Consider the following 144179-nt stretch of genomic DNA (forward strand, 5'->3'; position numbering starts at 1 on the left):
GCCTGCTTCTCCCTCTCCCACTCCCCATTTGTGTTCCCTCTTTTGCTGTCTCTCGCTGTCAAATAAATAAATAAAATATTTTAACAAACCCTAACCCTTTGTGGTAGGTATTTATTATGCTCACTTTATAGAGCAAAAGAGAGGTCAATTATGTGCCCAGAGTGGCAAAGTCAGTAGGAGGTAGAGCTGGGAGCAAATTCTTGCTGTCTGTTTCAGAGACCAGCTAAACACCTGCTGTACCAGCTCTCCGTGTATGGTAACTCCCCCAAAAAACTATACTGGGGTCAACTCATCTCAGTTATGATTTTTGAGCTCAGGCCTCCATTAACCTACAACTTTACCAAATCAAGGTCCATTGCTCCAAATTCTGCAGAACTCAGGCCTAACTCTAATTGTTCTCTCTTTTCTTGTTAGTAAATACGATGTCACCTTGAGAAGATGCTTTGTCCCAAAGCCATTTAAGAGCTGCTCAGAATGTTAGGGATCTAATCTCTCCTTGCCTTTATCGTCTCTGTGGGGAGTCCTAGCTGCTGCCATCTTGTCCCTTGGCAACTCTCCACCCCCTTAAAATATTAAGTGGGCTGAGTGAGCATTCCTTCTAAAATGCCAGTTTTTGTGCAAAGGATTATAAGCTGGGGCTTCTTGGTCCAATGTTTTACAAGAGGTGCAGGCAGGCTCCATGCACAGCTCTCCCATGTGAGACAGCCATGGTCATACCTTGGGATGAGTCAGGTCAAGAATATTAAAAGTGGCGTATGTGGCATTTGATTCTGGACAGGAATCAGTTATGTTAGACTGAGCTGCCGACCATGATTAAAGAAAGATGCCACTTGAATTATTCATCTGACCACTTTAAAGCTATGGGTCCTGTGCTGTATTTTATTTTGCTTGGTCTACCTGATTTAGACCACAAGCTTCTTGGGTGACAAATCTAGTCAGAATTCAGTTAAGGAGAATTCCAGGAAAGGGCACCTTCCATATTGTCTGCCATGTACATTACTATAAATGGTCCGTTCTTGTTGGTTTATATTGGCTGTTTAAAAACCCTAAATCTAAAAACATAAATAAATAGTATTTGATTATAAGTTATATATAAATCACATGGTTATAATTCAATTAAAATAAAAAATACTAAAGATAGTAAACCTATTTTGGGCACTGTTGTCAACATAATGGGATGTGTTGGTCTGATGATTTATTTTATGAAAGGTCAAAATAACTTTTGGGCTCAGAAAGTCATTCTAAATCTGTAACTTTTGTTTGAGAATTATAATTTTAATGCCTGTATATGACTTAGCACAGGCTTTGGCCAATAACCACAAGTCTTTCCCTTCCCAAGTCTGGATATTTTAGCCCAGATTTAAAGGAAATATCAATATTTGGCTGGGGAGTAAGGTTTGGTCTATTTGTTATTTGCACAGTGAGCATATTTTTAAAAATTTTTATGTTTTAAATCAGGAGCATGAGAACTCTTGGGCTTATTTCTTACTGCCCTCTTTGGGTTATTCAGTCCTGTGCTTAGAGGAAAGAACTTGGAGAACTAGCTGCCAAGATGTGTGGGGTTCTTCGGTCTGCCAGGGCTAGGCACACGGCAGGTGCTCCCAGAACATCCGCAGGCTGGTGGCCGAGCTGGGGGTGGGGAGTGGGCGTGGTTTGCAAGACAGGGGCTCACCCTGTCTAGACATTGCACTAGCATCATTCCCAGGTCCAGTTGGCTCCAGCCACCACAGCCAGTCCAGATGTTTCCAGGTTTCGGCAACAGATGCGGCCTGATGGTGACATGTGGGGTCCATAGTTGCCCCTAAAACTTGGAGAGGCAGGAAAGTAGGTCACAGGTGGTGCGGTGCAGGCTGCAGAGCCCTGAGGAGGAGCAAGGGGCATGTGCTCTGGGGTATCTCCAGGAATAGAGGTATGGTGAGACTCCCAGGCCTCTTCCCGTCCTTGTCTGGAGTCTGTGGATATAGGGACAAGGGCTCTGCATGCACATTGAAGACCTTGGATTCTGTCCCTAGCTCGCCATTGGACAAATAGTTTCCTATTCTGCAAACGAGAGTTAAGCTAATGAATGATCTGTAAGGTCCTTTGAGGACGCACATTCTTCGTTCTATTACTTCCCCACTTCTTGGTGTTTTTTCTTTGTTTTCTGTCCCTGCTCTGGGGGCCAAACGTTGGTGCCCTATGTGATTGGACACAGGGGTGGGGGTGGATGAAGGGTGGGGAGCAGCTCCTCCCTCTCTTGGCGGAGAGGGAGCTGTTTTCCCATCCTCTCCCTCTCTCCAGGATTGAAAGTGCTGCAGAAACCTCCCAACTTGCAATATCCCCTCAGCAATTTCGGAAGCTCGCTGTGTGAATTCGTGAACGAGGCAAGGCTCTTCTCCCCTGACAGCTTTTAGTCAGATACTTGGTGGCGTGTCTGGGGAAGAGCAAGGTGCTTCATGTGAATTTGGCTGGGATTACAGTGACTCGGGGAGCTTGCCCCTGTGTGTGCGTGTGTGTCTGTCTCTCTGTCTGTCCCCGCATCTGAGCCAATGACAGACTACCAGGACCTGAGCCTGAGGCCAGCCACTGTTGGGGCTGAGGTAAACACCTTGAGACACTTTGTCAACAGAGCCTAAGCCCTGTCCGCATGTGGACGGGGAGACAGGATCAGGCCTCACAAGAGCCCAGTGAGGGCTGGCTTCTGTCCACCTAGAGTACTTAGTTTTGTCTCCAAAAGCCGAGCCTAATCCTTTGAGCCCTGGCCTCTCCATGCCTCCAGGGTAGGAAGCTAATGCTATCCTTGCCTCCCTAGGCTTAAGGTTATGCAACTGGTTCCAGGCCCACAAGAGGGCGGGGCCTGCCTGTGTTGTCTCTGGGCAGGGAGAGAAGGAGGGGAGCGCTTGCTAGATCTTCCTGGGGAGCTTCCTGGCTGGCTGGACGCCTTCCCCCAGGCCCCTTACATGCCAGAGACCCTCTCCATCCGGCCCTGCCCTTCTCCTTCCTTATTCTCACTCGTTCGTTTGGAGGAGCTCAACCCCTCCCGGCTCCCAGGATACCTCGCTTCCAGCCCAGGCCTCTCTGTTGGGCTCTAGACACACCACTTCCTCTTCGGGTGTTTCAAGGTCAGTGTGGGCCAGAGGGGTTAAGGACAAGGAGACAGGCTCTGAAAACCACGTCAGGGCTCTGATGATAATTTTCAATACCTTTGCCTTGTTTCCCAGCTGGAAATGGGGAGGTAAATTGCACCCTTCTCAAAGGGTCAGTGTGAGTTTAAATGAAATAATTCATGGAAACCTCCGAGATCAGTGCCCAGCACCTAGCATTTTCTCTTCCTTACCACCCCACGCCAGCCTGACCCTGCCCAGTCTTCCCAGTGCTGATAAATGGCTCCGTGATGACCCAGTCTTCCTGGATCGTGCCTGTGCCTTTCCCTGCGTCCGGTCGTCTCCAGGCCGCAGTGGCTCCCCTCCTCTCCATTCTTGGTGCCACTGTGTTAGCCTAGAACCCTTTATTTCTCGCTTTCCTCTGGCTCAGGCTTCCAGCTGGGCTCCATACCCCCCCCCCCCATCTCACTTCTTCCAGTCCAGCATCAACCACCAATCTGATCCTCCGCAAGAGGCCTCCAGTCGCTGTCTGGCAGCTATAGGACTGACCACCCACCCCTCCCCCCACGCCCAAGTGCGCACAGCTGCCAGCGTCTGGCCTTGGCCTACCTTTCTGGCTTCGTGTCAGCCCATGTTTCTGTGCAGCGAGCACGCCAAACCGCGGCCCATGCTTCCACCTCCCCGCCCCGTTTATGCGGTTCCTTCTTCCTGGAACAACACCTTCCCTCCGCCCTTCCTCATCGGCCGCTTTTCCTTCAAGACAACAATAGTGATAAATACATTTACAGAACCTGAAAGCCGACATTGTTCCAAACATGCTTTAGGCATATTAATTCACTGAATCTTTTCAACAACCTTGTGAGGTGGGTAGCATCCACAGAGCGGGGAAACGGAGGCACGGAGAGGTTACTGAGTTGACTGAGCCCCTAGAAGCAGGAACTGGCAGAGCCTGGGTGCAGACCGACACAGCCAACTCTAGAATGTACACCTGACCAGCTCCGCGTGCTTCAGGACCCCCTCGGGCACCACCTTCCTTGGAAGCCCCCGGCCTTTCCAGGCCGCCTGTGATGCTCCCTCTGTCTTCTGGGCTGATGACTGCTGCACTCTGTCACAGTCTTGGTCCCATGGCTTTCTCTTGCAGAGAGAAGACCCTATTCCATTCATTTCTGCATCCCCACTCCCACAGTGTTTGGCATTGGGGACGTGCTGCCATACCGCTTTATTGCATAAACACGAAAGCGCTGATGAGGGAAGGGTCATCTGTCGGGAGGCCATCTTGTTTCTACCAACCTTTGGCCTCCGTTCCCAAGTCTCATCTGGGACTCACCTTCTCCCAGAAGCCTCACCCTCCCTCTCTTCTTTGGTTTGAAGGATTCCTCTCCCTTGCCTAGGACCATGTGTCTGGTTGGCTCTTGATTGGGTCTGTTGACAATAGAGGGCCCAGAAGAAGCCAGCAGATTCAAGAAAAGCTCTGATTTCTCTTTGGTTTGAGAAGAGGGAGCTGGGTGGCTTTGGGTCACATCATGCCCAGTTAATAGGACAGCAGGGTGACGAAGGGTGTGAGGCTGAGGGCAGGCGACAGGCCAATGGTAGGTTCTGTTAGTATGTCCCTCTGCCACCACAGCCACCCCAACTCAGATGGCTGGGTAACAGGGAATCCAAATGTAGAACCAGGGGCTATTCCGCCCCTGGACGACTAGACTCAAGGAATCTTACAGGATAAAGTAAATGTCTTTTTCGTACTATTCATTCTGAAAGCAAAACTGAGAGTCGGGTTAGGTAGAGCATTCTGAGGCTGATTTAAAGTTCCCACAGACCCCAGAAACTTCCCTCAGTCTAGCAGCCTGTGTTTCAGGGGTGCTGATGGGTCGCAGTGAGGCAGAAGAGCCACCACTGAACAGGATCTTTCTATGTGCCAGGCCCTGGGCTGGCTACCCCCACAGTCCTCACTGAGACTCAAGGAGCTGGGGGTCTGGCCCTTTGTGGAGAGGACACTGAGTCAGGAACCAGCTTGCCAACCCCCAAGTTGTCTGTCTCTAAGATCATGCACTGGAGATTTGGACGTGTATCTTCCCTTCAGTCTTTCGCATCAAGGGGGACGCACCACCCAACTTGTCCCGCAGCTCCCGGAAGGAACTGAGGTCTGTGGGCTTCGGCGATGTGGGCTCCTTCCTCCAGGAAGCCTCCCCTCTTAAAATGTGTGTTGTTTCCAGGTGCTTCCTGCAGCCTCTACCCCATGCTTCCTGAGGAAGCCGAAGCCCAGAGAGGGCTTGGAACATTGTCTCCACCACCCAGAGAGCCATTTTGGTGTGGATGTTTCAAAATGGCCCCATCCAAATGTTAAATCACTGGTTATTTTTTAAGTCCCCAAGTGATATGTCCCACACCCCTCCCAGCCATCGCCCCACCTCAGTCCCTGTACCCCATCCCTGACTTCCTCACTTCCCTCAGACCCTACCTGACTCTCAGATCTCAGATGAGCTGGGGGTGGGGGAGGCAGGGAGAGAAGAAAGCACTCGCATGTACCTTGTAATTTTTCCAAAAGTAACGTGTTTAGCGTGTATGGCCATGCTGGTTTTAGGTGGCATTAAAATGTCCCCAGTGTGGGCCCTCTTCCAAAATGTTGAAGCTTGGGGATTTCCTGGGGGTTGACCCTGCAGAGGGTGGGGTTCCCTAGGCACAGCAGCATCAGATTGGCTGGGCCACAGTTTGGCTGGGAAGTCCGAGTTCCCTACCCCTGGGCCCTGCTGGCTTCCTTCTTGGGGAGGGGAGGGGTACTGAGAATCCTGCAGGACACTGAGCTGGGCTGGTGCACACAGGGCAGGCAGGCCACCCGTGGGGCCCAGGTGGGGACCACAGTGAGCTCAGCCAATCCTGGCCGTGGCCACAGGACCTGGAGGGAAGGCATTTAGCTGGGGGAGTGTGGGGTTTGGAGCCAGGCTGACTGAGCTCCAGCTGTGGCACTCGCCCCCCACGTGACCCTGGGGATCAGCTTCACAACTGCTCTGGGGCTCCTGTCTTTTCCATGAAGGGCTACAAATGTGCTGTAGCTGTAAGTTCACTTTGAGGGTGGGATACAGTGTGTCCTTAGAGCTGCCTGCCCTTCAGTGTCCTGATTCCTGCTGCCCGAGCCCCCCACGCTCAGCCTCACCCCTGTCCCCACTGCGTTGGCCTCAGAACACGGCAGAGGAATAGCAGACTTGATTTCCAAAAAAACTTTTTTTTTTTTTTTTTAAAGATTTTATTTATTTATTTGACAGACAGAGATCACAAGTAGGCAGAGAGGCAGGAAGCAGGCTTCCTGCTGAGCAGAGAGCCTGATTCGGGGCCTGAAACCATGACCTGAGCCTAAAGCAGAGGCTTTAACCCACTGAGCCAACCAGGTGCCCCTCCCAAAAGACTTTCTGTAGAAAAGTGGCTGCCTGGGGCTGGGGCTGGAAAGACGGAGGGGACATAAGGGGCACCAGGAGACTCGGGCAGGTGGGCGGGGACCTTCACAGTTTTGTGATGATGCTTCGGGAGGTGTATATCAGGACCAGTCAGTCTGCATACTTTCAGTATACTTCATCATACCACAATCCATTTGGGGAGAAAATTAAGAAGCTGTATCTCAAAGGGTGCACAAAAGACAAAAATATGCTTTTTTTTTTTTTTTTAAGATTTTATTTATTTATTTGACAGACAGAGATCACAAGTAGGCAGAGAGGCAGGCAGAGAGAGGAGGGGAAGCAGGCTACCCACTGAGCAGAGAGCCCGACACGGGGCTCGATCCCAGGACCCTGGGATCATGACCTGAGCTGAAGGCAGAGGCCTTAACCCACTGAGCCACCCAGGTGTCCCCAAAATATGCTTTAATGCTACATTTACATTTCCTTAAACCATAACAGAACATGAGAGAAAGGAGGCTTTGTCCGCCGGCTCTCACTAGATGGTCTCCCCAGAACGTGCCATCATTGCCAGGCTCTGCTGGGCCCTGGTCACCAGCACGATGCTGTTCCTCAGACCGAGCCCAGAGCCGAGCGCCCGGTGGGCTTGCAAAAAGGTGGAGGAGATTGAACAATGCGGAAATGAAGCTCCAGTTTAGAGGAAGCCCTGGCTTGCAGCCGGCTCCACTCTGTCAAGCCTCCTCTGGACCCGCAGAACATTGCCCATAGTTCCCACCCACTCCCACCACCTCTGGTCTGCCCAGGACACCGTGCGGGACCCTTGGCATTGGCCTCCCCACCACCCGTCACCTGCACACCCCTCCCCCCACACCTGCTTCTCCCGCACACCTTTCCTGGGGCTTCCTCTGCTCATCTACACGCCGTGGAAGGGCGATGGCACGTGGGTGTGTCTGACTCCCGGAGAGCGTATTTTCCATTCCAGAGGAATGTGCACTGTGGGTGCTGCAGTCACGTCACGGGCATAATGAGGGGTCGGACCTTCTGACACCCTGTCCTCCGCTGGCGTCCTATGGTGCTGTCACTCCTGGACGCCATTGTTTCTGTTCAGACTGATGTATTTGCATGCTGCGATGGTGCACAATTCCAAAGTTACAATATGTGGCTCTGCCTCCTCGTGCCCAGCCGTAGAGGTGACACCACTGCTGGCTCTCCTGTGTCCTTCCAGGGACATTCTAGCATATGCAAACCTAGAATGAAGCTTGAGGACCTGGGCCAGATTGGGTCAACCCTTACTGGGTTGGTGTCGACACTGGTGTGCTATTATTCCGATGCCCTGTCATTTACTCAACCCTTCCCCCACCCTGCGAGATTTAGCTTAAAAATAATGCTGTAATGCATATCCCTGTATGTTTGAGCACATGTACAAATAGAACTGTCAGAATCCTAGAAGTAGAATTTCTGCTTCCAAAGATGTACGGCATTTCAACCTGTATAGATATGACCAAACTGCCTCTCAGTGATATTTACAATTTATATGTCCACCCACAATACAGGAGTGTCCATCTCCCCCACAAACCTGTACCAATAATATTTATCGAATCGTAAGTATGTAGTAGATGAGTTTTCCCAAGTGGTACATACCTATGTAACCACCTTCTAGGTCAGAAGTAGCATATGACCAGCATCCCAGAGCCTCTCTCCATGCTTTTCGTCACTGCTCACTCTTTTGCCCAAAGGTAATCTCTGCCTGACTCTTCGTACTCTAGGTTAGTTTTGTGTGTCCTCGCCTGATACGTGGAATTATGTAGTTCGTAATCTATTGCTTCTGGCTTCTCAGGCTCAGCATTTATGAGAATTCATCTGTGTTCTTGTGTGTGGCAGCCGCTCACCCATTTCCCTTGTGGCTGCTTATTCCATTTTTAAAAATGTCGGACGACTTATTTGTTCACTCTGCTGGTAACAGACTTTTGGGTGATTTTTTTGTCTGGGGCCACTGAGAAGAATGCTGGTGTGTATATTCTCATACCTGTTGTGTAGTACAGCTGGACTGATGTCTCAGGTATTTCTGTGAGTAGAACAGCTGGGTACAAGGGCGTGTGCTTAAATTTAGCATTATAAATCAAATTGAGAGCTCCAGCTGCTTTGTCTCCTCTCTAGAACTTGGTGTTGATGGAGGTTTTTGACTTGAGCCATTCTGTGGGGGTGGAAGTGGTTTCTCACTGTGGTTTTCATCTTCATTCTCCTGATGACTACCGCATTTGAGCTCTGTTTTACATTTTTTGGTCATAAAAACTTTTGTGAAGTATCTCTTCGAGGTTTTTGTTATTTTTCTATTGTTTTTTAAATTGATTTGAGGCGTTCTTTATCTATCCTGGACATGTGTTTTTTTGTGAGATGTAAATACTGCAAAGACTGTCTCCCGTTCTGTGAATTACCTTTTCACGCTCCAGAAGTCTTGCCAACTTTGAGGTCCTGAAGATGGTCTCCTCTGTTATTTTCTAGAGGCTTTATATATCTTTTTTTTTTTTTTTTTCAAGACCTGAGCTGAGATCCAAAGTCGGAGGCTTAACCAACTGAGCCATTCGGTTGCCCCGAAGAGCCTTTATATGTCTTTTATATTTATATCTCTATTCTATCTGGAAATCTTAAGATTGATGTGAAGTAGGAGTTGAGAATAATTTCACCCCCCACCCTGTGGATATCCTATTAATTGGGTATATTTATTGAAAAGACCATCCTTTCCTCATTGCTCGTAGAATGAGTGTTCATGTATGAGTGGGTTGATTTCTGGACAGTCTTTCTGTTTTATTGGTCTCTTTGTCTAATTTTACACAATATCACACTGTCACAATTTTTGTGATTTTTAAAAAATTTTTTTAAAATATGTTATTTATTTGAGAGAGAGAGAAAGAGAGCACAAGCAGGGAAAGAGGCAGGGGAAGAGAGAGAAGCAGACTCCCTGCTTAGCAGGGAGCCTGATGGAGGGCTTGATCCCAGGACCCCAGTATCAGGACCAGAGCCAAAGGCAGACATTTAACTGACTGAGCCACCCAGGTGCCCCAATTTTTGTGATTTTAGAATACGTTTTAGTATCCAATTGTATAAGTCTTCCAACTTTGCTCTTTTTTAATATTTTTTTGGATACTTTTGGCTCATCATTTTTACATAAAGTTCAGAACACATGTTTCAGACTACAAACACAAAAGCTCTAGTATTCTGATTGGGATTGCATTTGATATATAACTAAATTTGAGGAGAACTGACATCTTAGACATACTGACTTTTCCAGCCCATGAACATGGAATAGCCCTTTATTTATTTTGGTATTTAATTTTTCTCAATATTTAAGGTTTTATATTTAGCACTCTTCTACATCTTTTATATCTATTCATGGATATTATATTTTTATTGGTTGAATATATATTTTAAAATGTTATTTTCACTTGTTAGTATATGAAAATACAGATGATTCTTACATATTTAAATTTAGTAATCTGAAGATCCTTTTGCATTTTCTATATAAACAATCATGTAAACTACGAATAATGGCAGTTGTTTTTCTTTCTAATCCTCATACTTGTTATTTATTTTTCTTGTTTTATTGCACTGGCTAGGTTCTTCTGCATTATGTTGAGTAGAAGTAATGATATTGGCTTCTTTGCCTTGTTTCTCTCAGGGGGAAAGCTTTTAGTGTTAGTATTAATTTCACCAGTAGATACGATGTTTGTTTAGGTTTTTTTAAAAATTTCTTTATTTGACAGAGAGAGAGAGCGTGCTAGTGTGCGCACAGGCAGGGGGAGTGGCAGACAGAGGGGGAGGGAGAAGCAGGCTCACCGCAGAGCCTACTCTGGGCTCGAGAGTATGATGTGGGGCTCAATCCCAGGACCCTAGAATCATGACCTGAGCTGAAGGCAGACACTTGACTGACTGAGCCACCCTGTCCTGGCACCCCTGTTTAGGTTTTTAATAAATATCCTTTATTAGATTGTGGGAGTTATTCTCTATTCCAAGCCCACTTATTTTTTTCCCTATTAATGCATTTCAGATTTTATCAAATATCTTTTCTACATTGAGTTTTTTCTTTATTCTGTTAATATGGTAAGTTACATTGATCAATTGTTCAGTGCTAAATTGGCTTTGTTTTCCTTTAAGAAACCCAGTTTGTTCACAGTGCATTTTCCTTTCCATATGTTACTGGGTTTGATTCGGTAATATTTTGTTGAAAATCTTAAAATTGATGTTTGTGAGAGATTGGCCTTCTGTAAGTTTTCTTATTAAGTGCTTGTCAGGCTTTGGCATCAAGGAAATGTTGGCCTCATAAAGGAGTTCAAAGTGTGCCCTCTTTTCCTACTTGCTAAATATGTTTGAGAAAGAGTGTCCCCAAACATTTAGGAGAATTTATTTATTTATTTATTTATTTATTTATTTATTTGTTTATTTGAAATATTTTCTTTATGTGAGTGAGTGAGTGAGAGGGACTGCACAGGAGTAGGAGGAGAGGTTGAGGGAGAAGGAGAAGCAGATTCCCCTGCTGTGCAGGGAGCCCAAGTGGGAGAATTTAATAATGAAGCTATTCTTCATTAAGAATTTATTCTTCGTAATTTGTTCATTTTTTCTTCATAAACTGAAGTTTTCTTAGTGGGAAAGTTTTAAGGATTCATTTTCTTTAATTAATAATGGAATTATTCATATTTCCTATTCTTGTGTCAGTCTTAATTTCATTTTTCAAGAAGTTAGTGTATTTCATCTAGTTTAATGGCATAAAATTGTTTCTAATATTTTATAGTCTTTTATTTTTGGATATTAGTAACTTGTATACTGTCTCCTGATATATTTTGCTAGGTGTTTATCATTTATTCTTTTCAAAGAATAATTTCAGCACTGTTGCTATTTCTCTATTATACATTTTTTTCTAGTTCTTTGTTTCCTTCTCATATTATTTTCTTATTTCTGTTTTTTGTTAGGCTTACTTGGCTATTTGTTTTTTAAGTTCTTGATATAAATACTTGTATCCCTGGTTTTTAGCCTTTTTTTTTTTTTTTTTGTAGTATATCCATTTGAGGCTCTAAGTTTCCCTTTAAGCATGGCTTTAAATAAATCCCAGAAGTTTTGATACACTGTTTTCATTAATACTTAATGTATGTTCTAATTTCCAATGTGATCTTTCTGAACCATGAGCAAGTGAGAAGTACTTTATATTCCTACATTCAAGACTTCGTGATTCTTAAACTTCCACTTGATTACTGACTTCTAGTTTAATTTCACTGTGGTCAGGGAATATGCTCTGTATCATTTTAAACCTTTGAAATGTATTAATATGTGCTTGGTACTAATACTGTGGCTTAGTCTATGGCCAATTTTAGTAAATTCCCCATCTGCACTTAAAAGAATGTGTCTTCTGTGCTTACAGGGCACAAGGTTCTACATATGCCATTAGGTCTGTTTCTTAATTGTGTACTTCAGTCTTTTATATTGTTGTCTATTTTTTATTGAGCTGTAATTCACATGCCATAATATTCACCCTCTGAGGTGTACAATTCAGTAGTTTTTAGTATGTGCAACCATCTCCACTAATTTCAGGACATTTCATTACCCCAAAAAGAAACTGTCCCCGTTTCTCCCTTCCTTCATCTCATGGCAACCACTGTTTCATATTTAGTATCTATGGATTTAATTATTCAGGACATTTCATATAAGTGGAATCATACAATATGTGGCCTTTGTGTCTGGCATCTTTTGTTCCATATAAGGTTTCCAAGGTTCGTCTCTGTTGTAGTATTAGTACTTGGTTACATTATACGGCCGAATACTGTTCCACTATATCCTCCCACATCTTGTTTATGCTTTTATCACCTGCTGGACATCTAAGTTGTTTCCCCTTTTTGGCCATTATGGATAATGCTGCTATAAACATTTGTGTATTAATTTTTGTGTGAACATAGGTTTTCAGTTCCTTTGGGGGTGTGTGTGTGTGTGTGCATGCCTGTGCTTGTATAGGAGTGGAATTTCAGGGCCATATGGTAATTCTATGTTTAATATTTTGAGAAAATGCCGAACAGCTATCCAAAAAGCTACACCATTCTACATTCCCACCAGAAATGGATGAAGGTTACAGTTTCTCTACATCCACACCAACACTCCTATTGTCTATCTTTTAGCTGTTAGCCATCCTACTGGTATGTGAAGTGGTATCTGATAGTAGTTTTCATTTGTATTTCCCTAATGATTAAAGACCCTGAACATCTTTTTATATGATTGTTGACCATTTGTCTGTCTTCGTTGGAGAAATGCCTACAATGTTTTGCCCATTTTAAATTGCGTCATTTACCTTTTAGTTGTTGAGTTGTGTCCTTTATATATTTTGGATATTAGCCCTTATCAAATACAACTTTGTAAATATTTTCTCCCATTTACAAAGTCATTTTTCACTTCCATGATTCTTGTTTACTATTTTCGGCTTGTTGTATCAGTCATTGAGAGATGTGTGTTAAAATCCTCTACTATGAGGATAGATTTTTTGTTTTTCCTTGGAGTAATATTTAAGACTCATTAGGTGCATACAAACATAAACTTATAATATCTTTCTGTTGCATTGACACATTTTATTATTGTGAGATGTCCCTGTGTTTTAGTAATGCTTCTTTGTTAAAGTCTACAAATCTGAAATTAGTATGCTACACCAGCTTTTTTTGTGAGTTTATAAATCTTTTTTTTGTCCTCTTAAAGTTCTTCTGCCTGTATTCTTACTTAGACACCATATATCCTGTAAGCAGCTTATATTTATTTTTTAAACCCAGTCTGACATTTTTCATTTGATTAAAATATATAACCTGTTTGTATTTTATGTAATTACTGGTATATTTAGATTTAAATCTAACATCTTATTTTCAGTTTGTCCCACTTATTTTATGTTCATTTTTCTTTACTGTTTGGTCTTCTTTGGAGTTATCATGTATTTTGTTAAAGATTCAGTTTCCCTGCTTTATTATCTTGTTAGTTACACACGATCTTATGATTCTTCTGGCAACTGCCCTTGTGATCACAACATGCACCCTTGACTCATTAAAGTCTCATATAAGTTAGTGCACTTGCCACTTCCTAGACTATGCAAAGACTGAAAGTCACTTTCTCTGTTTACCTCTTCCCACCTGTTGTGCTGTGGTTTGCATGTACATTAATGTCCGTTATTTAAAGCCCCATAATATATTTTCATTATTACTGCTTTAATAGTCACTATTCACTTAGATTTACTCATTTACCTATCCTTTCCTTTGCTCTCCATTTCCACCCACAATTCTTTGTTTTTATCTGGCATCCTTTTTTTATTCAGTATTTTTTTTCTCTAAAGAATAATTTTGGACTTGTGGAAAAATTGCAAAGACAATACAGAGAATCACTACTTCCCCTGCAGGCACTCGCCCTGATTATTACCTTACATCACTATAATCTGTTTCTTACAATTAATGAACTAGTACAATTAGTATTAGCTAAAGTATAGCCTCTATTCAAATTTCCTTCTTTTTTTTTTTTTAACCTAATGTTCATTTTTCCCTTCCAAGAAACTACATTATATTTAACTGTCATGTCTCCCTAGGTTCCCCTTGGCCGTAACAATTCCTCAACTTTACTGATTTCTTAGAGAGCGTGCAGTCTAAATCCATATGAAGAAAACCATTTTAAAATTCCCAGGTCAACAAAATTTGCACTTTCTTCTGCCCAGACAGGAGATGAACACTTAAGGGGCAGTGAGAGTTCCCCTCTGCTTGTCCTGGGCTCTACGGGGCCATAGATGTCCAGGCTTAGATCTGAGCAAAGCTTTGAAATCGGGTATTTTAGTTTTGTTTTTTAAAGATTTTTTTATAATCTTTTTTTTTTTTTTTAGAGATTTTATTTATTTGACAGAGATCACAAGTAGGCAGAGAGAGGGAAGCAGGCTCCCTGCTGAGCAGAGAGCCCGATGTGGGGCTCGATCCCAGGACCCTGAGATCATGACCTGAGCTGAAGGCAGAGGCTTAACCCACTGAACCACCCAGGCGCCCCTTGTTTTGTTTTTTGAATCTTGATGCGATATCCTTGAATGGCATCACTCTCTAACTTTCTTTGGTGCTCAGAGTAAAGACTTAATTTCCCTATTATACTGAGAAGGCAAACACTGACATGCTAGGGAAGGAGGACGGTTTACTCTTGAGTATGTTTGCATTGAGCTGAACTCTCTCTGCACCTGCAGGCCTGGTTCTACCATGTGGGCCATCCGGGAAAACTACACACTGTGCTTTCCCCAGCTATCTGAAGGGGGGATTTTGAGATTCCCCAAATCTTATTTCCTCTGGGACAAACTGTCTCAACTTCTCCAATTAACTCTGGTGATGTGCTTGTGAGGCCTGTCTGCATCTTAGTCGCCTTCTGTGAACAAACTCCTGTTTCTCTCTCTGTTAAGGTGTGGTGCTAGAGAGGGACATGATCTATTGGGGTTGCTGCCTAGCCTGTAATCTCATGGAAGTCTAAGCTCCCAGGGCCTGACCCCAGCCCCGAGAGTGTTGGTGTGTGGGGTGCTGTCCATCTGACATCAGCCACCCCCCAGATCCTCCCGTCTTCTCTGACCGTGCCTTCACCTTCCTCTTGAATGGAGCCTGGCTCTCCGCTGAGACCCCTGTCCGCTGCAGCCATCAGGGAGGGGCCCGTTTCTCTTGTCTAGGCACGCCATCAGGCAGGGCCTAGAGGTGGAGGGGTCCATCCTACTTTTGCTTCTAAACCCCCTCTCCCTGCATGTCCTAGGACTCTTCTTTCTCCTCCTGGTTGTCAGCCTTGGCCTCTAGTTATTCCTCCTTCAGTGATTTTGGTCCACAGCTCCCACCTTGCCTGCGCCTCTCTACTCGGCGTCATTGTGCCTCCCGCCATGTCAACCACTCTCCCTCACTTCCTCCCACCTTCTCCTCCATGTGACTTCAGCCACCGCCGAGATCTCAAGTTTTTAAAATTTTTTACAAGTTTTCAATTTACATCAAGTAAAATTCTTTCTGATGTACAGTTCTACGATGTTGCGCCTGCACAGGTTTTCGTAACTACCACCACTGACAGGATGTAGAATAATCCTAATACTCGGAAGAACTCTCCCATGCAGCCCCTTTGTTCAGACTTCTCCCACCCCTGACCGCGGGCAACCAGTGGTCCACTGTCCCTGTTATTTTCTGCTTTTCCAAAATGTCCTATACATAGAATTGCATGGAATGTCCTGTTTGATGCTGGCTTCCTTCGCTCAGAATAATACCTTTGCCCTTCCTCTGTGGTGTTGTGTGAATCAAGTTAGCTCAGATTGCTGATTGGTGTTCCATTGTAGGGATGGGTTCCAGTTTGGTCTTTTTTTAATCCATACCCCTGTTGAAGGACATTTGGGTTGTTTCTAGTTCTTGATAATTATAGCAGCACTATTCATAAAGGTTTGTGGGCAGATGTTACATAAATCTTAAGTGAAAACTTTAAGATAAATACCTGTTGTATTTACTTATGGTGTTGCTGGGTCATATGTCCGTATAAGTGAAATTTCAATTTTCAGGTTCCTTTCCTCTGACAGTGACTATCTGCAAGTTTCCCTTTGTCCACACCTCTCTCTGACCCCTCCCTGACCTCATTAGGACCTCTTGTTCACTGAACCTACTGATTTTTCACTGGTCATCCTCCTCTTTTTTTTCCTCATTCCTTCTCACACAACTTAGATTTCATGGTCTGTCATAATAGTCATTCCCTTGGAAACCTTCCTATCTCCTTCTGACATGCTGTTCCCACTGCCCCCCCCCAAGGCAATCATTCCTTCTGCCTCCATTAGGGTGGAACAGTGTGGTCAGAGAACAATATACAGCTGTGCCAGTGGGTCAATTTGTGACCAAAATCTCACTTGAGCATCTGATACTAACCATCAGTCTGGCCGCCTAAAATGATGATTCCACACTTCTCTCTGCTAAGAACTCTGACAGCCCCTCCCCTTCTCTCCGCTAATGGTCTTGCCTCCTCCATCGCTGTGGAGATGGAAACAATAAATTGGAGTTTGCTTAGCATCTTGTCCTCACCAATTCTACCTGACAGGCTGCAGCCTTATCTACTCTTTGCCTTCCCTCCTTTAAAATGATGAACTGGGGTTGCCTGGGTGGCTCAGTCAGTTAAGCATCTGCCTTCAGCTCAGGTCATGATCCCAGGGTCCTGGGATCAAGTCCCACCTCCAGCTCCTTCCTCAGCGGGGAGCCTGCTTCTCCCTCTGCCTGCTAATCTCCGCCACCACCCTCACTTGTGCTCTGTCTGGGGTGCCTGGGTGGCTCAGCGGGTTAAGCTTCTGCCTTTGGCTCAGGTCATGGTCTTGGGGGCCTGGGATCGAGCCCCACATCCCTGCTGAGCAGAGAGCCTGCTTCCCCCTCTCTCTCTCTGCCTGCCTCTCTACCTACTTGTGATCTCTCTCTGTCTGTCAAATAAATAAATAAAATTTTTTTAAAAAATGATGAACTGGGGGTGCCTGGGTGGCTCAGTGGGTTAAATCCTCTGCCTTCAGCTCAGGTCATGATCCCAGGGTCCTGGGATCGAGCCCCGCGTCGGGCTCTCTGCTCGGTGGGGAGCCCGCTTCCCCCTCTCTCTCTCTGCCTGCCTCTCTGCCTACTTGTGACCTCTGTCAAATAAATAAATAAAATCTTTAAAAAAAATGATGAACTGACAAATGTTTCTGTCCATGCTGCATTAGCTCCCATCTGTGCCCATTATTATTCTCAATGGCATTATTCCTGCAATGATCCCTTCTCTTGCGAGCCCTAATCAGTTCCTCCCTCTGCCATCACCATATCAACACCCCCACGGGCTCTAGCTCATCTTGAACTAGAATGTCCCTGAGAAAAATCTGAAAGCTTTACAGAGAAACCCAACAAATACCACATCAACCAACTGAAGGTTAACATCAACAGTGAGAAGTCACACTGACAGCATGTACCCTCGATGTGATGGGCTGAGACTGGGTCTTTGTTGTCCTCCCCCCTCCAAACCCAGAATCTCTAACCATGACAATAACATGTGACAAATCCAAACTGAAGGATGCTGTTCTGTCAAAATATCTGAATAACACCCCTCAATACTGTCAAGGTCATCAACAACACAGGAAGTTTGAATGACTATGATGGACCCTGAAACTATCACAGTCTAGAGGAGCCTGAAGACACATGACCGTTATATGCAGTATGGTAGCTTGGATAGGATCCCGGAACAGAAAAGAAATTCATTAGACAAAAACTAAGGAAATGGAAATCAAGTACAAATCTTAGATAAGAATGTTCTCAGCACTGGTTCCTTAGTTGTGACATACGTACCACAGTAGCGTAAGCAAGAGAGGGAACTGGTGCCCAAACTCTAATATTCAATTTGTTGGCAAATCTTAAATTATTCTAGAAGTTCATTAAATATTAGAAAGCAGAACCGGGTCTTCTAGCTTTACTCTATTTCCCTGCTTCCCTTCACAAGGAAACTTCCTGAAAGAGCTGTGTGTTACTGTGGCTTCTGACCCCACTCTGCTCCAGGCAGCTCACCCCTCAGTCCGCTCCCATCAAGCTGATGCGCTTTGCTGTCTACCCAGACTGCATTGTGCAAGGTCAGTGACCATCTCCATGTTGCCAAACCCCAGAGCCAAGTTTGTCTCCTCCTCTTACCTGACCTCTCAGTCTAGAGTGAGGCCCAGTTAACGGTTCCATATAGGAACCATTATATATGAGGAACCTCCATATATGAGGAGGTTAACACCACCTCCTATAGAGGAATTACTCAGAATTGCTTTTGCTTCTGTTCTGAGCTGGTAAGCTCTTGGAACGCCCCCTTCTCTTGGCTTTTGGGATGCCACGCTCCCGGGATTTTTCCTAGTTGCTGCTTCTGCTCAGCCTCTTTGCTGGCTCCTCCTCTGACTTTAACCTGGGCTCTACCTTAGAACTGTACTCTCTGTCTCCACTCTTATCTGCTGGGTAATTTAACCCAGTCTCATGGAGTTAAGTACAACTTACCTGTTGTTGAGTCCCAAATTTCTATCTCCAGCCTTTACCTATGAAGTAGGGACTGTTACTGTGCCCTGTTCCCAGGGAGGCAGACACAGGCTCTTAGGCATTAAGGTCCTTCCCCAAGATGCAGCTGGAAACAGCAGACTGAGAACCCGAACCCAGGTCTGACTCCTGGCCTGTGCTGTGAGTGGCCAGACTGCCGTCTCCTCAGTCCGGCGTCTCCTATAGATGCCATCGTTCTGGCCTTATGCCTTTGTCCTCCTCATCCACTCTTGAAATAACTTCCCCGCCACCCCTGTCTTACCAGTCTTCTTCCCTCCCAGCTCCGCTGTGGGTTTCTCTCCTCTTGAGGCCCAGGCGGATCTTTCCTGGCCGCCTCTGAACTCACACAGGACCTTCACCACAGGACCTTCACCACAGGATTTCACCCAAAAGCAACTGAGGGTTCATTTGTGTCTATTAGTTTTGTGCTTTCTGAACCCAAGATGGGGGTCCTTGGCCCAAGTACAAGTGCACTTGGGGACACCAAAGCCCAGTGTCTGAAACAGGGACTACCTAAAAAAAATGTGGTCCCTGGGCCTCTATCATTGAACACTACCTCATCTAGGGGAATTACTCAGAATTGCTTTTGTTTCTGCTCTGAGCTGGTAAGCTCTTGGCGAGATCATGACTTCACCAAATGAGTATCATTTCAAAAAACGTGTGTGTATGTATGTGTCTGTGACATTAGAACTTTGAAGTCTCTTCTCCTGATCCTACCTGGGTGGTCATGGAAGTGAGGGGATTGATTTCAGTTTCACAAAGGCCACAGAGAGGCCAAGCAATTCCCGTAGGGACCACGGAGTTCAAAGGAATATGCTGGAATGACTGGTTCTAGTCCTGACGGTTGTGAGCAGAGGCTGCTGCTGGCTCTCCCCCCAGCCTCCGCATGACCCTACAGAGACAGCTGCCTGTTCACAAGCAGGACAGGATTTAGGAGGGTAAAGTTTGAATTTGGGAACCCATCGAGCCATGTCTAATTCAGGGTTTTGCCATACCCTGTCTCCACCAGAGGCGGTCTTGGCCCTTGCCCTCCTACCTTTACCTTCTCCTTGGGAAGGCCCCACTGGAGCCCTGCTGCCTCCAAATGGAGGTCCTCCCTGACCACTCAATCCACACTGCCCCTTTGAACCTGCGTCTCAAAGTGCAGAGTGTGACGTGGAGACCAGCCCAGCTCTCACGCTGCTTCATGTAGTCTTCTGAAAGCAGGATGGTGACTTCTGTCCTTGGGGGACACCCCCCACCCCGGCCCCCAGGATTTGAGAAAGGGCCTAGCAGCAGACAGAACTATAGGTGGAAATATGGCTGATGCAACATGGCAGCCAGTCCTGAGCCGCGCCCGTGTTTGTGCTGCCCTCTCCCTTCTGTCGGCTGGCCTCCATTACCCCACAGAGACCAGGGTCCGCACGCATTGTCTGTAAGCTGTGTAATAGAGGCTTCGCTTTCCATTGGTGTAGCCCGTGACAAATCTACACGAACAAGAGCCACCAGCGATGGTAGGTTCAGAACACTTTAATAAGATATCAGTGTCAAAATACATTTCTTTATAAGGTTAAGCTCCCCTCTAGTATTGTTGTCAGTAGGAGTTTGACACTACGGTAATGTTCATGAACTCGTTACGCTGATAGGTTAAGGTTAATATGAAGCTTGGAATATTTTTTCAGAGTTTTTTAGTAAAACTGCAAGGGTAAAAAATGCCCTTAATGCTGAGGCAACACACACAGGAAATCAAACACCAGCGTTTACACGTCAGTAACCCTTCAAGTTCTGCCACCGTGTGTGGGGCCGAGAGGTGGTGCTACAGTGTGATTGGGTCAAGGCAGTGGCCAGGTCGTTTTTCTCCTAGATTTCTTTTGAACTTCGGTCTTCTGCTATGTTTTTCGCAGTAAGTCCATCCGGCTTTACCAAATTCTTGGCCCGCTGTGCTTTGTGTGTGTTTCTAGAAACTTCCTCATTGTACCCAGGACAGAAGAGCTCCATGTGATTGCTATTTAAAAACCAAAAGGTATTGTCCCTCTTAACCAGTGAGTTATAAAGTGCTCTGAGACACTTGATTTTCAGTGCTTCCTACCTGAACGTCACTTCAGGTGACAGACCTTGGGGAAGGCCTGAGGCTAGGGGCCAACCAGGAAGTCTGCCTGCTGCTCCTGGCAGGGCCACCTGACAGCAGGCTGAGGAAGGGGTGAGGGCCTGGTCAGGACCAGCTACGCCCCCTCTCCGCACCCTCTCTCAGGCCAGCTCCATGTGCTCCAGGCTGGTAAGCTGGGAGGACCGTGGGCTGGAACACTGCACCATTTCTGAATCCTCACTTTCTTTCCTGAATTCCCACTGAAACCATTTCATGGTAATTCTGGAAATACCCAAATGTGCCATGTGAAAGACCTTTAGAGTCCCATAGCTCAGTGCACTTGAAGGGCTAGCAACAAGATCTGAAGAAAGATTAAAGCACTTCCCCTCCCTCAGATTCGCCCCACCCTCACCCCATAACATGCCGTCAGACCCTCTTGGCAGCAATAATAATATACATACATACATACATACATAATACATATAGAACATGAGAAGACAGCTCGCAGTGCTCCCACACTTCATGATTCCATGTCTTGGATTGCTTGTCACGCCTATGGCATATCCCCAAAGCAAAAAGCCAACAGCGAGAGACCTTGAGCAGAGCTAGGACAGGCCCAGGGGCGTGCCAAACGACGGTGGTGTCGGCAACACCAGGAGAGAGAGAACCGACATCTTACAAAACAGATCTTAAAGTGATTCCATGAGCAGGATTCCATTTCTGTTTCTAAATTTTTAGATATTACAAAGTACCCATATATATGATAAACACATTAAACCAGATATAAGTTTTCTCTTAAAAAAAAAAACCTCAGTTATGTTTTTGAATAATTAATAAACAGATCCACCGAATGTGGGAGAAGAACCCCAAACAGTGAGGGGGAAAGCCACATCGCGCAACCTTCACAAGCACTTACGCCAGAGTTCACCCTTCACACTTCTCTTCTTTCCCAAATATTGTGTCAAGATTAGAGCTAAGAATCGGCTTAAGAAGAGCAAAAAGATGGAAATTTACCGTAGGGTGATGAGTTTTAAGAAAGAAGGGAGAAGGGCTTTGAGAGGAACAGGCTGTGAAAATCTAGCTTGGATAGCAGAATTACTTTGTTTCTCTTTGGCAACAACACCACCACCTTTTTTTAGTAAAACGAAGCCAAAGCTTTCCCGACAAGAGAACAGACGTAACACAAAACTCATTAGTATGGATACTGTGTGTGAGAGAGCGAGACAGAGGGACCCATGAATAATATAAATTAGAAGTAATCAAAGTTGGGGAAAGAAAAATCTTACAAAATTTAAGAACACGTTCATTGACAGAATAAAACGCAGCAGGTAAAACCGTGTATCTTGAAAATACAGCTACTAAAGTGAGCATCTTTAGAAAAAGGCCACTACGTGGTGACGTGGGCAGGTTTGCCAGTAGGTACATCTTGTAAAAAGTGTGTTGGTGTTAGAAATACCTAGTTGCAAAAGTAGACGTAGAGAGTGAAGCTGGCAGGGCAGCGTGCGCGGGGGGTGCCCGCCCAGGGGGGCCCTGGCTCAGGTGGCCTGGTCCAGGGCTCTGAGGAGGTCCCCTCCTTGCAGGAGCGTGGAGCTTCCTGGCACAGGAACATTCACCTCACAGTCATATCTGGTCAATTCGGGCAGCAGGTAGGGCTCAAAGGAGGGCCCAAGCAGCCGACTTGCCATGCCTGAAAGAATGGTTGGTACCGTGTTTTTAAAGCTCTTGTCAAACATTCCAAAAAGGGTCTCTTCCCTAAGAGGGCTTCTGCTGTGTTTTCCCCAAACCACCGATTACATTCATGTCAAATAGCAACCCTTGGGGGCTGGTAATTAGGATCTGTGAGATGGGAACAGACTCAGGCAGCCCAGGGGAGAAGGGTGGCTAACCCTCCCCAAATTCTCCAGGGCCACCCCGTGGCAGTACGTTCTCTGTGCATGTCCTCAGCTCTGTTCCTGCCCAAAGGCCGTGAATGAGGCAGTAGGTGAGATGGTGCTATGAAACACTGAGCAGAAGGCGTGGGCCTGGGGACTCTTACGCCCCAAGAGCCCCGGCTGTGCCTTCTAAAACCCTGGGGCCAGGCAGCATCCGCCCCTGCCGTACTATTTCTGGGACAGGTAGCTGCCCTCCAGGGCATCAGTCTTGTCCCCATACAGAGCTGAGCCCTGCTGCTGGCTGGTTCCAGGTCCCGGACGCACTCACCTGATAGCTTGGCAGTGGACGGCAGGCTGTAGTCCTGGTACGGAGGGGCGTAGCACTGTGGGGGGAACCCACTCTTGGCGTTCTCCCCCGGGCTCATGGCAGACGGTGGCGGTGGCAGGTGTCTCAGAGGCTGTCCGAGGCCCCTCATGGGATTTTGGGTGAACTCATCTGAAAGACCAATGCCGGCAAGTGAGGACAGTGCCAGGCCCAGGCAGGGGAGAGACTGCAAGGCCCCCAGAAGCCTCCTTCCTTCACAAAAGGTGCCCAGAACTAGCCCCAGCTCCTAGGGTCCCAGCACCTAGAACGTCCTGAGTCTCTCACCCAGGCCTAGTGGAAGGGGCTCGGGCGGGGGGACGGGTACACGGGACACCACCTTATCCTTCGGAGGCTCAGAGAGGCAGGGGTGAGACTGCGAAGGCACCCAGAGGCACCCCTGCCAGTGCTGTCCCCGCAGCCCCTGGGAGGCTTGGACCCGCTGCTTACCACTGGGGAGGTTTGCACTCAGCAGTTTGTCGGGCATCAGAGGGCAGTTCCTGTTGGCCCTGAGGCTCTTCACCCTTTTCCACACCTGATGGGAAGTGCTGCTGCCTGATGGATCCCCCTGGAGGCAGAAGGGAGAAGGCCAGAGACGCAGGTCCTCAGATGGGGTCGGGGGTGTTCTCTGACAGGTCACACCCCTTCCTGCTGCCCCTGGCAGGCTCTCTGGGACCCCACAGCCCCTGGGAGAGGACCTCCATCCTCACTGTCTCCACACCCCTGGGCTGTGGAGGGAGTCCAGACACCACCACGCAGGGGACTCACCCCGCTCATGTCTTGGAAGGCTTGTTCCTCATACTCTCGCTGTCGCTTCAGCTTCAGCTTGTTGGCCAGGGCCACCATGGTTGGGCTCATCACATCTGGGCCTTGGGGGCCAAAGCCCTTTGCAGACCTGCCAATGCCAAGAGAAAGAGCCATGAAGGAGTTGGAAGCCCCACATCCCCATGTTCTCTGCACCGTCAGAGGGCCCTTCCAGAACTTAGACTCGCCCGTGTTGGCTCTGAGATGCAAAGGGCAGAGTCCCAGATGAGGGGCTGCGTGCTCCAGATGCTGATGGTTCCGGTCCCCTGTACCTCCCTCCACAGCTGCCTGCCGGCCCGTGCTTCTACACAGCCCTCCGTTGTGGCTGCACAGTGGGTGACATTGGTCTTGAAGAGACCAATTGTCTCTGCCCTGCCTCTGCTCTTGTCTTCTGCCCTGTCTCTCCCCTGTACTGCCTGGACTACTCCCCGGGGAGGATAGGCAAGCGCTCCCTGAAGCAGAACCTGGATGTCCCTGAGCACGAGAAGTCCCAGATCAACCACGGTGACTTGGCCCGGTGAGTGCCCCCCTGGTTGACACGGGCCTTGCTGGGGAGATGGGAAGAGATGGGAGGAACCAGGGACAGCTGCGAGGCAGGGGAGAAGCAAGGGCATCTTTTATGCTTTTCTCAACCAGGGCTCCAACAGAGCAGCAAGAGTCCTTCAGACACCCGTGTGCATCTGTGACTCGGCTGTGGAACCCTGGTCTGAAGGGAGACACGGTGCTGTTCAAGGCCCTTAGCAGGCCCCTTCTCTCTGCCACGGCCCGGACACAAATGTGTTCTGCTCGTGGCCTCACATACCTTGGGGTGAGTCCCCCACAGCCTCTACTCTCAGAGCACAGGGGAGGAGCAGAAAGACTTTCTGGGGCCCCAGAGCTCCAACCCATCCCCTGCCGTGGGAGCTTCCGCTGGTGCAGCAAGGGTCTGGGCCACTCACCTTTTCTTGAACACGGAGAGATGGGGTGAGGTGATGGGGGCACCCAACGGTGATGGCCCCAAGGACTCCGTGTGCTGATCTGTGGCAGGCCACTTCGTGGGCCCAAAATGTAATGGCGGGTCAGGGGGCCACTGGGTATTGGATCTGCCGCCCATGGAGGAGAGAGGGGTGCTGGTTTGGCCACAGCACGGTGGCAGTGACCCCTTACTCCCACCATCAAAGAAGATGGAGGACATGGGCTGGTGCTCAGGCTCGATCTTCTTGCTTCCCAGCTGCTGCTGATACTTGTCCAGGAGGAAGGGACTGTGGGAGGCCATGGGCGCCAGCGGCTGGAAGATGTTCGTCATGGTGCTGAAGCAGTGCTGGGGGGTGGCCTGCGGTTTCTCTGGCAGCAGCCCCTCCTCGGGGCAGATGGGACTGAGCTGGAAGTCTTCACCGTCCATGGGGATGTAAGGGGCCAGGGTCTCCAAATCCAGCTCACTGAAGTCCGTCTGAGGACAAGGCAGAGGTAAAGGTGTGGGGAGGCAGGCATAGCCTTGAGAACGCTATTCCCCTGTCCCGCCCTCGTGGCCCTGACTGTGCCCTCCCTCTCCTGCACCGCTTCCCTTCAGCAGTGTCCCTCCCTTGCTCTAGCGCCGCCTTTGATCCCTGTGGCCCACCAACTGAAAACTCAGATTTGTCTGCTTGCTGTGCAGGGCTCCTGGCCTGGGACACTAGCCTTTCCAGGGGTTCACACCCCGAAATCGCCATGCTCTGCTCGGCGGTGCCTGCACATTCCCCACAGGTGACCCTGCCTCCTCCCACCTGAAACGACTTCCTCTCTACCCCACTTCTCTCCTATAGCCCCAGTGAGACTGCCTATGAAGCCCGTGGTGTATTCAGTGGCCCCTGGGGAGGCAGGGACAACTCGGTCCTCCTTTTCCTCATATGCTCTGTGAAACACCCTCCCCATCCTTGTTTTTGTAATTTTTCAGGAACACCAGTCCCTTTCAAGAACACTGCCTCCGCACATTCCTGAAAAGTGGTGTGTAAGTGAAAAATCTGTCAGTCCTCTATCCTTTAAAATGCATTTAAAATAAAAGTTATTATTTCAGAATCCTAAGATGAATGTGTTTGTGAGGAGAGTCAATTTTCCTTATTTATAAACCTCTCACAATTCCTATCTACTCTTTAAACATAAGGCTTCTTTAAGAAAGGAGCAGGGGTAATTTGCTTTCTGGGGCAGAGGAAAACCGGCCTCAGTAGAGACTGCACGAGCTGGATTGAGCCTGGGGAGAAGGGGACTACCCCAGGCTCCACTTCCCATTTAAGACCAGGGCCTTGGCCAAGCACCACCCCTCCAGCCCCTCAGGCTCTGCAGTGAACGTCGTGGCTATAAGAACAGGTGTGAGCTGGCACAGCCCATCTACCTGGGAGCTGCCCTGGTCCTTTGCCTCTGTATCCATGGTGAAGAGCTTTTCGATGACTTCAATCTTCAGATTGTCACTCAGGGATGTGTAATAGTCTCCTGGGCTGCTGGGCTAGGGGCCAGAAGGAGAGTGACCAAGTCAAGAGGAGGGCACTGGTCTCCCCAGAAGTCCAAGGTGAAAGGGGCAATGCGTTTCTACACTCACAGAGTCTGCTCCAGCTCATGGAACAAGTATGTGGCGGGGGACCCCTCCTCACAAGAAGGCCGTGGCCAGTGGGGCTCTGGAAACTATGCCGCTCTCTGCCCCGAGCAGGATGGTGACTGCCCTGCCCAGCGACTGAGCGAGAGGCTCAGAGCTGTGTGCCACTCAGCCCCATCTTCAGGAAACTTAGCATTTAGATGGGGGTGCACACAGTAAGAGCCAAAGCTAGAGCAGTGGGCAGGCAAGGGGCCCCCACCCCAGGGGACCCCAGGATAACTCGAGGGCCATGCAGGCAGTATTCCTATCCGGGCCATCTGCTTGGCCATCGTGCAGCAGCCAAAAAGGAGCAGCCCACCCTTTCCGTGTCCTCACCCCAAGGCGGGGTGCTCACCGTGGAGCAGCTGCTGCTGCTGGTGGCACTCGGGGTGGCGCTCCCGGAGGCTGCCACTTGTGGCACGGTGAAGGCGGGCAGGCTCCCGGCCTCGCTTTGGGTGCTGTGGCTCCTTGGCTCTCTGGGCCACGGCTGGCCGGGGGGCAGGAGGGTGTTGCTGTAGGATGAGGAGCCCTGGAAGCTCTGGCTCTCTGCGGAGACAAGGTCCTGGCTGGTTACCACCTACAACCCCTGGGCTTACCCCAGGGTAGTGAAAGCCCAGAGGGTGTAGGGAAGGTCCTAGGAGGGTCTGAAAGCGTGCCTGGGGCTAGGCGCTCGGCCTCCGAGGCCCTGCTGCAACTACGGGCTGTGAGGCAAGTCTCCCTGGGAAGGGAACACCCTCCTGGAGCATTTCCTCATCAGGGTCTACAGGTCCTAGGACTCACTTCCTTGACAAGGGGCCGGGAATGTCCATGAGGAGGAGGTTGTAAGAGGGAAACAGGCCAGTTTGCCTCAGTACTGCCACAATCCAGGGCCGCTGCGAGACTTCTTGTCCCGGGGCTATTGCCCTTTATAGTTTCTGAGGTTGCAATCCCCATGTGGCCTCTCCAGAGCTTCTAGAGGGGCCAAGCCACTATACGGTGAGCAGGGGGAGGGGCTTCTAGCCCTGGGATGGGCACAGGAGGGTGGGGGACAGAGGTAGGGGTCACAGCCTGGGAGCAAGGGGCTTCCCAGGTACACATGTTAAGTGTTTCCAGCATGGGAGGGGGACAGGGCTGAAAACTGCCTGGACATGCCAACATTTACATTTTTTTTTTTTTTTTTTTTTTTAGAGAGAGTGCATGCACAGGATGGGGGTAGGAGCAGACGTTAAGGGAGGGAGACTCTCCCCCAGACTCCACACCTGCCCAGCACCGAGCCTGATGCGGGGCTTGATCTCACCACCCTGAGATCATGACCTGAGCCAAAATCAAGAGTGGAATGCTTCACCAACTGAGCCACCCAGGCGCCCTGTGGAGAGGCCCACATTTTTTTTTAAAAATAGTGGATATGAGGGCATCTTTTCTCCCTCCACATTTCTGGAATGATTTCTCCTCCTATTTCAGCCTGGCCCTCTACCTAAACGGCATCCTGTCCTTTGAGGCCCAGGGGGAGATCTGCCCTCTCCATGCAAACACAGCAGCGGCCTCTGACCGTCTCTCTCGCTGCCCCCTCCCTCATGTCAGACTCCCCCTGCCTCTGCTGGACAGCCCACAGCTCAGTCCCCACAAGCCCTGCCCAGGCAGCGTTTATGCAGAGTCCGAAGCAGGACCCTCTCACTCCATGCCAGACCTGCACATTGCCCTTCGCCACTCAGCACAGTCTGGCTCCAACAGAGGAATCACAGGGCCGGGGAGGGGGCAGGGGTTGAGGAAACGCTGAAGCCGGGGAGGCCGGTTACAGTAAGGAGAGAGGGTTCAGCAGGCCCCTGTTTGGCTAGGAAGCACCCACCGAAATCCAGAGAAACGATGACATCTCCTGCAGTGGGTGCCAGCTGGGCCAGCTCCTCGGGCTCCTCCTTCAGCTTGGTGAACAGGCAGTTACTCTTGTCAGACACTGCCACCTCCCCACTGCTGTCAAAGATGCTGTTCATGGCCATCAGGTGCGGCTTGAACAGGGATTCCGTCTGGTCCATGGAGAACACCACGTCATTCTTCTCGATCTCACTGATGGGACAAGAAGTGTCTCAGACCTTCCATGTTTTCTAGCAAAAGCCTTTTATATCCCCAGACACACAGAAAACCAGACAGCTAACCCTCTTGGCTGAAAACACAGGTATGGATGCCGTGCTAGGGCTTTGTAAGACCCTGCGCGGTGAAGTTTGGAGTCATGGAGGCAGCAACCCCAAGCCTGCCCTTGGGACAGGGATGGCTCTGGGATGCTCTTTGATTACTGGGCATGCGCTGCATTGCGTACATGGGGGGTGAGGGCTTCAGGTTTTACTCTAGCAGGGACCATCTCCAGCTTTCTCCCCAGGCACTAGGGAATGAAGCTGTTGCATCTTCTTCCAGAAATCCTGAGCAGTATCTCTTTCCTTGTTCCCCATTCAAAAAATACTAAGTGACAACTATGCTATCTGCCTCCCCATGTGGGTCAGAGGCATGACACAGATGACAGATGGGGGGAGACCCAAAAAAAGTCACCAGGAAGGGCCACCCCAGGTGTCCTATAGTCCCCGAGACAGCCATGAAAATCCTCTGGGTCCCAAGGATTGGCACAAAGAGCTCGCAGAGGCAGTGCCCAGGGTCGGGTAGGTGTGTGTCCTCTCAGCCTGCTGCCCTTGGTCTGGGGAGCTCAGGTGCCCCGCACAGCCTGCCCCACGGCCCTCACGTGCTCACCTCAGGACGTAGTTCACACACATGATGCACTGGGGCTGCAGGTTCCGAGGGTTGTAGATGACTGTCCCCTGGGTCTCCAGCCACACGTAGCCCCCGTGCTTCGCAAGCATCCGGTACTGGCCGCTCACCACCTGCCCTTTGGTGCACACTAGGGAAGGAGAAACGGAGCCCGAGGTCAGGGAGGCTGGGGAGCTAGACCTCACAGGGAGGGTAGTCTACGGGGAAACAGACAAGACTGCGCACTGAGACACAAGGACCTCCACATGACTTCTTTCCTCTTCTAGATTATTCTAAACGCTCATTTAACTTTTACTGTAGGAAAGCACTGGGACGGTGTCCCACATGGCCCAGTCCAGAAGGCTTCATCTACTCCCATTAAACAGGAATTAATAAATCTCTTTAAAGTCTACCAATGTTAGAATTTCTGGTAGTTTTCTGAACAGTCCATCTACTTTCATTCCTTGGGAATTCATTCTTCAGAATCCTAGCTCCGAGCTCCTCCGATCACAGAGAATGGGAAGAGGCATGATGAAGGTGTTAGAAAATCTTGCTAGCATGGGGGCTCCAGGGAAGGAACAATCCCTCTTAGTTTTGGTTTCCTCATCTGCAAAGTGAGATGCTGATAAAAAGAACAGTGATGACGAGAACGACGTTCCTAGTGAGCCAGCGTAGAGCAGCTGTTCACTCCGAGGACCAGGTCTGCCGGGCTGGCTGATCCTGTGCAGACCTGTTGACGGAATGTCCTGGACAACGGCCATAGAGGAAAAGCCCCCTCTTCCCTGGGGCCATAGAGAATGTTGTGAGGGGTCCCACGTGAGAGTATCCAGACTCTTGGTGAACACAGATTTGCACTCCGTTCTCCTGGTGGGTGCAGGGGCCACCTCCCTGTTCACTAGGCTTGGGAGGCTAAGGATGGCCGCTTGGTTCCTACTGATGCCGCTTGTGGCCCTTTATGTTTTTCAGGGCACGTTTTACCCACTTCAAAAATTGCACAAGCACCGAGGTGCCTGAGTAGTAACTTACTTGTGTGCAGTGCTTTGCAGTGTTCGACACTGTCTCAAGATGAGCTCACTGCTGCACAGCAGTTACAACTGCCTGGCACCTAAGTCATCCGCAAGGATCAGCGTCCCCAACAGCTCGTGTAATTCACAATGACACTGTGAGAGGTCTCTCGTGATTCCTGTTTTACCTCTGAAGAAACTGAGGCCGGGAACTCCACGGTAGTTTGCTGAAAGGGCCCCTCAGTGGAAACAGTAGATGAGATCACAGTCTACATGTCAGACTCCCAACCTAAGCTTTCGTGGTTTGGTTTTCCTTTTAAAAATCAACTTCAGGGGCGCCTGGGTGGCTCAGTGGGTTAAGCCTCTGCCTTCGGCTCTGGTCATGATCCCAGGGTCCTGGGATCGAGCCCCGCATCGGGCTCTCCACTCAGCAGGGAGCCTGCTTCCCCCTCTCTCTCTCTCCCTGCCTCTCTGCCTACTTGTGATCTCTCTGTCAAATAAATAAATAAAATCTTAAAAAAAAAATCAACTTCAGTGAGGTTTAGTTTACCTTCAATTTAAAAATGCAACCACTTGAGGTGCACAGTCCAATGCATTCTGACAAAGTGCGTGGGACTGTCACCACAATCCAAGGTAACCACTCAGCCCTCAGCCCGCCACCTCCGAATTCCTTAGGCCTCCTGCTGCTCCATCCTCATGGCCACCCCTGGTCCCAGGCTCCCCCTGATCTGTTGTCTGCCACTATATGGCGCTCTTCTCTCCATCTGCATGTAAGTGGCCTCATACAAGAGTATGTACTCTTTTGTGTCTGGCTTCTTTTCCCTCAGCATGTGTTCCAGATTCCTCGGGTGCTGCCAGGACTCGGGCTTTGCTCCTTTTTATTGCTGAGCTGTGTTCCACTGTATGGAGGTACCATAATTGGTTTATCCATTCACCTGTAGATGGATGTTTAAGTTGTTTTCAGTTTTTTTGGTTATTGTGAATACTGCTGCTATAAACACTGGTGTACACATCTTTGTATGGACACATACAGTGGGTGCAGCTAGGGGGACAATGGCCAGGTCAGTGGCTAAGTACATGCTTCCTTTGTAAGAAGCTACCACATCCTTTTCCAAAGTGGCACATCACCCTAGTCTAGTCTTTTGGACCATAATTCTGGGCCGCAGAGAGGATAGATATCGCCTTCTTTGGACAGGAAGGAATAAGGTCAGGGGGACTGTGACCTGCTTAACACGATGTAGGAAAACGGAGCAGGAGAACAGCACTCCCGGCCCCTCACTCTCTGGCTATGACCCCCACGCTGCCATTCACTGGGAAGCCTCCACTCGCTGTGGCTGTGGTCCTGCATCGTCGTGGGCCACTGCTGTCCTCCCCGGGGCCCCTCAGGTGCCCCACTGAGGCTCCCTTCCTGCAGAGAAACGATTCTTGCACAATTTCAAGTGCCTGGAGTTAACTTATTTAGACGGATCTTAATGCAGACAGAGTTCAGGGCTCCTATTCTTTTTGATTAAGCAGTGCAGCGAGCAAAGGTCTTAACTGCATTTCTAGTGATTGCAGGCGAGGACCTGTTCTGCCAGCACAGTATAATTACGCCTGCTTTCTACCCATCTGTTCATTAACGCCAGCCTTGGTGAGGGGCCTGCTCCTTGGGAGATAGGCCGTTTATAGCCTTTAATCTTGTTTTCCTAAGAGCACATAATGTCCTCACACAACAAAGAGAAAGCGCGCCCCCAGCCCCTACCACCGACAGTAACGACGTATAAATTACTAATCCATTTGGAAATGATGGCTTTCAATTATCTAAATCTGGTTTGAGGACAGAGCTTCCCCAGTCATTTCGACAGTAAACGTTCACAGGCTAAAACACACATTCACGCGGAAACTCAGGATGCTGGTGTATAAACCTGACCCAGCCTCCAACTATCCTGCCACAGTAGTGTGACTCTGTGGTACGACTTTATTTGCACAAACTCAACCACACACACACACACACACACACACACACACACACACACACACACACACGGGCAGAGAGACAGAAATAGATGCTTTCTGTTTTAGCTGTCAGTAATCCAATTTCCAAGCCACACAGACTTCCCCTTGCTGGATTTGGGTTTCCTGGCTGGGCGTGGGGCCGCGGAGCTCTGGGCAGCTTTACATGGCTCCATCAGGGGAAAAAGGGAGCCTGATTTCTCTTTGGATTGTGAATTACCTTTAAGTGTGCCTAATACTTCAGTGTATGGATTCAATAAAAAGCGCCATATTTCTGCCAGAGTCAGCACAAAACTGATAAGACCAATTTTTATCCCAGCTCTGTTTTAAGGGTCAAAGATTTTTTTTAAATTATTTTTTATAAACATATAATGTATTTTTATCCCCAGGGGTACAGGTCTGTGAATCGCCAGGTTTACACTCTTCACAGCACTCACCCCAGCACATACCCTCCCCGATGTCCATAACTCCACCCCCCTCTTCCAACCCCCCTCCCAAGGGTCAAAGATTTTTTTATGAAGAAAGAGAGAATACTTTTTCTTTGCCCAGGGAGAAGTCATCATTTTTGTTCCTTCTGATAGCAGTGCCTCAGCTCTTCTATCCCCAAAGACAAAGTATAATATTGTCCTCCAGGAATTCCCAGAAACTTTTCCTATTGTCCCCTGCTTTGACTTCACCCTGGACTGAGGAAAAAAGCTGGACTTTCCCTGTTTCACATGTAAAGGAGGAAAGACCCAGAAAGCCAGGCCCTGGGGAATCTGTGGGTCAGCTGGGGCAGAGCCCAGGTCCCAGAGTCGCAGGGTTGGGATGACTTTGGGAGTAAGAATCACCGTGTAACAGAAAAGCATGGGGAATCCCAGCATGAAGGCTGGAACCACATCCTACAATTTCAAAGCTGGGGGAGGCTCAGGCTGGGTCATGTCCACGGGCACACGAAGCTGCCTTCACCTCCCTCCTCCATTCTCTGGGTCCCTGCATGGGGCTGAATCTAGGCTGGTGGCTTGGTTGGTTTTTGGCCAGACAGCATAGTGAAAAACTTCTCTGAGATATCATAAGGGGCCGTCTTGTACTTTCAGCTCAAACCCCAAAGCCACGAGGAAAAAGCAGAGAGACCAATTAGAAAGAGAAGATCTCACTCCATCAGAGGACAGGAACTGTGCTCACATACAGTTTATGGGATTGCTGATCTGTGGGCTGCTCTGAACTCAGCTGTCCTAACCTTAGCACAGATGATGGACTGAGAAACAATGGACAAACAGAAGCATCTCCATCTTCTCCCTTGCCACCCCAAGCCACAGCTAATCCTGGGGGCCCAGGACCCGCAGGACCACCGGCATGCTTGTTAGACTTACCTTACCCATTTTTAATCCACTTAGAATCTTCTCGGCACCTCTATCTGCACTGATTTTGAAGCATTCTTTCCCAAATATGAGTGCGCCTTGGGTTTATCACTGACTTAGTGCCCGCATTTTATCAAACACTATGCTAAATATTGAGGCTAAAAAGATGAGCCACCTGTTCCCACAGAGCCAACAACCTTCCTTTTTCTTTCGTTGGGGAGCAATCCTATAAGTGTCTATGTCCCTCAGTGGGCTGAGTATAGCGGAATCAACCCAGAGTCCTTTGCATGTTGACAGGCTGCATGGATTCAAGGAGACGATCCTGGATCGCCTGTGAACAGGAAGGCTGCACTGGGAATATGGCCAAGTGAAGGCACTAGAGTTGCCCTGTCCCATGGGGTAGCCACGGTCAAGTGACTGAAATTTAAGTAAAATTAAAATTTTCAACATTCAGTTCCTTGGGTGCACTAGACACTTCACACGGACTGTGCCGATGCAGAACATCTCCCTTGCAGAGAGTCCTGCTGGACAGTGCTGTTCCAGGATCCTTTCATAACTCGGGTTTCTTTCAAGTTGCAAAGCATAGTGTCCCTGTGCCACCACTGGTTTGCCTGGACAGCCTCCGACTGAGTTCTCTGACCCAGCAAGCCAGCTGTTGGAGAACCGAGGCCTACTTCAATGCATCTGTGAAGTTGCTGCCCTGGTACCTTCACCTGTTGGGCCTCGTCCTCCCCCATCCTTCTAGGTCCAACTCAAGAGCTCTGTCCTCTCCTTTCTTGAACCTTCCCAGGCCTCCTCTTCTGCTTCTATAGCCCACGACCCAGCTGACCATGTGTCCTCTTGTGCTCTTCTCTACAGGGCTGTCCCACAGGGCTGTGCCAACTGCTGGCCATACGGGGCGCTGGGTGGAAATGGAATGTGGGGACTGAAATTCAGCCCACCTTCTACTCTCTAAGCTGTGGGCCATGGTATGGGTGTGTCCCCCCCCCCCCCAGAAGAACGGGGCCTTTTTCTAATTTGCATCAAGTTGTCATCTGGGCTGGTGGCAGCCTTGGATTTCTAACCATCCTGAGGGCACAGGTCTTGTCTGCCACCCAAGATGGTGGCTCTGTGGAGGATGGAAGCAGGTCTTCTCTGGTCTCACTGGTGCCACACCTCATTCAAGGCCATATTTCACAGACACAAGGCAGCCACGCAGGGTGCTCCAGGAACTTACGGTTCTGGTGACTTTTGGTCATGTTCTCTGAGTCCAGAGCATGGTAGAACTCATAGGCTGAGCGGCCAAGCAGCTCCTCGGGGTGGTAACCAACCAGTTCTGTGATCCTGAATTTTTAAAAAAGCAAAACAAAACAAAACAAAATCATGTGGGAAGAGAGACTGTATGAATGTGGGCAGGGGCTCAAGGAGCTAGATCCAGAAGGTAAGTCAGAGGCACACATTCAGACGAAAACGCTCCAGGCATCCTGGTCGTCCCATTCATCCAAGATAAAGAAAACATGGTGTTCAACCTGCTGCGGTGGCTCCACCCAACCTCCCTCCACTCTTCCCCCACTTTCTGAAATCGTGTCTGGAGAGTCGGGATTCCCTACGTCCGCCGCCGATACACATAAGCCTAGTCTCCCAGCAAGTCCTGGAAGGGGCTCTCATACCCTCCGCCCCCCAGCTTTGGCCAAAGAGGGAGATCCAGGGGGAACAGACAGTCCAGTTGATGTCCACGCGAGAGTCCAGGGACAAAACAGTAATGAAAACCAGGGCTCCAGGTTACCAGATCAAGCTGATGCCAGTACTGGGTGATGTAAGCGAAAAGCGAAAATGGTGCGGCCTCTGCGGGGAGGAGTGTGGAGTCGGCCTTTGTCTGTGTGGTAAGCAGCAAGGGAGGAGGAACCCGGGCAGGAGAGCCTGCCCTGCCTGTGTCTGATCTTTAGTCGTCTGAGTACTCTCCCTCAGGTCCTGCCTGGTGACCTCAGGTACTTCTCGGACATCGGACATCAGGTTTGCCTACCTTGGAACTTTACCTGCCCCTCCCCATTTCAAGGAACGGGGATGGGCAGGAAGTGCTGAGAGGAAGAAATACAAAATCAAGGTATTAGAAATGTGCCTCCTCATTACACTCTGATAGATGGGCAGCTCTGAAATGACAGGGCTCTGCCATCCCAAGTGTCCCTTTCTTCATCCTGTAACATGTCTGGTTTCATGGGAAGCGAGCAGAAAACAGACAAATGTAGAGAACCATGAAGGATCACTTAACACTCTGAGGACTCTTTTCTCTATACCAGAATTATTAAACTAAAGATGCCCCACCCAAGAACCATCAGATTAGCCACTTTCTCACATCACATCTAAATATCATTTCTTGCAAGGTTTGCTGTCTCCTCTAGTTTTTCTAATGGGCTCATTGTCTTGTTTACTTGGCCCACCACAAGTCAGAAGTGATGCTGTACTCTTATGATTATGAGCTCTATTTCAGAATGTATGACTTCTGAGTCCTATCATGTATCCACACTGGAAATTAACAACACAGAGGGGAAAACAAAATCAGCAGAAGCTGGGGCTCCTTGGTTTCCTTTGCTTATTCTCTCCCCACTCCAAAGGGTCTCTACATATGTCTGCCAGAATAAATCATTCTAAAATAGGATGGAAACCCTATTTCCCTCCTGTTCCTTCCCTATTACCAACCGCTATTGACCACTATTGTTACTGTGATCCAGAGTAAATACAGTCCATCTAACTTACAGGACCCCCCAGAATCTGGTCTCCCAACTTCCATGCAGTGTGATTTTGGCTAACCAGCAGTGTGTGTCTTACATCCTGTGTCCTGGCAGACTGCTCCCCTTGGAGTTCCCCACACCCAGCAAACCCATTCTTGCTGTAGAGCCTTGACGTCTTCTCTTCAGCCCTCTTCTCCAAGCCCCCGATGACCACAAGGCTAGCTCATGGCCCGGCCATCTCCACAGAGACTTCTGATTCTCCCAGCCCTCAGTGACGTCTCCTTCTCACTAAGTCCTAACAGGCAAACCCACGTCACAGACAATTACTCACATCCTAGGCTGCCAATCCCTGAACATAGGGACCACTTTCTTCTTTGGCCTTCCCTATAGTAGGTACTCAGTAAATTCTTAAGTGGCTGACTGGCAGCTCTATTCTTAGGACCTGAGGTACAACCAGAGCCCTGCCTTCCCCAGCACCACTAAGGCAATAAAGCTTTACTCTCTCTCCTAGAACGTGATTAACTGTGTCAATGCATGTCAGTGCGTGTGCGCGGTGCACGCACACAGCTCTCAGCCGGACCCCTCACGATGTTTAATCCATCCTTTCTTCATCCTAGAAGCTGTGCCTGGTGTTGGTGTGGTCAGAGAAGAGAAAAATTCTCTCCCTCAATAACACTTAGGGCTGAAAGCCTTTGTCAAACAAGGGGCAGCCCAAAGGGGCTGAGCAGCTTAGGCCTCAGCTGATTTAGCCCAGCGGAGATTTCCAGTGAGATTTCAGCAGTTCACATGCAATGGCAAGTTCACTTGCGCCTGCTGGTCTCAGACCGGGAGCATCTGTCCCCTTACTTGGCCCAGAGTAGAGAGATCTCTGAACTTACAGCAACAGACATGTTCGTTGGTAGCCTGATCCTGGGGTTGGGGCCCAAGGGCCCCTTATCGAGGTAGAAACTGGGGCAGAGCACGGAGATGGTAGAACAGTGCTGGCCCTCTCTTCTCCACAACCGAATGGCTTTCCTGTTGGGTCTAGTCCTTTCAAGCTTAAGCCTGGGAATAGGAATTGTACCAGCAGGCCCTGGTGACAGTGAGCTGGCCATTAACAGGCTTGCCAATTTGCCAGATGCATTGCTTCTATTCCTGGACAGGGCTAGAATTTTCTAGAGACCCTCCAAAGTGAGGCTGCTCTGGAAAAGATATGGTACCACTCCCTGAAGCAATGAACTTTTCTTTCAAGATTAGAATCTTTAAAATGTTCAAAGTAAATGTTTATTACCACCAGCCTCATAATAAACCATTTAAAAAATCTAATTACTGTACCATGCATTCAAAGGCACACAATGGGCATGTCTGGGAAGTGTACAAACAAACCAGGATTTCAGAATCGCCAGCTCGCTTCCCAGGAGTGGCCTTCATTTATCTTGTCAACTAAAATAAATATTTAATGTCTCCTTCTTCGTTCCTTTAAACAGACTACTATAAAAACTGGGAAATACACACACCCCAAACACAATTGAAGAACGTTCGAGTTGTCAAACTTCACAAAGCCAGGAAACCCCAACTTGAAGCTAATGGTCATTGGCCTCCCTGTGCAGGCGCGCAGACGCCAGTGGGGAGGCTAATGAACCCAGCTTGTTTATAGGGTCAGCTCCTCTGGCACACAAGGGCCTTCCCTGCTCGTTTCCCCGGGGCCCAGTCCCTGCGGAGCTGGGCTGTGATAACACAGTTTCATCTGCTCTCTCCATCAGAGGCAGGGAATTTTTTTTTTCTTTCTTTCTAATTAAGAGCCCTGACTCACTGGGGGAAAAAAAAATCAGCCTGGGGTCACCCATAAAGTTAAAGTCAACTCAGTAGGGCTGTTCTGTTTTTGAGAAGTGGGAAATGTAAAAGGGCTTCATCTACCAGATTTCAGAAGCGAGAACAGCGGAAGAAAGAGTGGAAGAAGGATGAGGTGAGGAGAGAGATGTAGACAATGACGGGTAGCCATAGGAGGCAGAGGGAGAAGGAAGAGAACAGAAAATATAGAGGAAAAAGGTCATTATATTCTGAATTGTTACGCCGAGTAGATATGTGGGTCAGACGGCTGGGCTTCGGACTTCAGCATCAGAGATGTCTTCATAACGTAAAATGACAGTTACTCATTGTCCTGAAACTGTTTTTTACCCTTAAGTGCTCAGAGGCTCATTTCAGCATGGATTCCCTGCGCCTGAGTGCCGGGAAGGAAACAGTTCCCTCAGCTACAGTGTCCATGCCCTTGCGTCAAGGGGCAGAGGGAGTCCAGTGAAGGCCTAGCTATGACGGCTAGCCCCCGTTCCCGGGAGACCACCCAAGCATGTGCATGCGGGACCTGGCTGTGGTTTCCACCCCTGCTCCCTACACCTGTAAAGGATTTGCTAAGTCAATTCATCACATAAACAAGTTGGGTAGAAGAGTACTGTAAATGACTTAAGAGGATGAAAGTTTTAAGGACTTTTAACCACCCATTTGTATTCCAGAGAATGCATTTGCTATTTAACCATGCTTATCTGAAAGTCTGCTTTCTTTCCCTCCCCGCTTCTGGCGATGGCTTCTCCCAAACAGCCTGAATCTCCGCATTCTGGCTTCTGTAGGTGCTTATAAGCCTCGGCACGGCCCCTCCTTAATCATATCCAGATTTCAGTGCTTTCTGCTTTAATACACTTTTACCCAGATTTTGCTTGCTTTAAACAACAGTCCTTAAGCCCTGTGTTTTCCTCACATGGTATGTGGGCATGGGAAACCTACACAGCCAGCTCTGTAGTTCAGGGGCAGTCCATTTCTGTCTTGTTGGGGTGATGTGTTACAGGTGTGTTATAGGTACTTTATGCCCAGGAAGACTGCCCTGGCTCATCAGCCCTGGACTGCCCCTGCTGTGAGTGCCACCAGATGCCACAGCTGCCTTGTAGCACCTTAAGACCCACACACAAGGAAGAAGAAGCTTGCCTTGAATTGCAGCAAGAGAGGAGCAGATCATGTAGAAGGAATCATTTTTGAGTCAGGAGGCCAATCACACCTGGAAATACACTGCAAAGTGAATTTGTAGAGGTGTCACTTCTAGGAGTATTTGGAGCAGGTTAGTCAGGATAATACATAAACACTCTCATATACGTGCCCCAACCGTGGGTTGATTTCAGAACACCGTCATTCGGAGGAGACACAGATACACAGGGAGAGCGCTTCAAGTTCCTTGTGACTCAGGGATTTAGAGAAATTCACTACACCTTCTCATATAAGATGTGTGCGGAGAGGCTAATAATGTGTAGGTCTGCAAGAAGATCTGGAATATACTATATAGGACACTAGAAAAGTACCTGTAATGTATTAATCTGAAAGGTCTCTCTGGTTTTTAAAATGTCATCCATCCTCTAAAAAAAGTACAAAAAAAATTATTAAATGTATCTCATTATGCAATGAAAGTATATAATTGTTTACTACTAATTTGCCTGAAGTTAGCCTATCTTCTTCCCAGATTTCAAAACTCTTGCCTTCCGGGTGTTTTGATGTGTATGTATCTTACAACTCATGGCTCTAATTTTCTCCACTGACCTTCTCTGTGATGCCCAGCTCTTCTCTCACTAGTATCTGTACTCTTCCTGACTTCTCTGGATAAAAACAATTCATCATAAATTTAAGCCACAGAATTTGAAACACAGGCATCCTAACTTACCCAATTTATTAAACTCCTGGTTTTAGGATGCCCTATGTTGCCTCGATTCAACGGTCAAACAGGGCTGCCTTCAGCTGCTTTAACTATAACAATTACATGATCCTTTCTTTGTTAACCTGAAATTTTCACTGTTAACGGTGGCACCGTTTTCTCCTTATTGATACTGATCCTATCGACACAATCTGCTTGGATAATTTATTTCTCAGATACAGGAAGGCGTCTACAACTGACAAAATCACAGTGGGATAATGGGAATCACACAGCGGGCCCCATCCTCCTTGATGCCTGGCTCCCTTCACAGTGACCCCCTTTCGCCACTAGGTGGCACCTCCCCACGAAGTTAGGAAACACCCCCATTTTAGAGTTAAACTATTTGGGAATAACCTCTCTCCCGCGTTTCAGGGAACAGAATACTCTATTTTGCACCAACCACTGTGGCTTAATGGCGGCTGGTGTCTTGATATCTAAACTCTCAGAGATCAGGAGAAAGCTATTTTACTACTTGGATAGACTAGTCTCCCACACAAGGTTAACTAGTCACCTGGCACGTGCTCAGTAAATAACAGGTTATTCACCGGTTGCTCGGTACTTTAGGAAAGGGAGATGAAGGGCTCTGTGGGAGTCATAAATGGGACAGTTCACCATCAGTCACAGTGATAACCGGGACATCCTCCTTTTGCCTCGCCACCACACTGCTCCCCTTGTCGAGAGCAGTCAACCACATACATGGACACATGACAGATGTGCAGTGTCACAAAATTTGCTTTTTAAAATGTTTCCTTTGTTTCAGGCAATTATTACGAGACCTCATATGGTCCTCTGACCCGTTATTAAAAAGGAGCGGGACACATGCATTCTGAGCCGTCGGTGTGCCTTGACTCAACCCCAGACTCTCCCAAACCGTTCGTTTCGGCTCCCAGTCACTCTGGGAACCTGGGAGTTTGATGCCAGTTTTTCTGTCTTCTGTTTTCTCTTCCTCCCCTCTCCATTCTCCCTTCCCTTTTCTCCATGAGCATTATTCATTCTTTCATTCATTTGTTTGTTTATTATGTCTGTGGCCTTCATACATTGAAGAAAAAGTGCTAACCCGGCTTTAAAAGTGATTTTGTGGATTCCGGTTGCCTTATATTTTCATCAGATTCTTTCCATTTGCCTTACAGGAAAGTAATCCCCTTGTGGAAAATCGTCGCCCCACAATGTGTGTTAGATGTCATCAAATCTAGTGAATTCCTAGATTTAATGGAAAGTGGAAAGGGCTCCCCGTTAGCTATCATATGTAAATATTGGTTTTTGAAGCACTGATCTCAGAAGGGGTATTAAAGAGACAGAAAGAGAGGGGTGGAGGGAGGGAGAGAGAGGGAGGGAGGGAGAGAGGGCACATGTGTGCAGTCTGTGTGCACATCTTGCCCCATTCTAATGAAAGAGCGAAAACAAAACAAGCTACCCAAACCAGAAAGATCCCAGTCTTCATCAAGGCAATAGAGAAATAGCACTTAGGGATCAAGGACTTAAAATAGTCACTTTATAAACTGTCTAAGCCGTGTCTGTGTCCTTGTTAACTAATCTGCTAATCGGTTAAACACAACTTTCGTGGGGCCCAGCACTCTGGGTATGCAAGCACCCCTGCGTTCAGCCCTCTAGCACCACTGAACTCCAAGTCTGGGCCATGTAATTAGGTCTTGAAAGGCAGGATTCTGCTGAAAATGCAATGTGTCCAGCAGCTCTGAAACGCAGTATCGCCCTCCACACTCTGAGTCACAAAGCCTTAAATCACAGGTTCCTCCGCGCCAGTATCGACTCCGCTGACAAGCCCTGAGCCAGACGAGGCAGGCAGGCCTCGCGTGGGTCTCCCCGTTCTGTGGCCGCTTCCTCTCACCCCACGGTTGGAACAGTTCCTCCTGTTTTTGTCCCCTCTTCTCTCCCAAGCAGCACTGCTTTTGGGAAATGACCTGAAACTCATTCAAAGCAAGGTAATGAATGGAGGACAACCTCCGATTACTCTTTCCAGAGATTTTTTTTCTTCCCTTTAATAAGGATCAAAGTCTTAAGCTTAAAAAAAAAAAAAAAAAATCCCTGTCTTCTATTAGCTAGAGATGATACATTATTTCTCAGGCTGCAGGGTCTTCCCAGGGCTTGTGGGGTCACACCAGGGGGAAGCTTAAGTGGGGTCCAGCACCACAACCGCTGCTCTGGGCTGGATGGCGAAGGCATCCACGGCAGCGCCCCATCCTTGAGCCAGCCCTGTGGGCCAGGTGCTGGGATTTCCCGTGCCATTTCGACAGCCTAGAGAGGGGTGCACATTACAGAAGTGTGTCTTCTGCCCACAGGGTTCATTTGAACACAGAGCCTCCATCTGAGAAACGACCTTACACACAGGATGGATTTCTCTAGAGCCTACCTTTGGGACAATCTTTATCTCCAGTCTGCATCCTGATCCCAATAACAACACTATTAAGCACTGTAATCAATGCTGACTGGGTCAGAGTTCTAGGACAAAAGTCTTCATATGTGACATTGTCTCCCTCTGAGGTTACAGCACCTCCTTCTACTTAGAGAATGACCTGCTTCCTCCAAGAGCCTGGGGCCCAGCACCACGGTAGCCAAAAGAGGGGGACAGGAATGACAGGACAGGAATCCTTTCACAAAGTCCTTTGACTTTGCCTTGAGGGGAGGCCAGTTCTGAGAAGGGGCATATGCAATCTTAGCTGCTTTTTCTACAGCTTTATAATAAAGAACAACTTGTAGTGAGAATAACCACTCAAACCAAACACTTCCTGTTGAGCCTGAGCCTAGGTCATCTCGCCAGAGCTGATACTCCGAGGCATGTCACTCTCCCGTGGGAGAATTTCCAGTGGGGCCTGGTATGGGGGCTTAGAGTCTAGCTTGGCTTCCTTCATCAAAAAGCCTTCAAGGGGCACCTGGGTGGCTCAGTGGGTTAAAGCCTCTGCCTTCGGCTCAGGTCATGATCCCAGGTCCTGGGATCGAGCCCCACGTCGGGCTCTCTGCTCGCCGGGGAACTTGCTTCCCCCTCTCTCTCTCTGCCTACCTCTCTGCCTACTTGTGATTTCTGTCTGTCAAATAAACAAATAAAAAATATTAAAAAAAAAAAAGCCTTCAAAATTAGGCTAAGCAGCAGCTGGGATGGAGAAGACACAGAAGGAGCAAAGGCTGAGGGACAACAAAAGACAACAGTAGAAGCCATGCCACCGTGGCCAGTTTCCAGGCCAGATCCCTAAGCTCCCAGCTGGCCTCTGAGTTGCCAGTGCTGAGGGACATTGCTAGACGCCGGTCTCATTCCCAGGAGCATTCCTGGAAATTTCCTCAGGAGCCTGACACATATGTGAGAGACTGTGCACACACCACAACAATGAGCAATGAGCCACACAGCAGAACTGCTCTGGCGTCCGCCCCTGATGTTGCCTCCATGTGGAGCCACCAAATATGGCACCAGGAGCCCCGCAGCTGCACCGATGGGATGACACAGTGACACACGTCCAGAGACTTGTACCCAGCGATGCAATATCCGTGCCCCAGACCCATACCGTCCCCCCCAGGCACAACCACACACACATACACACACACACGCACACACACACAGGTAGGAAAGACAGCCCGGCCATGGCACACACACTCCCAGGCCCCCACCTGTCGTCACAGTAGGTGAACTTCATGTCCATGCTGTGGCGGCTGAGGAAGGTCTTGCTGTCCAAGGGGATGTCCATGTGTGACGGGTGCTGGATGGGCTCGCACATGAGGATGAGGCAGGACAGGAGGGGCTCCTTGTAGCTGCAGAGACCGCCATGAGGGGGGCAGCTGCTGTATACCTTCACCTGGCCAGTGCAGTGCAAGACCTGGAGACCAGCCACGGAGGGTCAGACACGGGGCCAAAGAGAGTGGTCTCGGGGCGGGGGCGGGGGGAGGGGACTCCAACCCGGGCCTGATGTCGTCCTACCTTCCAGGTGGCTGACTTGAGGTTGACGGTCCGGCCTCTGCTGGTGACGGTACACTTCATCCTCATGAAGAAGTCCCGCTCTGTGGATGTGTCTTTGCTCTTCTTCCCGAAACCAGAACCTGCATGGGGAAGGGTGGAGGGTGCCAGGTGACCGTGGTTTTAGGTTTGCATTCGGCAGAGGTGCCCTGGGGCCATCTTTGCGGGGAATGCATGGTTTGTTATTTCCCATGGATCTGCTCCCTTAGCACCCGTGGCCTGCCATGAATTCTGACCATGATCTTGGCCTAGGGGCTAATGTTTTCTCATCTCCGGCTTGTTCCCCCAACTGGAGTCTAAACTCCTGAGGGCTGTTACACTGTTTTGTTTCCTCCTGCATCTAGTACATCGCCAGTGCTCACTTGACAGCAGCAAGGCAATGAGGGCCTAGAGGCCATAATCTGGGCACAGCGCTCGTGTGGCAGGCCCATGTTCCTTCACAGAAGTCCAAGGGACAGTCTGGGTGAGACCACCGTCCCCTCATGGGGATGACCCTCTCAGATTAGAAAGGTCTCTCAACACCCCTGTTTCATCTTCAGACCTGTCCGTCATGAACATAATCCTTCAGTACCCATCTTCGACCCACCACAGCTGCACTGGGGACACTGCATGTCAGCTTTTCCCTAAAGTGATACGTGTCAAGGCTCAAGAGAGACCACTGATCCAAGCCTCCTGGGTCTGGTGAGCAAGTTCACTCTGAGGATGAACTCAACATGGATCAGAGCCTTCTCGGCCAGAATTAAATAAATCACTGAGACAAATGACACAGCCTCTTTCCTGATGGGTCTCCCAATGCCTGCTCACTCAGAGCTTTTCCCACTTTCCATAAAACAGTGACCAATGCAGTAGAGTCACCATTGTCCACGCCTAGACTCTGCCTCCACCACTACCATCTCTAGCCTGGACCTACCCAGGTATACTCCTGCCCCCCGGCCAGCATCACAGAACAAGCCAGAGCCTTTTCTCCACCCCCAAATAGTCACACCCCTCCATAAACCTCTAGAGGGCCATGATTTATTTGACAGATGTATCCCCAAAAAGCTGTGTCAAATGAACTTTGGCATCTCTGAATCTGTCCCAAACATCTCTAGAGGAGAGCCTACCAAATAAGACAATGAAAGTGAGAAAAATGAATCTTTTTTTTTTTTTTTTTTTTAAAGAAAGAACATTCTACCATCAGGACTATAAAACCGTCTCTCCAAAACTTAACGATGTTCCTTCCAGTTTTAATTCACAGGTGGGGTCTACCTATCATGAGATATCCTTGTATCCTAGGGTCTAGACCTACCCTGATGACCAGTTTAGGTGCTGGGAGTAACTGGGCTAGTGATACTCATTTGTGGCTATGGCATGGGTTACTATTGTGGCCTAACTTGCTAACCTCTGGATTCTCCCCATTCCGCCAGTTGATGAATCTTTCTAAATATCACTTCAGTCGGATTACCCCAACCCTGCTCAAAAACTTTTCAAAAGCTCCTGTCTGTCTACAGGATAAAGTTCGAGGCCTTCCATCCAGCCTTCAAAGCCTTCCACAATCTGGCTCATGGTCTTATCTTCCTCTCGGTGTTCACACTAACCCTTTGCTTCCAGATCATGAGTCCACTTAGGCCGGTGCCTTTAATGAGGATTGGCTGATTCATGGAGTTTGATCCCGAGTCCTTGACACATGGACCAAGAGACCTAACATTCTACTCAGACAAATATAGTAGAATCGGCTATGAATCATAGAACTTGAGAGTTGGAAGTTCCTAGACTTTGCCTGGTCCAATACCATTCATCTAAAAGGAGAGGTTCTGAGGAACAGGGCAACACAGTGACCTGGTTCAGGTCTCATGTTCGGACTGAGACTGGGACAGTGACTGAACTCAGACTGAGAACCAAAGGGCTGAAGAATTTCTGGAGTACAGAAGAGGAGACTTCCTGACTTTTGTAGGTTTCCAGCACATGCTTTAGGAAGAGATGCAGAAAGTCTGATGACCCCTGACTCACATAAGAGATGAGATTTCTTGGAAGCGCAGAGAAGCCATGAACAGCCCTGTGGACTGTACTCTAGGAGCCAGGTGGCCTGAGGCCTCGAGGCAGGAGAGCAGAGGGGCTGTGTAAGAGCTCCAGGTGGGGTGAGGGCTGTCATGCTGCTCTTTGTGAGTTCAGTCTGTCCCAAGGCTGGAAGCACCTGTGTTCGGCAGCGCGTGTGCGAACGAAAGCTGGGCCTTGCAGGCTTGGTGCCGTGGCCTCCGCCATTCAGGCCGGACAAGCACGCGCCCCCCAGCAGCGACAGGTGAGAGATGGTAAAGGAGATGGACAGACATGGGCGTGATGTGCTCAGGACCATGCTGGACTCTCTGGTTCAGAAGGGACCATGAAGGTCACCGAGTCCCCCTCCCTCTCAAAGCCTCAGTCCACTTGACAATATCCTCATCCGTGCACTTGCCTGAAGGTCCCCAGAGATAAGAGATGGCTGCAACAGCTCCAACAGTCATTGCAAAGTGCTTTCTGTTTATGTGGCCCTCCCATCCACGATCATCTGCTGGATACCCCCCACCAACCCCCGGCCCCCCGCAACAGGTAGGGTATAGTGTATGAGATCTCGTCAATCTCTTCTCCATCAAAAACTGTTGTGGGTCTTATCACCAGTTGTGGGTCTTAATTTGCTGTGGGTGTTATCACCAGGGAACCAGATTCATTCCTTGGCTCCCAGGGTATCTAGGTTCCAAAGGTGTCCCCAGTGAGTCACATGTGCCTCCTGGTAATCATCACCTTGGGTACTTCCCTCCTACTCTGAGCAGGCATTGGCTTATAACTCCCTCTTAACGACAGAAAGAGGCAAAGGGATGCTGGGCCAGTCTCAGGACTCAGCCTTCGGGGAGTCTAGCAGCCTCTACTTTTGCACTTTGGGAGCCCTGAGTGGACGTGTCAGAGGTCTAGAGAGGGAGGGGCTCTGGGACTCCATGGAGTGAGAGGGAGATCCAGCCCCACCAGCAGCAGAGTCCCAGCCTCCAACTATGGGCTGTAAGGTCCCAGAGGTGCTGGGGAGCCATCGTGGTCATTCCACTTCGTACGGTCCCCAGACAATGGCAACCTTGCTGATATCACTTGGAACAAAAGAACCGCCCACAGAACCCATAGAATCATGATGGGTAATAAAATGATCGTTTAGGCCACCATGTTTTGGGTGTTTTTTTTACACAATGATAGACAAGAGCAATCAGTTTCATGAACATTTGGGCACAGATGAGTGTACTGGTTTGGGTGATGCCGTTTGGCAGAGACGCTGGCCTCTCAGGTGTTGAGACCTAACCCAGAGGACTGCCTTCCGAGCATGGCATCCGGCACCATGAAGGGCCAGCTGGAGACAGTTCTGAGTACAAGTCCTTCCGGGGCCTTCCATCTCACGCCACAAGTTCTGCCGGATCTTTTATGGACACCAATTATTTTCTTGATCATGAGGACTCTGATCATCAACCCTATGTTTATAGACAAAGGGAATGCAGAGCCCCTTCCCAAGTGGTGTAAGAGGGAAGGAAACACACAGCAAGAATACTTTACCACTTTTGAGACTCAGGTTCTCACGAATCTCCTCATGGTCACAGGGGTGAGTGAAGTCAAAGATACTGTGTCCTGTGAGCTCCACCTGTTCCAAAAACAAGGTTGGGCTTCATTATTCCCATTGCTGCAGAAGTCTCCAGGAGGCAGCTGAGCCACCTTCCAGGCTGGGAGACGGGGAGCAGACCGAAGTAGGTCTTTTGCATCCCAAACCAGAGCTGTCCACAGACATGCGGACCGAACAAAGGACCACTGCTGCTGACAGAGGCTTGATTCCCAAGGGCTGCTTTGTTAATCTAGCGGGCAGAGCTGTCCACCAGCAAGGGCTGCCCCAACACCAGAGGCTGGGACTGCATTCCTGAGGCTTGTAGCCTGAGGTCAGAGAGAAACAGGGTGGGCCCAGGCAGGGAGAGGTCAGGAGGAATGTGACCAGAACCTTCCACTCATGTTTACTCCCAAATGGAAACATTTTCCCTTTCTGAAAGAGCCAGAGGAGGATGTCACCTGTGTGAGTCCCATGAACTTGCTGATGTTTTCCGACAGAAAGATCATGTCGCCATCTTGGGTCACAACAGCAATGAAACCCTCCAGGGCTTTCAGGTACAAGTTGTCCATCTGTTGATTAGCTTCAGGCTCAGACTCACTTTCAGAACAAACTGGAAAGAGAGGGGGGTCGGATGGCTTACAGGAATGTGGGACTAAGACAGATGTGACTGGCAGAAGACCCTCTGCCAGAGACATGTCAAAGGCATTACGTGGACTTTTCCGGAAATGCACACTTGCAGTCTAAGTGTCTGGCGCATGCCCAAGCAGGGGATACCTGATAGGCACCACGACACAGAGGACACCCTGAAGGGGCTTTGCAGGCAGTGAGGCTGTCGTGGCGGCATACTGCTGGGACTAGAGGTCGTGGCTGTGACGGCAGTCACAGTAGTATGAGGAACCATAGGCTTCACCTCTCACACACACTGAGCAACGACTGCACATCAGGTACCGCCCTGAAGCCAGTATATGATCTCTATGGTGCCTGGGAGGTAGGTGCTATTCTTTGTCTCGTCTCATAGACGAGGCTTAGAGACACGCAGTCGGTCCTTTGCCTCAGGCTGTAAAGACTCTGGTTCGCAGGCTCCGGCAGCTGAATCCAGCAGATACACTCCTAACCATTTATGGGCTTTGGAGTTAAATAGACAACGTTCTATTCCTCTTAATTGGCTACACCTTTGGCCATTGACCTCTTTGAACACTGGTTTCCTCATCAGCCCAATGGAAATAATAATTTCCAACTTTTTGAGTTATAAGGATTAAATAAGTATTTAAAATGCCCCAAACACTACCAGTCATGGTGGTTTTTCTTCCTTTCTGCTCCCTCTAGGACACCGTTGCTGCCCTAAAGGTGCTGAGAGCCTAGACAGGGGATGTGCAGCACACACAGCCCCAAATCTAAGTTTGAGACTCGGGAGCAGAGCTGCTGGTGACCGAAGAGGAGGGGAGACAGTAAGTGCTCACGGGCTCAGAGGAAGAGGGGGTCCCTTTGATGTGGCCAGAGACACCTGTTCCACAAAAGGGCATTTGAAGAGGCTCATAAATCACAGGCACTCACTCTGCAAAGCCAAAGAACTTTCTGGGCCAGGCTGGGCTGGGCAGACACCGGGCAGACATGGAGGTGCTAGAGCCTGGAGCAAAATCCCTCCCCGGGGACTCAGGAGTCCCCCATCTGGCCAAAGGGGAGCTCCATTCCCCAGACTCGGTAATGGGGCTGCTGAGGTGGGTATGGCGTTCCAGAGCAGCGGCATCTCAGAGCACTGCTTTCCGGAGAATCGCCGGGCAAAGGCATGCGGATGGTTTGCAGAGAGACAGTGAAGACCAGAGGGGCAAGAACCACATGAGGGGGCCACTGCGCTCATGGCAGGCTAGAGAAGCATTTGCTGAGGGCCACCTGGGGAAGCACCCACCCCCCAACCGGCCACTGTGAGTAGCCCTAGTCTCTCAAGTACACTTCTGCCAGCTGCCCCAGAGCAGATCAAATGTAGACTCAGATCTTGTCCCAAACAAGGTGCTCAGGCCCCAGGCCCTTGGCTGTTGTCACCACCATATTATTTAACTCCAAACACACCTTTACTTAAAAAATTTGCATTCCTCCAATACAAACATCATGCCAAGTAGACCTCATTTAACTCATAGAACAAGGGAAACAGAGAGTAATTTTTCTGTTATAAAAGTTAATATTTACTTAACTAAAAGGCATCTTCCAACCTGAGACTGTTCTATGGAATGTAAAATACAATTTGATTTCTGGGCCACTTGGGAAAAAAAAAATGCATGGATACGGTGAAATGAGGTCCAAGGGTCTCCCTGCGAGGCCACCGGGTTTATTTGGTTCTCTTTTCCCTTGAGCCCCTAAATTTAAGTTTCTGGGCTATATGCTGTTATTCCTCAAGAAGAACAAATCCAAATTAGGAGAGGTCTCTACCAAAGGCCTTCAGTGGCACCACTGGGGACCAGCCACCTTCAGGACATGGGATCAGCAAATGTGCCAGGGTCACAGAGGAACAGAGCGGGCCCATCCAGGGATGGGCTTGCCTTTAGAGCCAAGAGTTGGGCTACAGAGAGTAGTATCCTGGTGACTTATTTTCCATTTTGCTAAAATGGTGGAACAAAGGAGGGAAATTCTTTCCTCTTCACACCCTAACTAGCTTCTGGGAAGGGAGACCATCTGGGGACGGCCTTATGCCACACACATCCCCACACTTGATCCCTGCTCAGGGTTTCTGCCAACTAACTAGTCAGCTGAACTGATGACCAGCCCAAGTTCTAGGTGGCGGTGTGGCCGCTGCCAATGTTGGTGCTTCAGCTAACGGCCATATTTAAATAGGGGCTTTAGGATGTAGGTGATGTAACTCAGTGCTTTCACGGTTGAGCGTGTACCAGCATCCCCTGCAGGGCTCGCTAAAGCAAGGATTTTGGGGTCTGGGGCTACTACATAACTCATGGGCCCAGCGGGGAAATGTGGGGCCTCTTGTTGAAAAATTTAACCATGTCCAGGGCTCTTCTGAGTGTGGGGCCCTGTGGGACTGCACAGGTCACACACTCAAGAAGCTGGCTTGGGATGAGCCCTTCCCCAGAGTCCCTGATTCAGTAGGTCTCAGATGCGGGCTGAGAATCTGCTTTTCTAACAAGTTTTCAGGTGATGAGGATGCTGCTAGGACCACAGATTGAGAATCACTGCCATAACTCAAGGTCCTACGAGTGACCCTTAATTATGAGAAAATCCAACTGTTTTGGTAGATGGTGACCTACTTTGGGGATGGGTGAGGAGAGGTTTCCAGCACCATCAAATCACACCAGATAGGTGACCACCTTCTCTAGACAGCAAGGGCCAGCCCCGTGAGTTCTGCCCTATCGAGAAGATTTTTTTTTCTCTTCAATTTCTTTGATGTCAGTGGCAACACTGACCTCAAAATTTGGTATAATCCCAAGACAACCCTATTTGGGTTAACTAGGCCCAGAGAAAATAGTTCTGCTTAAAATTTCCTGTTTTTAACTGTTCCAACCCAGCCAAACTGGTTTCCATCCGTGCCCAGTACACTTGCTTCCAGGAGGTGGCAAATTGGCAAGAGCAGCTGGCCAGCTGGCCTCTGGGAGGAAGGGAGAGGAGTGCTCAGGGACCACGAATGGAAACAGAACATCTTGGAACTGAAGTCACAATGGCTAGAGGACCAGGAAGCCAGCGGGCCGGGCCCGAGGGACCCCTGGGACAACCTGGCCTCTTTCCTCTATGGAACTATTTGCTCCCGCAGCACCTGCTTTTCGTCCTGGGGGACACTGAAAGTTCCTGGCCAGATCGCAGTCAGCTTGGAGCTGAGGGTGAAAAATGGCAGGGCCGGAGGCAGATCCTCACTCTAGCGGCCGGGGGTGCGTGCCTATCCCCCTCTGCTCCTCTCCTGCTCTTTCTGGGGAGCATTAGTTCTTCCCTACGGCATCATTAGTCTCCAGCTCAGTGTCAGGCACCTAGAAAGCTCACCTATTCACTTCGCCGTTACCATACCCCAACTACGTGTCTGCCCTGCGCCGGGCACATAGCAGGACATCAGTCGGGCCATCTGTCAACAAGTGTCCCTATGTGCTCAGCCCCATCCTAGGGAGAATCAGGGATACGGAAGGGTATAAGAGCCATCTTTTTGCTCAAGGAATCTACAGACCAGTGCGGAAGACAAGGCTAGACCACCATAAGCTTACACAACAATCCAGAAGAAACCTGTGGTGCTAAATAAAGAGGAGCCCACAGTAGATGCTCGAGAAGCCTCCAGCGGGGTCTCCAAATCGCTATGGGCTCTAGGTCTCAGTTACTTGCTTCCCAGGACCCGTCAGGGTCCAGCCCCGCAGAAGAGGGGCAGGCCGTCGGAATCAGAGGCGCTGTGCTAAGACCAAGCATGCTCGGCCTGGGGAGCACAACAAGATTCTTTAATGCTAACAATAGCCCCAGTAAACAGGCTTTGATGACGACTCCCCACAGCCAGGATATGCGCGGGCTGGGGTTTCGGAGCACTTTTTCCGGAGCAGTGCTCATTTCCTTCAGGCGGCACCACCCATGCGGGGCGGGACCCCACGGGCAGCAGGAGCCAGGCGTCTGGGGTGAGCGGGCAGGGCAGCGGGGTGGCAGGGGAGACGCTCCGGACCAGGTCTCGGAGACCAGACTGTGCAAAGACCCTGCTTGTCCGGATCGGTCTTTATTCCAGCAGACCGGCCTTCCTCCCTCTTTGTCTCCCCCCTAACAAGTTCTCTGATGATTCTTAAAACCGTGTTGATGTGATCCTCCTGGTTCAGTTGCCACTTAGTTATCATCACAGAGGCTTTCTTTTTGAAACAGACTCCTTACTCCAGCTTTCCCTGCAGACCCCCCACTACCATTACCCAGTAGTAGGCTGGGGCGACCCTCCCATCTTTGGCAGAAGGCACTGTGTTCTACCTGCTCTTGCTGGCCTCCCCAAGGGCCTGGAAAATCCCACCATTAGAGATTCATTCCTTTGTTCTTTATGTAACTTATTATCCTATCTTAACCTCTCTGTGTACCCTTCCTTTATAAGATGTAGCACAGGGCTGGGGTCAGCAGACACCTGCTGACTGACCAGATGTTTTTGGTTTAAATTAAGGGAGTGATCTGAACAGGGTCAGTATCTCTGGAAGAGACTGTCATTAGCTGCTTTCAGCCGTTAACATCATGGCATGACTGCCTCTCAGCTCCTCTCCAAACAGCACCGAAAAAGGCCATGATTTGGAAGGTGAGTGGGGCAAAGCATGAATGGATCGATTCATTCATGCCAATGCATCAATAATAAAGCTGACATTTTTCTTTCGCAAACTTGCTACACGAGGACCTCTGGCAATCATGTAAAATCATTTGATTTCCCCATATCTGAGTGTGGGGAAGCCAAAAAATCAGTTTTACTGTGAAAAACGCATTTTGTGTATTTCCTGCTGTCTCAGGCCCTCTGAATGCAGAAGTGATCCTCATCTGGTCGTGGCTTGTGGGGCTCATCTTGAAAGAGGATTTAAGACAATCAAGCGGTATTTCCACCAATGTGTTCCCGTCAGAGTGTGTTCTGTTCTCGGCCCAGCGTGGAAGCTAATATCATAAAGCCATTGTTTCAGTTTGCTTCCTGTGATACGAATCTCAGTCGGCCGCCCCGACTCCCAGCTTGGATTTCTCAGCGCTGAGATTTCCTCTCCCACATTCCCACACAGAACAGCCTACTGTGAAAATCAAAGGGAAGCGTGTTACTAAGTAAAGAAGAAACTTTTCTAAAGCAAAACCTGGTCTTTTTTAGCCTTTTGAACTCTGAGGTATGCAACCAACTATTTCCTATTTTACAGTGAGCCAACCCTGGTGCTCACCTTTGTTAGAAATGCTTCCGTGAGGAATCTGTGGTTTGTTTTGACTTGGGAAAAACTTGGCTACTCTGCATTTCGATAGGCCCGGCTGACGGGTAAGAGGACAGTGCGAGTGTGGGTTTCCACTGGGTTCCCGCTGACATCATTTCTCCAGAAGCCTATACTTAGTATAAATCAATCTGCTTATTCATCATAACCTTTATTTCTAAGCTGTCACTTACAGAGAGCCTGAGATGTAGCAGGCAAGAGGATAAGGGACTTTTCTCGCCATTTCTCTCCATCCTCAAATAGCACTCCAGGGGAAGGACTGGTATCACTCTTGTGTGGATGAGAAAGGAAAGCTGGGAGGTAGTGAAGAGATTCTCACAAGCTTGTAAAGAAGGCCATGCGACTGAGTCCCCAGGGTGGGTCTATCTGCCCATAAGTCCTGTACTCCTTTCCACTGGATTGCTTATTTTGAAAAAGCAAAATGTGATTTAAGAAAAATAAATAAATAAAGACCCGAGCTCACATACAATTCTTGAAAATGATCTCCACACTTGGTCTAAAGAATGTGCAGCAGGACCGGAAGAGAAGACAGAGAAAGGGGGTGTTGAAAAGCCATCCGTGTCCTCCTCCTGCCCTAGATGATGTGTGTTTTATGAGAGCGGCTCCCTCAAGGACACCAGGACCAGAGGGACAATTGTAGACCCTTCTTATCCTTTTCCATCATTTCCCTCCTCAGGACAGAGAGGACCAGGGCGGACATGCTGAGGCTCTGGTCAGTTTGGGGCCAAGCCCGGCCAGAGGGCAGGCAGTTGGTGCCCGTGACTTACAATAGCACCTGAGCAGGGGTGTGTGCTGTCTCTCTGTGGTCCTATCTCTCGGGGTGGGGCTGGCACGTGGGGGGCTCACGCCAGCACACAGGCAGGCAGACATGCTCTGGGGACCCAGCCTCTGATTTGTAGCCATCTCCAAGCCAACCTTGGAACCACTGAGAAGGATGATTATGTGGGGGAGAACTTGGAAATCAACAACGCACACCAAGAGAAAGGATGGAGACAGCTCACTCCATGTGTGAGGACCATCTCTGCACCCCACTGATCCAGGCTGGCCCCCAGATGCCTCTGCTCCACTTCGGTCCTCTTGCTAAGGAAGAACCCTCCTCTGCCCTCCACACCGAGCCCTCGTCAACATCTTTGCCTGGCCAGGTCTGCGGGATGCTCCCGCCCTCCCACGACCGTCTTTCCCACAGATGCAGATTTGAAAGAACTTGCATTCCAAGTGCAGACTCACCGCGTGCTAAGCGTGTGACTTTGAGCAACCTTCACCTACTTGTACCTCACTTGTCCTCTTTCTCCAATGTTCTAAAAGTCCAAGTTCCATCACAGAGGTGCCCCCGGATGCACAAATTACTCCTTTTGGGGTCTCTGTCGGTGGGGATATGGCGCTTGGGCTGGAAGGAGGCAATGATTTACCCAAAGGCAGTCCTGTCTAAGAGAATTGCAAGTATCGTAACAGGGAAGTTGAAGAGATGTTTCTGAGTGTGGGGAAAGGGTCTCTGTCTCGTCCTTAATTCCTCCACTGCAGGCTCTTTGTTTATACAAAGATGATTCTCACACTACCAGACACTGCCCTCACCTGTCCAGAAAGAGAAGCCTCTTTAAAGAGAGAGGTACACATGTGCCCTCTGATGGTGCCTCCAGGCCACTGTTCCCTCCTTCAGCCGCATCTGTGACAAACCTGACATTCTCTGGCATTGTTTCTCTGAAAGTATTTATAGAGCGTGTCTTTGCCCTTGGTTCTCCCCCTCCGGTCTGCTCTGTTCTGAGACTCTTTACATGGGCAGTACAGAGTTAGCCCTCCGACCCTTGGAGCTCAGTGGGTCTTTCTTTCCCCATATCCTTCCTGTGCTCCAGGGCCCAGAATAGCACACGCTGGTCCGGCCTCCCTACCTCACACTGGATTCCCTCTGCTCTGGGTTTCTTTCCCAGAATAGCCACTTCATAACAGGATGGCAGAGCCGACCAGCTCCAAGGCACCAGGCTCACGCAGGAAAAGCAAAACCAACCACAAAAGAATCTTCCCTTGCCTGCCTGCCTGCCTCCCTCGGGCTCCCCGGCTGGGACACGGCCACCTGCCACGTGGGAGAGGCGCTCCCTGCCGCCCAGTTTCCTTATGAAACTGACAGACCAGATGGGACTGTCACATACGATCTGAAACTGGAAAACTCCCCAGGCTGCTTCTTTCTGGTCAGGACTAACAGGAAATGGTTTTTTGAAGATTGTGAACTCTGAGGGGGGGAAAAAATAGAAAAAAAAAAAAAAAAAAAGAAAGTTTTGTGAACTTGAGAGTCACTGTGATACCAGGGAGGGTCGGAATTTTTAGCAGGTTCCGTGGGGAGGCTGTTCCCCGCCAGTGTGAGGAGAGGCACAGTGAGACTCCGCAGTGTGAGGGAATGTGGCCAGGTCAGGGGCGGCGCAGACCTGGCCTCCTCTCCTTCTCACAGATGCCCCGTGTGGTAAAAGTGCTTTTAACCCCTTTTGCAGGCGAGGAAACCAAGAGCAGAGACGCCATGTGCTTTGTCAAGCACACTGGCTAGCAAGAGGGGAAAGGGCACACGGGCACACTGCTGCCCTTCTGGAGAAGGTAGCTGGAGGATGACAAGTGCTTCCTGAAGGCACGCTCCACAGTGGAGTGTGGGCCTGGAGGCGGCCGGCCAAGGAGGAAACTGGTGGAAGGGCCTCCTGTCCAGCCCCGGTCGCCCTCCTCAGCTTCTGGGTGCCCATCCACTCCCTTGGTCCCATCCCTGCTCTGCACCCTGTGGCCATATTTATTGTACAGGTCACCGCCAGCAAGGAGGGGTTCAGAACGAGGGAATGAAGCCCCAGTGGTGGCCTCCACGTGGATGGAGCTTCCGCAGAGCCCTTCCCAGGGCCCTCACCACGCCCGCAGCATGAGGGAGCCTCCCGCCGGCAAGCACGCACTGGTCAGGCAGTCACCGTCACCGGCACCAGTGGGGGGTGACTGCAGGGCTCACCTGAGGACAGGAGCTTGTGGGTGCGTAGGAAACTGATGGCCAGCCGCATGATGGAGGCCTTGTCCAGGTGGGAGCTCACGCTGTGCGGCAGGGGCAGCTCGTGGGCCAGCTCATAGAAGACTTCGGTTTCTTTGCTCCGCCGGCACCTGGCGGCGTCCCGGGACTTCTCCTTCCTCCTCTCCGAGCTACTCCTGAATGCAGAGGGAGGGGTCAGTTCCTGAAATGTCACTGTCATCCCCTCACACGCCAGGTCAAGACATCCCCGGGACCCCCGACCGTGGTGCAGCCAGACCCCTCCGCAGAGCTGATGCGGCCCCCACCTGTCGTCCAGCACACGCGGCCTCTGCTCTCGGTCGGCAGCCCTGCCTTCACGCGTGTTTGTGCTCTGAACTGCCTCCCTCCTCTTGCACCCGTGTTGCCCGGACCCGGGCTTCGTGTGCGGGGGCTTAGAACACGGACTTGCCGACTCATCAGCTGGCAATGCCTGCGACTTGGTCCTGGGTTCCCGGAGGACTGGGGCGAGGACCCCGCGATGGTGAGGGAACTGTGAGGAGGCTGTGGCCACTGGCCCAGGACGCTGTATCAGAGGCCCTGGAGAACAAGCTGAAAAACTGCTTCCAGGCCCTCTTTCTGGATAAAACACACTTAGGAAACGGGAAGCCCAGGACTGGACCTTAGATCCCATTTGGTATCAGAGAGCGATCGCCACAGTGAAAACTGGAAAGGCCATTAGAGCCCAAGCCCAAGAAGAAACAGTGAGCCAGACATCTGTCAGTCTGTTGTCCCACATAGCATGGCTGGCGAGGGTTAAAGAGGAGTGAGCGCAAACACGTTTCCTCTTTCATCCTGCCAGCATAGGTTAGCAGCCTGTCTCACGGTTGCTTTCCTCCTCTTTGCAGTACAGAAGGAAAGATGACACACACCCAAACCTGCCTCTTGCAGGAAACTCTAAAGAAATTCTAAATCTTCTCATAAAGCCTATGTTGTCCTAACACAATCGGGTTCAAAAGCCAGCCTGCCTGGATTGAAATTGTAACTTCTCCACTCATTGGCTCTGTACACGTCAGCTACGTGAACTGCTCAAACTCTGTTTTTTCTCATCTATGTAATGGTCATAATAGTACTTATAATCTATATAATAACGGAATTATTGTGAGGATTAGATATAATTTATTTAAAATCTTTACCATAGGTATATCCCAACTGTAAGCTAGGAATGTTAGCGAATATTAATAACAAATCTGTCCATGAAAAAAATGATCACGAGTAAAAATGATTTTACTAAACAGTATGATATAACCTATTTTCATAGAATCGTAAGTATTCTACATAATACATCTTACAGATTATATAAGAAAAGGTCTAGAGATAGAGTAAAATGAAAATAACCATTATTCTTACAGCCATTCACATATAGTGTTTACTGTATTTCAGGAGCTGTTTTAAGCACTACTGCATTAGCTTCCTATATTCTCACACCTGTCCTTAGAAGCAGTATGATGGTTATCTCTGATTCACAGATGAGGAAACAGAGGCACAGAGGAGAGGTGATTCACCTACAGCCCTTGGGCATGTAAGTGGGTAAGTGGCTTTGTGCCAGGCCGGTGGGTCCCAGAATGAGGCTTTTTATCCATCAGTAATGTGAGGGGGGTTATTATTATTTTTTTCTAGTACTTGTCTGTATTTTCTTATGTTTCTATAAATAACCTGTATTTCTTGTTTAATAAACATTTTTTAAAATTTATTTTTCAATAAACTGTCCAATGCAGTTCTCAAGGCCGCCTCTGACCAGCTCCAAGTCGCTGCCTCAGTCCGCCCTTCTGAGATTTCCAAAGTTAGTCGTGGCTTCTCCTTCTGTTTGGTTTTGCAGCCTAATATTTGGCTGAAAGATCAGTACTTGGGGATTCACGGAATGTTGACATACTTCTCAAAACCCTCAAGATTTGGGGCAGAGGGACTGTTTCACTTTACAACATGCTTCATTTTTTTAAAAAAAATGCGCCCTCCAGCTCCCTGGATGGATTACACACCATACACTCAGATTGTGGGAAGACTGTTGATGGGCAGGGAGACCCTTCAGAAAAATTGTGAAATGGGTGAAATGGTTTTTTTCCTGTCCCCTCTCCCCTTGCTGTTTCCTTTCCCAAACTTCTATCTCCTCTGCTCTCCCCACATCCATTCTCGGAACCCTCGCCCTGTACCGGCCAGTATCCCACCATTTGCACTCTCTCGGAGCCTCCCACACCCTAGTTGTAACAGTAGTTTGTACAGGAGTCCCTCCCATTTGTATTGGAATCCTGACCTCTGACCTTGGAGCAAAAGCAGCTGTTCGAGCTTGTAGATGTCGGGGCGCAGGGAAGGAGGCTGGGAGGGGACAGGACACCAAAAACTGTACACTTCATTCCTGTCTGTCATGAGAGCAGGTAAGGGAGAGTCAGCGTGTTCCAGATGCTGGATTCCCTTCACCAGCACCAACCTGTGCACCCCAACAAAAGCATCATCAGCACATGACCAGTCATTAGGGCGCCTTGGTGAAGCCATCCTGGGCAGAAAGGATCACCAGCAGAGGCTGCGACATGAATGCCAATGTCTGCAGGCACAGACATTGCTGTTGCCCATCGCTTGGAGTGCAAGGACAGATAGGCAGAGAGGAAGAGCCAGGTCGGGGGAAAGGCAGGCTGCAGTCAATGCTCTGTCTGGCAATGGCATTCGAGACTTGGCACCTACCACATTTCCTCGACCATGCAGAAGTTTATTCCCACCTACTTTTGTGCCTCAACACTGCACCAAGGACCTTACATATATGACATTATAATCCTAATGACAATATGGTAGGTGCGGAGGGCACAGTTTGCACATGTGGAAACAGAGGCTCAGACGTGATGTCTAACTTGCCCAAGGTCACAAAGTCAATGCCTAGTCAATGCCTGCTTGCCTTGGAGAGCATGTGGTCAGTGGGCAGACACCAAGAGGTTCTGAGACACATGGGTGCTCCGTGTCTAATTCCACCTTCACAGCCTGCGTGTAAGATGGGCAAGACTGGCATTGCTCTTGCCCCCATTTCACAGATCTGCAAACTGAGGCCAGACCAGGCTGTTACTCACCCAGGACAATCCAGTTAATCAGTGACTAAGTGAGGGCTAGAACGCATCTCTTCCTAGGCCAATAATATTCTTTCTACTGCTTAACCTCAGGAGACAGAGGTGTTAGCAAGAAATAAAGAAACCACAACATTTCATCATTTAGAAAAAGAAAGACTGAGAATCTCACACATCCTCTTACTTCAAAAGCCGTGAACTCCGTTTTAGCTACCTTGTTTTTATAGCTGCACTCAGGGGCTAACAGGACTGTAACTGGATTATCTAGTTAACCTTGACACAGCCCGGAGATATCTAACGTGGACTCCTGGAAGAACAAAAACGTGTAACACTGCTCTCATTTATTTAGCAACACTGAAGAACAAGCATGGTTAACGCCAAGCATGACGGTAAGACCTTCCCAATGGATGCACACAGCCTGCTTTCTCCAGCAGTTTACCAAAGATCGGGCCTCTGCGCAAGTAGAAAAGGAGGCTGGAAGTCAGGAGGACTGGTGTTTTTGATGTGCTGGCCACAGGACGAGCTAACCGTCCGATGTGGGCGAGAGAATACATTCTCCGTGCCCCGACATCCTTGTGTGTAAAATGGGAGAGACTCACGTCTTACTGGTCAGGATCAAAGGAGACGAGTGTACGAGGGCTGGAAGGACTCGGAAGCTCTCCACTGAGGAAAACTGTCATGACATCTGGCAAATCTGAGTGTCAGTCGCATTCAGAGTTTTGCCCTAACAGCTGCTCTTCGTTGCCAAATCAATGTTGTCCCAGGGCTAGAGGCGTCACTGGGGGTCGGGCTGATCGTGACGAGTTTGTGTTAGATTGCTGAAGCTTCTCAGGTCAATGAGGCTTCATTTCCAAAAATACTTGCACTTTATTTTCTCTCCCTAGATAGGTCCTAGAACTGCCTGCAATAGACCAGCATTTGGGGCGGGGTGGGGGGGTGGAGGCGGGCAATTCTAGACACGGCACTTTAGAATTCTCTGGTTTCTCATCAAAGCGTGGTTTAAGTTTTCAAAATCATCATTAAAGACTCAGATTTATTTCTTACTCTAAATTGCTCATTCTATAAAGTGGCTACTCCTGTCTTTCTAGGTGGCTCTCCTGCAACCACAGGGCGGTCCCAGGTGCATAGTATTTGTTATATGGGACACACGGCATAAATGGGGCCCTGGCTAACGGTATCCTCCTTGCAGACCCAGAAGAATTTATTGAACTCCGTGTTGGGCCCTGTGCAACTGCACGGCGGATATGCTGCCCCCGGCTTATGAGGAGTAGACAGTCTGGTTGGGGAGCCAACAACCTGGGGAGGAAACACCTCCATTAACCACGGAATTACGCATGGACAATAAACAGCACACGTGGTTAAGATAAGAAATGAGTCAGTAGGAGCAAGGTCACGGGAAGCTACCCAGGGAGACAGGATTTCAGCGGATCCCAGAAGGAGCACCACCCTTCCATCGCTTGAGGGTCAGAATCCACTTTCTCCCCTGTGTGTGTGCTATCTCATTTGCTTCTCATAACAACCCCAAGGGATAGGAACTAGTATCCCCACTTAATAGATGAAGAGGCCGAGATTTAGAGAGATCTGGTAACTTGATAAGAGACATTGTCTCCAAGCTGAATTCTTCTGGCTCCAAGATCAAAGATTTTCCCCCTGGCAGCAAGGAAACTGCTGTGGACTGTGTGCCTCTGACATGCTGTGTGCTCTGTCAGACACTTGCCCACAAACTGGGTGCTCACGGACACCATGGGAGAAGGGGAGGTTAAGATTTGAGAAGGACACACTGACATAAAGATTCTCTGTCCTTAAGTGAGCACCACTCAGCTTGGAATCTCAGCAGCAGGACTGAAGCACTCTCTGAGTTTGCATGGGGTCGGAGAGGAAGAAGGGGTCAGTGCTGTGGGCCTGAGGGATGCAGCCCTCATCACTGGGGGGCTGGGGTGTGGGCGGGGGGTACGCTCCAGGGGACTCCCTCAAGGCTGCAGGTCCAGCTGGTAGGAATGTTCTTCTCCATTATACAGGTGAGCACATTTCTGTCCTTTACTTTTACATGCTAATATCTACAAGTTTATACCTGCCCTCCCCAAGGTGGAAACTCACACTCTAAAACATCTGATCCTAAGGGAAGCAACCACTTAAGGACTAGGCAGCTACTCAGAAGAGAAAGCAAAACTGACCTCAAGCTCCAGTGTGTATATGCCACAACTCAGACCTCTGTGTCCAGAGCTTTGTTACCCTACACAGGACTCTTTAACTTCTGTGTCTGGGCTCCAGGCTTGGCTTAAGTTGATAACTGAACCATTATCACCTCTTGGTCAAGATGATCCTGGTTGCTGACTTCCAGGTGAGCAAGGCCCGGTATGGGGGTCCCCCAGGATGTCTCCAGCTGCACCAGTGGGGCTGGTTCCTGCTTTAGCTATTCTCCCCTGACTTTCAGGAGGAGCAGGACCAGAGTACCATAACACTAGGCCTGTTAACCCTATAAGGTTAGCTGGCCTACAAGGAGAAAGGAATTTAGCAGATAGGGAGGGAGACTGAAGCTAATTAAGCCAGCAGTCTGGGGTTGGTGGGGAAATTCTAAGCTGGTGCCAATTCTTAGGAGGGTGTGAGTGTAGGAAATGAAGGTCAAATGCCACTGGGAGGGGGTCTCGTGACTCTTCCGTGAGGCTATGTGGCCACTGCACAAGGGCCGCCCAAAGATGAGGAGCACACCAGCTTCGGGTCCCAGAGATCAGGGGGAATGGCTGGGCCCCCACACCCAGGGGCTGAAAGCTGCCTGGATGGCATCAGAGCAGAGGCAACGCGGGTGCTTCTCAATCCTGGCTGCTCACTTGAGTCACCAGAGGAGCCCTAAAGACCGATGCCTGGGTCATGCCCCTCCCCCCAGAGTCTGATGTAATAGGGCTGGGGTGCAGCCGGGGCACTGGGGACCTTAAAGCTTGCCATGTGAGGCCCATGTGCACCCAGGGCTGGGAACCTCGACTGCAAAGCAGGCAGCTTAAAATCAAAAGGTTTGTTTTCTGGTTTTTGTTTTCGGTGAAAGGAAAAGGAAACTAGTATTTATGGAGCACTGGGGAGAGGTGCATTTCCTGGACCACCTCATCTGATCCTCAGTTAAACTCCGCGGCGGTATTGGTCCTGTTCAGCAGAGCCCCGATTCTCAACTTCCAGCAGAATCACCCGGAGGGCTTACTGCACTGCAGGCTTCCATGCCTGCCATCACAGGTCTTCAGAAGACGGACACCCGGGTCTGTTTCTGAAACTAACCACTGCTCTAAGTATTTTGGGAGTCCTTTTAGAACTAATTTCAGAGCCACACAAGAAAATCAGTCATAACACTTTATAGAACACACTTTATTTTCAACCCCAAACAATATTATCAAGGCCTGCCCACCTCCTTTAGTCACCAGACTCGGCTGAGAATGGATGTTGGTTGTTTGAAAGCATGAAATGTGCCCTCCGAGATAAGGCCTTGCCACAATTGAAGGTGTTCCAAAGAATGGTCTTTGGCTCTACAGGCAATTGCAAAGGAGAGGCAAAAACGGGCAGAACCAGGGGGTACTCTCGTGGCCAATTTTCTGGGTGAAATCCGACATTTGTCCTGGGGCAGTGGTGATTAGCATATGAATCTATTAAGGAGGGAAATAAAGGCATCAAATGTCAACCAGTCAAAATAGAAGAAATTCAGGAGGAACTGGGCAGATCAGATGGACCGCCATGAGGGGAAAGGAAGCATCCATCCCCTTCAACACACACACCACTGGTGAGGGGCACGGGCTCTGCTCTGAAGGAGACCAAGCCCCACTGGGAGGTAGACATACTACAGACTAGTACATCAGAAGGCCTAAAAGAGAGGATACAAAGAAGGAGTGAGGGTTGGGAAAGCTAGGACAGGAGGGGATGTCTCCACTCCTCCCTTCCCTGAAGGAGGAATCCTGGAAAGTGTCTCATACCTCAACCTCCCAAACTCCCCTCTGCTGGGGCTGAGCCCCTGCCTCCCTGACCCACACAGGCAGTCTGTGGCCCTGGAAAGTGAGCCTGGACTGCATTCAGAGCTGACAGCAATGTCTGGGGCCCACTGGAGATGCTTATCTAGTGGGCTTCTGGGCTGCAGGCAGCCTCCAAGAAGAGCAGCTCACTCAATTACCAAGCAGCCCCATAGGTACAGCCCACGTGGGGCTCCAGATGCCCCGCTCCTTATATAATCTGAGGACAGGTGCAGTCCCCAGCCCAGCCGGGAAAAGCCAGGCGAGTATATAGGAGTGACCGTGAAGTGGTGCTGTGCTTAGCCCCGCAGAGCCCAAGCCTTAGCAGGATTTTCTTTGTTCGACTTGTTGGGAGTGATACCACTTTGCGTCTGGACCAATCACTACAGTTGATACAGTACTTTAGAAGCTGATCTGTAAATCTGACCCAGCAGGATAGGAAAAGAGCAGGTACCATCATCCCCGTTTTAGAGATGATGAAAACTGAAGCCCAGAAACGCAGTGGGAATGCGTGGACCTGGGACAAAAGCCCTGAGCTCTGACTTTCTCAAGGACCTACGAACAAGGAGCCCACTGCCAGCCAGCACCAGACCTGTCACACAGTTGCAAACAGACCTTCTTTATTCATTACCCTCCTATAACCCTGCTTATCTTAAATCGTTTCCTTTTTAAAAAACGCTTTGGTGACGATAAGGGTAATACACATTTAGCGTAGGCAATTTTAAAAGTACAGAAAGATAGAAATAAAACAAACTGAGATTTCATGAGATTTATGGCTTCTTAATATTTTATCAAATTTAAAGAGTTCTTTCAAGTTTCCACAACAGCCAGCCGCTCCCTACTGTGGGCATGTTACCATGCAGCACGCGCTCGCTCACTCACAGTGTCTCATCTCTACGTGTTACAAACGACACTGCGGTCACTGTGTGCCATGTGTCATTCTCTAACTTACTTTTTCTGATAAAAGAGGATACACGTGCTGCTGGCTGCCAGGTCCCCACTGCAGCCTCCAGGTGACTGCCTCTTGAAAGCTGGGGATGGAACAATATCAGCATTTCTAGGATCAGGACTGACAACCACCCCTACTGGGCAGGGCTGCAGAAGGAGGTACGGCGGGGATGGGGGTAGCGGGTGGGCAGGGAAGGAAAGCAGGATGTGCACACCTTCTCAGCAGCTTTCCCTCCTTCCCTGCCCAGTCACTCAGGCTCTCCTAGGCTTCCTCTTTCCCTCGTGCCGTATCTAGGCTAACACACCGGAAGAGAGGCAGTGGAATTGGAAATTCCAGGTTTGCAAAGATGGCCACCCTTGTTGGTGAGGAGGACTCTTCTCCCACTGAAAGTAAAGTGTTTTTCCATCTCCTCCAATCTTACCACATCCAGTGCATGCATAGGGCAGGCTCATGGCATTTGCACCTGTGAAAAGGAGGGAAGCCAGCAGCTGCAAGGGGCCCCTGCCTGGCCCTCCACCGCTCTCTCTGGCCTCCGATGCCTGCTCCTGCCCGACGCCCTCCACCGTGCAGACTCCAGCCAAGAGACTAACTGGCCTCAGCAAGCTGACATCCTGCTGCCACAGCGAGGAAGGGGCCACACACGCTTCAGGATTCTCATCACCCTGCCACCGATTTCATCCTGGAATGATCCTATAAAGTAGGTACTCTGCCCAGAAGGAAACCGATCCCGAGGATGTCAAGTGGCGCGCCCAGCATCACCCAGGAATGGACCCAGCTCTCAAAGGTGTCATTTGACCCTAAGTCCTATGCCCTTGATGGCACTGCAGCCTTCTGGGAAATGCCCCAAGCAGATTCCTCTTGTAGGTTCAAAGGTTTAGCTGAGCTGGGTGTGTTGCGGGTGAAGCCTTCCAGGAATACTTAATAAGATGAATTCTTGCTCTGGGAAGCAGCAAAGGGGATATCCTGGTCACCCTCCTGCTCTAGGTCAGCTCCTCCATTGACAAACCAGGCCCAGTGGAATAGATTTTCTCTGCTTGGAGATGTCTTTTAAAAAAAAAAAAAAAAAAGGGAAAAAGAAAGAAAGAAAAGAAAAAGAAAAAAAAAAGTTCTTCCTTTGCCAGCAAAGTCCGCAGATGCCAAGGTAAAGTGTTCCATTCTCACTAGGCCAATTTTTTTTTTTATTAAAAAATTTTTATTGAGGTACAATTGACCTATAAATTACATCTGTTTCAGGCACACAACAGAATGATTCTCTATTTCATACACTGCAAAGCAATCGCAGCACGTCTAATTCTCCTGCTCTTTTTCTCACCACCACTTCTCTGGGTCTGGGGCTCTTTCCCCACACTGGGCTTTTCTCTAAAGCTCCTACCCATCTGCAGCCTTCTTCCCCGGAAGCCCACAGGCCTCCAACAGCGCGATCTGAGGTGTGGTTCAAGCCATTCTGCCTGCACAGCTGCCTTGATCCTACACCACTGCGTTCCGTTAAGAAAACGGAACAGACGGCACAGCAGCCGGACCAAGGAAAAAGTGCCTGAGAGGAGATGCAGAACAGATTGACCAGCATGAAGCACGCGCGTTCTCTGGAGGGAGGCAGGAGCTGCTTACCCCAGTCCCTGCCGGCCTCTAAAGCCCCTGGTCTTCCAGGTCCCATGGCCCACCTGAAGCACGTGCCCTTCCTCCCCTGGGCCTAGCTAAGGGATCCCCATCCCTCACGACCGCTCATGGCCCCTTTCCTCCAGGAAGGGCTCACTTCCACACATCCAGCTTCAGCGATGTCACGCGGCATGAGCCAGCCCTCCTCTTTATTCTTTACTTATTTCACTTCCAGAGCATTTGTCTCTCCAACTAGACCACATACTCCCGCGGGAAAGGAGCCCTCATCTGTTCCTTTGGGGTCCTCCAAGGTGTAAATACCACCAACTGATGCAAATGGGAGACGCTGGAGAAAGACCACTTAAATCATTCCTGTTCCGTGAATTCCTCCAAGTCTCTCACTGTTCTAGGTCTTCATAAGAATTCTAATGCAATTCTCAGTCAGAATAAAAGATTTCCATCCAGGAAGAGCCACAGCACAGAGAGACACTCAAAGGTAGGTGGGTGGGTGGGTGTGTGTGTGTGTGTGTGTGTGTGTGTGTGTGTGTGTTTCCAACTACTTGAATGAAATTGGGTCTGAACTAGAGCTGAAGAGACCAGCACTTCTCAAACTTGACTTTGCACACAGATCACCCAAGGAGCGGATTATAGTTTCTGACTTAGGAGGTGTGGGCTGGGGCCTGAGGATCTGCATTTCCAGTAACCTCCCAGATGGTGCTGATTCCACTCGTCAGTGGCCACACCCAGCGACATGATGGAGATGTCATCGCTGACAGGGTCAGTGCTACCCTGATGGCATCCCTAGCCAAAGCCACCTAAAGTCTAACAAGCAGTATCTTCTCTTCTGCCAGAAAGAATCTTCCCCTCTTTTCATATTTCCTATGGGATTGTTTCACTTAGCCCCAAATGGATGTCCCTGTCTTCTTTTGTGCCCTCCCTAACCTACATCATCTCATCCCCTTTTATTTCTTAAAACTCCTTCCCTCGGGGCCAGTCCAAGCCCTGCTACCCACAGATGCTTTCCCAGCCACCCTCACTTCCTGCCCACATTACTCACTGGCCCTCATTAAAGGCCTCCCTGTCTTGCTGGCTTTTCTAAGCCAATGTCCTGCTGCTCTAACTGGGCTGAATGTACCTCGGTGCTCTTGCGGGGAGAGGAGGGCACAGACACAACATTGACTTCTGTGCATCCTTCAAGGGACCTTGGCCCAGGACAGACAAACTGGGTAAATATTTGCTAACTGATTGTAAGGACAATTCAAGCGTGCCCTTTACTCCTCTCTCCCTTCCCTCTTGGGGACGAAAGCAAAAGTGATCCCAGCGGCCCTGGCCTCCATCCCCAGCCCTGGGGCCCTGCCTCTCCCAGGAGCTGCAGCTGGGCCTGCTGAGATTTGGGGCAGCTCCTCTTCCCTTCAGTGAAGAGTTAAAGCACCGGGAAGGCTGCTTCCCACTTGGAAACCTCCATTTCCTCATGCAGCGTGAACAAGAGAACATCTATGGACAGGGGCTGAGAGAGCCAACTGCACAGGGAGTGAACTTGCTCTGAATGGGGCTGTTCTAGCGCCCGCCAAGTTGAGTCATTAAGATGCCATCCCCGAGGTACAGCCCCCCGCGTCACCTCTAGATATCCCCTCGGCTGGTGGCAAAGGGGATGAATGGTGAGCACAGAGCCTACTCAAAGCAGGCTCTTTCATGAGCCGGGGGAGAGGGGCTGGGGCCACAGAGGAGGCAAAAGCAGCAGTCCTCTCTCCCACTCCCCCTCTTCACCATGCTGAGCTGAGTTAACCCCCAGTTTGCACGGCGTTGCCCAAAACACTGCTCCCCGAAAGGCAACCAAGGAGAGGGGGCAGGCAAGAACGTTAGAGAAAATATGTGCGATGCCAAAAATAATTCCTGTATCATGAGAACACGGAACCGGGCCGCCTCCGGGGCCAGCAGTGGGCAGCTTCAGGAAGGAGGGGGCAGAAATTCCCCTGGCAGTGTCGTCACACATCTGGGTGGAAGCATTTAAAAAGCCCTAACTGGAGTAGATGGTCGTCACCGAGAACTCTTCTCTTGAACAGAGTAGGATTTTAAGGGTCAGGTCTCTCCTCTATTTCAGACACCTTAATTTCAATGCAGAGAACACTAGCTAGTCTTTGAATCAGGACTGATGCTTGACCATATGCTAATGTGAAATACCCCAGGATCTGTCTTACTAATCCCAGTTTGATGCCAGAACTTCTGGTGCCTGGTATTTAAAGTATTTCAAAACAACGGGGGGGGGGGGGGAGTTAGGGGACAGACTCTCATTTTCTACCCCCCTCCCACCCGCCCCATCCTATAACCCCTTCTTTCCTCCCTACTTAAAAAAAAGAAAGCAAGACAAAGGAAAAAGAAAAGGAGAGAGAGAGAAGAACCCAAAGAAAATCTCAGAGACCCTTTCTGTTCTGGGCTTCCTCTGATTTTCAGTCAGTTACATGGCCGCCTGTCCAGAGCTGTGGGATCTGATTCATCGCCAAGTGCCAGGCCTTGCTCTCTTCCCGTTCTGCCTGCCCTAGTCATACTACGGCTAGAAGGGAGATGTTCATGCACAGTGTGGAAGCTACATTCCATTCCTATGCAGAGAAGTCATCCAAAGCCATGGGAAACGCCAAAGTCTTCTCCAAGTTACTATCATGCTCTCAAAGGATGATGTTGAGCAATTTGGGAAGTGGGGGTGTTCTTCTCCCCAGCAACAGCCTTTCCTCTCCACTCATTCAGCAAGTATCCATGAACCCCTCTTGGTGTGCTCGGGCTGGAAACAGTAGCAGGAAGCCTGGAATGACAGGCCTCGGGGAGCTTGTGGCGAGGGGCAGGGTCAAGCGCTACAATGCGAGTGTTCAGGAGAAAGTCTATAGGGCTGAACAGTGCGGGGAGAGCTGGGTGCTGGAGGCGGGCTGTGGAGGAGGCTCAGGTATGGAGTGTGGGCATGAGGAAGGACAAGGATACTGCTGGGGAAATGGGGGTGGTGGTGGTGGCCAGGGGTCTGGAGACAGGCTGGAGCAGGGTACAAGGCTGGAAAAGTCAGAGTGGTGGGGATGCATTCATGCCACAAAGACTGCTGAGTATCCACAAGGGGCCAAGCAGGGAGGAGGGCTTTCAACGACACAAGGACTGGTAAATAAAGTCAGATGATGGGAGAAGTGCCTAGTCCACTGCCGAGGTAGTGTCCCAAGAGCCAGGTCATGGGCAGAGCAAGAACCCAGCCCGGATCCCTCCCCTGCTGGCTGTGCTTCTGCCACACTGGACAGGAAGTATGGGAACCCGTCTTTCTTGCCAGTTATGCCACGGGACATGAGTCCCCTTATGAGGAGCTCTAAATATGGCAGCAACTCGTGGGCCACCACGGGCTGAAACCTTGGCATTCTCGCTGAACAGTAATTCATAAACGCCATCCCCTGGGACGAAACATAAACTTCACCAAAAACGCACACCTCCTCAGGCTCCAGTGGTGTTTTATTTTCAAAGACTTTAGCCCCCATCTTCTAGCAGTTTCTCCTTGCTCTTTGATCAAGAAGCATACAAGTCCGATCAGACCTCAGGGAAAGGAAGAGCTCACCAAACCACTCCCAGACCACTTTAGCCTGTCACTGCCCTATTTAAAAATGAGAGTGGCTCCCTCCTGCCCTCATGATGAAGCCCAAGCTCTAGGTGCCCCTCAAGGTCTCTTCATTCCTGAAAGCCAGCAGCACCCTACCTGCTCCAGCCAGACCATGCTTCAGACTGTCCCCCATAACTCAGCGCCCCTTTCTGCCACCCAGTTACCTTTTCCACCTGAAATGTGATCCTTCCTCTCCGATATTCCAAACCCTATACTTTCAGAACCGCCACTTCCAGCGAGGTTTTTCTGATCCCTCTACGCAGCCCACACCGATCCCCCACTCCTGTCCTGAGCACCTGGAGAACTGACCGATACCATTTACTGTAAGGTAGCATCACTTTATTGTTCCTTATCGTACAGGTCTTCTCCGAGGGCAGAGGCAAATGTCCAAGTTCTTACGTACATGGAGCCTTGCACTGGACCTTACCCCCAAAATGACAGTTTCATCTCCTTCAGATACAGCATGGCGAGCTGGAGTGAAGGCTGGGATTCCACCACCTACGGGATGAGGACTGTAGAGTTAGAATGCCTCGGTCAGCACTGCTCCGTAGAAAGTGGGTTAATAAAGAGGAGGGACAAGGGGTGTCTTCCTCACTAGGTTACCTAACGTTCATTGGTGCCTCACCATCCCAGGAAACAGGTTCCCATACCCTAGGGATGCTTTCATATGGAAGGTGCTGGCTGAGCCTCTGTCCACACCACAGGGAGTGTTCAGTGAGCCAAATGCCACCCAGCTTCACTGACAGCGTACAAGCCTAGACAGGGGCAGCCCCCTCTTCTCCCCACCGGAGGAGACTTGGCGGGGTTTCTGCCTCCGATCCCAGCTCCTTGACACAACAGAACAACCGGCTACCCAACACTACCTAGCACCCAAAGCCTTCATGCCACATGGATAGATGCCCTTCTTAGAGTCAGATTTCTAACAAGGAAGACACCAAGGTTTGGCCAGGGTTCCAGCCCTTCAGGGATGTAACATGGAAGTGGGAAAATGGGCCAGGTACCCCCCCACACAAAAGAAAAGTTTCTGAAGGGAAAAAATCTTAAGAGATAAACATCAAACAAGTTAAAAACCCAATGACAACCCTAAAGGTCAGCAAAGAGGGCTCAAGACCCACACTTTGGAATAAACACTCTCCATTAGCCTGAATTTCAGGGTTTCCAAATCTAGACTCTAAGCCTCAATCCCACCCCCTCAACAACACACGCCTCAGACCAGAAGGGGGTTAACAGAATCCAGCTGCTCCCCTTATCTGGCTAACCTGCTAATGGCAAATCTCTGCTCCTAATATTTTATCAGTGATTTCCGCAGATCACTTTTATTAGAGATAATGTCATTTTTACTTCATTATCCAGCCCAGCAGTCAAAGAGAAAACAATCTGGTATTTTTTTCCATGAATCACCAGTTCTGTCCATTAACGCTGACAGGTGACAGCGAACTGAAACTCTTGGCCACACTTTGGGGCAAAAGCCTGGGCAGTTAACCCTCTGTTTTCTGGGTGGAGCAGAGGCCCCCCAGCGGCCTCTTCCGTAGCCAAGGCTAGTGTCTGGGTTTCAGGTGCCTGTTGCCCTGAATGCGCAAGGAGGGCCTGTTGGCTAGGCCGCAGCTGTCCAGCAGACTCCGTTCCACCGAGGCAGATAAAATGGTTGTCTAACACCCCAGGCAGGCCGGTGCTGTAGCACTGTTAATTCTACTTTGTGGAAAGCGATAATTAACATATGAGTCAGCAGCAGAGAAAGACTTTAAGCCCAGGGAGAAAAACAGCCCCAGAGTCCCTGAAACCTCAGAGGCAGTACAGTGTTCGATTAAACGCTTTAGAAGATTAGCCCTAGTACAGGGACACCTGAGCAGAGGGTGGTTTGTGACCTCAGTGGCTCTCACAAGTGGCTCGTAGCCACTCCTGGGACACCCCCAATCTGACTGCCAGTGCGTAGAAGAGAAGGCCTCTCTCTCCAGCTTCCTTGTTTCCCCTAATTATTTTATTTATTTATTTATTTAAAGATTTTATTTATTTATTTGACAGACAGAGATCACAAGTAGGCAGAGAGGCAGGCAGAGAGAGAGGGGGAAGCAGACTCCCCACTGAGCAGAGAGCCTGACGTGGGGCTCGATCCCAGAACTCTGGGATCATGACCTGAGCCGAAGGCAGAGGCTTTAACCCACTGAGCCACCCAGGCGCCCCCCCCTTTTTTTTTTAAATGCCAGATGTAGCTTTGCTTTCTTGGAGTGACTTCTGATTGCCTTAGAGATTGTGACAAATCCATTTGTCCTATACTGGGTATACTGGGTATACTGGTCACACCCCACAACCCTGTAGCCCCTAGAAGAAGGTTCTAAAGCAAGCAGAGGACTTAGCTAAAAGGGCAAGTGCTTCTTCGCATTTTAGCATTTTTGGAAGAAGTGTGGCTCTTTGGAATTTAAATCCCGTCTGGGGTTTATGTCCGGTGAGCTTTAGCTCTCACTAACTGAACATTTACTGAGTGTCCACCCTGTGTCACACACTGGGGATACGGAAGGGAAGACAGGTCTCTCTCTCTCTCTCTCTCAACAAGCTGGACAGCCAAGTGAGGGACACAGGCAAGCAAATCTGGGCACAAGGCCAGATGGACAGCCTGGGCTGTGGGGCTCAGACACCCTCTCTGTGAGGCAAGAGCTCCTCAGGTTTTTCTAAACCTCGTGTCCTATGAAACAGTGACTGTAGAAGTCCTGACCTCCTTGAGCTCTCATGGACTAACACACCCACGCAGCTTAGAGCCATGTCTGACACCGTGAGCTGGTGGTCCTGAACCTCTCACTGCAGAAGTCAGTAGCGAGAGCTCTGGAGAGCACAGAGGGTGCCATACCCCACTCTGTGGGGAGAAAGGGGGCCCTGTGGAGGGCTTCCACGTGAGACTGTGAGGACCAACAGGCATTGGCAACGACAAAGAAGCGGTGAAGGGGCCCCGAGAAGATGAAGCAGAATTAGGCACCATGAGGTCTAATAAAGGGACCCTTGGCTCAGGTTTTAGGAGCACAGGCCTTACCAGGCGGGGCTGGCTTCCAGAACAAGGGCTGGGACCGTCCCTCCCCAGGTGTCCCAAGGTGCCCTCAGCCAGCAGCAGAATCCTGGGCTAGTTCTGGACCAAGGGGCAACCCTGTTGTGGCATTTCTTCTATTTTTGCATTCCTTGTGCTTTGACAATGAGATGATTGTGTGGATATTACAAGAGGTGATTATCTCCATGGGCATGGAGCCTGTTTTAGTGCAAGGACTTTGCCTTGTCGGAGCCAAGACTTCTGAGGTCACAGCTAAGTTGCCAATTCCAGAGAACCTCTGACAAACCCCAAGGCCACCAGGGAACCTGCTCTTTGCGGAACGGCTTATTTGAAAAGACTAGCGGCCACAGGTGTTGGATAGGAGACAGCCCGCACGTGGGCCCGTGCTGGCTGAGGGCGGCGTACTAAACATCTGTGTGTGCCCAGCTTTGTGTGAGGGGATTGGAAGCAGTTACCGCTCAGAAATGGTCATCATACTTCTGGATTCCATGAAGCATCTCGCCCCAGATTTATGGGAATGGGAGTGCCCAGTGCAGTTCACATCAAAGGAGTGGGGAGCCCAGAGCTTGTCTGACTCTCATGAGCGAAAAGTGTTAAGACGCAAACTTGAACAAACAGGTTCAAGACAATGGAAGCAAGGAACATAGTCCTGCTTCTCCTATGTGCTACAACAAACACAGGGCACCACAAATGTTCTGGGACCTCACCCTTAATATGGTCAGCAGTTACACACTCTTAGCTGGATTCTGCATAGGATTCCTCTTGATGCCTATAAGTAAACTTCTTGCCTGGGGGTGGCGGGGAGGTATTGCTAGAGAAATTAAAATGTGTAATATTCCGTAGGAGGCAGGCAGAAGGTATACAGACGGCCAGTAGTGCTTTAATCTTTAGGAACGCTGTTTTGTTTTGTTTTGTTTTAAATAAAAATGTTACTATTCTCTTTATTTCTATCTCTAAGGGGAAAAGAAAAACTTGCCATAGAGGGAGGGCTCCCCAGTCCCAATGCCTTTTCGCTTCCAGCTTCCCTTTAGAATCCTCCTGTTCTGCAGGCTAGCCTACATGTTCCTCTCCTGCCCTGCAAGGCTCCAGAGAGTAGGAGCTGAGTCAGAAGGTAGGAGCATTCTAGAAACAGCACCTCTCATCCAGTTGTTGCCTAGCACCCAGATGACAATCCCCAAATCAGCATTAGGGACCAACCAGAGGTCTCCGCTTTTGGACATGGTCTAACCATCCAGGAAGGATTTGTGGAGCTGCCCTTACTAAGGAAAAGAAATGTAATATGTGACTTGACTTAAAAAAATCCAGGAAGCTCTAACACTCTATCAAGCTCTTAAGATTTTTTCTTTCCTCCATAATCCTTGGCCAAGTTCAAAGGTGAGCACTTTCCCAGAGCCTCATTGGGAATAATGTTTATTTCATACATTTGGGGTTGCAAAGTTTGATTCCATCTTGCTTATTTGGGAAAAGATAACTTTTTTATGAAAGGACAGTGGGGGCAGGGGCGTGCGGATGAGCCAAGGGTAAGATTTGGGAGAGAAGAAAGGTGCTTAGCAGGCTCAAGCTCTGAACACTTGTCGTCTCTGATTTTCTCTGGAAGGTTATAAGGCCAGGTCACTGTACCTTTCCCTCTTCCGAACCTCCGTCATCCCATCTGCCCTCCCTACCTTTGTGGGTGCTGGTGTGGACATGTGTTCTGATGGCAAATATGACCTATACTTCGCCTTCCCAGAGGATTCTCAGTGAATTAAGTGTACTGACAGTTATTACTAAGATTTCTGGGTGAAGGAAATTCGGCAGAAAGCCGTGTGAGGGTTTGTGGTCTGCTCATCTGAAGTGAGGATGTCACGAAGTGGCCTACCAAGCCAGGCCATCACTGACTGCTTGGGGGTTAAGCAGCAATTCTCCACGACTGGTTGAGGCCAGGGAGTTCATTTTAATGGCACATTTATCATTTCCACTCATATCCTTGCCCCAGAACAAAACGGCAGATCTAAGCGGCCCTGCTGCCCCCTCATGGTTGGTTAGTGAGGAGGAAGTGTGGGGGTACAAGTAGGGAGGAACACAACTACATGACGCCTCTACCCATCTTATCTGCCGGCCAGCCTCCACACATCCTTCAGGACCCAATCATGCCCCAGCTCACCCCTTCCAGGAGGGGTCCCCCATTCCCTGGCTGAGGTGAACTGGCTTCCTGTCTACTCCGCTCTTTTGTCACGTGGCAGCCTCTGCCAAGTACTGTGAAGTCTCTTGTGACCTGCGGAGGCCAGGGTCACTCATGGCCCAATCTGCGTATCGACCTTGAGGAGCTGTGGGTTAGTCAGGCTGCAGGAGAAATCTGAGGCTGTTGCTGAGTCTCCTCAAAACCCAAGTTCTAACGCTGCTGGGGAGAGATGACGTGGAGACCCTAAGAAGGGGAACTCTCAGGGAGCAGGAGTCCCCATCTCCGGTTAAGTATGGCTCAAGAGGCATGAGGCAACACTGAGCTCTGGCAAAGTGGTGGCAGGAGGGCTCTGCAGTGCCACCTCTGTTTGCTGCCCTCTAGAAGAGGGGCTGAGAACACCATCATGATGCTCCGGGGCTGCCCAGAGCTGTGGAGGGCAGGCAGAGCACTGGGCTTTCCCACATGGTTGCTTTGTGCCAGGCGCTATGTTCTAGTGGGATGATTGTCCAAGAAGATCTGGAAAACCAGTGTCCGCCTCCTTATAGTTTCAGTCCCTCCTGGTGCTTTGTGCAAGGAATTTTATAGACTTTGTCCCATCTCCACGCTAAATATTTAACTGTGGTTTTGCCACAATTCTGCTTTAAATATGAATGCCATGTTCCATGCTGAAGAATCCTGGGGTTTGGTAAACAAGCCGGAGCTCCTGCCTACAGCTTCTGTGGTCCTCTCTGTTGGATTCATGGCTGCTACATATCTCCTCACTACTCTGGTCCCCTCTGTACTCTCTGCTCCTATTTTCTTACCACCCATAGCACCAGGAGTTAGATTTCTAATGTTCTCTCACGCTCTAATATTCTCCTGCATCTCCGTGTCCTCTCTCACTTAGACTATAGCTCCTTGAGGGCTGAGACTGCAGATTCTACTTTGCTCTTGGCCACCACGCTCAGCACAGTACTGGGAATAGCACACAGTAGGCACTGAATATATGCTCAGTCACAGAACAGCAGCATTTTAGAGTACACGCAATGTTAGCGTTTATCCAGGCCAATCCGGTCCCTTTGACGTACAGTTGGGGAAACTGAGGCCTAGAGGGCATCATTCACTGACTCAAGCAGCACATCCCGTTGGAGCTAAGAGCAACTTTACAAGTCACTAAGACACATTGTCGGACACAGGCACTACTAGAATGACCCCCATGCTGCCCAGGAGGAAACAGGTAGGGAGTGCTTAAGCAGCCTAGCCAAGATGCCTCTGCTAATAAGCAGCAGAGCCAGGACCAGAGCGCAGGCAATCTGGTTCCAGGGCCTACACCGTTACCGCCATTCCAGAACCTTCCAGAAGCCCTGGAGGTGGGACACTCCCCACCACCCCAGCATGGCGTTTACCAACTGCCTTGACCGTGACCACCTGCATGCTTGTCCTCTCCTACCCGGCTCCCACTTAGACTGGAGCTCAAGAGGTCAAGAACAAAGGTGTCTCCTTCTCCTCTAATCCTCCAGGGTCTCCAGGCCACTGCCTACCCTACAGAGGGCGTTTATGGGGAAAAAACAAAAAACAAAAAACAAAAACCCTCCATTATATAATTAATAATTATTAATAATTAATGATTATTCCCCACCTGGGAATAAGATAAAGTGTGCTAGGTTAGATAAGGCAATCGATCTCTTCCTCCTAGAATGCTGTGCAGTATCTCTTATACCTGTCCCCCTGCCCCAAGGAGGATCTAGGCATCTGTTAGGAGTGCAAATGCCTTTGCAAGGCCTCTCCACCTTGGCCAGACATTGCACAAGCCTCGCACAACCATGAAGTCCTACGGGAGGTTCATCCTCCAGGCAGGTGATCCTACCACTTCTTTCTGCAGCTTTATTCATGGTTTTCATTCCCTTATTCTTTCACTCTGTGCAGAAGATTTCGTGTTGGCCCAGATCCTTAAGCCACTGGCTACTCCAAGATGTCTTATTTCCCTCAATACTAAGTAGGCAGCTAGGACTGGAGGCTTACGTGAAAGTGTCTTCTAGAAGCACAACTTGGTCCCCTGTGGGCGGGAGAGTCGGCAGCGATGCTAGACTTGGGGGTTTCCCAAACCCACACAGGAGAGGGAACCGGGCTCTCCCTGGGACGACTGAGGATGGAGGGACCTGCCCCAATCCCAGCAGCACAGGGTCATTCCCTTTCACAGGGAACGCCACTCTTCTCTCAAATATTCAAAACAGCACCCACGCTACATTCCAAGGCTCCCCCTTAGGAAGATTGACCGGGTCCCATAATTATAGTTTTCTTTGCAGGAAGTAAGCACTACAGCTCAGCACTATTTTCTCTGCTCAGGACATAAATGGGGTAAGAGTGAGGGGTGTTCTCACTACCCGTGTATCTATAGCTCTCTATTGCTTCTATATTTTGTATCCTTGTTTCAAAAGCAAAAGCCCGAACACGAATTCCGCAAACCATCACGGTAATGGAATTTCAAGTTTTCCACCAAATTTCTCATCCATACAGCAGCCATGGATAAACATATATAAAACCTACCAGAAGTGAAGGTGCACATCCCAGCGGAGTTTTCCTATATCTGATGGCAGGCACAGAGAAAATGGGGCTGAATGCATCCTCTCTCACCTGCCCGACAGCACGGGCCCACTGTGCTCCTGCCAAGCACTGTGAAGGCTTAGCAGCTACGTACTAGTAACTTCTCCTGACCCAATGCACCATGATTCTCAGCTGAACTGCTAGGAGGTCACCACCAGATTGGGTCACCTTTACCAGCTTCCTGGTCATTCTCACACTGAGATTATTAGGGACTTTACTATGAAGGACCCACACCACTGGTGTCTCCCCCAGTCTCTCAGCCCCAAGGAAACATTCACATTAGCAGAGTTCTCACACTCCTCTCTCATTTCCAGTGGATGGGGCAAAACTGCTTTCCCCCCAGAAAATAAAAAACATGAAAAACTTAAAAAGACACAAATATTCTTATATAACACACCAACGCCTTTTAAAACCTTTTCTCATCCAAGACTCCTACCCTGCACATCCCAAACCATCACCCACTGGAGAATAATGGGCTTCAGACCTCCAGGAGCCTTCTTCCAGGTGCTTGAGTGAGGAGGGGGGGCTCTTCCCAGGAGCCTGTCCTTAGGGAACTTTTCTGCTCCACCTGGGAAGTTCAAGTCCACCAAAAAGATAAACCAGATCTGTTTTCTTCTCCTTCAGTGTTAAACGAGCTACAGACCATGCCTAAATAGTAAACAATCTCTTTCGATTGGGAACTTCCCAACCCAGTACCGTAGCTGAAGTCTGTACCCACACCGAGCAGGACAGAAGTACGGCTCATGCCGGCTGGGAGACTGGCTCCAGCCAAATCCATTTTCAGTGCCGAGCAGGAACATTCACTGGTTTTGAATTTCCCTACCCTTGACATTTAATGAAAACAGGCTCCAAACAGAGGACTCTGCCTCTCCTCTTAAGCCTTTTATAAGGTGCAGTCAGCTTCCCACTTATGTAGCTGCTTTTAATACATGGCTTTAAGACTTACTGTGGAAAAACCTTGGCATCCAGGAGTTGCCCAAAAATGACCAGGTTTCATTCTAACCAACCCCATGGCAGGTCTTGCCCACCATAGGGCGTCACAACCGTCAAAATGGGTGGAGATGATGTCATTCCTTTTCTTGTGCTCCCAACATCTACATGCTATTCTCAAACCAAGATGGACTGCTCAAAGCATGTATACTATTTAGCCAGGACAGGTGACATCATAAAAAAACCCTTTTTTTTTCCCCCTTAGCAGTCCTATGTTCAAGTTTTTAACCATTAAATGACCTGTTCTTGTTGATCTATTTCATTTGACCTGCATGGCCATGGTCAATGGCTTTCAATGGCCAACTGAGTCACCGCTGTGTTTTTACATGAAATCGATTTCTAATCCCATATGGTTACATTGAAGACCCATTCAGCATCTTGGAAAGCTTTCTTGTCTGCAGACATATTGTTGGACGAAGTCTTCTTCCTCCTTTTGCCAGTTAGGCTACACAGGAGGTCTTCTTTAAAACAACAACAACAAAACAAAAGATAGAGGCACTTGGGTGGCTCAGTGGGTTAAGCCTCTGCCTTCAGCTCAGGTCATGATCTCAGAGTCCTGAGATCGAGCCCCGCATCGGGCTCTCTGCTCGGCAGGGAGCCTGCTTCCCCCTCACTCTCTGCCTGCCTCTCTGCCTACTTGTGATCTCTCTCTCTCTCTCTCTCTGTCAAATAAATAAATAAAATCTTAAAAAAAAAAAGATAGCATGATTACAAGCATGTTCATATAGAAACATGGGCATTAGGAATGTGCAGAGAAATCTGAGTTTTCTTCTTCCTCTATAAAGGAGATCTCCAAGGTAGAGATGGTCAAGTACCAAAAAGTCTTTCCTCTCAGAACAACCCAGAAGGCAGAACCCAGGAAGGCCCTTCAAGGTAATAAATGTACATGCTCCCTATAACTGCTTCCTGGTTTGGCCAGAGAGAGCCCCTCACCAGTCTGTTCTCAGGATTATTCTCTGACCACCTCCAACTATACACACCTTCCCCACTGGTGTTCTTTTCAACCCTATACACGTGACCTCAGCTCCAATCTTCCCCTCAATCTCATCACATGTCCAGTTCGGATCTGAAACGCAAAGTCACACATCCCTTAAAAAGAATACACCCGGGGGACGCCTGGGTGGCTCAGTTGGTTAAGCAGCTGCCTTCGGCTCAGGTCATGATCCCAGTGTCCTGGGATCAAGTCCCACATCGGGCTCCTTGTTCTGTGGGGAGCCTGCTTCTCCCCCTGCCTCTGCCTGCCACTCTGTCTGCCTGTGCTTGCTCTCTCTCTGTCAAATAAATAAATAAAATCTTTAAAAAAAAAAAAAAAGAATACACCCGCACAAACACATCCCCATATACCCTACGCGCTCTCCTGTCAGGTGTACAAGGTAGATGTATACGTATCTGCCCATCTTACTTGCATGCTTATAGACATTACATTGTTTCTTTCCCCCCAAATTTAAAAAAGATCTGTATTTTCAGATAATGAATTTTCATCAAGTATCTACTACACAAAGCCATGCTAAATACTATGGAGCACCCGAGACGTGTAAAATCGTAATCCATCCTGCCCCTCCTTGTAGGCAGACTACAAACAGCCAATGAACAAGAGCGCTCCCTACACAGGCAATAGCAACAGATTAAATGGTGGTGGTGGCTGTGAGGGCCACACCTTGTGTGGGCTGGCAGAAACAGGCAAAAGGTGGTGGTTTATTTCAGAAGACAGGATGATCACACCTGATACAATCAGTTTACTTTGGTTATCCACAAATATAGTTTAGTTAGTTAGTATTCGTTCTGTTTGCTAAAAGACTTCATCAAGTGTGGACACGATCGTCTCTGGCATCTACTCTACTTTTACCAGCCTTACCAAGTGTTTGTCGAGCGCTGTTTTATAACTAATGTTTGAGTAAAATACAGCAGAGATGAATTAATTAAATTATGGTGGCTTTAAAAAAAATCTCCTTCTTAACGTCATCTAAGTTTAAAACGTTTTAAGAGTCCAGGCCCCTAGCCAAGGATCTTGCCTTTGCCTGGGTGCTGAGTGAAGATTCTCATTGGTGACCCATGAGGTCCCAGCACAGTTTCAGGGGAGCTGAGCTTCTCAGAGCTCCCAATGCACCAACCACTTTCCTCCTAACCAGTGGAGACTGCTGCTCAGGCTAGGGCTCTTTTCAAATGTTAACAGATTGCTTTTTGGTAATGTCTCCATTTTGGGGAGGCTAAATTCATTGGTACAGGTACAACCAATCTCAGCTCCCACTGCTGGTTGGGTATGGTTGTTGGGAGCAGTGTGTCAAGGATTCCAAGGCCGCCTGTGTGCTGGGAGGTGCTGTGCTTGGTTAATCCTGCCTGTCCTAGGGGCAGACTGCGTGAAGGATGCTGGAGGGCTGTGCCTCTCCACCACTCCAGATACAATGGAGACAACACGGACCTTGGAGTGAGGGTCCCGCCTTCAAATGAGGGCTTGGGCACTCTAACTGGATGTCCTGGGGCAAGTCATTTTGCTTCTCTACTACTCAGCTCCTCTTCTATAAATGGAAATAAGATCTACTTCACAGGGTTGATACAAAGTAGTGGTTCTCAAAGCCTGGTCCCTAGACCAGCAGCAGCAGCAACATGTACCCCGGAACTTGTTAGATAAATTCTCGAGCCCCGTCCCAGACCTTCTGAATCAGAAACTCTGGGAATGGGGCTCAGGATTGTGAATTCTGGTTCTGATGCAAGCTAAAGTTTAAAACTCTGTTATAAAGAGTCATACATTAAGTTAGAAGTCCTACAGCTCTTGTTTTAAGGACAGAAGTCATGTTTTTCCATCTGCTATGAAGTGACCAGCAAAGTGCCAGGCTTACCCAGGGTGGTCAATTCCAACTTCTTTTCCTTTCCTGCCAAAACACAAGCTGCCCATGCAAAACTTAGGGGGTACGTAGGAGAAGGGGGTGTGTATATGGTTCCAGGTGGAGAAATTAGATAGCAGGGCGGTTCAAAGACCTCCACAACCCCTGGCAAGATGTCTGGGGGATTTCCTCGCCGAGGAGAGCAATGAAGATGGGTTCAGACTTCTGGCGCCCGTGCCAACAGTGCTTACTCTCAGGGTCACTCACGCCTACACATCCTGCTGAAAGCAGGAAGGATTACAGAGCATAGGTCCAGCCCACAGAGGGCTTGCCTTTGTTAAATCTCGTCCAAAGATTCTCCCTTATTTCAGTCCCAAAGGTCTCCAGTTTCACATAGTTTCACTTGCTCCACGGTACCAACTTTGAGAACCGGTAGTCTACTGACGTGCCTGTGTCTCCCTCCCTTTCACCTCTTAGGCCAACAAGTATCACTACACCGAGAGGCCCAGGGGTCTTGCAGAGCTAAACCACGGGGCCTGATGTTCACTCCCACTCAGGCCAGCGTGTATGGGGCAATATATTCATTCGGACAAATAAACGGCTAATTGTTAGGGAAATTCAAATTAGAACCACAATGAAATACCACTTCCTGTCTCCTAGGATGGCTTTTAAAAATGAAAACAAAACAGGAAACAACAAGTGTTGGTGAGGATGTGGGGAAATTGGAACCTCCTTACGCTGTTGGTGGGAAGCTACAATGGTGCAGAGGTTATAGAAAACACTTGGTGGTTCCTCGAAAATTTAAACATAGGGGGCACCTGGGGCACCTGGGTGGCTCAGTCGGTTAAGCATCTGCCTTCTGCTCAGGTCATGCTCCCGGAGTCCAGGGATGGAGCCCTGTGTGGGGCTCCTTGCTCAGTGGGGAGTCTGCTTCTCCCTGTGCTCCCTGCCTGTGCTCTGTTCTTGCTATCTCTGTCTGTCTCTCTCTGGTTCGCTCTCAAATAAATAAAATCTAAAACGAACAAACAAAACATAGGGGGCACCTGGGTGGCTCAGCTGGTTGAGCAGCTAACTCTTAATTTCAGCTCAGGTCTTGATCTCAGGGGTGTGAGTTCAAGGCCCACACTGGGAAAATTTAAACATAGATCCAGCAAATCCACTCCTAGGTTTACACCCCAAAGAACTGAAAGCAGGGACTCACACAGATATTTGCACACCCATGTTCTAGAAGAATTATTCACAACAGCCAAAGGTAGACTCAACCCAAATGCCTATTTAGAGAAGAATAAGCAGAAGGCAGTATATGCAACGATGGAATATTATTCAGCCTTTAAAAGGAATGAAATTCTGACATGTGCTACATTCATCATGAATGAAACTTGGACACATTCTACTAAATGAAATCCACCAGACACAAAGGGGCAAATTTGTATGATTCCAATTACAGGAGGCATTGAGAGTAGTCACATTCACAGAGAAGGTGGAAAAATGGTTACTGGGGGCTTGGAGCAGGGTGGAATGGGAAGTTATTGTTTAATGGACTTTTCAATTTGGGAAGATGAAGAAGTTCTTGAGAGGGCTGGTGCTGATGGCTGCATACCAGTGTGAATATACTTAATGCCAATGAAATACACACTTAAAAATGACTTAAAAGATAAATTTTATGTTATATATATTATATATATTATATGTTATTATATATTATATATTATAATATGTTATATATATGCATATAATAATATATAATATACATATTATATATACATATTTTTTCTTTTTACCACAATGGGGGAAAAAAATGTCATTAACCACCTTTACCTACCACCATCACCAAAGGAAAAAGACACCACAAGGTCAACATCCTACTGTAGTCTTTAAGTCTCAAAGTAAATGTCTTGAACCAAAAAGGACTCCAAAACATCTCCATGTTTGAAATCTAAAATGATGACAGCTACACCTTTTCAAGACAAACAGCACTCCCAGTTTTCTTTGGTTTGCCAAGCTCAAAGCGTATCTGTTGGGGAAAAGAGACACTCAGGTGAAAACAGAGATTTGGCTGTGGCTCTCCGGCGTGCTCACCCGGTGGCTTCAAAATCCCCATCCTTCTTCCCGTTAATAAAGGTTTGCTTCGACCTTTCCATTAGCCCACAAACTACTATTAAAAAAGCCATTTATCAGATTAACACTGAGTACTGCAAAAGTCATCTGCAAGCAGCGTGCAGGTTTTCACGTAGGGGTTGCCATGCCAACAGCTGCTCCGTGTTCATTGTACAGAGTATCAATTTCAACAAAGTCCTGCTTCATAGTTCTGACGACCGACTCAGGCTTGCCGTCCCACCCCATTTCCCAAATGTGCACACATGGCAAAGAGCCCACCGAAATCAGGTGAGGACCAGGAAAGGGAGCAATGACAAAAATAACTTGCTAAACGTCTACAAACTGCAAACGTTGTAAACCAGGCAACATATTATCTCCTCTCCCTCTCAGCCCCCTCCTAATTCCTCGGGAGTACAGTCAGGGAATTTGATGTAATAACAGTCTCACCAGTAATTCTAGAAAAGGGAGTCCAGGGTGAATAAATTGAAGGAGAGACTATAATTATGCAAATTTGTTGTAATAGATTATTTGTCCAGACAGCAGACAACTGTAAACAAAATGGGGTAAGACACTTTGGATTGTGCTGATTTCAATTGCAAACCTTAAATGATGCCTGAGAGGTTCTAAATAAATGCATTTAAATTGACTAGCATTACCGTGCTTTAGAACGTTTAGATTTAGAAGAAAAGTCTGAAACAGAAATGATTTGTCTTGACTCAAGAGTAAACCTAACAAGCAATTTCCAACCACAAGCAATGAACCCCAGCCTCAACTCCTTATTAAATCAAAGAAATATCCAATGCAGCTTAAAAATGATTCAAAGAAAATAAGCAAATGCTGTAGACACCTGACCTTCAAAAGAATAGGCATCATCTTTATGTTGAAGTAAACTAAAATCCATGCCACACTTCGAAGGGCCATCAGCAGAAGAGAATAGGAATAGCTCATCCCAACCCTTGAAAATATTCAGCTTTCAGGATTGAGATAGAAACATTGTATTGATACCATTTATTGTAGCTGATTTTTTAAAATCTTACAACTGTAACAAATCTGAATGATATTATATACACATTAACGTTTCCAATATCACGAATAAACCACTGTGTAAAGAAGAAAGGGTGCCTTTCACAAGATACAGATTGTGTCACAAAATTTCAGAATGGCAAAACCAATTAAAATTTTAAATGGAGCTTATTTGAAGTCTTGGGCATAGGAACACCACTGAAGAAAAACTTGTTCTCCCAGCTAGTGGCTCCTTGCTCAAAGCAGATATATGGGCCACACTGGGAGAGCATCTTATCCAACGTGAGATGCAGCCCAGGCCTGACAGCCCTATGGTCCCAGTCTCATTTATGCAACCATATGAATTATTGTCAGCCTAGAGAAAACCCTACATGGATCTAAAACAAAGGACCAACTCCCCCCCCCCCCACCACACCCCCGCCAAAAAAATTTGTAGTAATTTCTGGGATAGCAGAGCTAATACACTGGTCAGGAATATGGGAGAGATGCTGCTTTTCAGGTTTGAGAATGATCTTTGGGCGGGTTATAGCTTGTTTGCTGAGCCGAGACATGTCAGTGAATGGGGCTGCATTAGGAGAGATCTGTAAGCAGAACTTAATACAGCCACCTAGGAAATCTTTATGCCACGGTAGCTATGAGATAACTGATATATGTTGCTATATAGAAGATGCATTTTTCATGAGATACAATATGATAGCATTCTGGATTACACATCCATATTTATTATGTAGAAGGAGGTTCAAGAAAATGTTAACAGTGGTTACCTCTGGGTGGTAAAATTTCCCTGATTTTTTTATCTTGATACCCTCCTGTACTAGGACTTTTTACAGGGAACATGTATGCCTTTTTATAATAATAATTAAAAAAAACTTAGTTACTTTAAAAATAATTTTAGAGGAGAGACATGTGTGGGGACTGGTGTGTGTGGGGGTGTGTGTACACATTCCTGAACAGTCTCCCCAACTACCCTTATGCTAAAATCTTCCACCAACCACTATGGGGAGACCCGTCCCTCCTGCCCTCGACCCACAGGGCCCAGAGCACCCCTGGGTGACATTTATGTGCACCCATCCTCCCTCCATATCCTGCTCCCCATCCAGCAGTGTCAGTCAGTGAGCTGCCCCCGCGCTGGGGGCAGCCATTCAAGAAGCAAGGAAATATTATGCAAGAGCACAGGAAGTCAGAGGAGACAGGATTCTGGGCAGGCCTGGCAAGGAGTCTGTGTGAACTCCAGTGAACAAGTGGACTTTGCTCAGCGGGGCTGAAGCCGGCAGAGCGCCTTCCCAGGGCGGCAAGTCAGAGCTGTCCACCTCAGGTCTCTGGCCAGTGGGCGGCCATCCAGAACTTGATGTACCTGATTAAAGGCAGATAAAGCCAAATCCTAATATTTCTACTCTTTTGGCCCAAGTTCAAGGTGACTCCCCAACACTCATGCACGGTGACTCACCTCTGTCCCACAGTGCGCTCCCTTCCCCCCAGGACAACATTACTCCATTCAGTAATGTTTGAACCGGCTCCTCTCAGGGCCCCCCGGTTTCCTACCTCAGGCTTGCTGCCTACTGCCTCAGATCACGGGGCTTGCACCCACTGTCTCATGTCCGTATCAAGCCTGAGCACCCCAGATATGTTCATTTATACACACACATACATAAATATCGACTCCTGCATATATGAGTCGGGCCAGTAATGACACAATTTCTATTCCCAGCCCCAATCCAACCAGCAGGCAGAGATATAACAGTGTGGCAACAGAGGATCCAAGAGAGTCCACAGCAGACCACAGCATGGTTGCGGCAGGTGGGAGCCAGGTCTCTTGGTGAAGGGTGCTCTCACTCACCCCAGCGGCCTGCCTCCCTCTCCTCTGGCATTAGGAGGCAAGCCACTGCCCCTCCTCATAGCACAGCTGTCCCCTTTACAGAAACCACTGGGCAGTGTGCATTCTGTCACGCCTCAACCCCCATCCTTTTTTTTTTTTTTTAAAGATTTATTTATTTGGCCAGAGAGATTACAAGAGAGGCAGGCAGAGAGAGAGGAGGAAGGAGGCTCCCCACTGAGCAGAGAGCCCAATGAGGGGCTCAATTCCAGGACCCTGAGATCAAAACCTGAGCCGAAGGCAGAAGCTTAACCCACTGAGCCACCCAGGTGCCCCAACCCCTGTCCTTCTTAAGGGCAGTCCTGCTGCTCTTGTGGAAGTGGATCCAACCCTCTTCTCTAGCATCCCCCCATGCCCCATAGTGACTGCCATGTCTCTGCTCCTGTCCACTTTAACGGAATCTCCTCTTGGAGTTGGGGTGGGGGGCGTGGGTTGGGCAGTGTGTTTCAGGGAAATTGGAGAGGTTTCCTCCAGGCTCCCACTGATCACCTTCAACAGCTCATCCTCCTTCCCTAAGGAAGCACTGGAAACCAGGCTCTCCTTGGCTTCACTTCACAATGGAATTAGAATCCTAAAAGAGATCTTGGTGTCTGGTTCCCTCCTATTGGCCCATTTTAAAGGTGGAAAAACTGAGGCTCAGAGGTCACTGAGCCAGTTAGCACTCCTCTTTCCTTTCCACCAGACCACAGAAATTCCATGAGACACCCAAACAGGACATTCCCCAAGCAGAAAGGGACTAGAAGAGAGAGGTGGGATGGGGGGACCAGACAGAAAAATGGGGCTGTGGTCCGAGGACTCCCACTCCCCTTTGCCTCTGTCAAGAGCAGTCAGAACCAGCCATCTAGGGAGCGACACCCACCCAGTCCCTGCCCCTGGCCTGACAATCGCTAATTGTGGTGAGAAGCAACAGTGGTGCTCTCCTGGGACTCTGCTGTGTATTTCCAGACGCCACCAACACACAATGGCCCCCACTCCTCCGGTGTAAACACTGCCAAACAGGACAAACAATAACATCACCACAGCATAAAAATCAGGTGCCCAGAGAGACAGGAAGAAGAGGCTAGGCCTGGGGGTTTGTTAACATGGGCTCCACCACTCTCCAGCTTTGTGATCACATTTTTATGTCACAATGGTTTCATCTATGTGAGGAGAATGACAACTACTTTAACCTACATCATCAGCTTTGGAAAAAAAATATTAAGCACCAAATGCATTTAAGAAACAAAAGTGCAGAATTGAAGACAAAGACCCAGCAAACCTAGATTAATTATTTCACTTAGCAATTATTTTCAGGAGCAGCAACTACATGCCTGGCACTCTGCAAACACTAGGGATATGGGGATGAGCAAGTCAGCACAGTCCCTGCCCACTATCTGAAAGTAGCAACAGATAGTAAGCAGACACACACACACACACACACCCCAAAAAACCAAAACCGAAAACCAAAAACAAAACCCCCAAAAAACAGCAAGTGGGAAGTCTTTTTTAAAAAAATAAAGAGGAGACCAGGGTTGGAGGGGTGGAAGTTAACTGAGGGAGGTCAGGAAAGTCTTCCCAAGGTGAAACAGAAGCTGAGACCTCAGGCTCAATCAAGTGAGCTGGCTGGCTGGGCAATGGGATGCAGGAAAGGCAGGTTCAAGCACAAGAGGTAGCAGGAATGCTGCATATCTGAGGCCAAGCATCATGGTCCCTGTATGGCAGAGCCAGGGTCCTCACACCCAAAGCCTCTTCCCACCTCCAGCAACACCAGGAGGCCCAGGTTATCGTCATGGCACTGGTACGCCTCCCATTTCTGGACCTTGCAGTAAGTTGCCTGACCTTTATTTTAAAGACCCCAGGCCAGGCACTCTGTCCCTTCAAGAGACCACAATTAGGTCTTACTCATAAGATGCGAAGCAGCAGGTGGGACCTGAGCAGATGGGGTGTGGATACAGCACTTTAGGTCAAGAGATCTGGGAGTGCTAAGTCAAAGGGGAATTTCCACTTATAGCAAGATGGCATCTGGCATGGGCCCTCTTTCTCCACAGGCGAGGGGAGAGCAGGCCAGGCAGGGAAAAGGACATGTCCCGAGTCAGACCATTTCTCAGGAGTCTTGGAAGTTTCCTTGGCCTCTTGGTGTTATCAGATTTCCTCTCATCTCAGAGCATGGGAAAATTTTACTCATAACCCGAATCACTGTTGGTAAGAGCCCAGAATCCTGAAAAGCATCTCCCTCCAGATTCTCTTGAGATTCCCTTCCAGCTACGGTCAGATCGTTCCAATAAGGAAGGATGGGCCCAATGATTATACTGCTGTGCTTGTTAATAATGATGGCTTAACAAACTGCACTTTATATTTTCAAAGGTCTTTGTAGTGAGATAATGGTTGCAAAAAGGATTTTTAAAGTGTAATATGCTTTTTAAATGCATGGTTTTACTGAAACTCTAGCTCATTTCAACCTCATGACAGCACTCTTAGAAAGCAGTTAGTGTGTCCAATCCCCCTTTTGGAATGTGAAACATGCCGAGAGGTTAAATTACCTGTTTAAGGTCACACAAGTCAGAAAGGGATCTAGAACAGTCTTTCTGACTCCTAGAGACTTTGGGAGCTCCTCTGACCTTCATGTGGAGGCAAGCTTTGCCAGGAACACAATACTCTGGAGCATTTACAATCTGTTTGGCAAAACAAAGGCTAAGAAATATGGAACTCTTGCAGTCACCCCTTGACACTGATTTTGGAGGCAAAGAAATCGTCCCTTTCCAATGTAAACATGTGCCCTGCCATGGCCCAGAAGATCTAAGTCAAGGAGAATTAGAGCCGTTGTCACTACCCCTGTAATACCGGAATCCACAGAAGGAGCTACAGGTGGTACAGAATCACAAGGCTTATGTTAATCTGAATAGGGAAAATAGTTTCAAGTGTGCGCAAATGAATGGCTCCGGAAAGAAGAGATCAATGTTCACCATCAGCTCAGAAGTCCTTTCTGCCTACATTCTCTAGTCACCAGGATTTCCCAAGGCCCAGAGCTGGCCAGAGGCTCTGGTGACCACAGCACCACCAGCATGCCCGGACCTCCTCCCCTCACTGATCTAAGTGGGGAGAACAGTTTGCTAGGAGTCTTTTACTTTGGAAGAGAAGGGAAAAAGGAAAAAACGCAAAGGAATAGATATGGTATAGTCCCACGCTCCAGACCCCAGTGGTGTAGTCACAGATGAGCTCAGTCAGGACACCTATCTTTTCCTTCCTGAGGCCTACCTGGAGCTGTGGTTAGGTAGAGCTCTGGCCAGACTGGAGTAAACATCACTTTCTGGCCAATGGGGTTTCTTAGGATGTCCCCAAGGCAGCTTCCTAGGGATTGCCTAAGGCCCAAACAGCCCTGTCTCTGGGCTACTCTGGGCTCGCAGCTATCGGTCACCTGTATTGCAGATGAGGAAGGCCCTGCCACCGGCCTCCAGAGGCCCTTCCCTGGGTTCAGGCCCCATGTTCAGTGGCCTGCACAGAGTAGGTACTTTAAGGACTGAGTGCACCACTGAATAAGGCTACCATGACAGCACCGGGCAGCCGTTTCCCAGTTCAACAACCAGTTACTGATTACCAAGGGAACAGAAAAGGGGTAAGAGATGGAGACCTGCAGATGTCATGATGAGATTACATCCCAAGCCAAGCACATTCAGGCGCACCACTGGAGAGCACGCATTGAAGGGACTCTGCTGGCCCCCAGTGATTCTCGGGACTTCTGGCCAAGGCCCCGCTCACAAGGGTCCAGCCATGACCTTGAGCACTTCTGAATACCTCTGGGGGAAAGTTACACCTGCTGGAGGAGGGAAAAGGCTCCAGCTGCCTACCCCGGTGACTCCACAAAGACAAGTCCTTTCTTCTCTTCTGGCAGCACCTGTCCAAAAACCTCAGAGCTCAGGCTTTGGGGAATGGTGTAGCCACAGAACAGGAGAGGAGAGGGTCAAGGAACAGCTCGGCTGCGGTGCTCTGCACGAGGAATGCTCTAGCAGTCACCGGTAGAGACTGACAAAAGCGGCGGTCTAACTCGGATGTGGTTGTCTCTCTCCCTGTGAAGAGCGGTGGACTGAAGGGACTTCCCTATCTCTCTACAGTGCTCAGACTCAGAGGCTTAGAACCTGGAATGAGAAGGAACCCGAAGGGATGGGATGACAGGTTTATCAAATCATTAAGGGGACAGAGATTTTACCATCAAAATGAGAATGCAGGATGACGGAGGCCGTACCCCTCCCTGGAACCTGAAGGGAGTTATTTTAGCCTATGGTAAGCCGTCCTCTGCTGGTTTTGTACACTAAGAGGCATTTATTGCCTTTAGGGATGGGCACAGTCCAAATTGGGGGATATTTCCAGTCATTGAGGTTATTCTCATGGAGAATAACCACTGCCTGCTCCAGGTACCCCGCGGTATTCACTCGAGAGCCAGGCTCCCGGTTGGCAGGTAACCGAGGTGCCCTGAGCAGCTTCCCCATGTCTCACTAATTCTCAACAGAGGCAGCTGTTGCTCCCGCGGCCCCAAGGCAGCCCAAAGATTCCATCGCAATATGACTCAGGAAGAACTATTCCTACTTCCCCCATACCAGCCCAGGCCTGGTCCTCACCTCCTGTCCGTTACCAGCGCTCTGGACTCAGCTGTGGAAGGAGCCAGCTCGACGGTCCTGGCATGCCCGGCCTGTTTATTCCTGCCTCTTCCTCTGGCTTATGCTGTTCACCCCAACTGGAACGCCCCATACCCACACGCCTATCTGAGTTCTACGCGATGTTCAAGATCCAGATTTAATGCTCCTCTGCTAAATGGCCCTCCAAGCAAGGCTGACCTTTTCCCTTTCTAACTATTCACAACGCACTAGTTTTACCCTTATTCACACTCACATAATTATGACTAACATTCCTCTGTTTGCTCCATCTTTTATCTGAGTGAGTTTCCTAACTACCCAACAAGACAGTAACATCTTAAAGAGGGGCCTAGAGTCCTCATCAGCATAATCATCTTGCAGTGTTGTAAACAAACAATTTTAGGGATTCTTTATCTCAAAACTAGACTATAACCCCTGAGGGCAGGGTCCATCTAATGGTTCTTTGTAACTTCATTGCCTGGCATGACCCCTGACTGTGGCAGGTAAACTTACACGCGTTTACACACAGACCTCACTAAATGCAAGGTGGGTGATCAAGGAGAATGAGTCAATCGATCTGAGCAAAGGTTTCTGCCTGTGCTTCAACCCCCTGTACTAAGCACCCCAAATTCTGAACACAGAAACACTGAGTCTACAAAGAACCACCAGGCACCCAAATGCGGGCCTGTGTTCTGGGTGCCATACACGGGAAGAAAGAACAGAAAAAGAGGACCGTCCCTTGTTCCCCCTGGCCCTTTACCCCAGTCACTACCTCCACAGACTGGGGACCAGCCCCCTCCGCTATGTCTCCCCTCAAATCCCTTTAGCTGGGGATGGAGAGGAGGGGAGGGGAAGGGAGGGGAGGGGACCTCCCCCCATGGGCTCCACCCCTTCCTGTGGGCTTTTGTTAAACATTTGTTAAAATCAAACCTGAATAAAACTGCAAGTTTAATAGGAAAAAAGAAAAAAGACAACTGGTTCCTGCTCAGGAAGGGCTTACCACCTAAATGTTTTCGGGACAGACATACACACACACACATATTCGAAAGCAAGTTATAAAAGCATCATACAAATAATAAAATACAGACTGAAGACTATATACATAAGGGGTAACCGATGCACTGCTGATCAGGGAAGGCTCCCCAGGGAAGGTGATTTCTGAGCTGAGAGCTGTGTACTCCCCTGTATACACTTTCCCGGTTGGCCTTTTACACTTTGAGACTAAAGCTGGAGTACTTGTTAGTCGGGCTGACACTTGCCTGGGTGTACCGGGCTTTCCTGAAGAGAAGCATTAACAGAATACTAGCCTGATGTTTGCATTTTATGTAAAATCCGGTATCCACAAGACCTGCCGGTGGTTCCCGCAAGTTTTCCTTTTCCTTTTTAAAGGAAAATGAGTAAAGGGCTCAAACCTACATGAATGAGAAAAGCAGAACCCAAGGGGCGGGCTTTCCAAGCAGCCCGAAGGACAGCAAAAATGCAAGTCTATGATTTTAAAAAATTAAGTATGATTTCAGGAACTTGAAATACGTAAAGTCTGACAGAGCCCAGCAAAAAGTGAGACATCCTAGCCCTTAAGCAACACGGAATCTAGTTGGAAAGACAGAACACATAAAATGTCGTTAGATAACAAGGGAACAGAATCCGGCAGGCTCTTTGGCAAACCTACGGAAGAGCCACGAAGGAGTAGACCAGAGGCGGCGACAGGGGAATTACCGTGGAAGGCTTTGCTGGAGTGGGAGCCCTTGGGCTCGCCCTAGGAAAGTGGGGGATATTTGAGTAGAAAGAGAGGAGAGAAGCATCCAAGATAGAGAAGGACTTGGTTGAGGGGATTCCTGGTGGGATGGGGTCCTGTGGTCTGGGGGGGAACATGCTCTTAGGGCAGAGGGAGGGGGCCTGCATAGCCAGGTGTCATGCCTGGCGACGAAGTTACAAAGAACCATTAGATGGACCCTGCTCTTGGGGGTGATAGCACATCCAGGGGATGGTAGATGGGGAGAGAGCCGGGGTGGGGTCCCATACGATCAGTGAGATGAACTTACAGGGCCATGTAGGCTGCTCTTGGGAAGGAAACTGGGCCAAGGATCCAGGTCTTCATTCAGGCTCTGAGCGAAGCTAACTCTTAGAGATCTTTAGGAGAAGAACTCAAATCCGCCACAAAAGAAACCCCTTTCCCACCCTGAAGACTCTCTGTGCTCTGAGGCCATGACCACCCTGCCTAAAATAAGGGCAGTATCAGCACCATGCAAACCTCTTCTGAGAGGCTAGGAAAGCTATTTTTGCAGCCAGCCTGCTCCCCAGCCTGTCAGATAGCAGGGAAATGCATGGGGCACCAATTTCTACAGAGCATAAGGCTCCGGAGAGCAGGGCCACACAGTGGACTCCAATTTCCTCAGACTTCTTGACTACCCCTAAGGGCCTCGCCTAATGGGAGGGGCACATCAGCGGAGCCAGGACCTGCAGGGTGCGGGCAAGGAAGCCAGAAGACTGAGAAGGGCCTGGTTCCCATGCCCCACCCACCATTAATTCCCCTAAGTCCCTGGTAGAGAATAAAGGACAGACTCCTGCGGCAGAGTGATATGGTTACATTTATAGAAGCTCCCCTCTCACCAGCGAAATGTGACCTTCATACTTTTCTTATCTTAATATCTGGGTAAACATTTGTTGTGCAAGCGCACAAATAAAGGTTCTAAAGGTGAAAGGCGGCGTGTCTGCCTAACACCACGCTTCTCCAACCCCAGGCACCAGAAAGCCCTTTTGGCTCCGCAGAGGACTTCTCTCTCCCTTTACCCCAGGCACCAAAATTAGCTTCGTCGGCCTTAGCCAGTCCTGGAGTGAATACTGCCATTTGAAAATAGCTCTGAGGACTCTTGGAAACACTGGAGAGGAATACAAGGGGACAGTGGTTTAGACACTGAAGAAAGCAATTTCACTGAAATGGTCTTTAAGCAAAGGGAGGACATGAGCATTATCAGGATTTGCTCTGGAATCTTTATTAAGTGAATGGTAGTCTTGTAGCTCCCTGCAGTGCCCCACATGGCACATTTTACATATCCTGGTTTACTCCATTATGCACGACAGTCCTCATTCAGAAAAATATTTCAGAGATTATGTCCGTAAGAGCGTTGACCAAATGACCTGTGCTTGAACTCAAACATTTCACTTAGCAGTCTTTTTAATTCTAGAATAATCTGTAAAAACATCTTTGGTCCCGTTTTCTTAGGTATCCTATCATCCAGAATTGATTTTTTAAAAATTTGTTTTAAAGTTCCAAGGAATGGATCCTCAAACAGCCCCTCGTGAGCACAAATCTCTGTTGTTTCCCTGTGGAATTCATAAACAGAGCAAAGCAACCAATTTTCTGGTGTGTGCTTAAAGCCACTCTTTCCTGCAACTGTGTATGACGTCTTTTTCCAGGACAATCTTTCTCAATACTCCAAAGTGCTTCAGCAACAGGAAGTTGTAAAGGTAGGAAGGAGGCCGGTAAATATTTGCTGTAATTACTCATTAGTAATGCGGGTAGTTACCACTGAAGTTTGATTCACCCCTTTTGTGCTGTTGGTTCTTTATCACCTTTTAACAGGAGCCCCAGGGAATACCTATCCTCACTGAGGACACCTGGGTCCAGTGGTAGGTTTCACTGTAGACAGTGTGGCTTGCTTCTGCCAGTGGCTCAATTTCTCAAGTATAAAATTAGGATAATGTTTTGCCCTTCCTTCCCCCTTCCCCCAACCCAGGGGCAGTCAGGACAAGTATCATCTACAGTGGTGACAATATGAAAAATCTTTTTGAAACTTTTGTATCAAGAGTACAATACGTGTATCTGTTAATACAATATCAAGACACAGAGAAAAAAAAACACTCTGTGGCTAGACACACAGCCCAGTGACTTAAAGGATTACCACCACCAATAACCATATGCTCTCACTGATGTATTTTAAAGGATTTACAAAATGCTTCCGAATGGTCTCAGATTGAGGACTTGTCTCTTATTCATAGCAACCCACTGACTCCCACAAAAGCAGGGAGCCTCGGACTGAAAATGAGACTGAGGGAGTCAACTAAAGTCACAACTAAACAACTAAAGTCATGTAGCTGATTGACTTCTACAAAAACTGTAATAGTGGCTGTACTCCCAGCATTTGCAGGAAGCCAACACAGCAATGGGGGCTCCCCTCCAGCAGCACCATCACAAGTATGGTATAATGGAGTCATTTTCCTCACTCATGGGTTTTGTTACATAGCCTAACCCAGTAAAATCAATAATGCTAAGATTCCTAGAACCTCTGGGTTTTGTTTTGTTTTGTTTTTTGTTTTTTAATTGGAGGGGCCATAGAAAGGAGATGCAGGAAGTCACTGGAGGCATATAAGAGAGTTCTAACAATCCACTTCCAAGGCTTCAGAGAATTGGGGAAATGCCAGCTGGGTGTGTGACAGATAAATACACTTTTTTTTTTTAATGGGTCATTCTCCTTACTAACAAACCACCCTTTCTGAAATATCTTCCCATGTGAGAAAAGGCACTGCTTCCCAGAGTCATTATCTTGCACGGAAGTTACCTATAACGTTAAAACTAAAGACTTGTCCCAAATTAGTGGGGAAGCGTGTACGTGCTGGGAACATGCGAAGCTTCCAGTGGTCATGCCATGTAAGAATTTTGCTAATGTACAAGTGGCACCCCAGAAACAGCCTGAGGCTATCCAGCAAACCAGTATTTCTAGAGAAACTAGGAAAACGAAAGGCCACCTAAACGTGGAGGACATTCTAACCCATTCTGCACCTGTCTCCTTGGCTCCAGAGATCTCAAAGGGCCCTGCCACTCTTCTTGACTTCATACTTGCAAGCCAGTCTGTGGTTTTCAATTAACAGGACCAGACAACTGGCACCAAATTGTACCCAAACTCTGCCTGGAAATCACAGAGGCTGTGAGGAGCACATACTCATGCATGACTAGCACACATATGGTGACAGGCACATAAGATATCTCTTGGTTACGATACCTGTCGGTGCACTCACTTATGGTTTACAGCATGGGGAAAACTCAGCAAACCCTTCTAGGCTCACAGTGCCAAGCCAGTGATGGCTGTGAAGGCTCAGGGCTCCTCAGAGAGAGGGCTCTATAAAAATGCAACATATTATTATTGCAACGGTCTTAGCTATTCTTTATTCCCCCATCCATTCTTTCCTTCCTGTCCTTGCAATTTCAAAAGATCAAAAGCGCCAGAGGAAGTCTTGTGCATCTTGATTTGGAGATGGTTCTTCAGAAGCCACGGAGGAAGACTTCTAACAGGTTCTTCTGCACAATGGAGTCTGAAGGCTAAAGGAATTATTGAAGTCCTGCCACCAGTGAAGTGTGGGAGGTGGAAAGCTTTGAACTTCTTGGGGGCAGTAGAGAACTACCTCCTGTCCGAATTGAGGGAAACCCACGAAAAAGAAGAATTTCCAGGACTTCCAAGTCCACCCTTCAGATCTTCAATCCCTGTCTGTGTGTGAGGTTCAATACAGAGATGAGTACAAAAGAGCAATTATATTATAACTACAACAGCAAAAGCAGTTATCATTTATAGAGTACTTACCACGGTCAGGCATGGTATTAAATACTTCAGAGACAGCTTAGAAAAGGTCAGGGGGAATGAACCTCCGGTTAAATGTATAGACTATAGAGACACTTTGCCCAATTCAAATCCCACTCCCACTGATCTGACCTTTGACAGTTACCTTTCTATACTTCAGCATTCCCATCAGTGAAACGGGGATAATAACAGGGCTCATGTCACAGGTTGTTAGGAGAATTAAAAGAGTGAATCCATGGAACATTCTGAGAACAGGGCCAGCACAAAGGAGACTAAAATATTCAGGGTTTATGGCTTTGTCCTACTGCATATATGATTTCTCTTAAGGACACACACATTCTTAGCGCATAAAAGGGCCACCAAATAACTGCTTGGAGGATGATGGAAAACGTGACAAATTTTCATGGCTCTTTTAAGAAGCATTGAGAAAATGAATCACACTGTGGGGCGCCTGGGGGCCTCAGGCGGTTAAGTGTCTGACTCTTGATTTCATCTTGGGTCATGATCTTCAAGTTGTAGGATGGGGTCCAGAGGCTTGTTCTGGGTGTGGAGGCTGCTTAAGATTCTCCCTCTGCCCCTCCTACCCTGGGTGGGGGTGGGGAGGAAAAGGAAATGAATCACACCGGAACTAACCCTGTGCTGTGCACTCACTCCCCTTCCTTCCATTACTGAAGGCAGCCCTGTAGCTTAACTGTACCAGCCAGGTACAGTTAAGCTTAAGGTGCACCACAGAATCTTTACTAGGTACACACACACCCAACCCCTCCCCCATCTCCAAGACAGGGAGAGACACTGGCCGTGAAATCTGGGACCTGAACAGAAAGATCCTGAAATGTAATGCAGTCACCAAATCAGACATTGAACAAAGGCTTGTCTTTTTCAGATCATAGAACCTTCGAGAGCTGGGCAGAATTCCCTCAGGGGGAGTTTTTTTTTAAAAAATGGCTTATATACATCATATCTTGCACCTAGTTTCAGAGGCTCACAGGTCACCCCCTGAAGCCTACTCACAAAGCCCAGGTTAAGAAACTCCCTCTTGAAGAAGTCCTCCTTCTTGAAGTCATAGCCGTCTGCATGGTTATCCTCAGAGGGACCACAATCTCTATCCCTCTTACTCCCAGAACCTTACTGGACACTTCCTCCAGTGCCCCTCACCCAAAAGTTCTAAAGAACAGCAAACATTCATCTTTGGGGCCTGTCCATAATATGGAAGTACACAATAGGGAACACTCCTGAACCCTCCACCTTTTCTTTACTCTCATTACCCCCAACCCTGACCACCAACATCTGACCTACCAGAGCCAGGTTCTATGCTGGTGGTCAGCACCTGCCCTGAATGATTCCAGGGAAAACTATGGATCAATTCTCCCACGCACCAACACACACAATACTTTTCAATAACTGTTTGTGCTTGTGTGTGTGATTACTGCCTGAAGAGCTCCAAGAGCTTCTCATCTGTACTTTCAAAAGATTTGATCTCAACAAAAAAGTTACATGTAAGCTGCTCTATCTATGTATTTAGGTAAGCTTCCTTATGTGTCCTCCTCCCCCCATCAATCAAATGAAGCAACTGAAAGCACCATATCTCCTATTTCTTCGGCTCTTCTTTAGCATTTTATCCAGAGTAGGAGCAAGTGTTCAACACATCTGTTGTCTTACTGATTTATATCAGGCTGTGAACAGCAGAGCTGGTTTTCATCATGAAAATGGACATCATGGGACTGGGGGCTCCGGGAGCAAACACTGCTAACTCCACAATATTGGCAAAAACCTTACCAGGGGAACTATCAGTGGTGAACTATCAGAGACGGGCAGTACTAGAAGCAAAAGGGAGACTTCATTAGGTTAAAATGAAAAGTCATGTTGCTATAAGACAGGACTGGGGAAAATACATAAAAAGCAAATGCTACTAGACAGATTTCTTGAAAAAGGGAAAAGCCTGTATCTTGAGATAAGTCATGACAGCAAGTATTTTCAAATGTATGGGGCTGAAATCCTGGAGCACTGAGAATTATCTAATTGGTTCCTTCTACCTGTAAACATTTTATACCATAAATTCCTAGAGAGAGTTGAGGATCACCCTACACACACACACACACACACACACACACACACACACACATGCAAATTGACTGATTTTTTTTTTAAGATTTTATTTATTTATTTGACAGAGATCACAAGTAGGCAGAGAGGCAGGCAGAGAGAGAGAGAGAGAGGAGGAAGCAGGTTCCCTGCAGAGCAGAGAGCCCAATGTGGGACTCGATCCCAGGACACTGGGATCATGACCTGAGCTGAAGGCAGAGGCTTTAACCCACTGAGCCACCCAGGCGCTCCCAAACTGACTGATTTACATTCTAAGTGAATTAAATAGTTTTGAGTCTCACAGTTTTCACTCCTAGAGAAAATGCCCACTCACTCAGGACAGGAATCAATCTAGCAGCTGCTTAAATGTCTCTGCTGACAGGGGGTTCTCTCCTTCACAAAGCAATCTGCTCTGCTGTGCAACAGTCCTTGCATTGGTTTTGTTTAATGAGGTCCACATATAAGTAAACTTTTTTTCTAAGTGAAATAAAGGGAGAGCACTAAGACAATTGAATTCAAACTTCCCGAAGTTTATAGACAATGGAACCCGCGCCAACTCTGCTTCCTATTTTCCAAAAAGCAAACAGAGCCACTGCTGCTGCAACTTGGAAGTCTTTTATAATTATCTAGAAGAGCAAATCTCCTTTCTACAAGGTTCAGTGATTTGGCAGGGGTGGGTGAGAGGGCCCCGTAATCCTCTGGAAATCATTCTCACTGTTTAGAGGCATTTCAGGCCTGGGGATATTATTTTTGTCAACAATTGGAAAATACGTAATTAATTGAAAGCAATGTACCAGGGTTCTGATTCTGACCAGCACTAACTTTCCTTGTGACTAGAAAAGTCACTGAATTTCTCTGGGCCTCAAACTAGATGATTTCCATGGGCCCTTATAAAATGATCATTAAGCTCCCCATCAGCAACACAGAAGGAAAAACAAAAAAAAAATCCGAGACCACAGCATTCTTTTTGAACTTCGTGAAAGCTGTAGGAATTAAGTAAAAAACACCTGGACCTAGAATGTGTTAAGCCAATTCCTTATCATCCCTGCATTCTGGTGATTTCTGGTAATGCAGTGGACAGAGATAGCAAATGATAACAGAATATTTATGGAAAATATACTTAAATTGAGAAAAGCTGCCTAGCAATAGTTTTCCCGTCAGAATTGGGAAAAGATGGGCTTTGGTTTTGTCTTAGCAGACACTTCCTCTTAGCAGAGGAGCAACTAAGTCCAGCTGACAGGGGAGAGAGGAGAGAGAGCAGTTGGAAAACTTCTGGTCCAGGCGTCTCCAACTCCCCTTCCACCACTGCCCTGCATTAAGTGATCTAAGCTTTCCAGAAAGGTGCTCAGAGCTGGGTCTGGCTTTGGAGTGGACTTTGCTCCAGGATTATCCAAATATCTCATTTACATTTACCTGAACCACTCTCCAATCCCCACACACCTAAGAACTTCCAAACTCCTCTGTCCCCAGGAAAAGACTCAGAAACTGTTTCATCAGGAAGCGAGACACCCTCTAGCTCTTTTTAAATAGGCTCCACACCCAGCATGGAGCCCACTGGCCTGCGGAGCTTGGGGTTGAACTCACCACCCTGAGATCAAGACCTGAGTTGAAATCAGGAGTCCGATGTTCAACAGACTGAGCCACTCAGGCGCCCCAGACACTCTCTAGCTGTTAACAGAATCAGGAACCTTAATTAATAAAACCCCACTTCCACCTGACAGATTGATACAGAAAGGTGTGTGCTCAAAGTTAGCAAGTTTGAAATTAGTGGGAATGCCCACTACCACCAAAATGCACTTGGAGGCCAGCCAGCCAGCCCGACCGCCAACATGTAGAAAGCAAGCTCTATTATTAAACATTAACATATCCACCTAGGCATGAACGTTTTGGAACAAAATAATCCTGCCCACTTCTTGAGGGCTGTTGTTAGAAGGAACACTGCAAAGGCTCTGAGCATCTTGAATTTGGGGAAAGAAACGGCTCCCTTGAACCAGAAGTGGGACAAATCTTAAGAACCAATGTTGCAGAATCATCATCACAAGAGCCCCTTCAGCAGGCATCACACTGCACTTGTGAGGCACTTCTGGAAAGCTAAGGACAAGACACTTAGCGTGTCATCTAACTTTGAACGTATGGGTTCACATGCTTTCATTACCCCCTCAGTCCCGCAAAGAGCCTGCAGCGAACAAACAGCCAGACGCGAAAAGCAAATACAGATTTCAAAACAGCCCAACAGACATTGGAACACCCTTCACGGGACTCCGGAGGGCGAGGGGCACGCCATTTGTCCTGAGAGTCTGCAACACAAACATCCAAACAAGTCGCCGAGGGCGGACACACTGGGCGCGACCAGGAGATCCGCGCGCAGCTCCGCAGCGACCTTTAAGGCGGCTCACCAGGAGATCCCGAGAGTAATTCTTACCCAATTTCTTTTCTTCTCCTATTCAAGCGCCCTCCATCTCTAACGAAGGAGGCATTACAGCAAGTCAAAGTATTATTTCCCGGCTCCCAAGTTTCCTTTGACGATTAATATACAGAACACAAGGACCCAGCGCTGAGCCCCGGGGGAAGCTAACGCTTCACACAGCTATCAAGATTGCCATCAGGCCCCACCTCCGCGATTGCGACAGTCACCGATAGCCATCGAAGTTGTATAAGGTACCATAAGTTTCCTCGCTGGCGCCAGAGCCAAAGCGTGCTCAGAAGAGCTGACCATAATTTTGTGTTTTGGTTGTTCAGTCTTTATTATTGCCATCATGATGCAGGCTATGTTGGTTATAGAAACTGTGTCGGGATCTTCAGGTCTCTTCCTTCCTTTGCCGCCCTCAAATGACACAGGCCCCCGGGGGAGCTGTGAGGCCCTTGGGGCCCAGTGTCCCTCACCCGTCTCAGGCCCGGGGATGCCACAGTGGCACGGGAGGGGGAGGTGCGGCCGGGAAAGGGGAGCCGGGTCCCCCAGAAACACAGGAGGGCCCCGGCGCCGGACCAGAATGCGCACGATTCCCTCCGGTTTATCAAATCCTTATCGGCTCCCCGAGGTGGGGACCGCCGCTTTCCACCAGAAGATACCCGGTTTCTGGCACAAGTCCCACAGTGGAAGTCCGAACAAGAACAAATCAACCCAGGCACTGAGCTCTCGGGGCCAGTCATCCCCTCCCTTCGCGGCTCGCTTCCCTCATCCCCGCACACCACCCCGCACCCCTGCGGCTGATCCGCCCGGGCACAGGCCGCGCGTTCTATTCCATTCCCCTCAAAACCCAGCCCGCCAAGCCGCCGCTGAGGATGGGACTGAAAACGCCAGCCCACCGGGACAACCCCGCCGGGATCAGAGGAGTAGGGGGCCAAGCGGCCACTCTCGCACGATCGCGGGAGGCGAGGCCGTACCCACGCTTGCGTGGCCAATCGGTGTATTCACACGCGTGGCCTGAGTGGACCGGGCGGGGAGCGGCCGGGAGGGGGCGGGAAGGCAGTGAGAGTTGGCGGTAATTGCCTCTCACCCAGTGCTGAGAGGCTCGCGAGGGCAGACGGGCAGATCGCGGCTGCCCTTCTCTGCCCTCTTGAGAGAGAAACACCAGAACCCACCCGGGGCACCCGGTGTCTCCATTCTCTCCCGATACACCAACGCATCGGCCCTCGCGAGGCAATCCGGCCCACCACACAGTCTCCTCCCGAGGCAAGGTGCAGGATCTGGAAGGGGGTTTCTCCAAGCTTCAGTGGGGTCTGCAAACCCGGAGTAAGGCCCTTTGAAGTGTCCTGGCCCCTCCGCGGAGGCGCGTCCCAGCGGGGCGCTCCGTCTCCGACCCCTGGCCAGTTTGCGGCTCAGTGCGATTACAGCAGCTCATTTGGAAGGACCCATGGGGTCCCAAGGAAAAGAGACTAGTGGATGGTGCCCCACACGCGAAACCGGAAAAGGTTAAAAGTTGACCTGGGTCAAGTCAACCCAGAAACATTTCAACATGCTGGCCACTTGTGTTGGGAGGCGGGGGTGGGGGGGGGGCGCTGGAGCCGCGGCGATCTGGAAAGGTTCCGCGCGCCACAGCCCCTCCGACCTCCAGGGCCATCTCCCTGGGCCTCCTGGCCTCATCGCGCAGGCAGACTCGCGACTTCTTCGGGCCACAGACCCCTCCACTGCGAAGCCGAAGCGCCGCGTCCGCAGACGGGGCACCTGCTCTCCCGCCCCCCGCCAAAGCCCTCCACACCGATCCTCCGGCCTCAAACACCCCTGCGGACTCGTTTCCTAGACGCTCTCGGTCACTCCGGCCCCATACGGCGTGGCCATCCCCCTCAGACCAGCTCCCTGCCCGGCGCAGACGCCCGCTTACCTTTTCTTCTCCTTGTCAGCTGTCATTGTCGCCGTGGCGCTCTGAGACGCCAGACACCTGAGCTCCCCGGCCAGTGGGGATTTCAGTCGCCGCCTTCGCTGTTGCCCTCGCCTACTCCTTGTGGCCCGGGCGGGTGTTAAAGGTCCAAGGTGCTCGCAGGTCCCGAGCGCCCCGCACCGTCAGGTGGAAGTTTGCGGGCTGCTGGCTAGGTGCGGGGAGGAGGGTGGAGAAAGGTCCCGGGGAGGAACCTGCACCGGGAGGCGGGGTCGGGGAAAGGAGTGGGAGGAGGCTGTCAAACCCAAAAAGAGGGCCGCGAGAGCGGGACCTTATTCCTTTTTCCCACGAAGAGAAGTCACTTTTCTGGGTTTTCAAAAAATAAAGATAAGAAGTGGCTGCAATGACTGGAGTTGGAAGAGTCCAAGGCCGGGCGGGCGCGACCGCGGAGGTGACCATACAGTCTCAGGACACTGCCGAGGATTGTACAGCCGCCTCAGGATAGCGCTGCGTTGAGTGCACGGGATGTGTCGCGGACCGCTCTCAAATGTCCGGCTCCCGGGGCCGCCAGCCCACTTTAAAAACTCCTGCGGCCGGGCGGGGGAGGGCGCGGGGGGCGCGGGCGCAGGGGGCGGGGGCGGGCGTGCGCCGGCAGGCCCCGCCCCCGCCCACCCCGCCCGCGCCGCGCCGCGCCGCGCGCCGGGCAGCCCACTGCGTCCCGGCCAATGGGGAGGCACGGCCGCAGCCTCTGCCCTGACCCCGGCCCGCCCCTTGCCCCCGCGCTCTGCCCCGCCGCGGCCCGCCCGCCCCGCCTCCTCCCGGTGCAGTTCCTGAAGTTGTTTATGAGGTCGGCGGGGTGGCTGGTGGCAAGGTGGGACTCCGCACAGGGCAAGCGCAACCTAAGTGGGGCTAACCGGCCGCGAGCAGTCGGTCTCCGGGAGTGCCGCGGACAGCGGGAGTGCCCCTTTGCACCTAGGCGTCCTTTCACCTCTGCCGTACCTTTGGGACAGGGCATGGCCGCGAGCTCCGAGGGTCGCGTGCTCTGCCACTCCACGCAGAGCCGCTCCCGCGTCCCTCGCTCTGCAGCCTGGTTCCCGGGCCCTCTGGGGATAATTCCGAGGGCCCAGCAGCGGCGCTCCGAGCCTAAGCGTTGTATTTTTCCCCGTCAGAACGCAGCTGACGTTGCCATCCGAAAGAAGAGGCAGGGAAACCGATCACCTGCTCCTGTCGGGTCTGAGGAAAACAGTGCAGTGAAATAGAGCTAGGGCTTCATCTGCTCTTCCCTTCCCTCACCTGTTTGCTTGAAGGGTCGTGTTGGACTGTGTGGCTTTGATGAGGATGCGGGACAGGCGAGCCCTCTCTTCGAGCGAGGGCTTGCTGCACTCTGCTCCGAACGCCTGACCAAACGCCTGACCACCACCGCGCGGTCCTGGGCTGATTGAGAATTGGACAAGCCATTCTGGCTTCCTAGTGTGATTTGGGGTTAAGAACTGACAGCGAGTCCTCAAATCACAGGATCTCAGACCTGCCCTATGTGTCTCCAATGTTTTATTGAAGCACTAGGAACATCAAGTCTGCAGGTGATGAGTGTGGAGAGATCAGAGATCTAAGGGGGCAGGCCATTAGAGTTCAGGGATTTTCAGACGCGCACCTATGCTGGCCCCGGGGAACTTAACGCTCCAGGTGCCTCGATTTGCTCTCCCAAGAATTCCACCCCATTTACTACCTACATTGTGTTGATCCAGACCTCAGGATGGGACAGGGGAGGCTCAGTCTTCCAAGCTTTGAGAAAAGTTTCATAGGGTGTGAGTGGAAGAGAAGAGAAAGCAAGGGCCACGGGACTGGTAGCCCTCACACTGAGAGGCTTGCTGTACGTTTTCCCCATAAGCCTTGTCATGTTTTATAAATGTTCTACATAATGAAACTGCCGGATTTTATGCAAAGTGAGAAGAGCCAGTCACAAAAGGACAAATACTTTATGATTCAGCTATTATGATGTATCTACAGGAATGAAATTCACAGGAACAAAGTAGAAAGGTGCTTGTAGGGGGGGATGGGATGGAAATTAGTAGGTAATGGCTATACAGTTTTGCTTGTGCAAGATGAAAAAATTCTAGAATCTGTTGCACAAAATGTGAATGTATTTAACTCTGCTGCACTGTACACTTAAAAATGGATAGGGTGGTAAATTTAATGCTAGCTTTTTTTTTTTTACCACAATTCAAAAATATCAAGAAAAAAAATCATAAACAGAACTTTTTTTGGTATAGGTCTGTGTTATCACCAAAATACAAAGTAAACATATTTTTCCTTTGCACACCAGGAGGGGTGTGGCTGCTTTTCAGGGCCTTTGGAAGGCACTGGAAAACAGAATAGGAAAAGGAGAAAACTTGCGGAGAACTGGGGAACCAGGCACATTTTCTTATTTTCCTAGAGCCATGAGCACTGTGTACACAGACTTTGAAATCAAACATCACGCGTGCCAGCCAAGGGATTCCAACAAAGATTGCAAATCTCTCTAGGGAGCCATTTCTTGAGGTTGGTGGGTTTCAGAAATAAGAGAGATTTCACTGGGCTTCTCCAGCCACCCAGGGCTCGTGGACACATTAATTTATCTTAATAAAGAGATTGGTAGGACACAGTGCTCCCTTAATCAACAATAGGCTTACTTGTCTCACGTGGTGCTGGAGTGGGAGAAGAAACAGGTGCTTTGGTGGCTTCCAGGTGCTCAGGATGTTCACTGCCCAAGGAAGGAGAAAATTCTTGAGTCCTGGGCTATGGTTGCAAGTCACAAAGCAACACCTCCAACCTACATAGAATATTTCAGCAGTGCTGAGCTTATGAAATTAGATTTTTTGATATTTTAAAAGAAAGAAGAAAGGAAAAGCATCACTCAACACATCTACCACATGAATATTGCTTCTTCCTCACAGCCAGCCTGCCCATCTTCTAATTGGGATTTTGCCCTCTAAGTGAAAGGTCCTCAAGCTCTGATAAACAACCGCATGGATATTATGAAAATCCCAGTGAGCAACTTTGAAGAGTCTGGGATTTGGGCAGTGTCTGAGAAATTCACCAAAGCCCTCTATAGAAGGATTGGACCCAGCCTTGCTTAGAGCAGAGCTGAGCAGCCCAATGACCTCTGACAATTGCTTCCAGGATTCAGTTCAAAAACCTCTGCAGGAAGGAGCTGAGAGTGTAAACCCAACGCAGGCCTATGGCTAGAGTGTCCCATTTTGCTCTTTAATGCCATAGAGCACTACAGGAGAAAAGCTTTAAAAGATGATGGCGGAAAGAGATGGATTCCAGGATTTAGAGGAGTGTCTCTAGAGACAATGATCTTTTGGCCACAGAGGGCAGCAGAGGGCATCACTAGGCAAAACTGCCAAGCTGCTTAAAATGGGAGTAACTACCCATCTCCCAGCAAATCTCTCCACCTGTCCCCAACCCTAGACTGAACAGCTTGGCAACACAGTCTGTGACCCCAGGAGAATATGACTTGTTTTCATGCAGGGCAAGACTGGGTCTCTAGCTTCCTCTCTCTTCTGTAGAGCACACATACCCTTAGAAGAATGGGATAGATGGAGACCAATAATAGTTAACGCATAGACTTGGTAGAGAGCAGGCACCTGGGCTGCGGTGGGCAGGTGGAAGATAGAGGGTCTCGGTAATCCTGTTAGAGTAACAGTGTGACCCAGGATGCAGCTGGAAATTAGGTTGGGATGGGTGAGATCTAATAGGAGAGGAGATCTTGGAAGGCTGGGCTATTTCTTCAGCATTTTACAACTTTCAATGTATTGTCACATGTCAGGGCTGGGGTGCAAAATTTCAGGGGGCATTCACTCTCGGATGGTACTAGCCTGGGCCCTGCACATGTGTTATCTCATGTAATACCCATCAGGCCCCAGTCCTGCCATTTATTGGATTGCATGGGAAGTCACCCCTTCCCAACATTTGCCTGCTAGTCCTCCAAACAAAACCAGCTCTTAAATTGTGACTTTAGGAGTCTATCCTCATGCTCGTCTGAACTCCATCACCAGAAAATCATACCTCCTGTGTTTGGCTTCAAGCCAAAGCCTGAACATATCTTATATCTACGGTTAAACATGACTTTTAATCTTGCAAATCCAGATTTTGCTATCTTTCAAAAAGAATTCTGGGATTCTTATTGAGGAAAGTGTTGAACATTTTTTTCTACTTGAATTCTTAGTGCCTTCTAAGCAGAAGGATCCAGTTTTAAAGAACCACTCTTTCCCCACCCACACCCCCACATCTGGATTATCAGTGACTTAGAGACTAATCTTTGCCCAGGAAAGGTCTCATGCATTTATCATTTGGTCATTCAACAAATAGTGAACAAATAGTGGTCCCTGGCCACTGTGTGATGCCGATTCAGGGAGAATGGAAGGAATTAATCTGGAGGGAGAGAGAGCTTGTGGTTCCCTTTCCTCCAAGAGAAGCCAGTCCATTTGTGCACTCGCTACATTTCCCAGATTATGAGACACACATTTGCTTTCTTTTTAAGGCTTTTGAAATCAGTGAGCATCAACAAGTAATGATTCCTTTCTTCCTCTCCCAAACCACCTTTAAATTAAAATATGTAATTTATATATTCTTAAAATGTTTTCAATATAAAAGTTGAGAGCAGAATCATATGCTCTGAACAATAGGTGTCGTTAAGGATTTGGTGGTGGTGGGTGGAGGGTGGAGAGAGTGAATAAGGAGGAAGATAAAGCTGGAGTCCCAGCCACCTTGACTGCTCCGATCAGAGAGGCCTCGCCCAGACTGGCTCTTCTGCTAGGCTGGTGGGTGCGATCTCCGTGGGAGGAATGGCCTATAAGAAGGATGTGCCAGCCCCACCTTGGAGTAGAAAGGGCACAAGCAGACATGAAGGTACTACTATCAATAGAAGTGATGACATTAGGCCTCAAGCAGCACTGCTCTGAAGTCTGGTAACTAAGAATGGCACAAAGCGAGGGTCAGAGACACCTTCCTCACTCCTACCATATGGCTTCGGCCTATAAGGGGTGTTAGAACGGGACTTTCTCTAGCTCAGTTTCAAAATACAGAACTAGCAAAAGAGCTTTTGAAATGGTTTGGTGTGCTTTAGTCAATGCCCACCTCAAGAGAGTGTACAGACCGATAGAGATAAGGACTATCCAAGAAGTTGGATTTCTAGGATAGACTCGTCAACATCATGGAATTTCCCCTCCCCACACCGTGGACAAAGGTTTGCCATTCAGCCGTCTCCAAGTCCAGGGACTGGGGCTTACTGGAGACCTCGCAAAAGCCTGATGCTCATCCCCTGCTACTTGAGGGACTCGGGAGACTGCCCCCAGGTGAGAGGCTGGCTAATGAGGCTGCTGGAGCCAGATGGGGGGCTGGGTTTGAGGCTTACTCTCACTTACCTAGTCATGGCACTGGTGTGTTTTGCAGGTTGGATTCTCCAGCAAGCCAACAAGATGGGGGGATTAGCATTCAGCAGGTTCTTGAGGGAGTGCCCTTGGGATCAGCACCTGGGGAGGGAAGGGACAGAAGCAGGACTGGGGCAGAGGGCAAAGTAGAGCCTCCATAAAGGTCTCATCCGACCCCTCAGGGTGTCTGAAGCTGGAATGGCTCTTCAGAGTTGTCCCAAAGTGGAGTAAAGGGGTCAGGCCTTTCTACTGCTGCCCTGATCAGTCAAGGGCTGTGGCCTTAGGCAACAGCACCCGGGAGGGAAAAGCCCTTCATTCCCAAAGGGGAATCTGGGCAATAACCAGAAGGTCCAATACAGAACATGATGTTTACAGACCAGATGTGGAATTCACAGGAGGAACACCCACTGAGGATTTTTAAGAGGATCTTGCCATGTGCACCTGTTCCAAAAGGTCTCAACAGAAAGAGATGGAGGTACCATGGGAGGCGGATGCTGAGGAAGCCAAGTGACCTGCTAGAGGAGGGCCCTTCTAGAACCACGAGGGGTTGCAGTTGGAGGAGACTATCTAAGGAATCCATGAAAGTACGGAGGAGGCAAGTAGCTGCCTTGGCCAGGGAAAACCAAAGAGAAATTATACTCATGCTAGTAAAAAGAAGGAGAAGAAGAAGATGAGAAAGAATAAGAGAAAAACAAGCTTTCCTATCCTATTTTCCCCCTCTCCTAGCCTGGAGGGGCCAGCGTAGGCCAGTAGAGGCTTTAGGTGTAGACGTGGTAGGTAGGGAAATATCTTAGGCTCCTCAGTGCCTAACAGGGCATCTGGCATAAATGGGGCACTCAGTAAATGCTGACTGAACAGATATGCAAATGTATAAGTAAACAAATCCATGTATCAGCCAAGATCCTAGGGTACAAGCAACAGACAACGTCTTCCCTCCTGTCCGCTCAGGCTTCCAGGTTGAAGCAAGTCTAAGTTGGGGAGGACAGAGCTTGAAGTCGGGGTGAAGCTTAGACTTCTCATTATCTACCAGACTCCGACATTTATTTAGTATGAGCAAAGGAATTTCTATTTTTACTACTAAAGAGCGACTTTAAGAGTCTTGGGACCTCACTGAGATTTTATTCGAAGTGGGAACTAAATAATCCGTCAAGTGGACCACTTAGAAGTTTAATGGAAGAAAATAATAGTGTTGCCTTCTGGTTGTATCATACAAATCCCATTTGTTCGACATAAAACTCTCTTGGGGTCTTGAGGCCCCCTTTCAGGGCTGGGCATGAGGCTGATGTCAGAAGCCACAGTGCTGGTGATTCACTGGAAGGACCTCAAGAGGTGATTAGAAAAAAAAAAAATTGGGCACAGGAAGTAATGGCAAACGTACCCACCTCATTTTGGAGAGGGCCTTAGGGATGGAAATCACAGGCGGTGCTGTAGAAGGCTAGGGAAAAAATGGCTGCTACAGATGGAACCTGTGAAGTATGCTCCTGGGACTCCCAGAAATAAATAACGGGGAGACTGAGGAGCAAGAGGGAAGGACATCCTGTAGCAAGGGTCAACCAAATGGGGCAAATAGAGGCAAGAGTTAGCCAAACGCACAATGTATTTACATCTTGTACCTCCATTGTCTTCATTTATTCATGGCAATGGACATCTTCTCTCTCCTTAGCTCCTTAGCATCCAAACCTGAGCACCTTTCTCTGTTTGGGGAGTTCTTCACTCCACTTATAAAGCAAGGATTTACTAAAGAAAAGCCTTTCCCTTTAAAAAAAAAAAAAAAAAAAGTAAAAATGGCAGACCAGCTCAGCTTCCCTAGAACCCTGGGTGTGGACATGTGACTCGTGTTCTTTGAATCAGACACATCTCCCTGACTTTGAATCTCGTTGAATCCGGGGGAAGGAGGCACCTCACAAAGCGGTTGCCACCTTGCTGACAGCATCTTGGTGCCGGCACTTCTAGCATCAGCATCCATAGTCACGAGTTGTTGGTTTGGCCATAGTGACCCACAGCGGGGTTCCAGTGGGGGGCTTTATTCCTGTTTGCCTTAACCTCTCAACCTGGTCCCCCAGTTACTCCCCTCCCTGAGATTTTGTGAGATAACCAGAACCTTTCTGAGAAATCATTTCTTCTCGAATTGCTGGATATAATTTCTATTACTCGCAGCTAAGAATCTTGGCTGACAGAGTCATTCATTCATTCATTCATTCACTTGATCACCTGTATGCAGTAGTCATTTGATCAGCCTCTGGGGAATGCTCACTATATGCCAGCTATCCTGCTAGGCACTGGTATACCAAGATCAATGAGACATGCAACATTTCTCAAGGAACTTGCAGTCAGATAAAGAGTCTTTGACAGGGCGCCTGGGTGGCTCAGTCGGTTAAGTAACTGCCTTTGGCTCGGGTCATGATCCTGGAATCCCAGGATCAAGTGCTGTATCAGGCTCCCTGCTCAGCAGGGGCTCTGCTTCTCCCTCTGACCCTCCCCCTTCTCATGCTCTCTCTCTCCCACTCTCTCTTTCAAATTAAAAAAAAATAAATAAAAAAGGTAAGTCCTTGATAACTAATTTTCTATCTCTGGCCTTCAATCTCCTGTTCTTTAAAATGAGAGCACTGGATCTCAGAGACTTTAGGCTCTGATGTTTGGATTGGCTATGAATCATTGAATTAAGTGGTGGTCTTTGCCCCAGAAGCCTCAGTGGGCAGAGTAGTGAGGCCTATCTGTGGACTCCTTAGCTCAGGACATAACTGCATCTTTAGGGCCTCCGTTTCCTGCATGGAAAACTAATCACTCTGGCATCTTATTGAGGCAGGTGCTTGGCTAAAGTCTGACTTGGTGGGAGCTGGTTTCCAGAATCTTCTCACCTCACCTTCCCTTGATCTCACTCAGAACAATTCTCCTGACAGTATGAAACCACCCCTGGGGCAGACCCCCAAAGCACCCAGCAATGTCTTCGAGGGAGCTTATCTGTGGAGAGAAGTTCACAGTGTTGTCTGGTCCACTCACCAGGTTTAAATTTCAGATCTAGGCTAACAGAAGCACAAAGGAAAATAGAAGGAAAAAACCTCACAAACCAAGAAAAGGCTTGCCCCGAAACTAGTCATCATATCTACCCAGCAGAGTGCCTGCGGATTCAAGAAATGGTTGGAGAGGGGTACCTGGGTGGCTCAGTGGGTTAAAGCCTGTGCCTTCAGCTCAGGTCATGATCCCAGGGTCCTGGAATCGAGTCCCGCATTGGGCTCTCTGCTCAGTGGAGAGCCTGCTTCCCCCCCTCCGCCACCTGCCTCTCTGCCTACTTGTGATCTCTCTCTCTCTGTCAAATAAATAAATAAAATCTTAAAAAAAAAAAAAGGAAAGAAAGAAATGGTCGGAGATAGCAGGAGACAACTGAAATTTAGGATCTGTGTTAAGTAAGAAGGATAGTTACATGACATTTAGGCCATCCGGATACTACAGGAGTTGGTTTTGAAACTTATTAATATACAAGGAAAGAGGGAACAGTTTGCACCTTTATGATTTCTATGGCTGTGTAAGGGCTTTTCCTGTCGGCATCGTTCTGGGACTGCAGCTGGGTCCTTCTGTAGCAGAGGGGAGAAGGGTAAGCATCAGGGGCCCATGTTAACACGGCCGCAAATGCACCTGTGTGTTCACACACATACATACCCATGCAGCACCCCAGGTGCCAAAGCCAGAAATATGTCCCCGCACAAACCCCATTTAAAATGCTTCATTTTTCTCTGAGTGCATACCTCTGTCTTTGCCCTGTGAAGAAAACCAGCGATGCAATTCTGAGAATGCGCCTGTAAATACTTAAGATTTTAAACTCTGAGCCTTTCCTCTTGGTCTGCCTCAGAGGATTGCTGGCTCTGGTGATGGATGCTGGGGGTCACAAGCCCAGCTGGGACCAGTGTGCTCAGTGACCTACCCCAGGGGAAGTGGAGGCACAAATGTTTCAGAGACTTTAGACAAGGACTTAGCTTAATCTTTAACTTTACATTATAGCAGATTAGCCCTCCTGAGTATTCTATTTTAGGTGAAATGAAAGTGGGCCTTCGTCAGACAGTAATTTATGGTAGAGAGATGCTGTGTGACATAAAACCATGCTAGTGACAAAACTCTAAGTAGATGACGCCAAGGCAGGGAGCCCAGAGTTCACTGTGTATCAAAGTGAAGCTTGCAATGCCCAAGGTTCACAAGCAAGGCCATACTTAGAAGAGTACTGGAGAGACCCATAGACAACTCCACAGTAACGTTACCTGTTAGGAAAAGTAAACAGAGGCACCTGGGGAATCTCACCCCCTACCTGGGTGGCTTAGTCAGTTAAGCATCTGCCTTCAGCCCAGGTCATGATCCCTGGGTCCTGGGATCGAGCCCTATGTTGGGGGGGGGTCTCTGCTCAGTGGGGAACCTGCTTCTCCCTCTCCCCCTGCTGCTCTGCCTACTTGTGCTTTCTCTCTCTTTCTCTCTCTCTCAGCCATATAATAAATTTTTTAAAAATCTTTAAAAAATTAAACAAAAATGTACCTTTCCAAACTCTCTCTTCAAATTTCATTGCACGTGAGGCCTCATCCCCTTTGTATGTGTTCCGATCTTTAAGTAATTAATTTTATTCCTTCATCCTTCCCTTCTTAAACATTTATCAAATGTCCAGCCCCTATCATCAATGTGGTTAAAATTCAGCTTAGAAAGATGAAAAAACAAAACAAACAACAAAAAAAAAAAAACACAGCCCTACCCTCTAAACTCACAGTCCACTGTTGGAGACAAACTTGTAAACAGACAAAATACCGCACATGAGAAGTTTAAAACTCTGTTTTTCTGGGAGTCCAGAAAGGAGAATGATTCTGTCAGCCTGGCTGGAGGTGGGAGATGTTAGGGAAAGTCTGCAGAAAAGGTGAAATTTTGGCTGCGCCTTAAAGGGTGACCTGGAGTTTGCTAGTCAGAGAAATGACAGAAGAGCATTTTTGGTCTAGGAGGAGGGACTGGATCCTCTCTTTTCCCTCTCAAAGCAAAAGACAGGCCATACAGAAGTAGCACAGAAGACCCTGGGGGAGGTTTAGTTATTATTGTCAGCTGAGGTTAAAAGATCTTTCTGGCTCTGTAGAGCACTTAGAACATCTGTATGGGACATTTGGAGGATGACCTCGACCCCTGGCTGGTGAGGAATGGAACATGACCCTCATCTTTTAGCCATGACATTCCAGCTTTCCCACCATGATTTGCTCCCAGTAATTAAGTGGCCATTGTGGCAAGTGATGACACCAATATACAGTGGTGAGTATTTCTCTGCAAACTCGGGGAGCATATGTGGAATGGGGCATGGATATCCTTGACCAGGGCAGCCCTTGGCTCAGGGTTCCAGATAGCCCAGCCCTTCTTAAGAACAGTTTATCTTTCTTGTTCAGCCCAGATTTTACAAAACCTTCATGTTCAATGCATACTAGAATTTTGCACACTAAGTATGAGCATCAGAGCAAAATTCCCGTGCATTCTAGAATCTCCTAGGGTACACTCGCTCTAAGCAAGAAGCCAATTATTACAGCCCCGAAATTTGAGGGGATGCTGGTCTGACTGCATGGCCCTGGGAGTAGAGATGGGTAGCTGTGGGGGCCTTAGCATCTTGGGAGAGTTAAGTAGGTTCAACGGCAACTCAGACTCTCCCCACAGTCCAGCTCAGGAGATATTTAGGTGTAAGCAACATGGAGGAAGCCCAGAACTGTGAGGAGTGGCCCCAAAGGGAGTCCCCAGGCCCTGCAAGTTTCTACTGCATGTCTTGCCCTGGGCAATCCCACCCCCTACCTGCTCCCTGTGCCTGTTGCTTCTCTTCTTCTCTACACTTTTTCCTTTCTCTCTCCCCAGTCCTCTTTCCCAGTGAATATACCTTTTCTCTCCAGAACTCTCTCTACTGACGTTGAGGCTTTAAATGACCACACTTTTCCCAGCCATGATGATCACAGAGATAAGGAGGCTACTTCCATTAGTATCTACAGAAGAGAGAGCTGAGGTGGGCAGGCTCCTCTCCGCAGGCCTGCCTGGACTATTTCTGATGAACCAGTGGGAAAGATGCGTGCAAGGTGACCCTCCAGCCAGCTTCTGTGACTTGAGGTCACTCAGGACGGCTGGGCACGGGGACGAAAATGCTGGAGAGGTTTCGCCTACAGATCTCAAGAGAAGGCAAGAGGAACAAACATGTCCCATCTCCCCCATCTGTTCCTACATTCATTTTTCTTCCAAGTTAAGACATTAACAAGCTACAGAATGGGGAAAGTCCAAAGCCCTATATAAGCATAAGGACCCAATCTGACTCAACCGGGTCTGTGTGAGCTCAGTGCTCTGGGCTGGGGTGGCTTGCGATGAGCAGGCAGGTTAAACATGGCTCTTGTCTCCTTTGGCCCCAGAGGTTGTGCATAGGAAGAGGCTGCGGAGCCCAGTGGTCAGCCTGGAGTCTCAAGCCTGAGCCTAGATTCTGGTCACCACTTCTTAGGTGGTCACGGACGTATTCGACATCTCTGAGTCCCAGCAGCCTCATCTGCAAGACGGGGATATTAGTGACTCCTACTTCCCAGACTCTCAGGATCAGGTCCAACAAAGTGCCCAGAAGCACCTTAGAAATGTGATGATTAATGTCCTATCAATGTCATAGTTTCTTACACCGTTATTGGGTTCCAAAGGGAAAGCATTAGCAAGACAGACTAGTCTCAGAATAGACTAAAAAACCTAAATCTTGCATGCTAATATAAATTCCATACCTTTAAAATTTAGTATTTGATATAATTTTAAATCAGTTTAAAATTAAGAGACATTTTTTAAGAGTTAGTAAAGACCCCTCTCTTCTGCTTTTGCTAAACGAGCCTACTTCTGGAAGGGAGGACCCACTTTTCCCCCTCCCCACCCACTAGGGTAGGTCTATGTAGCTGAACTCCCTCCCCTTCTCCCTGAGTACATGGGTGGGGACCAGGTAAGCCTCTAGTTACATTTTTAACATAGTGTTGAGAGAGGGGGAGGGCGGGAGGGGGGCAGGGAGCCCCACATGGCAGGAAGGGCAGGTTTTTCTGCCCTCTCTCCCTGCCCCAGGTCCCGAAGCAGGCCAAACAGCTGAGCCCCACGCCCTGTCACCTTGTCACCCCAGAGGAGCGTGGGCCCAATCGCACTCATTAGAGGGCACTACACTGGCCCCGCATAGACTTTCCTACTGATTTTCCCTTTTCCCCAGGGGATCCCCCCCAACATAGGAAGAAATCCCTTTTCCTAGCTCAGTTTCTGCATCCAGGCTCCGGGCAGCCTCCACCACTCAGCCAGTCATCGCTGAGGCCAGCTAATTGCTGGCAGTGCTGAGAGGATGGCTCTGTAGGGAAAATGGACAGGGGGGCCAGGGTCTGTGCCTGGGGCACCTGGGCTAGCCCGAGACGGGCATGCAGTCTGTGCTTGGCCCTCCCAGTGGCCCTGGGCTGGCCTTGTGCTGTGCTCCAGGGAGATGCAGGACCCGAGCCCCAGGCTTGGGAAAGGGAAGCAGTTAGGCCCCCTGCTTTCGCATAGTGACAGCTGAGGCCATAGCATGAGCCTTTTGCCCCTGTCTGCATTTCGTTGACCCTGACTTACTTACTCTTAGCCCCTGGTCAGCTCCTTCCTCGGTGGCCAGCAAGGCCTCTCCTCTGGGCATAGACATTGTTGCATCTTGCTCTCAAAATATTTTTGGATCTGCACACCTCTGGCCTGCCGCCAGCCAGACCTCTCGCCCAGCCCCCTAATGAATATTCGCTGGCTGATTGAGTATTTTGATGGGAGTGAATGACAAACCAGCCCCAAGAGGTCTGACTTTGTCCTCAATCATCCCTGGCCTGAGGGGTTCAAAGAATGTCTGGAGTGCTGGCCTTTAAGGAAAGAAGAATGGAGAGGTATCCTGAACACTCTAGGGCTATAAGCCTAAGGCCTAGGGTGCACGAGGCTTCGAGGCTTTGGAAGCAGGCTGACCCCAGGCTGACTCCCAGCTCTGCAGCCCACCTGACGGACTTGGACAAATCCATCACTTTCAGGCGCCTGGGTGGCTAGGTGGCTTAAGCTTCTGCCTTCAGCTCAGGTCATGATCTCAGGATCCTGGGATCGAGTCCCGCATTGGGCTCTCTGCTCAGCAGGGAGCCTGCCCCCCCCCCGCCCGCCTGCCTCTCTGCCTAGTTGTAATCTCTCTCTGTCTGTCAATAAATAAATAAAATCTTAAAAAAAAAAAAAAAATCCATCACTTTCTCTTAACACCAGTTTCCCAGTCTATAAAATGAGGATGATGATATCTCCTCGGAGGGATGCCAGGAGGGCCAAGCGAGATTTAATGCACACACAGTGCGGAGGCCCCCAAATCACCTCCACGTTGCCCAAAAGGTACGTGTTCCTCGAGTCTGGCTTCTTGTGGTTTTTGTTTGTTTGTTTTTTGCTTTGCGCACGTGTTTCACAAAATGGCCTTCCGCTGGAATCCAGCCTGCAGGGCTGGAGGAACACAGAAATCTTTCTTGATGTGTCACAGGCTTTCTTTCCCAATCCAGTGACAACAGAGGTAGTTCCCTTGGCAGCAGCAACAACACGGCTAACACACCAGTCCCTCCCCAGGGGTTTCTGTGGATCCCACAGGCCCCTGTGAGAAGCTGGGGTGAGGCTCCCTCTTCTGCAGAGGCCATGGCTCAGCAGTGGAGCTGGTTGGAAGCTGACCTTCAGCCCTGGGGGTGAGGGGTGGGGGGGCGCTCATTCCCTTGCACGGGGGCTCCCTCAGTGGTGGGGGGTGGCCGCTGGTTCGGTGGGACTGGTGGGACTGGTGACATCCGGTGAAGAGGATATCTGATGAGGCTGTGGCCTGGGAACGGAGAGCAAGAATCTGGCTGGCCCTGGAGTTGAGTTTGGCCTCATTAACCAAATGAGCTAACCAGTCCCTGTGCGAGGGAAGACTCAAGACGCCACCATGCTGCTCACAGAGGAAACGAACTCAAGTGATTATGACACAGACCCCATTTCATCACTAGAATTTCACCTGCCCAATATCCCGAGGGGCAAGAAGAGGCCACTGCCTTTGTTTTGTACAGCCCTTTGTCCTTTAAACGTACTGGTTTAAATCACCGATGGCTACCCTGTCTCTGTGACGTAAATAGCCTAGATCCTACTCTTGGCATTTGACAGACAGGTAACACAGGAGAGAGGCTAAGTGACGCACCCAAGATCACACACAGCACACTGAGGATTCCAGAACTCCTATCTCGCTGCCCATTGTTCTCTTTTGTTTGGTTTTCTCTGGTCGCTGCTCTAGGCTATTCTCCTCAGAGCAGCCAGAGTCATCTTTGAATCTCTGATGAGACCCTGTCACTCCCTTCCTTACAGCCTCACGTGGCTTCTCTCCAAAGTGGAGGACAGTCCCTTTCTGGCCCAGCTGAGGCTCCCTCTCTGGGCACGCCCACCTCCCAGGCCGCCCCGCTACACTCAGCGTGCCCGGGCTCCTGGCCTCCTCAGCAGGCTGCCCCTCCTCCACCACCGGCCCTTCACTGCCCTCAGGCATGGGTCTTCTCCATTTCCACCCTCTGGCCTGGTTTTGCTCCCCAGAATCACATTTGCTTCTGTCTCCCACCATCAGAACCCCAGTGGGGGTGGGCTCAGTGACTTTGGTATCCCCAGTCCCTAGAGTAGCCCCTGGTGGGTAAGCAGGAAATATCAGGCCATCAGTAAATGTTTTTGACTGAATGGCTATTGCACTGCATTGTTAAGAGAAAGAGAAAAAGTCCTGGGAGAAAGAGTTATGAACGATGGGAAACACAGGCCTACCTTCCCTGAGCAGGTGCTGTGAGAGGCCTCAGGAGCTCTGCTGGGTCCGCCCAGCCCCACCCAACCTTGACTCTTTTTTTTTTTTTTCTTTTTAAGATTTTATTTATTTAGAGAGACAGAGAGAGAGAGGCAATACAAGCAGGGAGAGTGGGAGAGGGAAAAGCTGGCTTCCCTCTGAGCAGGGAGCGCGATGCGGGGCTCCATCCCAGGATGTTGGGATCGTGACATGAGCCAAAGGCAAATGCTTAATGACTGAGGCCCCCAGGTGCCCCCGACCTCGCCTTCCTGAACCCCGCTTCCTTCAGCCCACAGAGCTCCCCAGCGAGCTGAGGCCAGCAGTAACTTCAAGCAGACCAACTCTAACCCAGGCCTTCACTCCGGGCCTGAGGGGTACACTGACAGCTTCTCTGACTCTAACCAAATCATCACCTCAACTAGCTACGCTAATCGCAGCGGCAGACCCATAATTACAGTCTCAACAGGGCTAACCACAGACCCCGAACCAGCAGACCGGTTCTCCTCCCTATTCTGCCGTAACTCATCTTCACAAACTCGGCATCCAAATCATTAGTAGACACTGTCACAGTGTGGCCCAAAATCAGAGACACCAAAAGCTGGAAAAGCCCTTAGCGATCATCTCATTAGATTGGATTATATTATAATTAATAGGTATTATCATTTATTTTCTGTTCGGTTTCTCATTAGCTCTTTGCTCGTGTTTCTTGGGCTCTTTCAGATCAGTCTTGGATTATAATTTAGTATTCCATTTTACCACCTCTCTGGGATTTGCAGCTAGGCCTCTTGATTTGATTTCTTAACTTTTTGTTCTAAGGATTACAATATGCCTCTTCAATTTAGCACAGTGGACCTGGAATTTGCATATGAGAACCTAAACCCTTTGTGATCCCCTCCCCCATCCTTTGTTATGTTATTCCTTGAATGTAAGCCTCAGGACACATTGTTGTTGTTAGTGCTATAGACCATTGCCTTTTAAAGAGATTAAGAATGGAGATTGCTCTCTCAGAGTCACCCATACAATGACAATTTCTTTTTTCTTTCTTTTTCTTTTTTTTAAAGAGAGAGAGTAGAGGGAGGAGCAGAGGGAGAGATTCTTCACACAGGCTCCCCACTGAGTACAGAGTCCAACATAGGGCTCAATCCTGTGACCCACGAGATCACAACCTGAACTGAAACCAAGAGTCCAACGCTCAACTGACTGAGCCACCCAGGTGCCCTGACAGAAGTTTTTGAAGATTATCCTTTCAGTTTTTGGTTTGTTTGTTTTTTTAAGATTTTATTTATTTATTTGACAGAGATCACAAGTAGGAGAGAGGCAGGCAGAGAGAGAGGGGGAAGCAGGCTTTCCGCTGTGCAGAGAGCCCGATGTGGGGCTCGGATCCCAGGACCCTGATATCATGACCTGAGCTGAAGGCAGAGGCTTTAACCCACTGAGCCACTCAGGTGCCCCATAATTTCTGATGCTCCTTATTCTTCTCTGGAGATCAAGCTTCCGTGTGCTATTATTCCCCGTCAACCTGCAGAACACAGCGGTTCTCTTCCTACCTCCACAGACACTAGCCTCTCTGACCTTCCATCCCTGTTTCCACCAAGGCTTCCAAATCTGCCAATTTCCATCCGTTTCCCACAGTGCAGTTAACTGCCAAGATAAAATGTTAGGCATTTCCAAACTCCCTGAGGATGGGTGCAGCTGGAACCATGAAAGAAAAGAGGGCAAGTAACAAGGGACCTCCCCACTCTCCCCTTCCTACACCACCGCCCTCTTCCCTTCCTCTGCCCTCACTCTAAAGGGCATCTGCCTGACCCCAGAATGAAAAATCAAACTGCTATATTTATTTGCTGTTTTTACATCTGGTCCCTCCTGGAGGAGGGAGGAGAGCCAGGCACCCTTCCGCGGTGGGCTGCACCCCCTGTCAGTCATTTACCGAACCCAGTCTCAGTGGGGCCGTGCTAGGGGCAGGAAGGGTGGAGATGGAGAGGGCTGCAGAGACGTCAGGGAGCTTCTATACTAGGTGGGAGACCCTATCCTAAGGAAATCGACAATCCTGTCTTCCGCCTTCTTCCCCTTTCTTTCCCTGGCAATTACCAAGCATCCATAGAAGTGAGGGTTTGAAGATATGTAACTGGGTAAGAAAAGACGATCAAAGAAGATCTCTGGTTCTGGACCCCTCTGAGGGTGTGCCCTCCATTGTCTCTCTCATCCCTAAATATCAGTGAAAGTGGTAACAAGTGGCCTCTTAAGGCCTTGAGAACATACATACAGGTGAGGATAAACCAAAGGTTGTGGGACGGCACACAGAACTGGAGAGGATGTGGGTAATTGCTGGAGGCAGTCCTCTGAAAGGTCATGAAGGTACCAGTGATGCCAGAAGCGTGTCCCTAAGCTCGAAGGCAATGACCAGAGAGACGCACAGCTGGCACCAGGCCAGGCCCTTTCCTGGCTTCCAAGGCCCCAGCACTGTGTTCCTCCGCCTCCTTCATATACATCCCCCACCCTTCCAGCGGCTGACTTCTGCTCATCCTGTATACAGAACATGCTCAAGCTCCACCACGGAGGCTTCCATAGCCACCATTATTTCCTCTTCTCTTCTTGTTTTTTTCTGATCAAGATTTCTACAGCTAGTAAGACTTGGGTTCCAATCCCAGCTAGACCCCTCGCCAGTTGGGTGACCTTGGATATTCATTTCCTCATTGAGTCTCAGTTTACTCATCCATAAAAATGGAGATCTTTTCTTTTCTACTTGGAAAATTCTTCAAGAAGGAATATGACAGATATAGGGTTAATATCTTTAAAATATAAAGAGCACATCTAAAACATCAAGAAATACACCAAAGACAAAAACAGTAGGGTGAACAGAGTCATGAACATTCCTCAAAAGAAGTATACATAGCTGATAAACATTTCAAACATGATCATTAACAATAAAAGTGAAAATTAAAAACATGAATGATGATCAGTTTTGCAGTGATATGGTAAGACAGGCGATCTCTGGTTATAAGGATGCTTTTCGGAACACAATTAAGCAATATGTACCAACAGCTCTGACAACACTTGTACACTTTGACCTAGTAACTTCACTTCTAGGAATGCGTACAAAGGGATATGATCAGAGATGAGGTCAAAGTTTAATACTCACAGATGTTCAAGATGTTCAGATATTCATAACAGAGTAACTAATAGGAAAGTTTTGGAGACAAATGTCTAAATGGCCACTAGTAAAAGAATGCTTCAATTTGTGTGATGTAGCCTTAAAGTAAGAGTAATATTGTCAAAGATAATCAATAATATAATGATCACAGTGCAGGGCTTGCTGATAAGAAGGCTGTAGCATGGGACATACCATGTAATACCCATTTTTGCAACTTTATTTATTTATACTTACATATCTATGTCATTGGAAAAAGGACTGAAAAATAAACACCCCAAAATGTTAATAATTGCCACTTGAAAAGTTAGGAATGTTGTTTTCTTTTTTAAGTGTTCTAATTTTTCACATTAAACAACTCTCATTTTTGAAGTTAGAAATTTAAACTACTATTTAAAATTGCGATTACACTGTTTGACCCCTAACTGGTCTTCAAATGTATCCTTTAAAAAAAATCAGAAATTCATAGGAAGATGTCAGTACCAAGATGTTATTGAACTATTATTTATCATTTCAAATGATAGGAAAACAGATGCCTGACAGTTGGGAAACAGGAAAATTCATTGTGTATCCACAGAATGGAGTCCCGCGAAGGTGCTACAGATACGGTTTTAGAATGTTTAAGGACGCGAAAATATTTTTAGTATAAAGATCTGTAAAAAAAAAAAAAAAAGGAATGGACAATTGTGTGTACAAGGTGATATCACATATTTAAGCTGAATTTTAAAAATTGGAATACGCACATGTAAGTGCTAATGATAGTTCTTTGTTGTGAGTTTAGAGATAACTTCTCTTCCTTGCACTTTTGTATTATTTTCATATACCATGTCTATAATGAACACTAATTACTTTATGACCAGAAAAGAAAAAAACAAAACAAAACAGGAAAAAGAACAATGGAGAAAGGGTGTGAGAGGAAATAAACTGCGTTGGGGAATGCAGCTAATAACAATTATCTCACAAGATTTGGGGGAAGATTAGAGGAGGTCACAGATGTAAATGTGATTAGCACAGTGTGTGGCATACCATAGGTGCTCAATAAATACAAGTTCATCCCACCTTCCCTCTGCATCCGGGCACCTGGTTTTCCCATCCTGAGTCTTACACGCCATTGGCAGTCTGGCCCACTCTACTACAGTCGAGTAACGTTTGTCTCCCCATTGTGTCCATGGGTCCAGACGACAGAGTCAGCTCCTTCCCACAGCTCTTCCTCAGAGTGAGGGGCTAGCAGGAGCTCTGGGCAGCCTTGTTGACTGGGGACAGAGGAGCAGGGAGGACACCTGCTCCCCTCCTCCCAGGGAACCTAGCCACAAGGTTTCTTCTCATGGTGGCATCTAGGAAAGTAAGGTCTCCATGGAGTAAGGGAGCAAGAGGTGAGTCTCCCTGTAAATGGACAGCTTCTTCCTCCTCTTTCCAACCCGTCCCCCACAAGCCCTCACCCCCAGCACCCCGCCCCGGTGCCCCATCTAGAACTGGCAGCCTACCCAGGCAGAAACGGGCAGGGAAAGCAGGGTATGAGTGAATGGCTCCAAGAAAGGTTCCCATGTCAACCATTCCTCCCTTGCTAATAACTGCCATTCCACCGTTAAAGCGCAACGGTGGTCCCTCACGCTCTTCCCAGGCACCTCTGGCAATGAAGATCCCTTTGGAAGACAAATGTACGAAATCTCTGATCCCTCGATATGCATGTATTTCTCAGCTCCCCTTCAGAAGCCTGTGTGTGGCAGCCCCAGCACATGACGGCTGAGCAGGGAAACACTGAAGACAGGACTGTCTGGGGTGGGGTCTGGAAACTTCCATCAGCAAAGCCACACCGATTCTGCTACGGCGTACCAGGCGTTGGTATAGCATAGAATATGCCCACTGACAAAGGCGGTCTGGTCCTCAAGACTCTTTCTCTGTGAATGGAGAAGTAAACTTGTAAAAGATGACAGCAAAAACGCCTGGTCAGGATAGAACTCAGGACTGAAGGGACCTTAAGAGCTCTCAAGGTCAGCTGTCTAGGTAATAAATGGCGACCATAGGTGGTAACATACGTGATCCAAGGCTCAGAGACCAGTGACCCAAGGCTGTCTACGAGACAGGCTCGTATGCAGAAGCATTTGGGAGGCCTGGGTAGGTGGGGAGGCACAGGGAAGGCATCCAGGACAGGGGAAGCTCGGAGCTGGGACAGTGCTTGAGGGGCTGTAAGGTGGACTGTTGCAAGGAGGTTGGTGATGGGGAAGAGTAAAAACAAAAAGTGCACACAGGGGAGCTAAGTTTCAATTGTTAGAGGAGCCAGGACAACAGGTTTGGTGTCCAGACTGACTTTTGACACTAAGAGTCATCTCTCCACTTGGAGACTTGGAAAACAGAAGTGTCTGGATATGATTCTAACATTGAAAGGAGAAGGTAGGAATTGCTAGGGGATGGAGACAAGAAGGAGAGCCAGAAAACCTTCTGGGCCATCCACATTCAAGGACAGGGGGAGGGGTTAGGATTGTGAATGTCAGAACGGGAAGAAAATGACTTTCAAGGGAAGACTGGCAGGCTTTGGGGGGCCGATGGGTGGCCGGCCAGCCGGCCTACTACATTCTCTGTAAGTGCCACTGCCCTAGGAGTGCTCAGAGTCCTGGTGGGAGGGAGAGGAAGCCGACTTCTGACCAGGGTTTCCAGGAGTTGTGTGGCCGGCCACAGCCTGGCACCCAGGGCTAGGGTGGGGTCAGAGAAGGGGGCAGCTTCTCCTATTCTCTCCGACAACAATGCCCCTGGAGCCAGCCGTTTTCTGTGGTTAAAATGAAGACCTCCCCCCCCCGCCCCCAGCCAGTCCCTCACCCACAGGAAATCCGTGACCGGGGAGTCCACAGCTGTGATTACAGTCTGTTAAATATCCAAGAGCAAGCTGTGGGCTGGTTGATTCAGCCCCAGAGTGTTTAGGGAACCAAAGCAGCCAAGTAGTGTGCACTCACTCAGTCGAGTTGCCTTTATTGAGCACCTACTATGTGCCAGACGGTGCTGGTTGCTGAGGTCATAGAGGGAAGGGAGGGCGGGCCAGGCTCACTGGGGCCACCAGCAAGTCACACGTAATTGCCACGTAGCCAGACACTTGCCTGTCAAGGTCTGTGCCAGGCATCATATAAGCAGAGGATGGGCTGGAACTAAAGTTCAAAGGAAAGTGAAAAGGGGCTTCATGGAGGACGTGATGTTACACAGAATCTTGAAGGAAGAGTAAGGGCTTGTCAGGTGGACACAGGTTCAGGAATATGTATGATATTCCAGGAGACACCGTGTGCCAAGGCCCAAGGCAGCACGGTGGCCCTGGGGAGCCACGAGTCGCGGGTCAAGCTGCAGGGTATGAGGCAAAGTGAGGGGAGTCAGGCATGGAACTGGAGACAGAAAGCAAGCCCAGATAATGAGAATACCTCTGGGCATCCCGAGGTGAACACACGTGATTCTACAGACTAAGCCGAGGCACCAGGGACAGAGGCGGCCACTCACCGTGGGCCCTGTCTCAGGGAGATTTTTTTTTTCCTTCAGCTGAGTTCGGGGAGTCCAGGCGAGACACAGGTAGCTGAGGGGAAACACCATCTCTGTATAAGGCATGTTCTACCAGTCAAGCTCCCAGCTTTCCACTGCTTGTTTCCTCTACCTAGAATGTTCTTCCTCCAGAGAGCTGTTTGGCAACTAGTCTCCCACTCCCATTACTGGTTTCCCTACCCCCTCCTCTTTCTTTGCTTCCACGGCACTTAACATCAGCAGTATGGTACATTTACTTATTACACTGGTTGTTCCTGGTCTCTGCTAGAACGAAACTTCAGGGGCAAGGACCCTTGGCTGTATCCCCAGCGCCTAGAACACTGCCTGGCCCATGCCAAGCTCAGTAAGGACTGGTGGAAAGAATGCATTAGCGAATGAATGAATGAATGAATGAATGAAGCAAGCACAAACCAGGCTTTGTAATGCCAGCAGCCAACACAGAGCTTGGCAGGACGAAGTACTATAACCATGAGGGGAAGGAAGGAAGGAAGGAAGGACCTGGCCAAGAAGTGAGCGAACCCGGCTGCCCCTGCAAACCCCAGGGTCTGGTCTGGACCCGGGCGTGGCGCCGCCCCCTCACCTCCGCCCAGCGGGGCATTTGGCAGGGCCCGAGGCGAACGTGCCACTCAGAGAATCGAGCGCTTCCTCGCGGGCCGCCCTGCCAGGCTGCCCGGCCGCGCGTTCCGGAAACGCCTCCCTCCTGGCTGGCGGCGCGGTCCCCAGGCGCGCGCACAATGGCTCGCCGCGGGAAGGCCAAGGCCACGGAAGCCTGGGCTGGCTTTTCTAGGAAACACCCCCCGCCCCCGCCACTTCGCAGGTAGCTCCCACACACCCGGAGGGGCAGAGAGAACCAACCTGAGGTCGCCCCCCCCCCAGACCCCCTGAGCAGGGCCCCAAGCGCAGAAAATATCATGGGGGCCCGGCCCCATTTGTAATTTTAGAATGACATTATTTTTACTTACTTTACTTAAATAAACAGAAAGCTCTACAAACACAGAAATGTTAAGATTAGGATCTGGGCATGAATACCAGGGCACTCAGCTCTACCTGAAATATTTAATGATTGAAAGTAAAGGGAAAACAAATTTTAGCTTAAATTTTAGGTGGTGAAACTCCAGGGGCAGGGTAGATCATTCTTTCTGCTTTTCTGTAACTTTAAAAGATGTCAAGATTTAAAATAAAAGCAGCATAAGGAAGAGCGACCAGATTCCTATTTTCTTTTCCGTGATGACTACTTGGAGGTTGGCTGAGTGAGCAAACGTTCTGGATTCCTGCCTTGGCGCTGCTGTGACCCTTCTGGGGACCAAGGCGCCAGGACAGTTTTGTGGGCAGAAGGGATTTGCAGGGGTTTGCGGGGTGGAAGGGAGGGGGGTGGGAGGCAGAGACACTCTCTGAAGGTCTCTCAAGTCTCACCCGCTCTTCTCACATAAAGAGCTTCCTCCTTCCTTGGTTTCCTGCAAGTTTTATTTTCTGCTTCTGAGCTAGACCTCCATGGTCGCTGAGTGAATGAGAGCATGGGGGAGGTGGATGGACAGAAAAGGGCACCTGGGAGGTACTCTCTGCAAGAGGGTTCCAGCCGCTGTCACCTTCCAGTAACCCTGACCTGTATCTGTCATTGCAAGCTCCAAGTGGGTGGGGGATTTATAAAGATGCTGGTGGCCTCCTGACAGACAGTGAAATCCAGCACCTCGAAACAGCACACTCCAGATCCCAGGGAAACACATGCAACTTCTGTAGATTCCTGTTTATCCACAACCCAATGAAAGTACAAGCCATAGGTTTTTCTGCTTCTGTGAGGGGACAAGGTAGAAATCTTTGCTTCCATTTTTCAGAGTCCAGAGTGTTAACCATTACACTATGGAACCCCACTGCTTCCATTTTTCTAACATTCTGGGCATCTCATAAGGTTGGTGTAGACTCACTTCATCTCTTGAATCTCCATGAGATCAATGACTCTGCTGGCGTCTTCGCTTGGGCTGCTGCGTTCAATACCATAGACTGGGGGGCTTAACCTAGAGACTGTTTTTTCTCACAGTTCCAGAGGCTGGGAAGTTCAAGGTCAAGGTGCTGGCTGATTCAGTTCTTGGTGCAGACCTGCTTCCTGACTTGTAGACAAGTACCTTCTCACTTCATGGCACAGAGAAGAAGCTCTGGTGTCTGTTCTTCTTATAAGGGTACTAACCCTATCATGGGGGCTTCACCTTCATGATTTCATCTAAATCTTATCCCTATAAGGGCCCCACCTCCTAATACCACTACATTGGGGGTTAGGGCCACAACAGATGAATTTTGGGGGACACAAGCATTCAGTCCATAACAGTTGGGAAACAACCTGATGGGTGTCATACACGGCCCCTCTGACTGATGTACACGCAGCCTCCCTTGAACTTCCCCAGTGGCGGAAAATTCTGCGCCCATTGAAAACAGTTCTGCTCTCTGGGCCGTACGAAATGTGCCTGACCCATACCCACAAGGCACCCTTCGCATACGTAGTCTGAGTATTCCCTTCTCTGGGCTAAGTGTCCTGGCTCCTCCCATAGGTCTCCCACTCTCTGAACAGGTTCGTGCAATGTCCAGTGATGCTCCCAAGAGGACTTGGAAATCCCTGAAGATTGAAAAGTAATCAGTCCACTGGCCATGGGCATGGATTCACCATGCTGTCGAATCACCCAGAGCTGTTTACTTCCAGGTCGGCTGGGTCATAGAGTTGGTCAAAGATAGAGTGGTCTTCTAAAGTGTTTAATTTGGGCTCACACTGGGCTCAGAAATTTCGAGACTTCTTTACAGGAGTAGTCATGCGCTTACTGCTCCATGAGAGTCATCAAGGGTCAACTCCTCAGGGAATCCTCCACAATTAATTCAGAAAACAGACAGTGGAGCTTAGCCTAAAATCCTTTTAAAAACATGTTTTATCTAGGTTCACAGGGCCCTCCCAATGTCAGTATTTCAGGGGCTGGGCACAGAATTCAGCTACAGCAAATGCTTCTTGTGAACAAGAGGTATTGGCTAGTACTTCTGATCTCCAGGGAGTCAAGCTGGAGGAGAAAGCTGCGGGGAGAGGGGTGTAGGGTGGTGAGGGGGACGGGTTCTAAATTACAAAGGAAGAATGGGTGCTGGAGGGTCCTGACTTCCTTCCTGAGATGCTTCATCATCCTTCCTGCCTCACCCAGAATCTAGTCTAGCTCCTTGGTGGCTCCCCTTTATCTCTCCCTGCCCCCCAGATCTCCTTCAGAGATTTCCTGCAGCAGACTGTGGGCACCATGAGTGTGGGCCTGACTCAGGAGCCACAGTTTTTAATCTGGCTTGCCTGCTGACTCATTTTGACTTTGGATAATTACACAGGGCCGGGCACAGTGTCTAACTCAACACTCTGCAACTCCTGGGACCCAGCCAGGCAGGCGTACATGTCAGGAGGCTCTAGGAAGATAAAGCAACATTGAACGGGTTTAGAGACATGAAGGGGTACTCGGTACCATGGGGTGCCAGGCCTTGGGCACCCAGCTTACCCTATGCCTCTGAGGCATAAGCCATCTCTTGAAAATGTCTCTGTGGTTTCTGCCTTGGCCTGCTGGGGCTTGAGGAGGTCAATATACAACACCCATGTTTTCCCCACAAAATTTCCAAAATACAGAAAGAGAATACAGAAAATGTCAGCTCTGTTTCCTGGCAGGACTCTGCTCCCCTCCCTAAGTGTTCACTCAGTTGACTGGGCTCTCCTCCGTGGGAGGGGACTTGGGTAGAGCAGGGGGCCAGGAGGGTACAGAGAATTCCTTCCTACAAAACCCATAAGAGTGGGGAAGAAGCTGATTCCTGTCTAGTAATTTATTTCTAAGGAAAAAAAAATTGAGATGCGGGGTAAAGAATTTTGGTTAGGAATTGGTAGAGAAAGTTGGAAAGGAGTCACTGAGGAAGGCCAGTAAGTCTCTTGGGCGGGGCACGGATAAAGGCTTCAGCTCAATTCCACACCAGTCTGAGCCTCTGCTTGCGTTGCGGGTCTGGGCCCACACCGAGAATAGCAACTTCCTGCCTTGACATTGCCCACTACAGCTGGGCCACATTGTTCGGCCTGGGATTGACCAAGGAATCAAGGGCAGAAAGAGAGGAAAGCGGTGTTTCTATGGGGTACATTCTTTTTCTTCTTCTTTTTAAATTCAATTAGCCAACATATAGTACATCGATGGTTTCAGATACAGAGTTCAGTGATTCATCAGTTGCAAATAACACCCAGTGCTTATCACCTTCCGTGACCTCCTTAATGCCCATCACCCAGTTACCCCATCCCCCCCACCCACCTCCCCTCCAGCGACCCTCAGTTTGTTTCCTAGAGTTAGGAGTCTCTCATGGTTTGTCTCCCGCTTTGATTTCTTCCCATTTGGCTTTCCCTCCCTTCCCCTACGATCCTCTGCTGTTTCTTATGTTGCACATAAGAGTGAAACCATATGATAATTGTCTTTCTCTAACTGACTTATTTTCTCTGTGTCATCCCCTCCAGTTCCATCCATGTTGATGTAAATGGTAAGTATTCACCCTCTCTGATGGCTGCATAGTATTCCATTGTAAATATATATACCACATCTTCTTTATCCATTCATCTGTTGATGGACATCTAGGCTCTTTCCATAGTTTGGCTATTGTGGACGTTGCTGTTATGAACATTAGGGTGCACATATCCCTTCTTTTCACTATATTTGTATCTTTGGGGTAAATACCCAGTAGTGTGACTACTGGGTCATAGGGTAGCTCGATTTTCAACTTTCTGAGGACCCTCCACACTGTTTTCCAGAGTGGCTGCACCAGCTTGCCTTCCCACCAACAGTGTAGGAGCATTCCCCTTTCTCGGCATTCTCGCCAACATTTGTTGTTTTCTGCCTTGTCAATTTTAGCCATTCTGACGGGTGTGAGGTGGTATCTCATTGTCGTTTTGATTTGTTTTCCTACAGGGGCACATTTCCTACAGGGGCACAGATTCAGGGTAGCCCAGAGGAGAGGAAAGCATGGAGACCTCGAAGGAAGCTTAAATGACATCCTGTCTGGAGGGAGAAGATGGTGCTAGTCGGATCACCTCTACAGACTCACACTGTAACTGACTGCAGGAGTGTTTGCGTGTACAGCAATAGTCCTCCAGGAAGACACAGAAGGCGCAGGTCAGCCGGTCTGCTTTAGGCAACACCTCTGCACCCCAGAGGCCTCTGCAGGGCGGCACCCTGTCCTGCCCTGCTCTCACTGGCTTTCTGGGATGACCTTCTCCCCAAGTGTCAGCAAAGACTCTGCGGACCTCACTCAGGTCAGCCTCTGAGGAGCCTAGGTCATCTTCCTAACCTTCTGGAACACTCTTCCACATCTGAGGCCTTGCAGCCGAACAGCAGGTCAGGAGAAGTTTCTCAATGTAGTAGTGTCCCCCCCGCCCCATGAATATTAGAATTATCTGCCCTTTTGGGACAACACGTGCTTTCACCCTGGAGAAGGGACCAACCTTTTCCAGAGGTCTGTCTTTGTCACACAGTCCCATCTGCCTGATACTGTGACTGACCAGGTTTCCCAGGTCCTGGCGAACAGGAAGAGCTCGGGGTGGCTGCACCATGACCACCAGCTCCACACATACCTGCAGACCTCCTGCTGGCTTCTGAGCCCACACGGGCTTCTGTTCCACTCCAAGAAACCCTCACTTGTGCCGGCACCTGCAGGCTAATCACGCTTGGCCCTAATGTAATAAGATGTTAATACCCAACAAGAACCAAGAATTAACTTAAGCAAAAAGAGAAGCCCAAATTTGGAGCTCCATTTGTCAGACTGATTTGCCTTCTCTGGGGCCAGTGTAGGGTCGTGGGAGGCCACCGGGTTGGGGGAGGAAGTTGTGTGAGCCAAGAACGACTACTGAGCAGACGTGTGCCAGGGAGAGTAGGATAGGGAGGAGGTCTCCGCAAGGGTCTGTGTGGGACGGGGCTGGAGACTGACCAATCCAGGGGTCTGCTTCCCCATCTGGTCTCCAGATGGGCACGAAGCTACCTCTGGAAGATGGCAAGAAAATGAAAGACCCTGTGAACTGTAAGCAGGGTGTGATGGGTGCTAATCTCTGTTTGCATCTTCTGTACTACTTATCAGAGTACTCAGCTCTTAGAAGCCGCTGGGCAAAAAAAAATGTTTGTTGAACAAACGAATAAATCTGTTTCCTCCCTGCCAGAAATCCCCCTTCCTAAAAGGGAAGCAAGTTTTGGGTGAGTCACAAATATTACAATTGTGGTATCCAGGACCTTCCATTTCCATATTGTCTATAGTTCTAGGAATTTGCTGAGAAACACCAGCAAAGGCTTTGCTTTATAAAGGAACAATGCTCCCAAAAAGTTGGGTGTAAATCAGAGTTTTGCGAAAACAATTTAGTATTTTAAATGCACAATGGGAACTGGCTATTTTAAGAATGCTGTGAATTTGTATAGAAAGTGAGTAATTTGTTGAATTAGCGTAAGGTGGAATTTGACTAAATCACACACACAGATACACACTCACTGAACCCTCCTTCATCTTTATCTGTTGCTAAGGGACCAATCTTCTACAAAGATTACATTATATTACCAAAGAGAACAAAGAAAAGAAACTCACTAGCACTACTGCTCTTGAAAAATGTAAATAAGTGATAGGGGTTCTCCTAATCTTCCAGGATTGCAGTTGCTGATTCCCAGTAGGAGCACAGGGGAAAGCAGGCTGGTGCATCACTAATCACCAGTTGGTTGGTTAGCTTCTGGGAAGCCACATGAGTCACACAGTGGCCCCTGTGAGCAGCCCATATGTGCTCCTCAAGAATGACCACGAATCTTCTCTCACAAGGGGCGGGGTGGGACCCTTGAGACCATTTGCACAGACTCAGCCCGGAGTGTGGGAACAGGACAGGAAGTGAGCAGACACGGAGGGAACCAACAAATCCCCCTAAGTGGACTTTGAGTCCTCAACTGCAAGAGGTAGAGGCACTGAGAGTTCTTTCTGTGGGACAGAGGGTGTGGGGTGTGGGTGGGATGAGGATGGCATTCTCCCCAGCCCCAGATTTCTACCTGCAGGGGTGAGGAAGGCGCTGGGGAGCTGGGTCAGTGCAGTGCACTACCACTGTCCCCTGATAGTTGAAGAGCACCCTGCAGGAGGAGTGTTATTTCCCACCTATTTCAAGCCACGCTGGGCCATATGACATGCTTTAGACAATGAAATATGAGCAGAAGTGACCTGGGTCATTTCCAGGCAAAGGCTGGAGCCAGCACCCACGGTTACCACTGTGTTCCAGAGAATGGCTGTAGTATCACCTGGATCCCGGAGGGAGTGTGACACAGAGAAGAGACCCCGCCAACCTGCGGTGGGTACGTGGAAAGAGCAAGAACCAAACTGATGTTTCCAGCCACTGGAAGTTGGGGACTATTTATTACCACAACAGAACCTTACCTATACAGACGGGTTTGTGCATAAATACACATGAAGTGAGCACAAATCCCGAAGGAAGATCCCACAGAGCCAAGGAACACAATTTGTACACAATTTCCTCCTCAGGGAGGCTGGGAAGAAGGACGGAAGGCGGGCAGCATCTCCCAGGTCACCCCTGGAGCCTTGAGTCACCAGGACTCAGAGATCTGAGGGAAGGCTCATCTTGTCTCTGGGAGATTAAGATAACCTTCAATGAAACCTTTTCATAGCTCTCCCCAAGAGAATTTGCCTTTCTGCACTCTGAGCCTCCCCTTCTCCCGTCGAGTCCTATCAGTGGATTAAGCATGAACTGATACTCGGGCTTGAAGAACAAGTGGGCTTCCAGACTCAGCTCTCGTGAAGCCTTGTTGGGAAGACATGTCTAACCCGTGAGAAAGTTGCAGAAGCAAGATAGTGTAGGGCCAACCATAAACCCTGCAGTCCTTGTTCTGTTTTGTTTTTAACTGTGGTAAAATACACATACCGTAAAATACACCGTTGGAACTATTTTTAAGCAAACGGTTCAGTGGCATTAAGTACATTCACACTGCTGTGCAGCCCGCCCCACCGTCCAGCTCTGAACTTTTTAATCTTGCAAAACTGAAACTGTACCCATTGAACACTAACTCCCCTTCTCTTCCCCCTCCCTCCCCCCAGCCCCTGGCAACCACCTTCTTCTACTTTCTGTCTTTGTGAGTTTGGCTCTTCTCACTATCTGCAGGACTTTCTGCTCATGCTGAAAGGCGGTGGTCCCCAGATCTTTTGGACCGTGAACTCCCACTGATTACACAAGTTTGCACACACACCACCATTGGATCTGTGACTGTCCATTTCTACATTAATGTGTGTATCTCACTATATGAATACGTTATGTATACTTTAAAACATATGAGAGCAGTAAAGCTTATATTCCTTCTTTTTTTTTTTTTAACTTTTTATTTTGAAAAAATGTTTAGACTTCCAGAAAAGTTGCAAAAATAGCGTGGAGAGTTCCCACACATCCTTCTCTTGGTTTCTCCCAATGTTAATATCTTCCCTAATCGTAGGACCATTATCAAAACAAAGAAAGTAACATGGGTACAATACTATTAACCAAACTACAGACTTTATTTGGATTTTCACTGATTTTCCCACTAATATACATTTTCTGTTCTGGGAGCTAGTGCAGAATCCCACACTGCACTTACTTGTCACGGTGCCTTCATCCCCTGGTGCATTCTAATGATAGCTTCTGCTTTTCAGTGTCTCTCCTGACTTCGGACATTTTGTAGAATTTTCCTCAGTCTGGATTTGTCTGATGTTTCCTGATGCTTTGATTGTGGTTCTACATTTTTGGCAAGAATACCACAGAGCCCATGTCTCTTTCTTGCATATCACCTCAGGGACTCCATGATGTCCGCCTGGCTGACTACTGGTCGTGTCTACTTGGAGCCTTACTTGAGAGGGTGTCTGCTGGGTTTCCCTACTGGCGAGCTACAGTGTGCCCCTGTGTAAATGATAAATTTCTTGGGAGAGGTGCTTTGAGATTATGCAAATAACTACTTTCTCCTCAGACTTTTGTCCCCTAATCTTAGCATCTGGGCCGATTAGCCTGTAACAATGATTACTGTGGTGTTCTAATGGTGGTTTTCCCATTTCCTTTATTCTTTCCACATATCTATACTCTTTCTATGTTTATTAGTTGAAATTCTTCTGAGAGGAGGAGCCGCTCTTTTACTTCCATTTATTTATTTATCCAACTATTTATATTGGTATGAATTCATGGATGTGGTTATAATCTAAGGTTATTATTTATTTCATTCCTCCAATTGTTCTGGCTTTGGCTACTGGGAGCTCCTTCACGTTCGCTCCTGTGCCTTTTTACATGCTCATGACCTTTCATTTTATTTTATTTTATTTTATTTTATTTTATTTTTTTAAGATTTTTATCTATTTGTCAGAGAGAGAGAGAGAGAGCACCAACACAAGCAGAGGGAGAAGCAGGCTTCCTGCTGAGCAAGGAGCCCAACGTGGGACTCAATCCCAGGACCCTGGCATCATGACCTGAGCTGAAGGCAGACACTTAACCACTGAGCGTCCCCAAGTTCATGACCTTTTATTTATTTATTTATTTAAAGATTTTATTTATTTATTTGACAGTGAGAGATCACAATTAGGCAGAGAGGCAGGAGGGGCGGGGGGGAGATGGGGGGGGAAGCAGGCTCCCCGCTGAGCAGAGAGCCCGATGCGGGGTTCAATTCCAGGACCCTGGGATCATGACCTGAGCTGAAGACAGAGGCTTTAACCCACTGAGCCACCCAGGAGCCCCAATTCATGACCTTTTAAAAGCATCTCCTAACTCTCTTGGTTCACAAGATGCTTCAGACTCATCTCACATTTCCCCTGCCTCAGGCCTGCAATCAACCACTTCTCCCAAGAGCCCTGGTTCCTTTTACTGAAGAATGGTGTGCATAAACCAAGATCTGGGTGCTAAGTGTGCTCATTACCTGTGGAGAATAGTTACTTCTTGGCCCTTTCAGGAGACAGAGACAGGAAAATATGTCTGTGTACTAATACATGGACACTTGTGTCTCTGTATTTATTTCTGTCGCTATCTATCTATATATAAATTTCAAAGATCATGAGTGTCCATCCACAAGTGAATGGATAAATAAATAAAACGTGGCATAGATATCATGGTATACAGCAGGATATCATTCAGGGATGGAATTCTGGTACATGCTACAGTATGGATGAACCTAGAAGGTAGTATGCTAACTGAAATCAGCAAGACACAGAAGAACAAATATTGCATGATTCCACTTACATGAGGTGTCTATAACAGCCATATCTATAGAGACAGTATGACAGAGGGTAATAGGGACTGGAGGGACAGAGGAACGGTGAATTATTATTTCATCCTTACAGGGTTTCTGGCTGGAATAAAAAAGTTCTGGAAACGGATGGTAGACTTGGTTGTACAACATTATGAATGTACTTAATGCCAGTGAACTTTACACTTAAAAATGGGCCAAGGGGCGCCTGGGTGGCTCAGTGGGTTAAAGCCTCTGCCTTAGGGTCAGGTCATGATCCCAGGGTCCTGGGATTGAGCACCGCATCCAGCTCTCTGCTCAGCAGGGAGCCTGCTTCCTCCTTTCTCTCTGCCTGCCTCTCTGCCTACTTGTGGTTTCTGTCAAATAAATAAAAATAAAATCTTTTTTAAAAAAAAATCGGTCAAAAGGGAAATGTTACATATAACGTGCCATGCCAACAAAGAAAGAAACATGAATTTATGCTGATACCTCTGAATCTGATCCGACTCCACAGAGTTCATTCTGGCCTTCCCCCTTCCTTATTTGTAACTTCTTGCTCTGACCGTGAGAAACTGGGCTGTCCTTAACTATATTTACTTATTTGTCCAAGACAATTATATCCATTTTCAGAATTGCTAATGCATATCCCTGTGAGAAACTAATTTATTAACCACATTATTTGTGTATACAGTCTATTTTTCCTGTAGCCTGACAACATCCAGTCAAAGTACCAGTTTCCATAATTACATAGGTTAGGTCTTTTCTTCTCTACCTCCTTTGGTATAGTGACGTTATCCATTTATAATACACTGAAGTTCATTTATTACAATTTGTATTCTATTTTGAGTTCATCCCATATCCTGGTTTGTTTTTTTTTTTTTAAGATTTTATTTATTTATTTGACACAGAGAGATCACAAGTAGGCAGAGAGGCAGGCAGAGAGAGGGGGAAGCAGGCTCCCTGCTGAGCAGAGAGCCTGATACGGGGCTTGATCCCAGGACCCTGAGATCATGACCTGAGCCGAAGGCAGTGGCTTAACCCACTGAGCCACCCAGGCGCTCCTGGCTAGTTTTTTTTCTTAATTCACATATTGTAAATTTCAGTTTTTTATTATGTTCACTTCTATGGGTTTTGGAAAACGCATAGATAGCATATCCACCATGAGACACATGATGCAGAACATCCCATCACTCCCGAGTCCCCTTATGCTGGCTCTCTGTCGCCCAGCTCCTCCCAACCTCTAGCCACCACTGATCTGTTCTCTGCCCTTTGGGGATGTCATGTAAACAGGATCCTGCCATATGGATCCCCTTGGCGCTGGCTTGTTTCATTTATGAGCTATCTTTAAGATTTATCCATGTCGTTCGAATCAATTCTTCGTTCCTTTTTATTGCTAAGCAGTTTTCCATCCATTTTGTGGAAGTGTCTGTTCATCCACTAGTTGAAGGGCGTCTGGGTTGTTCCCAGTTTGGGACGATTATTAATAAAGCCACTGTAAACCTCTGCATACAGGTGTTTGTGTGAACATGAGTTTTTGTTTCTCTTCACTAAATCCCAAGGAGAAGGATGGCTGGATCACATGGTAGGTGTACATTTCACTTCTTGTGAGACAGCCAAACTATCTTCCATGCTGTCTGTGCCGTTTGCATTCCCCCCAGCAGCATTTCAGACTTCTGGTTGCTCTAAACCCTCATTAGCACTTGGTATTATCAAGGTCATGGGGATTTATGTTTTTGGTTTGTTTTTGTTTTTGTTCTGATGTGTGTGTGCGTGGTGGTATCTCATTATGGTTTCAATTTGCATTCCCTAATGACTGATGTTCACAATCTTTGCTTTACTCATTCTTTTTTTTTTTTTTTTTAAGATTTTATTTATTTATTTGACACAGAGAGAGAGGTTACAAGTAGGCAGAGAGGCAGGCAGAGAGAGAGGGGGAAGCAGGCTCCCTGCCCAGCAGAGAGCCAGACATGGGGCTCCATCCCAGGACCCTGAGATCATGACCTGAGCCGAAGGCAGAGACTTTAACCCACTGAGCCACCCAGGCGCCCCTCCTTTACTCATTCTTTAAGGTAAAAAAATAAATCTGAGTAAATGCTCCAGTATTTTCTAGCTTTACTCTAGTAGGAGATAAATTGTTCGTACTTTGGAGGCTATTTTGAGAGGAGATGAGGAGGAAGAGCTCGGCCTGGCCTGAGGTGGTCCAGAAAATTACCTGGGCAGTGAGTGTGTGGGCTAGGCTGGGCTGGGTGATGGTGTTAAATTGGCCCTTGAGGGGTGAGGAGTATCTAGCCAGGGACAGACCACCCTGCTGCACTCTGAATCCCAGCTTCTGGGGTTTCTACTTGAAGTGTTTCAGGTGAACAAGAAGGTTGCGATAAGCTAGAGGAGCAAAACTGTGTCCTTACCAATCCCTGCCTGGTTCTCTCAACTAATTCCCATCTGTAAGGTGTGTGTACATTTCACACTCACGGACTCCTTAAATATTCATAACCACCCTCGATGTAGCTGTTGAAACTGTTCCCGCTCTACACACTAGGAAATCGGCTTGGAGATGTTAAAGAACTTGGCCAAGACTACCCTTACTAGAAGCAGCAGAACCAGGACTCATGTCTGGATCAGATCATTCTAGAGCTTGGGCTTTTGCCATTATCTGTGCATGATGGAAGGGTGGGGGGGGGGTGCCTCTGTTTTCACATCTCAATTAATCTTGGCTTTATTTTCACAGACGGATGTATCCAGAGATTTTATAAATATTTACTGAGTCTCTACTATGGGCACATCACTCCTAAGTTAGGTGGGGGTTCAGCAAATAATAAGGTATAGTTTTTGCCCCAAGAGACCTACCCCAACACAAATAATATACATTTGATGACTCTTAAACTTGTGTCTTTGGTCTGGACCGCTTCTCAAAATTGTGCTCTCGTATTCAGCTGCCTACCTAACATCTCCCCCTGGGTCTCCAACAGACAACTCAAACTCAAAATGTCAAAAGCCAGACTCCCACTCTTCCCCAGCCCCCACCAACCCTTCTCATCCTTCCCCTCACTTAAGGGTGACCCCACTCTTTAGTTGCCCAGTCCTAAGGCCTTGGAGTCATGCTTTATATCCCCATTCGGTTCATCAGCAAGACCTGTGGGCTGACCACATTTCACCAGCTATGACATAACCACTTTGGTCCAAACTGCTGTCATCTCTCCCAGGGTCCCCTACAGTCTCTCTTCAATTCAAGTGACCCTGTTAAAAATGGGAGTCAGATCATGTCACTCTCCTGTGAGAAAACACGAGACCACGTTCTTACAGCGGCCCCTGAGGGCCTGTATGATGGGGTTCCTTGCGGCCCTTTGACTTCATCTCCACTCACCAGCCCCCCCATGCCACTCCAGCCACACGGGCCCCGCTATTCCTGCTCATTCTCTCCTGCTTCGGGAGCTCTGCATTTGCAGTTGTCTTTGCCTGGACCCGCTGTTCCTCCAGACTGTCATGTGGGCTCACTCCTCAACCCCTCCAGGGCTTGCTCAAACCCATCTTCAGGGAGGCTCCGGACCCGCACCCCTATCCTCCACACACACATTCCCCGTTCCCCTTCCCTGCTCTCTGCTGCTCTACAGTGCATGTCACTGTCTGGCATATGTTACAAATACAGGATGTTTTATATCTCGATTGATGTGTCCATCTGTTCCCATTAGAATATAGACCCTACGTTGCACCAGTTTCTATCTATTTTGTTCATGATGTACTCCAGCCCCCAGAACGGTGCCCAGGCACATAGCAGGTCCTCAGAAACCAAACTCATGTTGAGTGAAGGGAATAACTAGTGTAAGAAGAAAGGGATTCATGCCACAAGTGATGAGCGGAATAAGCGTTCGAGGATTGCCTAAGAGCCGTTGGAGGGAGTCCAATGGAGGACGAGAACTGAAATTATTTGAGGAGAAAATGACTTATTTGGTAATTCTGCATGCATACTTACACAGCTTGAATTTTTCTGCTGTATCTTTCCATCTCTTTCCTTGTTCTGAAGCATTTCAGATTAGGGTTTAGAAGTAACCACATGAAAGTAAACTGCTCTCAGGGCGCCTGCGTGGCTCAGTGGGTTAAGCGTCTGCCTTCGGCTCAGGTTATGATCTCCTGGTCCTAGGACTGAGCTCCGTGTCGGGCTCCCTCCTCAGTGGGGAGCCTGCTTCTCCCTCTGCCTCTGCCCTCTGCTCCCCCTTCTTTGTGCTCTCTCACTCTGGCTCTCTCTCAAATAAATAAATACATACTTAAAAAAAAAGTAAACTGCTCTCATTACATGTGTGCGCTTATACACAAGCAAAACATGTTTCTTTTTTTAAAAGGGTTATTTCAAACAACCATTATCGAACTCTCTTCTCCCCACTCCCCACCTCTGGAAGCCTCCACGTGCCCACGGGGGCTGGGCCAGGGTGCCTCCTCCGTGTGCCCCTAGCCCCACACTGACCACCTTTTCCCTCAACCATTTCTTGCCTCTTTTCTTGTCACTGGAGTGCTCTGACAGCCTGGGAGTCGTTTTTGCTGTCCACATCTTTCCCACCCCAAAGAAATTTAAACAAACCCAAAAAGGAAAACTGGGCTGCTTTACTTTGAAGCTTTTCTCATGCCTTCTGTTGAGTCGAAGTGGTGACTCTGGGGGACACTCACGTGAGGTATGGGGTTTCTCAGCCCTTCCTGACTGCAGCCCCTCATTAGCCCATTCTTTTTTTTTTTTAATTTAAATTCAATTAATTAACATATAATGCATTATTGGTTTCAGGGGTACAGGTCTGTGATTCATCAGTCTTATATAATACCCAGTGCTCATGACATCACATCCCCTCCCCAATGTCTAAGCCCATTCTACATGCCCAGCTGGCTCCCAGGTCACCAGGTGTGAGAGAGGAAGGCTGCCCAAACCACCTGCATGCAACAGAGTAGAAGACCTTTCTCTCTCCTTTGGCCACAAACCTGGACACTTCCTCTCTACCTCTTGTAGATCCTGCTGTACAGATTCTGGCTGCTGGTTCCCATCCTGCCTCTTTCCTTCCCCAACTCAGGCAGGGCCCACCCACATCTCTGAGGCACCCATTCATTCCATCAACAAACATGTCCTGTCTTTGTCTTCCTACTTGGTACAGGTGAGGGTAGAGCCGTGGGCTACAGAGGCAGATAAGGCCCATCCCTTCTCCTGCAAAAGTCGTGAGGCCCATGCCTCATCTGTATGTGTCTGGGGGCCAAAGTTTTCAAGAGAAGTTAACCCTGAAAGTTTTAGGAACTTCAGGATAGGGTAAAGGAAAGTTTGGAGTAAGGGGAGATAATGGGATGGGTGAGGGCAGGACTAGATGAATTTAGAGTGGGAATGATATCTCAAGGGAGGATAAAACTACATTTCCTGAATAGTAAATCAATAGCACCTCAGTCCTTAATATTTTTTAAAACCTTCCTATGTATTATCTTATTCTCTCATGACAACATCCCTATGAAGTAGGCAAGACAGGGACAACTGTCTCCAATTGATTGATGAGGCATTTCAGGGTTCAGATAGATTAAGTGCCTCACCCAAGATTGTAGAGTGAGTCAGTGGTGAAGTTGAGACCAGAAATGGGATTTTCTCTCACTTCTACCAGTGTGAAGGACATTATCCTATTATGATGATGTCATGTGAGGCATGTATATGTGTCTCCTAATTAGATTCATTTTAGTCAATTAAGTGTCATAATCTTCTGTGAGGACATGAACTGTTGCACTTGCCCCAACCTGCTTTGATCTGTGATTGGCTGGCCAAGAGGATGGGCACCATGGTGATGGATTTGCCACCAACAAATTCATAGGCTTCCAAGAAAAATATTTTGTCAGGAGTAGTCATTGTACATGTTGGTGTGGTTGAGATTCCTAAAATGTTACTTGGTTGCCTCCTGTCAAGGCTCTGTGCCCTAGCAAACACCTTTCTCTGGCCTGAACATAAAGGCAGGAGCCTATGAGTTTCTGCTCTCACAGAAGCCCCTCACTTGGTGGGGATGGGGCACTTGAGGGGCCCCCAGATGAAGCAGGAAGCTCAGCCCCCATCCTCGGTGAGGCTCAATGAAACTCCCATCTGTCTGGGCAGATGGTTATGCGGTTGGTGTCTCCTCTCCTCGTTTGGCTGGCTCTGCTGGCAACCCAACCTGCTCTGTAGGTTTCTGAGGGCTTCTGGTCCAGAACTCTCTCCTTCCCCATTTAAATTTAGGTGTGCAAATTTTTCATCATCAAGGTTTTCTGGCCAATGCCAGTGAGTATAAGAGCCTAAGCATGCATCCTTGGAGTGGGGGCAACTTTTTAAAGCAGAAAGAAACCACCCAACAACACTGAGAGTTGAGTTGCCTTGTTGAAAATATGGGTTTAGTGTGGCCAAATTCTCTAGTTTTCTAAAAAAGCAAAATTGGAAATTAGATTTTTAGGCAAAATTCCTCAATGTTTAAATATTGGCATAAAATTTGTTAAATGCTTGAGCTTTCATTTAAGTAATATATATCTTTGGATGAGGTTCCATTATTTTTTATTTTTATTTTCCCTGCCCTTATTATGTGGAAATCTTCAAATCCAGGAGAGTTAAAAGAAGAGTAAGATGAAGCCCTCCATTCCCACTTCACCTAGACCCACCTACCATTAGCATTTTACCACATTTGCTCTGTTTCTCTCTTTATACACATGCACACTTTCATTTTTGCTAAACTTTTGAGATTAAGTTGGATACATTGTGATCCTTTTCCCCTAAACACTTCAGCATACATCTCCTAAGAACAGGATGTATTTCTACCTAAACATAGTATGACCAGCACATTGAAGAAACTAAACATGTCCTCATCACAAGAAAGAAAAGGTTTTCTAACTATGTATGGTGCTAAATGTTGGCTGGACGTATCGGGGGGATCGTTTCACAACATATACAAATCCTGAATGATTGATTATGTTATACATCTGAAACTAATATAGTGTTATATGTCAATTTTAAATCAATAAAAAAGAAAAAGAGAAAGAAACAAAGCAAACATGATACAATACCATATATATTCAAACTTCCCCAATTATCATACTAATTTCTGCCGTGACTATTTTTTTCTTTTTTTTTCTTGACCAGCCACCTAATCCAGATGTACACACATCTGTAGTGTCCTTTACTCTTCACCGGGTCCTCTGCCTTCTTTGCTTTGCAGTGATAGTTTAGAGGAGGCCCAGGCCAGCCGTTTGGAGTATGTCTCTGGATCTGTCTCTGGATCCTCAGGAGCAGAAGGACACATTTTTGGCAAGACTATTACCAAGGTGATGTTGTGTCCTTAGGCCGTGAGGTCAGTTTGTCCATTAGTGGTGATACCTATCTTCACCATGTAGCTAAGGTGGTTTCCGGTACGTTTCTCCCCCTCTGTAACTAGGAAGTAATCTATGGAGTGATATTGTGTGACTGTCATCTTTGGTTTCTTTCACACCTTTGCAGGTATGTGGGAACACAAAAGGAGACAGTGACCCAGCAGTGACCAGATGCCTGCGTTCCTCCTAATCTGAGGCCAGCCCTGGAACTCCTGGGAGCCTCTATCAGCTGCTGACCTCCAGGTTCGAGGGCTGTGGGCAACCACAGGAAGTGAGGACTGTATTTTTCTCAAAAAGTGGAGCACTGTCGGTCCAAAATACACCTGCCAACTAGTGTAGACAGAAGCTCAAGCACCATGCTGGGAGGACCCCAGCTGCTTTCTCCTGTGGGCTCTCAGTTTCCTCATCTGTAGTTTATATCTCATTATTTTCAAAAGTCATAGCTGTAATATTTTATTTATTTATTTAGAGAGGGAGGGGGGAAAGCACGGGGGGAGGGGCAGAAGGGGAGAGAGAGAGAATCTTAAGCAAGCCCCATGCTCAGTGTGGAGCTCAATCTCACAACCCTGAGATCATGACTTGAGCCGACACCAAGAGTGGGTCCCTTAACCGACTGGGTCACCAGGCACCGCTCTGCTGTAATACTTTTATTTTTAAAATGATCGAGCATCTACTATGTGTCATGACTTTCCCCATATTGTATCTCATTTAAGTTGCCAAGGACTCAGTTTGTTTACCTGGGATTCTGAGGCTGAAGAAGGCTAAGTAAACTTGCTATAGTCACAAGCCTAGTCAGTAGGTGAATCGGGACTTGAACTGTGGTATTCCTGAATATAAGAACAGTGTGCTGTAATCCACAGAGCCAAAAGGCAGATTAGTGGTTGTAGGAGGTGACGGGGGCGGGGGGGGGGGGGGGGGGGGGGGGGAATAGGGAGCGAGAGCATATTGGGTACAGGGTTTCTTCTTGAGGTTTTGAAAACGTTCTGGATTTGGACCTAAGTGATGATTGCATAACATCGTGCATGTACTAAAAGCCACCAAATTACATACTTAAAAAGGATTAAAATGGTGAGTTTTATGTTATGTGAATTTTATCTCAATGATTAAAAAAAAGTAAGAAAAAATAATATGCTTTTTTCCCCCCATACCATGTCAACTTTCTGGTCACAGATTACACTAAAAATGAATCAAAAATGTGAGCAGATCTGTAGGGGGTAGGGTGTAGATCATGCCAGCCTCATTATTCTTCATTAAAACGAAACCTTGGAAATAACCTAAATATCCACAATAGAAAATCAGTGAAATAAATGGTGAGCTAGCCAGTGAAGGAACATTAGGGAGCCCTTCCAAAGTATGTTAAAAAAATCAAGAACAAACTTTCAATTTCATAGCAATGTGCTCATGATATAATGCAAAAGAAAAAGAACAGGATGCAACACTATGTATAATTATATACAGTGCTTGTGTGTGTGCTTAAAGGAAAAAAAGGTCTATGTGGAAATATGCCAGACCGTTAATGTCTCCGGGTTGTGGGATTACGGGTGATTGTTTTCTTCTCTATACTTTTGCAGCCTCCAAGTTTTCTCCAGTAAGCAGCCTTTACTTTTGTAATAAAAAAATACAGTAAAAGTTATTAAAACAAATTTAGCAAAGTTTTCCCTGTACTCTCTCTGACTCTGGGCATAGTTCCCAGGACCTCTCTTCTCCTCCGCACCCTGCCCAGATAAATAACAAGCAGATAAATATTTCAAAAGGTCTTGATCTCAGATACTGCCCAGTTCCAGCAGCAAATTAAAGGGACACTGCCCTGCTTACAGGCTCAGAGCTGATTATGGGCCCTGGAATGCCCTATTTTTTTATGGGTGGAACCCAAGAGTACCTCTTGGGAATTCAGATGAGCCTCATGGGACACAGCCACTTACCCCCTAGATGGATGGTAAAGGGGTGTGGATACAGAAGACCCCCAAGGCTCCTCAGGCTCATGGCAATGGGTGTCCTATCAAAAGGCTAACTAACACATGACTGTTATCAGTCATTGACACCTCAGTGTGACTGAGCTTGTCAGTTTCCTGAGACTGGATTGATAAGAAGGGAGGGAAGTTACACCCCCAAGAATAATGACAAAATCCAAGTCAAATTTCTTTAGTTCCTTGAATACTGACTCTGAGCAGTAACTTTTATAAATATACAAAATGAACAAAGATTGAGGTCATTTCAGGGCAAGGACTCTCAGCCCTAG

At 48.6% G+C, this 144179-nt stretch overlaps 1 protein-coding gene across 1 annotated transcript; it reads right to left on the minus strand.

Annotated features, from left to right (window-relative positions):
- Nucleotides 1-20008: 20008 nt before the first annotated feature.
- LOC111155870 (endothelial PAS domain protein 1) lies at nucleotides 20009-103063 on the minus strand. The gene is made up of 16 exons (XM_022516312.1): nucleotides 102497-103063; nucleotides 56082-56272; nucleotides 47678-47829; nucleotides 47177-47261; nucleotides 43595-43713; nucleotides 43288-43493; nucleotides 34472-34578; nucleotides 28923-29070; nucleotides 28036-28250; nucleotides 26566-26756; nucleotides 25974-26084; nucleotides 24565-25055; nucleotides 23591-23717; nucleotides 23273-23390; nucleotides 22790-22957; nucleotides 20009-22277 (listed from the first exon to the last, which is right to left on the minus strand). The coding sequence occupies exons 1-16, from the start codon at nucleotides 102520-102522 to the stop codon at nucleotides 22126-22128; spliced, it is 2607 nt and encodes an 868-aa protein (XP_022372020.1). The 5' UTR covers nucleotides 102523-103063; the 3' UTR covers nucleotides 20009-22125.
- Nucleotides 103064-144179: the final 41116 nt, after the last annotated feature.

This window comes from Enhydra lutris, unplaced genomic scaffold (assembly GCF_002288905.1).
Source record: "Enhydra lutris kenyoni isolate GAN:26980312 unplaced genomic scaffold, ASM228890v2 scaffoldscaffold44, whole genome shotgun sequence".
NCBI classification, from domain to species: domain Eukaryota; kingdom Metazoa; phylum Chordata; class Mammalia; order Carnivora; family Mustelidae; genus Enhydra; species Enhydra lutris.

What these genes read in the sequence shown, in the direction of transcription:
- LOC111155870 (XM_022516312.1), bottom strand. Translation starts at nt 102,522, where the DNA reads ATGACAGCTGACAAGGAGAAGAAAAG. An exon ending in TCAAGTCAGCCACCTGGAAG is followed by an intron (nt 43,494 to 43,594) that starts GTAGGACGACAT and finishes GCTGGTCTCCAG; the next exon opens with GTCTTGCACTGCACTGGCCA. An exon ending in GACCAAAAGTCACCAGAACC is followed by an intron (nt 29,071 to 34,471) that starts GTAAGTTCCTGG and finishes CTCCTTCCCTAG; the next exon opens with TGTGCACCAAAGGGCAGGTG.